The 144,179-nt window shown below is 32.6% G+C and overlaps 2 protein-coding genes across 2 annotated transcripts; one reads left to right on the plus strand and one right to left on the minus strand.

Annotated features, from left to right (window-relative positions):
- Positions 1-3,734: 3,734 nt before the first annotated feature.
- Positions 3,735-72,831, minus strand: LOC143225730 (2-oxoadipate dehydrogenase complex component E1). The gene is given in 24 exon segments (XM_076455652.1): positions 3,735-6,725; positions 7,128-7,213; positions 8,665-8,728; positions 10,534-10,779; positions 11,149-11,253; positions 12,998-13,098; positions 13,530-13,686; positions 16,918-17,057; positions 17,612-17,732; positions 18,287-18,418; positions 27,545-27,646; positions 37,570-37,761; positions 41,586-41,661; positions 42,787-42,902; positions 43,836-43,979; positions 48,391-48,464; positions 48,701-48,764; positions 55,974-56,109; positions 58,131-58,231; positions 63,868-63,978; positions 64,772-64,946; positions 68,722-68,842; positions 69,592-69,823; positions 72,731-72,831. Coding segments are annotated over 23 exon segments (2,859 nt in total). The 5' UTR covers positions 69,782-69,823; positions 72,731-72,831; the 3' UTR covers positions 3,735-6,620.
- Positions 72,832-83,072: 10,241 nt separating this feature from the next.
- BBS8 (tetratricopeptide repeat protein 8) lies at positions 83,073-114,383 on the plus strand. The gene is made up of 12 exons (XM_076455653.1): positions 83,073-83,333; positions 95,852-96,030; positions 96,467-96,626; positions 98,999-99,133; positions 99,475-99,560; positions 99,927-100,014; positions 101,805-101,915; positions 104,503-104,642; positions 105,363-105,534; positions 106,079-106,201; positions 110,122-110,205; positions 113,918-114,383. The coding sequence occupies exons 1-12, from the start codon at positions 83,232-83,234 to the stop codon at positions 114,032-114,034; spliced, it is 1,497 nt and encodes a 498-aa protein (XP_076311768.1). The 5' UTR covers positions 83,073-83,231; the 3' UTR covers positions 114,035-114,383.
- Positions 114,384-144,179: the final 29,796 nt, after the last annotated feature.

The following is a 144,179-nucleotide window of genomic DNA, read 5'->3' on the forward strand; positions in this document are numbered from 1 at the left end:
ATAATGTTCTGATAACCTTCTCTGCATTTTAATTTTGAATACAGATTTGTATAAATTAATAATTTATTCTTCTACAGTAAATGCACACTCGTAAAAGTTTATTTATTTTTCTCTTCAATTTTCTCTAGTTTCATTAATTGCAGCAGTTTTTAATATCTTGAATTTCTAATTCGTTCCAGTCGAAAGTGTTTGAACTTTGTATTTTCCTTACTTCAATTCAACTTGTACTTTTAATTCTTTTGAAATTAAAGAATTTTTTTCTTAACACCTCTTTATCTTTTTCTAATTGTAATTTATTTAAATCTGTTATGCTCACTGGTTTTATCTCTTCTACTCTATCTAGAATTTGCTCAACAAAGTTTGTTACTGTGACCTTCAAGGTTTACTGCTGTTTTGGACATTTCAATCTGGATGATTTCAGACTTCAACGTCTGATGTATCTGGTCACTTGCAACATCTCTAAAGCTCCAAGAAAGATTGCGCGTCAGCTGCTTTACAGGACGATCATCTGCATTAAAATCATCTGTTTCATGAAATACTCCAGTGACGTTTTTATTGCCCACAAAATTAATATACTTTAATAGAGCTTATTAAAGCACCACTTCACTTATTACCATATAAGCCTTCTACTGCTTTTAAGTTTATCAGTCATTTTAATGATATATGATGTAATCAGTCAGTAAATGTTTGACCATACAAACTGTGATGAACGTGCTTAATGAATAACAAGGCTGCGAGTAGTTCTTTGTTCTACAGTAAAATCAACGTGTATCTCACCATCTTATACATTGTTCTCCTATTCTGCAACCACTGGAATCCATCCATATCCAGAATGAAAGTAACATCTCTTCTTGGATAAGCTAGCATTTTAAAACCAACAAATGTACATTTCAATAATTCCAATGACAACAAAGTCCTCAACCAATCCGAAATGGGAATCAATTTTAGTTAATGTTTAAGGAAGTGTAACTGTATTTGAACACATTTATCTCAAAGCATCTGTTGCATGACACAAATGAGAAATCTTTGAATTTCCCTTTTGCTGGTAAGTTCTGGCCACTGTATCACTGCTTTAATTTAAGTAGAACGAATGCTCCATCCTAATCCATTAAATGTCCGAGAAATGCCATATGCATCCCATTTGAGGGAATATTTCTTTAGCTTAAGTTTACAACTTGTTTGTCACAAATATTGAAAAGCCATACACGAGTTTCAACTGATGCTTGAGTGACCAAAATCCCATCCACATTGATTATAAACCATTTAACTTTGTAAAATGTATAGTGCTAGTTTCATTGGCCACTTAAAACTAGGTGATGTATTACAGGTGCTGAGTAGCATAGCATGATGCAAAACTTGTACAAGCTTTCTTGAGTGATGAAACCAGTGTTGGTTTTACATTCGTCGTTTATTTTGACTGCCAGTATCCTGGGAAAGGAGGCTTCAGCAGTACTCGCCATACTTTAGTTATCCAGCTTCATCTGCCAGTACCGAAGGAGCAACAGTCTTGACTTTGCTTTCGTCATACAGTTTAATCTGGAAAGATCCAAGGACCAAGAAAAGTGGTTTCAGCAGACTTAGGTTTACTTTCGTCATCTAGATTGATTTGGCGGTATACATCGGTGAGAGTTCGTGAACTAAATAAGTGGGATCTGCCTGATGCATCAAGGTAAAGTGAAAATAAAAATGTGCCTGCACAGAAGTTTCGTGTAGTTCCCTTTCTTTTTGTCACTACTAGTTATGAAAGAGCACATTCTGAAAGTTAAATTATTCTCACCTTGAACAACTGATGTTTCTTGGCACTAGCTACACCCCTAGTGTTCCAAAGAAGCCTGTGTGCCAGTTCTCTATAAGATGCGAGTCTCCAGCATTTAGATAATAATAACCATTTGTCCATTAAATACAGATGAATTCTGTCTGTAATCATCTGAGTTTTCTCTGCTGATCTGAACGTGATTTATCTGCAAAATCTTACTTTAGTGGCATCAAGTGCACTGGAAACCATGTATTTATCTGATAGTTTGGTGTGATTAAATAATGCTAAATATATCACTAATTTCAGTTTCTTCTCCACCAACCATACCAACAATAGTTTCAGCCAGCACCATTACCACTTGTCTGTCATAATTACAAACCATAAGTGTAATTTACATAGCTCTAGAAGAGATAGCTGATTTCATCATTCAAAAAACGTCTGTTCCAGACATAACTTCACTACAGTATTAACTGATAAAGTAACCAAAGCTTTTTCTTGTAGAATAACGTGAAAACCACTTTTGTATTACAGAGAATTGTAACAGCATCATCCGTATATACTCGTTCCTCCTAGTGCTCTTCTAAATATTTTGCTCAATATTCATGACCTAACTATAGTGCACCTGGTGCACTAATGAATAATTTCCATGTGGTATTTAAACCTAAAATGCTGACACGTGATCCAAGATCCGTTACCATAGCCCTAGCATATATAGTGATAACATCAACAATGATATAACTTTGAGATTTTGCTTTCTGTGCAAGCCAATTATCATTTGTGAAGAAAACGTCTACGTAATAACCACTGAATGCTTACATAGTAGCAAATGATACATTGCAAGATAAAGCAGTTTTATCTGCATCTGGATCAACTAAAATATACTTTGAGGATAGGTATTTTCATATTCTGTCCTGCAGTAACCAAATTTAAAGAAAGAGTTTTCTCTCAGATTGATTCCCAGATTTGACCCTTGGGAACAACAGTTTAAGTTTGTGGAACTGCAACACTTAATGTCTATTCATAACCATTTAGTTCTATTCTCAGAAGTAAAGGACCATGAGAAGGCACAGGAAAAGAACAATGACCAATTAGCTCTTCTGTGTTTGCAGCAAGATAAATGTCACATCAGCATACAAGGGTGCCATTTACACTGTAGTTAAAACTGTATATCTAGTAAACATTAAAAATCCAAGGAATTATAAGCCCATTCTTATGTGTACAGTTTTACAGACATGATATCCCCTATTCTTAAATGATGACATAAATTTGCCAGGTAGTCTCTCCACTAACTTAACAACTAGAATACCTCTTCAGTCACCTGTAGCTATTCTGGGATACACTTTACAGTATAAGTGTCACAGATTTGGCTTTACAATTTTTGGATTCTGTAGGATAAGTGGCTAAAGTTTCTATAAGATTAAGCTGTTGAAGGATTTCTAGTTACATTCTCTCCAGTGTGTAGTTTCAGGAATGCTGGATGAAAACTAACTGGTCTATTGTACATATACCACAGGTAGTCTTAGCATAACTACTGTTGGTTATCCCTTCTGAGTGAGCTTAACTGTTCTCCTTGATAACAACTGACATAAGAATTTTCTGATGACTAGAAGCATTTAGCAGAGAACTTATCAGAACCATTCAGGGGTTTTATGACTCACCCTCAGTTCAGTGTGAATCTCATCTGGTAAAGTTCTTGCTAGAATGCAAAGACATCTTGTGGATATTTTACTAAAAACATAAGACAGAAAAATATATTGGAGGAATTGAAGAAACACATATAAACCATCACACATGGAATAACTAGATTATGATCAATAGCATCAGGACTTTGTTCCAATTAAGGTAAGTTTTGTAATTTCATGGATAGGTCTAGCACAATTATATTATTTCCACAGGATTACAGATAAGTTTGTAGAAGTACAATTGCATGTCTTTGTTGTAGATGGAAAGAAAGTAAACCCAGCTTAAACTTGATTCAAATATAAATGCTTTATTTGTTGAAGTAAATAAAACAGCTGAAAAGGCTACTAACTTATGATAAGGTAATTTGAAAAGCAAAATAAACTGCATTTAAAAGCCCAGTAAAACTAACCCACATAATAAGTAACAATCAATCAGAGATTTAACAGATTAAAAATAATTGAAACCAGGAAAAATAAAATTTTCACATGAAGTTAAAAATATTTTATATTTTGTAAAGCTTCTTTTGGCACATTTGTTCGGCAATTTTTGAATATTTAAAATGTTACCTGTTAAAACACCATTTCTTTGAAAACTGTATATCTAGTAAACATTAAAAATCCAAGGAATTACAAAAATTCCACTTGCAAGGATATCACTAAATTTTTGGTGATATGTACTGTTCATTTACTTAATAACAATTCATAAACTTTGGCATATTTATACACTGATAATTTACTTGCAGTTTATGAGAACAAACATAAATTTATGAACTTCAAAAATATAAATTTTTGCCTTTATTAAGTAATACACAACATAAATTTTGTACTACAATAGCCTATAGAAGTGAAGTTTAAAAGTACTTCTTTGTCAATACAATCCTGCATCAGAAAATTATTTTTTTTATTCTCACATTGTTTTACAGTATAGATCTTATACATAAAAGGATTTTATCTTAATAGACTAAAACTCTAGATCAGTGGCATAAGTATGCCCATAGTTTCTGTAATTGTGGGGAAGGTGGGTCCCAAAAGAAGGGACTGAATCAACAAGAATAATTATAGAATATACAGAAATGGGATTCATTAGATATATGAAGTGGCAATATTCTTAAGAGTTCTAAACAGCAATGAAGTTTTTTATTACATTTACCTGTAGGAATTTAAAATAGATTAAACCATATCATGAAAAATATTTTTAAGAGACCCTTGATATTTGTGATATGACTGGCACATCCTTATGCTGTACATGGTAGAACAGCTAGATCTGAGATCTTCAAGGTTGAAAAAAAAAAAAAGCAATTATACTTATCCTTTATTCAAATAGTAAAATGCCTCAGTTAATATAAGAGCAGTCACTTCCAACAGTATGTTTCCAGTATTTCAAACAATAGTAAAGTGCACTGCTGCTGGTTGAAGATTAAAAACAAAACAAGAGGCTATTGTAGATAACATGCAATTTTTGCTTTGCTTGCCTATAGTATAAGGGGAAATTGTGTCCTATTCCTTTATTAACGTGATTTTCTGTAGTTCATATAATTAACATCTTTATAATGTAAATTAGTCAAAATTTGTTTCTGTTGTATTATAACAATTCTAAATATGCAAAATGCGTGGTTGCTGGAGTCCCCACCTCAGATCCACCCAGCTGAAATAGGAGGGATACACATTCTCGTAATAACAAAAACACTGGAAAAAAACAACAACAAATAAAAAACAAGCTGCATAAAATTCTGGTTCTGTATTGTTAAACACAGTGATCTTTAAGTTAGGACTATTCAACAGAATAAAAACAAATAGTTAGCAGCATCTGTTGAGTGTGTTCGATGACACATTGAAACTTGAATGTTGGCTATTTCAACTTGTATGTCATTGTGATAACTATTATGCCAGACTTAGCTTCTTCTACCTTGTGCTAAAAAAATGTATCACATCAAAGAAAAAAACTGATACAGACTTTTACTTAATGAATGATTACAACATCTATATTATTTGATAAAAAATTATAGCATTTATTATAAAATCTAACATTTTATAATTTAGTCTATTCATTTTCACTATGAATGCTAATTTCCTCATATATGGAATTGTTACTAATTAATCTATAGAATAAAAAAAATCCCATAACCCCTTTATATTAAGTCTTCTTGAGCATACGTTTATTGACATCTAAGAAGTCATTGTAATCCCAAAAGAATGAATTGTTCTAATCATACCAATCACTCACTTCTGAAAATAAGAAACTGTAAAAATTCGCAAGTGAGAATGCTGCTTCTAAAGGAAGTTCCAAAACCGCCATACAAAAATTAACCATTTTTAGTAATAAATATATAATAATAAACCCATATTAGCTGCACAAAATACTGAAATTTCAATGTCAATCAATTTTAATCTTTAACAACAAAAAAGAGAAACAACCCTAAAACTCAACAGGATATAAAAGGTGTTAACTTTTCTGTTGGTTAACCTTTTTTGATAATATAACCAAGTATTTAACACAAGTAAACATTGATTATTTCATGCATTTTTCACAATGTTATCAAAAAAAGTTCTAGGTACAGCTAACAATGTTTTTTATGATATTAAAAGAAAATTACTTGTAAATATTCAGAATAAATTTTCAGTGGTCTTCTTCATTGATTTAACAATATATAAAAAATGTCTCAAAATGCATGATTCTACACATAAAACAGAACTAACAAATTAGATGATGAATCCATTTCTACCAAATTTAAAAATCTGTAAAAGTTTTCAATGGATCCTAAAACCATTCAATTACACTTCATAATTTACATAGATATATTTCTTTAGTATTAGAATATTTAACAGTAATCAAAAACAAATCACAGTAACTTTATTTTCAAAAATAATTAATTTTGGCAGAATTTCCTACATAAATGTAAAATTGGGGTGTTTGTGATTATCTAACAAATCAGTTTTGACACAAGAATAAACAAAGGATTTACCTTCTTATTCTTATCTATTACTAGTGCATTGAGTAAAAAAACAATAAACAGAAGCTTTTAATATACATGAAGTACTATGAGTTTTGTTTTCTATATTGTAAAGGATTTGGAAACATAGTATAAAACATTAACAGCATAACTCTTGTGTATAATATTGTAAGAAAATTTTCCAAATGATGTTCAGTAGATATGAAGTTTTATTAAAGCAATGTAAGCCCTCTAGTTTTCAAATGGTTTCTCCACAATATCCTTGGCTTCTTGTTGATGAATTTTACCTATTCCAACAGCTGGAGTTCCTAATGGTCCTCTTCCTACATACTTTAACTGGAATAAAAATGTCACTTTATACAAACAAAATAATAATTATTACCATAAAGAAAACTTAAATATTACTTACTGATGTTAACTTTGATTAACACTAACAGTTGAATTGCACATTCTTTTTCTCTCATTTTGATCATCACTAACAAACTGAGTTATTCTTTCTTTTCCTCTCATCTTCATCAACATTAAAACACAGCTCAAGATCATGGTATAAACAATGAGATACTAAAATTTTGTGACTTTCCATGACTGCCATGAACCATGTTTATTGTGACATACTGCCACAAAAAATACCAATACAATAAGAACTGTTGAAATACAGATGTTCAGTCCATGTTTTAACCAAATACTATATTATGTAAATTATTTTCTTTTTTTAGTATTATTTCAAAAAATACTTACATCACATCCAAGCATATTACGGAATCGTGGTTGTACAAAAGACCAAGCACCCATATTTTGATGTTCCTCTTGACTCCAAATGAATTCTAGAAAATGGTAAAAAAAAATAAAGCAGTTTCAGTTCATCATCACTGTATAGGTGTTAAACACTAGAACAGAAAAAGGAAAAAGTGCTATTTTGAAGATAAAGACAATATCTCATTTTTTATTTCATTCAAAAGAGTAAAAAAAGCATTTTAAAGCATTAGTTTCTAAATACACAAATCATACATGGATTAAAATGATATTGTATTCAAAATTATAAAATATTTAGTAGTGTTTCATGATTGAATATGGGACAAAAATGTCTACTACTACTGTTTGGAATGTACTTTTAATTTTATGGTAATAGTACAAATATAGTTGTCTTTGTATATTATTCTACAGAAAGTTTCATTGAGATAGGTGATGAAAATTTCAACACAATATTATCTGAAAATTAAGTTTTCACTTAAAGTCTTTGGTGTTGCTATCTGTGAAGACAATCCTGCTGAGTTACAAAGTAATTTAGATCATTTAGTAAGATAGACAAACAAATGGCAATTGGATTTTAATTATAATAAATGCAAGATGATCCATGTGGGTTATCACAATTTTAATTACAAGTATAATTTGGATGGAAATAACTTTAACAGTGTTATGAAGGAAAGGAATCACGATCTAATAGACAGTCAGTCTCTAAAGTCATACAAGCAGTGTGCTGTTGCTTGTGGTAGGGTAAATTGGATTTTAGGTTGCATCTTCAGAAATATTAAAAACAAATCTAAAAAATTTACAATTTTCATTGTACAAGTCACATTTGGAATATTGTGTTCAGTTTTGACTCTTTACCTTAAGAAAGACATTGAATTGTTGGAGAGGGTTCAGAGAAGGGTTACTAAAACAGTGCCTGGGAAGAAAGTGTTGTCATATGAGGAGAAGGTGAAATCTCTCAAATTGATAGGGGAGATGTAATTGAGATGTTTAAGACTGTAAAGGGAACTGATAGTGTTGATATACTGTTTTTTTCATATTTAACAGAGAACAGTAGGACTAGATGACAAAAATATAAATTTTAGCAAGGTTGGAATTATCTTCAACTCAGATAGTTTCATTTATTTTTAAATGGATTGCCTTCAGATGTTGTGGAGGCAGTAAATTTAAGCAAGCTTAAGAAAACACTTGATAAAAGTGTATGAGTGATAAAGGCTGGCTTTAAGTTTCTTTTATTATTTACTTATTAACAGTTTAAGTTTAGAGGATGGAAAAGCTGAGATGCATCAATAAGTCCAATGCTGTCCCAAAACATTATGTTATTCCACTTAAAAATAGTATGAGAATTCTTCACTGTTTTTTTTTAAAGCAACCATAAATCATGTACTAGTCTCTTTATTTTTTGACAAGATTTTTTTTTCAAAATAAATAAAGGACATAACTTGCAAAAAAGTGAAACAAGAGACTGAATATTAACAAAGGATATCTGTAAGATACTATTAAATATATCTTTAAAAATACTTACTTTTGGCATTTGGATACTTCTGTAATTGTGCTGATATTTCACTGGTTGGAAAAGGACACAATGACTACAAAGGAAATAAAATTACATATTAACTCTCTTACACTAGCTATTCTGGGTATGTCAAGAGGTTTTAGTGGCTTATTTTCAAAATGTTATTACTTTTTTATGTTATAGCAATTAGCATAACATAAAATAACAGCTAAAAATCCATATTGTAATAATATACAAGTTTTAAGTTCTTAATTCTACTAGGAAATATTTTAATATATCCTGAATTGCTCCTACTGTAACAAGTGACATTTTCTACAGGCATGACATCTTCCCCATTTTAGCCACCACCCCTCCAATACATACAAAATTCAATATAAATTACTCACAACAAAATTATCATTGCTCAGGCAAATCATAATTTTTACAGTCTTCAATTTTGTTTGGTTACAGAGCTATCAAATAGAAAATCAGAACCCCATTGTCACATCCCACCTGCCACATCCCACCTGCCACATCCCACCTGTCACATCCCACCTGCCACATCCCACCTGTCACATCCTCTCTTTCAGGATTTACTGATAGTTCTATTATGTTCACTTCTATATCATTAATAACCAGCAGAAAGCCAAGATTTTCAAGTAGCAAATGACATATTGTATATAATTGTTTTCTGAACAAGAATTATCAATTTCACTTTTAGTACAAGCTTTGTTCCCATGGGAAATATAGCAACTAATTTGGATGAATTTGTGTTGGCTCTTGTTGCATAATTGGAAACCCAGAAAAAAATTGTAATAGGTGGAGGAAACTGTCTGCTTTATGAATGTTATGATTCTTTGTTCTTTGGTGCATTGTTTAATTCATTCAAATTATTTACTGCATTACTACCATTAGTATAAAAGAGTAGGGTTAGGTGTCATCAACAGTTAACAGCAAAAACAAGAATACTCGGGTAAGTATTTCTTATTTTTCAAGTTCATTCTTTATATTTATTACAAAAGTAAATAAAATGTAAAAATAGAGTTTTTTAGGTTATTTAAGGTTACATTAGGTAAAATAAATAACAATATAACACAAATGTTTCATGAGACATGCATCAAGTAACTTGGTGGTGCAACTGAATATCATAATGTGAGCTGTACATTCCCTTAGTGATTTAAAATTTATACTGGCATTAATAGTCATTAAGACACAGTTCAAAGAGTAATTAAAGGGCAATAAAACAATTAAATTTAATTATAAGTAGATTTATACTGTTACACGTTTAAAGCTATTTAGAATAAATTAATTTAGGTTCATATAACTATATGAAATCATTCTAGAAAGAAAAAAGCAGGTAATTTAGATCTATTTTTAGTTTTTTCCTTGTGATTATGAGGTCGGTCAAATTGACCAACCTTGTATGGTGACAGAGTACAAAACATAACAGATACAATATACAGTTCAAATGAAAACAAACATTTGAAATGTATTTAGAAGGTTTTGGAGATTACATAAATGAAATTTGTGACATGAAGAAAAGTATTCTTAATCTTAACATAAAAATTACTTTCCACATGAACAATGCAAAACAAATACTCAATATATTCATGAACAATTCTTTATTTTAGTTCATTAAAAGTACTTCACTAAAAATTATGATTTTTTTTTGTTTGTGAAAGACTTATAAGATTTACTGAAACACTACCAAACTCCATGAATATAATATTAAAAGTTATTAGTATCAAATCTGTAAAGACTCTAAACAAATACAAAGAAGTCATATGGCAAGTGTAATTCTCCAAGCACATGTTAAGAGAGTTAAAGATACATTTTTAAAATAATCCTGAACACAATAAGAAAAAAATTAAAAATATACAAATACTCATATTTACTTACTTCAATTCTAATTATAGCTATGTCCTTCTTTGCTAGAGATTCTCGATGTTTCTGAAGTGCATAGAAATGTTTTCCACAACAAAATATAATACACTGAACATCTGAAGGTTGTACACTGCAATCACTCAGAACAGGAAGAAAAGTTTTTCCAGGAGACATTTCTGACAGTGATGAAACTGCTGCTGGGTAACGAAGAAGGATTTTGGGAGAAGCAACAATCAAAGGTTTACGAAAGTTGCGGATAACCTAGAATATTGGTACTTTTATTGGATTATAGAGTTAATCACACCCCAGTCAAAATTTATAGTTCATAACTATAAAGTTAATGAATATTATTTTTATAAACAATTCCTATTTTAATATATAAAGTATTTAATGAAAAACTGCATATTAAGCACATAAACTAAATTTAATGAAACTCAGATATCCCAATACGCTTTGTTGTATAGAACATTTAAACAATTTCCTTAAGAGAGAAATGTAAAAGTATTATATCTGAAACAATAATGTATAATTAAAATACACAAGATGTTAAAAGCAATCAGCAATGATAAATAAAGTTGTAACTTCAATTCCCTGATTCAAGCAAAACAGAATATAGTTAAAATATCTTACTTGTCTTCGAAGCAAATGGAAGTATTGAGCTGGTGTAGTGGGATTGATGACTTGCCAGTTAACGTTGTCTCCATCAGTGATGCCAGATTCATTGCTGTCACTCATCTAAAAAAGTAATCATTCCACTCACTTGTCATGTTCTATAGAGCTTATTATTTCTATCTGTCACTTAATTTATATTAACAGTAACAAATATTTTCTTCCAAAAGAAGCATTACACTCATTTCTTATTATATACAAATTATTTCTATCTGTCACTTAATTTTTTGTTAATAATGTGAGTGTTGTATAGGACAAAAACATCCTTAGGACATTTAAATAATTATGTACATTGTGTTGTTAAACCATAATTTGACAATAAAAGACAAAGAAATCATAAAGTCCAGACTCTTAAAAAGTGGCAACGTTATTTGCCTTTAATTACTTCTCCATCACTTCTATACATTTTCTTCTGTGTATCACACAACTTTTTATTGTATTAAATACCAGCATGTCTTCTGTAATTTTTCTGAAGATAAAATTCTGAGTTGAACCACATATTTAAAAACTAAGAATATCCTACTCATGGCTTCTCATGTTAATAATAAGTACTGTTATTTGTACAAAACAAAACTATCAGTTGAATTTATATGAATGCATATAATACCTTTTATTGATAATAAGTTTAAAACTATTCGGTTGAGGAATAATTCGTGAGCGTATTTTCAAGTTAAAAAAATATATTCATAAATGAAACGCTTTCACAAAATATTTCATGTCATTTGGTAGATAAGTTTTTGCTCTAATAGATGGTATGTTTGATTTTCATATGTCTTTAATTTTTGCTTTCATTTTCAGCTCATTAAATGGAATGTCAAGTGGACAAAATCGAGCATTTTCGACACCATCTGCTTTTCTCATTTAAAACAATGCATACTATATACCTAGGTATTACATGAAATAAAGTATCGTAATAAATGTTTTGGGTGTAATGTGTTCATGCATTGAAGTATTGTATAGTCTTGCATGTAATGCTTGAATGAAATTATTTAAAAACGCTCACAAATTATTCCTCAACTTAATAGCAAAATAAAAAAGTGAAGTAATTTTGCTATAAAACCTGACAGAAATGAACAGGATCTCATTTGATGTTTCTCTTTGTGCCATATCCAATTAATATTATATAATTACAATAAAACAGTTATTCCCTTTATAAGTTGAATAACATAATCTTCTCATCAACAACAGGTACCATTAAATTTAATTTGAGTGGGTTTCATCCACTGGTATATCTATTTTTTTACACCTTATGTAAATCTTCAACAATCTTGTATAAATTGAGTTAATTTTTAGTGAATCAGTAAACTGTTAACATGTGTAAAACTGAGAAAAAATATTTAGTATTAAGAACTGGAAGACTAAAAAAATTAATAGTTCTTGTAATAAATATTTAAAGAACACTAAAGCATTATACTACAACTGGGAGTTTCAAGATCTAATAAGCGAGATGAACATCTAAATGAGAGGACAGTATGATTAAAATAACTTTACCATTAAAAAAATACAAAATATTTTCAATAAGAAAGAAATATACAATATTAATATTACTATGATCTGCAGTAGAAGATTCCAAATGGTAGAAGTCTATTCTATTTATCTTTATCTCTCAAGTATTCTACCACCAAAAGCAGTACAAAGAGCTGAAGTGTGTTCTAGATTTCCCTATCTCTCTAGTAAAGTACCAGTAAAAACACTTTCCAAATAGCAGAAGGCTTTTCTAGCCATCTCTATCTCTCTAGCAACCTAACTATAAGAAACATTCCAAATGGCAGAAGTTTATTCTAATTGTCTCTATCTCTCAATAACCTACCTGCAAGAAACGCTCTAAGCGACATGAAGTGTGTTCTGGGCCAGCACCATCATATCCATGAGGAAGAAGGATAACAATTCCACTTTGAAGCAACCATTTAGCTAAACAGTTAAATTCATATGAGTGAGCTAACATAAGTCGTTTTTAATTACCCATTAAATTAGCAAATAGCAAGTATACATTATGTTCATTTTAACAACACTATATATAACAAGTTCAATTGTTATAAAGTGAAAATGTTTTTACACACACACATTAAATACATCATAAAATCATCAGGACATCCCAAGAAATTTAAAAGTGTATTAAAACATCAAGTGAAATTACATCAACACAAACCGAGAAGTGTAAAACATTAAGACCTAATATTTAAATTTATTTTATTTAAATACAAAACTAAAAATGTCCTTTTTCAACTAAATACTATTTTACTTTAAATAAAAACAAATAAAAAAACAATAAGAAATAAGAAAAAAGTTAAATCAAAATGGTTACTAGGTTATTAACCTATTGAGGGGTATATATCACATACTTTCACCAGATGAGATGAAAGTGTCAAATATGATCTGTGCTCCATTGAAAAAGTCTCCAAACTGTGCTTCCCACAAGATAAGGTTATTGGGACTCTCTATACTCATACCATATTCAAAGCCTAGGACAGCTTCTTCTGACAGAATACTGTTACATACCTGAAGGTTGGAAATAAGATACGTATGTATTTATAAATAAGAAATAAAACAATCATAAAGACAGAATCTAAATATACTATTTTAAAGTTAGAATATATGTGTATTAGTTTGTTATAATCTAAAAAACAAGCCAAAACAAAAATAAGTTAAAAATACTGAACAAAAAGTGCTGCACAAATTAAAAAATTCTCAAGTATATAAAATATACCCTAGGTTTTGGAGGTGCCTGAGGAAGTCGGATGCACATTGCAATGAGGATACACTGTCTATCAGTCTTAACCTCCATTTGCCAGTCTCACATAAAAAAATAAAATAAAGGAGTAGCAATAGAAATAGAAATTAGGAGAAAGAGATGTGGGTGCTGAAGACCACAATGTCCTACATCTATGTCATCCTTCACTGCATGCAGACAGTTGTGGGAAGGTGACTGCTCTCCAGAGTAAAGAAGAAAAAAAATTGAAAAATAAGGTACTACCACCTGGAGGTAAGTAAGTTAAAAACTTACCTCTTGAAGTTAGCATACCAGCCCCCATTATGATAGAAAGTAAGTAACTGGTAGTCCAATAAACAAATTATATTAGTATGAAGAGTTCCATCCAGTTATCCAAACAAACTAGTATAGCCCCCAACCACCACTAATTATATAAGTTTGTTATAATGTAAATACAAGTTGAAACAGTTTCCTTAACTTTATCAGTATTAATTTTCTCTAATATATATACATATACACACACAAATATATTAAGCTAACAATGTAGAACAATTTTTATATCAGAAATAAAAAGTAAAATTCAAAAGATATAGAATTCAATACATTAAACAGCACAAAAAATGGTGTTAACAAAATCAGCAATACATAAACAATGCAGTGCACTTTACTTAGGAAAAAGTATAACCTACAGTAGTACTTACAATAAGGAGAGTCATCATGTTGTACAGAAAAGCCTATCTCGCATACCTCACAACTTAAATTGAAACACCCAGAAAACAAAATCTCATGACATATTCATTAGTTAAAAGAATTACTTAAGCAGCTTTTCCTTGTATGTTAATTTTATTTCAGTTCAAAAACAATAAACGTTTTAATTGATATACATTCAGAACTGTAGTAGAACTTAACAAGTAATGCATCAGCACACAAAGAAATAAGGCAATTAATGTCATGAAAATAAACACACCAGAATACTTTTCAGTTGTAATATTTCATAAAACATCAGTGTGAATATACATTTTCATTACGTAATGTTGCATGTCAGGATACAGAGATATACTCTATTCTAGAACTTAAAACCTTTTTCCTGGAATGAAAAAATGCATGTGTATTCCTTGATGTTTTTTAAACAGAAATAAACAAGTTATGTTGCCAAATCAAAATAACAACTTTTCAAGGATAAAATATGATACATCACTACTTTTTACTGTAGTTTCTGACAGTGTATCTAATTAGATCAACTGGTAGTTTCACACAGACTACTACTTAATCTATCTCTTTCAACTTGTGATTTTACACAGACTACTTAATCTACATTTTTAACAAGTGATTTTTGAAAGACTACTTAATCTACTTTTTAGTACTGCTTTTTGACAAATTATCTAATTTAACTTTTAAGTACTTATTTTTTAACAATCTATTCTACCTTTTAATTAGTGATTTTTGACAACTTCATATATTATCTTTTAACTAATGATTTTGAACAGACTACTTAATTTACCTTTTAAACAATGGCTTTTTGACAAAATATTATCTAATGTACCCTTAACTCAGTCAAAATGGGCTTGGTCAATCTGACCGACCATGTGACCATATTCTGTGTGAAAAGCAATTTACAAGCGAAGATTAAAATACTTTTCCTCATCTCAAAAATCTCAAACATATAATCCCTAAAACATCCTAAATACATTACAAACACTTTTTTTCTTTAAAATGTTATATTTTATGTTCTTTATCTCAAAATAGTATTGGTCAATGTGACTGATTTCATAACCATCAAACAAAAGAGGAAATAAATTTAAATTACCCTCTTTTTCTTTCTACAATGACTTCAAATTGTAAAATGACACAATATTCATTTATCCTGAGTAGCTTTAAGCTCCTAATGATATACATCTATTTATAATTAAACTTTATTGCTTTATTGCCCTTTGAGCTGTGTTGTTGTTATTTTGAATTAAGCACAAAGGTACACAATAGGCTATCTGTGCTCTGCCCAACACAGGTATCGAAACTCTGATTTTAGCATTGTAAGTCTGCAGACATACTGCTGAGCCACGGGTGGGGGGGTGGGGGCTTTGAGCTGTGAGTAGCCACTATTCATGACATTGTAAGTTTTAAATCATTTGTGAAATGTGCTACTCTCCAACCATAAAGACATACAGATATGGATTACAAGAGATAAACTAGTAACAATGGTATATTTACTTATATATTAAGAATCACACAAGTTTTAAAACAATATTAAAGTTTCTTAAAAAATAGATTTTTTTATTTATAGACTACTATCATTTGAATAAATATATATTACATGAACTAGACTTTATCAAGTGAAATGAAGAACTTAAAACTGTTCATCCTCATTCACAATAGAAGTTTTAACTTTAGAAATGACTCACTTTTAAACTATGAAAGGCAACAGTTAATTTTTTTAATTCATGCCACTTTTTAAGTGAAATTTTCATTTTATCCATTGACCCATTTCTTTGTAATAAAATATGATATGTTAATCAAGAAGTCTTAAAATAACTATTTTGTGAAATATTACAACTAAACTTAATGAACTTTGATGCACAAAGGTAAAGAATATCGCCAGGAAATGTAGACAGATATTTAGCTTTTACTTTTTAAGTGATTGTTTTCATCAACAAAATATATAAATGTTTAATATTATTCATTTAAGGATTTTTTTGTTGTTGTTGACAAAACCAAGAACATACAAGGAAAAGAAAACTCTGTTTGTTGTAAAGCATAAAATTACACAGTAGACTATCTGTGCTGTGCTCACCATCAGTACACAACTTGGTTTTTAGTGGTTTGAGCTACTGGAGATGCAGGAAAAGAAAGTCATTTTTATACCTTAATATTTATTTTATAGTAACACTAATAATAAGTTCATTAAAATTTGAAAAAATTAATTTCCATGAAGTCACTTTAATATTGAACATAATTTCTACTGAAATCAAAATTGCCAGTTTTTACATTTTGTATGACCATAAATAGGTATTTATACTACAAACCTCATAAAAACCTTGCTGATCATTTACCATATTGTTCAAAGGAACATACATCTCACTTGTTTCCTGATCAACCAACATGCAATGTCGCTGACTGAAAGTGCCCCGTCCTACATCTTGCCCACTAATGCGAACATTAAAACCTAAAAAAATGGGATCAAACATAGTTATGATTGGTTAAATAAATAGGAAAGAAAAACTTTAAAACCATTGTGAATCACAGTTAGATCTATATATTATGATAAAAACTTTAAAACCACTGTGAATCATGGTTAGATGTACGTATTACGATAAGTAAAAGAACTTTTTTTTAATGCATAGCTACAAAATGGGTTATTTAATGTTGTAAGTTTACTGATGAGTTACCAGTAGTCATGAGCAGTAAAAGTTTAAAATATTTAATTGTGATGTATACATTTGTTATTAGGATGCAAAATTTTTACACAGGTGTATCCCAGGACATGCACAGTGAAAATATTGTTTACTGCAACCAAAACCATAAACCAGACATAAATAAATATAATAAAGAAAATGTCTCAATATTTTAATTGTGCTTTTAAAATGTTTTTATGCACAATTTAATTAAAAAGCAGCAACTGTTTTATTTTTCTATCAAAGTTTAAAAAAACTAGAAAAGAAAAAAAATTATATTTAACAATTGAATGGGTACTTGGTTAAATTGAATTTTACTTCTGACCTTGGTAAAGGAGGGAACCAATAGACAAAGCTTCTGCTGTAGCCCAGTTTATATTAATTCCTTCTTCCAACATTTGAAGTCGATCCAGTACAAAAGTTTTTTTAAGGGTCGGGTGAAGGTTCTGCAATAAAAAAGATAATTATTGAACCAATAAAAAAAACTTACTCAAAGATAACATTTACATTACCTACTTCAAATACAAGCTTACACAACAACCTTTCAAACAATTTTGTTTTAGAATAGCCATTACTGAGTCTAAATTTTTTAAAATAAAAATATCATAGTTTCTACTTGTCTTTTTACAAGAAATTGTAAATATACATGCATTTAAGTTATTGCATTCTAACTGTTATTAGTTAAATATACGTTTCATTAGCTTTTGCACGTTCAGGCTAAAGTTAAAGATACTTATGCCTGGGAAAGAGCCACAGTTACATTTTTTTAACAATCTAATGTAATTCTAATTTTAAATCAAATTTATGAATGTTAAATTTCCAATTTTTTAAATGCTTTCTTTTCTTCACAGCATGATATTATATCAAAAATGTATTCTCTTGCATTTATCCGAGTCATTTCAGTTTGAAGACTTGCGATGACATAATTAGGCACCTTAAAACATAAAATAAACAAACTTTCACTAAATTTTAATACAGATTTCCATAATTTGGTACATACAAAATCATCAGGCACTTGAACTGACTTGGCACCAACAAACTTTAGCAAATCCATAGGAACTCCAGTGTCCCAAGTTGTTACTGATGAGGAAGGTTGGATTAAACCAGCCCATTGTCTTTTTAAGTGTTTAGCCTTGAAATATAAAAGTAAAGAACAATGACTAAATGTATCTTTTATATTAACAGTCATAAGAACCTCACCAATTTAAAGAAAATCTAAATTTTAAACAGTACAAAAATTAAGCAAACAAATCAATCAATGAACAGTGAAGAAAAATAGTGAAGATAATTATTTAGATACAAAAAATAAGCTTAATTATAATTGTAGTAATTAAAAGCATTGTTAAGTTAATCTTACATGAAAGATAAAAGAGTAAATAAAAAACTTTAATTCTTTGCTTTTATTAAACTCTTCTTTATTTGTGAAACTATTTTACCAAACCAGTTTCATAACATTACAGGTAAATCTTCAGTTTCAAAACTGTTAAAATCAGAAAACAACAATTTTTTTGAAAAGATTAAATCTATGTTTGAAATTTATAAGATATACATATTTTTTTCCATGTAAATTTATTAATAATTTAAATTAATATTTTTTGTTAAAAAATCAGTTATCTTATTAGTAACATTTGAAAAATAAAAAATTGTTCAATGTTGATGTTAAATATTTTTATTTATTAGGCTGGTATCATCCATATCTGTAAGTTAGGTAAGCTCTTGTTAGTCAGAAAAACCCACTGTAGAATTTTTTTTCTTTTTCAGTTTCCTTTCTCAAACAATATCATTGGCCAAAAATATGAAGAATTAGTTTAGCTTTAGTCTGCAACTGGCTGTTCCAAATTGATGGATTGAAATTAGCAATGACTACTTCAAAAGTTGTAAAAATATTTGCCATTCCAATTCAAAATGAATCCTTTACCTTGACAAGGTAAGAGATTTATATATTAATACTGATAATGCTTTTGTTGTTGTTATGAATGTGACAGATTATCAATTTGTGCTAAAATGAGTTGTTGATGTAAAGAAAAGTAGCCAAAAGGTGTATTGGCAACTATCATAAAATGCAACAAATGGTAGAAGAAAATGGCCATGCTCAAAGTACAATGAGAATATTGTACATTTCAATGATGAAATTGCAGATGATTACTAAGATTTTACTAATAATAATGTTTTGGCCTTAACACATTTACTGCCAATAGGAATCAGTCATTGTTGTTAACACAAATGTGCATCAACTCAAACAGTGAAAAACATAATGGCACATGGTAGAAGTCAGTTCTGCTGTGAAGGTACTTGGTTGAGGGTCTTTCCCAAAGAAAGTTTACTAGATTGCAACTTTTATTATTTTATATATATTTTCTGGTTGGATTTTATAAAATGAATAAAAATAACACTCCTTCAAGGCTTATGCTATAAAAGAAGTATTAAAAACATTGTCAAGTACATTTCAAAGTGGGAAAGAGCACAAAGACAACTCTGTACAGAGCCATGTTTTACAACAGCTCATCAGTAATTAATGAGTACAAATGTAGCCTACCAGATTTTTTTTCATTTGTCATTTTACTTATGATGTACATCTGAAAATATTATTAACAGATGTGATATTTTCATTATTGTAACTTTACCTTTTTGTTAAAAAATCACCCAAAACCATGAGAAGAAATATAAAATGGATGATACACAATTCGTCATGGTGCAGATTGTAGCTGAATAAGCATATATGCTAATAAATGCTCTTATTTGATATTATATTGCATTATAAAAATGCTCCTGATAAAAAAAAAAAATCACATTCAGCACAGTATTGATTTCTGTTGCATCAGTTAATGTGTTGAATGAAGACAGTGATGACGACAAAGAAAATACCTATGTCATGAAACAGATGTTCTTTGGTAAGAAACTTACCAAGTCAAAAATCACGTGAAAGTGTATCTTTTAACTTTACTGATAAAACCAGTTTTTTAATTATATCCACCATTTCAGTAATAGAGACAATATGCTCTGTTACATTACCTAATGATGCAGACCAATTATTGCTTAGTATACGAAAACAAATTGTAAAAGGAAGCAGAAAAAACAAATAAATTATATCCAGTAACAAGTTAAAAAAATATAACTGCATTATAATCAGAACGTCTACTGTATTCTTTCCAGAGAAGAATCTATTAGCTCCATTTTGTGCTCCACTACAAAATAACTTTTCTATTTGTCATATCAATATCAAAACACAACAGACAAAATTTTTTTTCTCTTTAATCTTGATATAGTATTTCATAAACACATTCTAAACAAGGTTGGTTACAACTGCAGTGATAGATATCTAACACTTTTAATATACAGCTAATATTCATTGATCTTTATTTGGTCATCTTCATCTTTACTTAATAATTTGCTCTAAAGAAAAACAATCAAATCCTTACCAGTAGTACTTTTGTTTTGTATAATTTCTGTAATCAAATTCCAAGATCAATTTTTGGTGATCTTATCTCTGGTACAAAATGTTACCCAATTTGTTCATACAAAAGGTATTAATGTTAACAACAAAATAATTATATAATGCAATACAAAAATTACAGAACTGCTTTTGATAATTAGCTTATTTCCTTTATCTTGAACAGCACTAATGTTCTTTTGAAGCTACCCAAACTATAATAAAGTATATCTGAAATATGTGCAAACATTTGAACTCCAATGCATTGAACATCTCACATCCTAACAGCTTTCAAATAAAAAATGGTCAAAATATTTCTTAAAAATTAGTTGTCTTTTTCATTACAATTCCAAAAGTAAAAAAAACTTGAGAAAGATTCAGTCAATTCTTTAAAAATATTGAAAAGTCCATAGTTTTATGATTTCTAATGTGACAACTGTGTAAATTAACTCAGTCTCACACTATCAACTTCTCCAACATAAAATATACTACAAAATGAACATTTTAAAACACAAGGCACACTTTTAGCATTACAGTTAAAATGATATTTTACCTTTAATAACTTCTGTCCTTTTGATTCCACAGTTAAATTTTCTGGTTCAAGATATCTATTTTTACACATTAACTCTCTTGCTATGTGTAGTTAAAGTGTGCATGCCACAACCTTTTGCAGAGTTGCATTCAAAATTTAGTTGAACTTCTGTATTATCAACAAATTAAAATAAACTGAGCATCAAAGTAGTTAATAAATTAAATTTTAATACAAGTTCCAACTTCTTAATTTTTCAACAAAATATTTAAATAAATCCTCAATCTCCCCCTTTATGAAAATCATGACATTTGTTCTCTAGGTTTTGTCTGTTTTTCTATTTATTTACCACCTCTCTCAGTGTCGAATACAAATTATTCATTACAATATAGACATCACTAAACACAAATTACTTTCATAGCTAAGTATTTTTCATTTATTTACCATCACTCTCTGTGTTTAATGCACATTACTCATTACAATATAGATATCACTAAACACAAATTACTTTCATAGCCTTCATTATTCTTTGTATACAGAAACAAAAACTAGAAAGTCAAACCTACTGGCAACACTCAAGTATCATATCTTCTCTTTCTCAAATTGCTAATAATTCTATCCGATGAATGTTTTAACCCTTTCACAATGGGCTTGGTATAATATACACAAGTACATCTACCCATTTGCACTATAACTTTTGATACAGCATGTGCATCTTCACAAAATTTGGTAGACTTTTAGTAAAGATTAAGTTTTTTTAATGAAATATTTTTACTAAATATTTGTTTGTGACAATAGAGTTTGTTTCATTACTAGTGTGCGTGCAAAGTGATTTTATGTTATGATCAAGAAAGTTATTCTTCATCCCAAAAATCTCAAATATTTTTTGCATAATCTCTAAAGCCTCATAATACATTTCAAATTATTGTTTTCAGTAATACTTTATATTATTTTCTGTACTCTAACTATGTGGGGTCTGTCTGTCACTTGACCAAACTTGTAACCATCATAAAAAATATTAGGAAGTAAATATAAAATTATGCATTTTTACTGTTACAATGACCACATATTATAATACAAAAATACAAATGTTTAGTCTTAGTAGCTTAATTCTCATAAATCTACACACACACACACATTTATTTATTTATTTCATATTATATTGACCTTCCAGTCATGCCTTTCTAACATTACATAAGCAGCATTGATATGATCCTTGTGCACTCATATTACATATCTAATAATACAAAACTGACCTTTAATCTTCCCTGTCTTGGCTGGGTTTTAGTGGACTAGTATTTTGTAATATACAGTCACATTTCAATTATTATACATTATATATACACACACACACACACACACACAGATTATTACTATTTAGAAATAAATTTTTAAGCTTATATTTTTCTTAAAATATAGAACAAGAAATCAAGAAGTAGAGCAAACAATTATATCTTTTTGCTATGACCTTTATACTCGCTTGTTGCTGGATATGCATTGCTGAGCCTTTTAAAAGTTCACATGCAGAGGATATTATTTAAAAAATTTTTAGGTTTTATATATACAGTTGAATAACCAAAAAAATCATTCACTGATACCACAGAATTCCATTATAATTTATTAAGCTTAGTAACTAAGATGTATTTAGATTTTAAAAAGTATGAATCTTTGAGCAAACTAAAGACTCAACCTACTTTCTTGAAATCTTGGTTTGAAAGAATGTGATAGCTTTTTCACAGATTAAAATGGTTGAGAAAATCATTATGGGGACATTATAAGCTACTGATCAGTTATTCACATGTCATATATTGAAATCAGTGTACACAGGGACTGTTTACAAAATGGAAAGAGGTGAACATGGCCCACTGTATTTGTGTCAGTACATAAGTCATATCTCAGTAAAATAAAAAGATACAAGGTTCTTATTTCATATTTCAGCTTGTTAATATTAGTAAATTGAGTTCCTAATTTGTACAAAACTACAGATTTAGTATTTTGACATCAGAAACATCTACTTTTAATTAGTGCTGCATTCAACATACCTTGTGAATCACAAAAGCAATATAGGTGTGTATTTTTAATGTTTATTTTTAAATTAAAAATTAACTCATATATAACATTAAACTTTGAATTATAATTTACAATTTGATTTCAAACTTATTTACATAAATTCATAAAATAATAGTTCAATAAAATTATGAATGCAAGTCAACAAATGGGATGATATGGCCTTTAGCCTGTGATCCGTTGAAAAAGGGTTTGTCTCTATACCCCATGTTGGTGGCAAGGGCAATTGGACTGCAATGTTAGATATAGATATACTTTTCACTGGATCCCAACCTGTAACCATAGAGTGATGTATTCCAAACTACTGAAATCACAATGAGAAAGCACTCGGTACTGATGTGAACAAACTTTCTCCTCCACCTGAAGAAACCAAAAAAGCAAGTCCCCAGGCTTAGAACAATGGAATTATGTGTATCTTATTCAATAAAAGAGATAGAATTCATCTAGTCTGGAATTACAAATATTCATTTTCATTCCCCAACCTAGTGAGCAAGGAGCAGCTGGAATTATGAAGGACATGAAACACTGTTAGGAGGAGATAATGGGCTTTCTTCCTTGAACATTATATAAAAACCAATATTAATAAAAATAAGGGCAATGTACACCCCAACTGGATTGTAAAGCATCAAATCTTAACTGGTATTACAAGCATGCTCCCACATGTGCTGGTGCCTCTTCTATTGACATCTGGAAAAATCATCCAGAGACCCAGTAGGAAGGCCCCAACTTTGTCTTATTCTCTAAGAGTGGAGAAAGTCACTCAAAACTCTGGAGGAAAATCCTCTATCTACCACCTCAGTAACTGAAAAATAGGTGTTGTAAAGATACCTTAGCTCCACAAGTAGAATCTGGGGTAATGTGCATCAGAGAGTTATGAGGAACAGTGTAACAGATAAACCAAGTTCCCCAAATTTTTGAAAGCAAATCAACCTCAATTTATTCAATCCAATGATTGGAATGGATGGGCAGGATCCCCTTATGCTTACTCCTGATAGTCCATGGGTGGCAATTCAGCCCAACAACATACAAACCTGGAAACAAAACAAACAAACAAAAACAAGCACAAGCCAACAAGTGTAGAATTAGCAGAACCCAATTCATCCTCAAACTGATATGGAAAATGTTGATAGGTTTAAGATAAAATTTGGAGGGAAGATAAAACCCTCAGAACAGTAGTAAGGGTGAAACAAATCCAATAAAAGTGCAATTTGTTCAAAGTGAGCCCCACATATCTAAAAGAGGATCAAGTCTGTTGGAATATCATATACACCCTCCTCCTGGCATTGGTAAGCTATGTCAAAGCATGCTGTTCAGGTAAACATGGTGAGATCAAGGCATAGATATCCTATCATGTAACGAAGCAATAAATGTCCCAGCCTGAAAAATATCAGGTGAAGAAGAAAAAAAACTAAAGTAGTCACCTTCAGATCTTTTAGCCATCAAGAAAGGAACAGATTCAAAGGCAACTGGAAGAAGTCCCAAAACCTCACAAACCTACTTGTCTAACTGAAGAAATGAAACAGGAGGTAGTAGATCCACAGCAGCACTTTTGTAGAAAAACCCATGTCTAAATGCTTTGTCAAAAAAAAAAAAAAAAAAGATAAATTATTTAAATGAGATGCTTATGTATGGTACCAAAATAGGGGGTGCACAGACATAGGTGGAGAATATCATATTGCAAATATCACCAAAGGCAAATGAGTGGGGATATAAAAGACAGGAGCAAGTGAGAAAACAAAACAAATCAATGTTTAGACAGGCAAATTTGAAACCCCGATGGCTGAATAAATAGTTACAAGTGGCAGCAGAGGAAAGTATTTTTGAAATCATTTCTTCTTCAACACAAATAACTAATTAGATAAAACTAGATATACAATTTTTTTCAAATAATTTTCTTATTAAATATCATTTAATATAATCAATATAATTATCAAAATAGTCCAAAATCATGTGAAATATTCTGATATAAAAGCAACAGCATCAAATGACTGTAAAAGATACTTTGGTTCTACCATTAAGTAATTGATTTACAAAATCTTTATCATTTTTGAAATAACTTTTCACATGTGAAATAAAAGGTTTCAAAACAATATCCAGTAAGTTACTAAATTTTTCAGTAATTATACTTATTCCTCTTACAACTGACATATCTAAACTGAAGGCAACCAAAGATATTCTGATCTCACTCTAAGACTTCTTTCAGTACATTACTTTGATGAAATTTTAGTAACACAAAATTTTTCCTAATTTATTTTGACTTAAAATAATTTTATTTCTTATGCAGTAAACAGTGTTCAAAACTCAATACATATTCTCTCAATTTCACCTTTATGCTCTTTATATAAAAGTTTGCATCCTTGGAATTGTAACTGATAAGAAAGATGATTAATTTTGAAAATACTTTATTTACCATCTCAAAGTTTTGCAATATTTTATATAAAGCAATTGGAAGGCTAGAATTTTAATAAATAAGTGTTCTAAGGTATTGGTATATGCTTCAGATGCATCTTAAGTATACTGTAGATAATTAAAAAAAACACACATTAAGATTACTAAAAACAACTTGGATCATCTAAATTATTATGATCCCACCATTGAAAGAATACCAAGTAAATCTAGTATCTTTATAATAATTTTTTCTGTAAGTTAATACTAACTAAGCAGCTTTATCTATTTAATGAAATATAAAAATGTTAACAAAAACCTTAAATCAGAGTGCAATTACAACAAAAAATACCATGAATACAAGTGAGTATTTATACATTTTTCCTTCAAACGGTATTCTACTTTATGTATCTGTAATTACTGAACTATGTATCATGAAGTTAATTGTAGGTTATATAAAAGTACATAATGCCAATTAGGGAGTAAATTTATGAAAATAAAAATAATTTTTAGTATTCTAGAAGTCTGCTTGGAAACAAGCCTGTGAATATTTACAAGTTTTTTTTTTCAAAAATAATATCTGTAATCTGCAGAATTTATGTAATGTATTATAGTAATCATTAATTTCAAAAACATTATGTTAGTAACAATTTATTTTGAAACTGACAGTTTTACAAAAATTTAAAGAATATAAAATTAGAATATCTAATTTGAAAGAATAAATTAGGTAAATTTTATATAACATTTTTTAAATTTATTGCCTTTCAAAAAAGTATTTATAAAACTGCTTAAATAAAAAAGTGTGGTACAAAAATAAGAATTTGAGTTTTCTTTTATGTGTTTATCTTGTAGGGTATTGTACTATATATTATAGCAAGGAATATGACAACAATTGTCATACTGTAGTGGTATGGTATATAAATAGTTCATATAACTGTAAAGAAAATATATACTAAGATGTATATGTTCATAATGTCAATCAGGGGAGTAAAGTTTATCACAATGAAGAAAATTATTACTATTCTTCAAACACACTTAGAAACAAGACTGTGAATATAGTCTTGGATAAAAGTTATCCATTCCAGTTACTACATTCCAATAGTATTCTTAAGTTACAGGTATTCTTAGAGTTTGTATGATTAAGATTAATAAATAAATTTTACATATGTACATACATAACAGTGTAATTACTATGCATACCATGGAAATAATCTGATATTCCACAAAATAATAATTATTAACGTTCATGGTACACTAAGTTTAGATATAAAAATAATAATTTTTCCCTTTAAGTCAGCATGATAAAAATTGGTATCTTTTCAAGATTAAATATGACAGTAACGAAAATCTTAAATATTAAATTTATTCATTGCTATCTGGCTAATAAATGTTTGACATATGTCTGTGTACATATGCATAATATTTACATTGATATTATTATATACAGACTATTTTTATTCATATATTTTAATAGATAACAAGATAAAACTAAGTATTAAGTAAAACTTTCAAAGATGATTTAATATTTATTGATATGAGTACATTAACATGTATTACTTGATAATTCTTTGTGCATCAAAGATACATTACCAAGTTATCATGTTTGATATATTGAGTAATAGATAACTTAATACACAAGAAATAAGTTAATAAGAAAAAAATAAGAGAAAGAACAGTTATAAGTGCTCTTATTGTAAGCCAATTGATGACTATTATCTATATAATCACAAAATTTTGTATAATATGATTTGAAATTCACTCAAAACACAAACACCGTAACATTAACAATTTAAACAGTGAGATACAACATTACAAAAATAATAAAAAATAAAAAGAGGAAGACCTACTATGGGTTTGTAGGAGTCTGCCTGCTTGAGGTTTTCATTTAGCGAAGAAGAATGTTCATCTTGAATTTTCTTCATATCTTCTACAGTCCAAACACCTTCATCCTATAAAATGTTCAATAAAAATATAACAAACAAGCACTCATAATAATGTAGATACCATATTGAAATAAAGTTCTACTCCACTGTATAATGTAGAAAAACATTCCAGCCCAGTCCTACTAATCACTGCAAAATACTGCAGTACTACAAACTGACCACAGATATATGTACAATAAGATCAAATATTCTCAGCCATAACTGAATTGTAATTTTAAATCTGATATCATTAAAATGAATCATTATAATGCAGATTGTGCCACTTTTCAATTTATCAAGGTATCTTTTATTAAGACTTTTGCTGATATTTTGTTATTAAATAAGTTTGTTACCATACTTATTTCCATTACCTGCACTGAATACTTGTTGTCTTATTTATTTAGTTTGTGGTACTATATAACTACTTTGTGGTAATTAGTAGAGCCCTTCTAGGTTTTTAAATAACAAGCAGGTCTGTTAAATAATATAATAAAATAGTAGTACACTTGAAAATAGCAAAAACTGAGCTTATGTTCTCTTAATGTAATGACTAGTGTATCTTCTACTGTTTGAAGAAAACACTTTTTACCTCTAAAACTGAAGTATGTTAACTAGGCTATTCATGCAAGCTTTTTCGTTTATAAAGTGATAAAATTAACAGATCATACACAATAAAGTATGTTTGAGTTAATTTTGCTCATGCTCAGAAATAATTTCTTGTTAAATTGATACATTTAACACTTACTCAATTTCCATATTTTAATAATAGTAAAATATGTAAAAATCTTATCCCAAAACAACTTATGGTACTAATTAATTCCTGCAATTATGACTTGGATTCACAAACAGAGAATCAACAACATTTGACACAAGTAAAAGTGTTTCAAAAATAAGATCTCAAAATTTCTACTTTATAAAGTATTAACTTTTTCACTAAAGTCTGGATGGATTTCACTCAGACAATATCCACTAAAGTAACCATAAAGCAGTTTAATGCAACTTTAATAATATCTTGACAAAAATTTGCACATTGTATTGAGTTTTAAGATTTCTAAATTAATAATTTGCTTGTGCATTTCTTCTTTCGGATCACTGATTATCCAACATGTTAAGTAATTTTCATTCTAGGATTTAAAATACTTTTATGAATTAAAAAATTGTCAAATTTCACATAAGAAATCTCTAACATTCAGATAATTATCAAACATTTGTTTAGAAAAAAACTTTCTATTTTATTTATTATTTTCTTTCTATTATCTCTATACAGGTATGTGTGATTTGACCAACCTTGTCACCACAAAAAAAATTATAAAATACATCTAAATTATACTATTTATTTTGTTTGAAAATTACAACAGATTATAACACAAAACCACAAATGTTTATTCTTGGTAGGTTGAATCGTGTAACATTAAACATCTATATATAATTATTATTTTTGTTTTATTGACATTTTTAAAACCCTGAAATTTAAGAAGCAGATGTATTATTTGAGAGTTGGAAAATGCTTCCACCTCGCAATGGCAGGCTAAATGTCAAAGTTCCAATAGCTGTGTCAGATAAGACATAATTGTCCTTTCACTTAAGTGAGAATTAAACCTTCCAGCATAAACCACAATGTCCATGAATGTAGAGAAAACAATATTCACTCCCAGGACTTTGGGGAAAGATCAAAAACATCATACTCGCAAAGAACCAACAGAAGAAGACACATCAAAGGCAGCTTATCCCAAAGTGGCCTCCTCTTTTTTTTTTTTTTTTTTTGTATGTCATTTGAAGACTTTGTTGATTATCATTGATTAGAACCACCTTTGTTCAGGTAAGTTTGTTTTGTTAGAGCAAAGCAAATTTGGGCTATCAGTTGTGTTGCCTCCCACTGGAACAGGAGTATGTTTGCAGACTCACACTGCTAGAAACTGGGTTTTGATACTTGTTGTGAGCAGAGCACAGATAACTCACTGTGTAGATTTGTGTTTGATTCTAAATAATCAATCAAACTGTTGTGTTCACTATAGCAAACTGAATCCCAGATTCCAGGTTTGCAAGTCTATAAATTCACCACTATCCCACATGGAGATTGAAAAGCTAACAGACTATAAGAAGGCACAGGAAGAAGAAGTGAATCTAAATTCTCTCCAGGATATCAAGGATCACTCTCAATTGCAGCCACATAGCCCCAAAAGTAACCCCACAGAAACGAATATATGTCTCCAATTTACTACGTAAAAGATCATTAACAGTCTCAACTGAAAATAACTTTTCACTCTCCAATTGTCATGTGATGTTAGATATCAGAAGTAGGACAGGCCTGGTTTTTCTCTGTGCCAGAAATAATAATCCAGGAATAAATTCTGTAAACTGGTTTGTCAATTGAAGAAAATTTTCTTTATGAACTTCAACCATTTAACACAGAGAACTTTGTATAATGGATAGTAACTGCCTGTTGTGGAGACGAGTGTAGAGGACAACATTTCAAAAATCTTCCACCTTTCGTCTTTTGGACATTGTGTGTGTAGGTGTTTTATAGTGTCCTGGTGGATTGTGGAGAGCATGTTATGACTTATTGAATTATCAGGTGGAAGACTTTTGAAACGTCGTCTTCTACACTTGTCTCTCTACAACAGGCAGTTGCCATCCATTCCACAAAGCTTCATCATGAATACTGGGCCTAAACAATCTATCAAAGGATACCTAAAGAGCTGTTATGGACCAGCCTCTGTCAAGAAGATCAACAACTACAATAAAAACCTTACAAAGCTCGCACACTGCTCTAATCACCTGACCTTCCTACCATGCTGCAGGGATTCCAACATCATCCTAAACTTTCCGAGACTGAGAGAAACTACTTTCACCAAAACTACTAAAATAAAAAAAAGTCCTCAACAATACCAGCAGACACCTCCTAAGACTGCATATAGAAGAACAGAGATGGAAGAAGCACCATCTAACCAACACAACTGGAATACAATATACTGAACTTCAACAACTTTTCTCCATAAATATTAGAGCACTAGATATCCTAAACCTCTACATCAAATGCTACACATCCATCCTAGAAAACATCAAGAAGAAACAAGTTTAAAAATTCAACACACTGATCAAGACAGATAATCCTACATCTATAAACATACTTCACAATTACAGTTCGAGAGTACTATGTACTACGGAAAATAAGATCCTTAATCTAGGACTACATTTTGCCATCTGACCTGGCACAGTTACAACTGTTGACATAGCTGCAACCTTAAAACCTGCTGCACAAAACCTCCCGAACCCTATGGCTGAACAATTCCGACATCAAACTTACACCATTCTCAGGAAGACCAAGAAACCAAAGCTAAACATCACTAAACACCAATGCAGAGCACTGAACCACCTAGAACGAGACAACAACACAAGATTCTACCAGCAGACAAAGGAAACAGTATAGTCATCCTAGACATCAACAATTATAACATGAAAATCTAACAGTTACTAGACAAACATCTATATAAAAAGATCACCAATCATCCTACAGAAAAGGCAGAGACTCATCAATAGAACACTGAACAAACTAAAGAAACGAGGCTTAATCAATGAAAAACTAGCCAAAGGCTTAAGATCCAAGGAAAATTTCCCTTCTCAGTTCTACGGACTACCTAAGGTACACAAACCTAATATACCTTTAAGACCTATTGTCAAAACTCACCTTGCCATCAACTGCCTACATTCCTAGTTCCTATCTTATCTACACTACGAGGAAACATTGAACATCCCATTCAAAATTCAACAGATTTCATAGGACAACTCAGAAAGGCACACATCAAATCCCAGGATATTATGGTCACTTTTGACATCACAGACCTATTTACCAATGTTCCAACCTCAGAAACCCTTCATATCATCAGACGACTGCTGAACGACAAATCTCCACCACACAGAACACATATGAAACTAGATGCCATAAGGGAACATAAACCATTTGCCTACAATCAACATATTTCCAAAACAATAAGGAATTCTATGAACAAATCTAGGTAATCCCAAGGTCTAGCCTTGGGATTTCCAATCTTAGCAGACATTTTCATGAAAGACTTTGAAGAATGAGCTCTTTCATTCACACCTATAAAACCAAGTTTCTGTAGATGTTTGTTATTTGGCCCCACTGTTATAAAAACTTACCAGTCTTATTAGAACATCTCAATTCTGTAGACAAACAAAAGAAAACAGTCTACTGTTCCTTGACATACTCATCAGCAAACAAGCAAGACAAATAACCATAACTGTATAGAGATAACCCACCCACACACATACAGATACCTACACTTCCATTCCTACCATCCAACCTCGATAAAACGTGGTATAATCCAATCCCTAAACAAGAGAGCAGTAAACACTTGCAATAAGACATCCATCAAAGTAGAACGCCAAAAGATAAAAGAGAGTTTTAAACAGAATGGTTACACTTCCTCCTTCATCAAAAACTCCTTGAAGAACACAACAGAAAGAAAAGATCAGAAGGTCACCACCACTACCACCTTTTTACCTACCATACCTGCAACATTTCATTGAAAAACTCAAATGCACAGTCAAAAACTTCAACATAGAAGTCTGATGGAAATCCTAACCTTCAAGTCCATGCTGATAAAAAAAAACAAAAAAACAGCAACCTACCAAAGAGAATTTGAAAAACGTAATCTGCAAAATTCTGTGTTCCTGCAACAATACATACATTGGAGAAACGGGAAGAAAACTCATAACAAGAATAAAAGAACATAAAGATTGTACAAGACTCATGAAAATACAAAATTCAGCCATTGCAGAGCACACCATGTCAACTGGACACAGAATAAACTGAGAGAAAACTAGAATCATCGACACAGACAAATTCTGGAAGACAAGAAACACAAAACGCAAACAAACGTGGCAGGGGTTTAGTTTAGAGAGAGAGAGAAATCTAAAGAATTCTCTCTCCAAATGGGGTGGTCAGGAACGTGGTTCCTCTTCATCCCCTCACGTGAAAAATTATTGAAATTTCCATAGGGTTTTTGCCTTTATTCTATTTTGACTTTTCTTGAGTAAAGAAGTGAGGTTGGTCTTAATACTGGTGAGCAAGACAAAGGTGGCACCAGAGAGACCAGCTAAGCCAGAGCCCAAAAAGCAGATGTCAAAGCAAATATGAACGAGATACCACCTATTTCAGGGCTGGGCAATAATGTTGCCTTGGCTGGGATCTAAAGATCCAATGCCTGAGATTTGGATGTGGGGAGAAACGGGAGTGCCCCCGAGAAAACCCACTTTCACAAGATAGGCACAGAAAGGTTTACCTGTCCTGTGTCCGAGATCTGAAAAAGAACTACATATTATATTCATGCGGTTTATCCTTTATGTACTTTGTTGTGTGATTTGTGATTGCTTAAATATGTTATATGGTGAAATATATTTTGTTGGTGCACTGGCTAATTTACATAGTGATGCAGTTAGTTTGTTTCTGTGTTCTGCTTTTAAATAATATTTGTATGACATTTCTGTGAGTCTGTTTCTAAGAGTTAGTAAGTTACTGATTTGGTGTATATAATTTACAGGAATGTATGATGGTAGTCTGTATGCTGCTATTAGTATTTTATTTTGTTGTACTTGGATTTTCTGAAGTGCGTTATTTGACATATTATATGTGACTTGACATCCACATTCTATTAACGGATGGATATAAGCCTTGTATATTTGAATAATGGTTTTTGGTGAGCAGTTTGAGTGTTTGCTAGCTAGAGTCATTAAATGTTAAATGCATTTTCTGATTGATGAGTATAAGCTGTTAAAATGTTTTTCCATGTTAGTCTTGAATCAAAAGTGATGCCAAGGAATGTGATGTGTTTGCTCATGTTAATGGGCTTATTTCCGAGTGAGAATTTTACTTTTCCTAGAGTTTTTCTTTGTCTTTTTAGTTTCCTGTAAAAGGTGATTGATTGCTTGTGTTTTAGTTGGATTGAAAACCATTCTCCACTTGTTATTCCAGTTTGAGACATTGTTTAGTGTTTCTTGAATGCAAGACATGGACATCACTGGGTTTCTGGAGGTACTCCAGATAGCAATGTCGTCTGCATATTGCGAATTGTGAGTGTATGTTAAACTGGGGAAAGGTATATTGCTGACAAAAATAATATACAGTAGTGGAGAAAGGACTGATCCTTGGGGCACTCCTGCAGTTATTTGGAATGATTTGGATATAGTTTTATTAACTTTTACTTGTGCCATTCTATCTGTTAGGAAGTTTGATATCCATTTAATAATAGTGGGATTTATTTTCAGATGTGTTAATTTGTACTTAATGCCATTATGCCATACACTGTCAAATGCTTTTTTAACATCTAAAAATACACCTATGGTTACCAGGTTGTTATTAAAAGCCTTGTAGACTGATTCGGTGAGTCGTGTAAAGTGATCTATTGTTTGTCTGCTTTTCCTGGAGGCATTTTGAGATTCCGGAAGAATATTTATTTCACAGAAGTGAAGAAGACGATTTGAGATACTTTTCTTCATTAGTTTGCCAAGGCAACTTAACAGACTGATGGAACAGAAATTATCTGGATTTGTCCTGTTTATTTGTTTCTTTGGAATCGTGGTGATGATGGCTTTTTCCATGTGTCAGGGTAATAACCAGTTGTTAGTGAGATGTTCATGATGTTTGTGAAGTGTTGTAATAGGAGAGTAGAGCCTTTTTTGAGAATAATGTTTCGTATTTGGTTGTGTCTGGGGGAAGTGTTTTTCAAGTTTTTAATGTTAATTTTGAGTTCAGTGGTGGTAATTTTCCTATTGATTGAACTTGGGTAGCTTTCTAATGTCTCACCAGGCAATTGTGGTGTGAAAGAAGATTGGTTTGTGTTTATGTGTATGGGATTTGTGATTATGTTGTTGTAGCAAGTAATTTGTGTTTTTGTCGGAAGAAATACTCTTAATTTTTTCCAAAATTCTTTTGGATTGTGTTTGGTTTTCAAATTTTTACTAAAGTTATGCCAATTTATTTCTTTTGCTATTTTAATTTGTTGTTTAACTTTTGCATTTGTTCTGTTAGTCTGTGTTTTGATGGTCGGATCACGTGTTATAAAGTGTGTTCGTCTTAACTCCGTGTTTGATTATTTGTGGATGAATTTCTGGTGCTGGAGTCCATTGATTATGTGAATGTTTTTTCTTTGTTTTATGGATTGTGTTTTTGATGGCTTTATGTATGGCTTCTGTAACTTGAATAACATAGTTGTCTAATTCTGTTTTGTTGTTAGCATGTTCAATCGAATGTGGCACATAGGAATCTAGTGAAGCGTTAAAAGTGAGCCAATCTGTTTTGGTATACATGTACATTGAGGGAGTCACGTACCTCATAGCAGGGTGGTGCAGGTGAATCATGCAGGAAATGGGGAAATGGTCACTGGCGATTTCATCATGTACACTACAGTTACAGATTCTGTTTACTGTGACCTAGGGAGCTATGATGAAATCGAGTACGTCGTATGAGCCGTTGGCAGCTGAAAAGTGTGTAGGTGTTTGGTCATTTAGTAGGTGCATGTTGTTTATAGAAAGAAAGTTTTTTTTATAATTGACTCTCTGTGTGTGTTTCTATTTCCTCTTAATTCTGTGTGTGGGGAATTAAAGTCCCCGATGATAATTGGTTTTGGATTACGTTTAACACATTTCTGTAAGAAGTTAATGTCGATGTCTTTTGTAGGTGAACAATATATGGCTAGGATTGGGTTTGTTAGCCAGTTGTTAAAGTGTATGTTGCAAAAAATGGTTTCATTTATGCTTGATTTAAAAGAATCTTCTATAGAGATTAGATGTGATATTTCTATATTGAAGTAAGCTATTATGCCTCTACTGTTTTCGGAGTAAGGTGTACTGTATGTAATGAATCTGGGGATTGTGGTGTTTTGTTTTTTTGTGCAAAATGTTTCCATAATTATGATAATGTTGGCATTTATATGTTTGTTTATGCTGTAAATTTCTATCCTTTTATCTTTATATTAACACTATTAAACCATCACTAAAGAGAGGTTCCAGATTAGGAGTGAGTAATCTGTGGCTGCAATTGGTTGAATCTACAGGAAATCTCTCCTCCAACAATCAGAAACTGAGATAATCCAATCAATCATAACACATGTAAGTATGTTTTGGAAAGGTGGACACAAATGAATGTAAAGATACTCAGATCACCTAACAGACTGCATGTAAGGCATACACAGGTAAAGATAAGCACTTCTCACTGTGAAGATACCTATATCTACTGGACTGCACGTAAAGCATACAGTGTATGCAAAAGTGTTGGGACAAAGCCAAAAATTAGATCCGACTACTTTTAAAGAACAATGAAACGTAAATTGCAAGTAAAACATCAAAATTTAATTAAACTTCATACTTAGTACAACAGAAACTCAGTGGAAGTGCTTGAGTTCAGCAAACAGTTAATATTTTTTGCGTTCCTCTTTCTTTAATAAATGCAGTTAATCTTTCAAGCATTATTGCAATATATTTAATCAAAGTGTCTTTTGAGATTTTACTCCAAATGTCTCTCTAATACACTCCACAGTTTCTATGGAAGTAGCTTTTGATTTGCCAAGTTTTTTTATCTATGAAATCTCAGATCTGTTCAATTGGGTTGATACTGGGGATCTGTGGGGACCATTGCATTATTTGAATAAATCCAGTAACTTTTTTCCTAGGTAAGTAATTTCTGTGTAGGTTGAATGAGTATTTGGGGTCATTATCTTCTTTGTAATAGAATCCTTTACCAATAGTATGCAAACCACTGGGTATATCATAATGAATCAGTATTTGATGGTATTTGTACTGCTCCGTTATTCCATCTATTTTGCAAATACTTACTCTTGCTTCAGCAGAAAAACACCCCCAAACCATCACACTGCCTCCCCCATGCTTCATGGTTATTGCTATGCATTGATGCAAGTATCTTTTACCCTTCTTTTGCCAAATGTATAACCTTTGCTTTGAACCATACATTTCAAACTTGGACTCATTCATCCATAACACCCTTTTCAAATCATCAACAATTCCAGTCCAGTTTTTATACCTTTTAACAAATTTCAGTCTCTTGAAGTCAAGGTTTTTATTTGTTACACAACCACATATTCCACTTTCATTGAGTCTTCTTGATACTGTAGATCTGGACACTTTTCTGTCATTTTGTACATGGTCATTTATCTCATGCTTGAGGTCAGTGGCAGTCTTCCTTCTGTTTCGAAGGCTTCATAAATGAAAATACTTAACATCAGTATCATTGAGTTTAGGTGTTCTGCATCTTTTCATATTTTCAAATTTACTTGTCTCAGTCTCATTATCTAGGGTGTACTTGACAGTGTTTGGGGGAACACATCAAGTCTGCAGCAATATTTTAAAGAATCCATCCTTTACCATGTAAAGGTTTTATGTGAACTCTTTACTGAAAATTCTCTACATTCTTTGTGCTGTGGCATGACAACAAAATTTAATATGTGGTGCTAAACACTGTTTTTATCAAGGTTTATTTGTGATGTTAAATTAATTCCTCCTAGCATCTACTGGTACCATATGCTAGCTTCTTTCTATGTAGCTAAGACACTGCATGGGGTACCATGACAGTTATTTCAGTTTGTTCATGTGGAACCTTTATGGTATGCCCTTGGTACAAGTATATGAGAATTCTAAAGAACAATAAGTATTTTTACATTGGTTTATTCAGTTTTCAACAGGGATTGTGAAGCATGAACATGGTGTTGAAATTCTTTCTTTTTTTAAATGGGAAAGAAGAATCGTCCCATCAAATGGAGAGGATGATAAAATATCTCTTGTCCTAAGACTATACAGTACTATATATACATGTGAAGATACTCATATTATATAATATATTGCATGTAAAACATATATTCTTGTGGAGATACTCAGATTATTTGATGGATTACAGTACAAAAATTAAAATATCTTACCACCAATTTTTGGGCATATCCATCTGGAACACTATGTCGAGAGCGAATCACTTGATACATGGCAGGGTTAGTGAAGGTTGGGTCATCTAATTCATTATGACCCCAACGTCGAAAACAAACCAAGTCAATTATAATATCTTTACAAAATTTCTGTCTGTATGCTAGTGCTAGCTGAGTAGCTTTAACTATTTCCTGAGAGATGAAAAATATTAAAAAAGATTTTAAATCAAGAGTGCAATTACAACAACTAAACACCCACAAAAATTATTAACAATCACTACATTTATATAATCTTATTTATGTATTATGTACATAGTGAAATGTTTATAGTAATAATTTCCTAGACCCCTACATCCAATGAAAATACACAGAATTTTCTATGCTAGTAAGAAGGTCATACATAACTGCATAATAAACATAAAGTGAAAATTTTCAAAATGTATTCATATTTCATTTTAAATAAAAACAACTCTGAAGTAAAAGAGAAAATCAACAAAGCTACTCAGATAAATCCACCACAAGAAGTACACAAGTGACTAAAGAATATTTTCATAAATATTAATATTTACATCATTACACAACTTAGTTTCTGCCAGTTACTGATACATAATTGCAAAAAAAACTGGTTTTGAGTACAAAATATTTCACGCACTTTCTAACTATTCATACAAGTCCTCCAGTATTTACAAAATATGTTTTCTATTTAAAACATTTTATTCACAATTTTTTCTTTTATTGTGGTTGTGAAAATTTGAGGATAAGAATTTAAAGGCTATAAGTGATTTCAGATATTAAAAAAAACACTAAATACTCCAGATCATTATGCACAAAACTAGTTTAGAATTTATTTCTATAGTTTCTATTAACTTATAAAACAAACTGCTTTCAGTAAATTCAATTATAAAATTTTCTCCCTCTAATCTAAATTTATAAGACACAGATCTGACTAAATATCAAAATCTGGAACTTAACAATTAGTAAATAAATGAGCATACAAATGATCAACCATTATAATAAAACAATTCCCATAATTAAACTCCTGTAACGTGTCTTAGAGAAAATCTTTTTTACTTGTTTTGAATATTTGTGCAAAGCTTTACAATGACTGTCTTTGCTAGTTCTCCCTACCTTTCAAATGATAGATTAGATAGAAGGCAGTGATTCAACAGCACCAACTGCCAACTCTTAATCTACTGTGATCAAACAGTGAGATTTAACCATTACTCTACGTTTAACCAATAGCTATAATTATAAGAGTGCAATAGGATATAAACCACAAACCTTTAGGTCCATAGTCCAACATACTAACCACTAGGCCAATTAAAATAATTAGATTTTAAGAAAACAGTGTCAATTACACTTTGGAATTTAAGATTTTGGATGATAATTAAAAAAAATCGTTATTTTCAGAAAATAAAATTTATAATTAATTTTCACAACTGTCTTTATAACCTGAATTAAAAAAGTAAAAACTTTAATCTGGCCATTTACCAAAATCTGAAATTTTAATAATTAAATGAGTATACAAATAATCAAACAATGTAAGGAAGTTAATATTTTCCCATATGAAATATGTATTTCTGACAATACTTACCTCCTCTCCCACTTTAGCTTTATCCAGACAAAAGTTTCCCTTCTTATCCCATCTAAGCATTGGTATGAATCGTTTTTCACTTCCTTCAGCCTTTTATCCACTATTGTCCAAAGCAAGTTAAATCTTGTGATTCTATCCACCTAACTCAATGTTTCCCCTATCCCAGATCCATATACAAGCTCCCCATTATTATATCCCATTCACTTCACTTTTGTTTGCTATTTTCTGATCCAATTCAGCAGGAACAGCTTAAAACTAAAATCACTAAAGCAATGCAAGCTCACATGTGGAGTTGAAGGGAAACTGTTAACACCCCTGTTGGGAAGAGCAGGCAAACAATGTTTGCTTTCTTTTCTATCAACCTAAATTACTGCCAAGTATTTTTCATGTTTTTTTACCCATTCATTTTTTTTCAGATGGTCTAATTTAGCAACCTTAAACTGGCCATTTTATGGGGAGAAAGGACAAGAGAGTGTGAGAGAAGGTAAGTAATACTGGAAACACATTTTTGGTATAGGAAAATGTTAACTTCCAAAATTGAAAAGGTGGAGAGGTTAGTGAGGGCAAGATCCACATAAAAAGCATCTGTATCTGTGCAAAAATGAGATGTAGTAATAACATATTAGCAGGGTCCAAACTACTTCTGGAAGTAGTATCCTCTTTGCCCAGACAACATTAAAAGAAATTCCTGGGTGGGAAAAGCTTGACTGGTCACAGAGGCAAACTCCTAAGACATTTAAAAGAAAGTGAATTCATTGAGACTTCAACAAGCCAGACAAGGTCCCATGTCTTATTATTGGAATTATAGGGCTATGGAACCCAATCTAAATCTGAGGTGTAGTGGTTAAAGTAAGAGGACCACTTTGTGTTTGGTTTTATTTAGCAATGTGATATTACTGAAACTCAACCTAAAACTTATAGAGTTCTGCATGTTAAGCCACCAGAATTACAAAGAGAAGGCAAGCAACAAATGTGGACAAACCCTCATCCCGACCTGAAGAAGTGCAAAATGCACAAAATTGAACTCAGAATTATTGAACCTTTCACACTGCACTCAATTTGAAGAAACATATACTTTTCTGCTAGGGATTACAAACCCAAATCTGAGCTTCTCAATCTTAGAAGCAAAGTAACACCTCCTTCCCTCAAAATTATGAGAAAGATGTAGTAAAACTAAGTCCAACCACTGGCATAGGAATTGATACTCCATATGCAGAATTATGAGAAGTTGAGGACCCTTTACCATGATCATCAAAAGGAAGAGGATGACCAAAAAAAGAGCCACACTCAACTAAATGGTAAAGAGTAATCTCTGAATTGAATTTACAAGGAGATTCTTATGTAGGCTGGTCCTGCTCCTACAATGCATCTAGAAAAAACATTCACCATTATTGATAGAAGGGCACCCAGCTTTACCCTCTTCTCCTTCAGTAGAATAATGAGTTCAAACATCACTCAGGAGGAACAAACCTCTGTTCATCACTCTAACAACTGGAAACTGGGAGTGGTAAGGATACTCACACAGGGAAGTCCTGAGAAATGATGCACCAAAGACAGTACAATAGGTGAACCATGTTCACCACTATGCAAAGAAAACCAACCTTAATTATTCAATTTATGGATCAGCAGAGAGAAGAAATATCCCCTTAAGCTTTACTCATGACTGTCCAGTAATGTATTTGTTTTTGTGTTATAAATGTGTACCATTCAAAAACTACACAAGGTAGTCTTATGGAACATCTCATTTCAACAAAGCTCATTGCCATCAGGAAATTTTTACCTGTCAACTGGTAGCTAGTGCAATTTTGGAAGGAAACATACCTGACAACATCCACCACTGACTGGGATCCAAATGAAAATGACAAAAGGGTCCATAAGAGAGAGAGAGAGAGAAATAAACACAAAATATTAATAAAATCACTTCAAAAAATCGTTACTTCAAAATTTATGTTATTATGTAAAATAGAGAGAGACAAACTTCGACCAAAGAAAAAAGGTAAGTAATTAAAAAAGGATTATCCACAGCATAAGTACAACTAGAGGTAATCAGCACTGAAGAGCAACCTGCAGTAACATTAAAAACTTTCATCAAAACATTCTGTTATAAAGAAAACTGAATAGGATGTAATAATGGAGAGCTTGCATATAGAGCTGGGATAGTGGGAGCATCCATGTAGTTAGAGAGAATCACAAAATTTAACTTATTTTGGGCAGTATAGTAGAAGTAAAATTCATAAAAATACTTTGATGCCCATTAAAGAAAAACATTTGTTGGCATAAAGTTAAAATGTGAGAAGAGGAGTATTTCAGAAATCATTCCTATAATTAAAGTACCATGGTACATCTTAGAGATAATAGAAATTGAAAAGATAACTTTTAGAAAAATTGTTAAAATACAAATAACACAAAAATCTACGCTTACCTCTGGATAGTTTCCATTGACGTGAATCACTGGGGCTGCAATCATTTTTGCAACATCACTGCAATGCAAAGAAGACCTACACAAAATCAGTAAACCATATTTACTGTTATGGAAAGCCCAATGAAATGTAAATGCAAGTTTATGAAAAATTGATCTCCATATTTATAGAAAATCAACTGACTAAAAAAAGAACTCTAACATTATAATTCCATCAAGTTTATCTTCATAACCCTTTTGCAAATTAGATAAGTAACTTCAGATGTATTTTGTGCACTTAAAACTTTTAAACATTAGGTTAGAAGTAAGGACATTATTTCACAAGTTACTTTTCCTTGTCCAGTAGCTGAATTCTTTCTCAGAGTAAAGTTACAGAATGAATTTAAAATTCCATCACATAGTAAAGTTATACAGTGAACTTAATTTTAGCTGACAATACACCTTCTTTCATAAACCCTACTGGCAAAATGTAACACAGATTCCTTCTCATATAACTTCACCTACAGAAATTACCTGATGTACTAGCTTAGTGGGCTTTTTCAAGATTCAGATATAACAAATTAAAAATTTCACATACACACTCCAATACATTAAGTCAGTACCCACTGGATAATGAAAAGTTCTCAATTTAAACTTGTATAAATTAAAAGCTATCATAAGAACTGTTCTTAATGATTATGTATCTTTAATTTCTCTCTTAGTTAATTTTATGTTTCAAGTTTACAAACACAAAGAAAATGTTATTTATCAAAAATTTACTTTAGAACTTCTATGGAATGTTGCATGTTTCAGTGGTAAGTCAACATTTCTTTCATTTGATGAATAAATTACATTACTAACAAAGAACTTTCTATTTTGCTTTCCTACAATTTCTCTAAACTAACAGATGTCTATCACAGGAAGTTAACCACCTTAATCTGTTTGTACAAGATACATATCAAGTACTTTAGTGTTGAAGTCATATTCATACAGTGGGAATATTTTTTGTAAATGAGCTTTTGCAGAAAAAGCCAATACACTTAGAAAGATGTAAATCATACATTTTTTTTTTAACTAAATCATTTCTAGTTAAGAACATCCTTAACTGAAAGTGTGTTCGTGATTAGTGTTTGGATCATCAAAAAAGCATCCTTATTATATACCTTAACACCAATGTGCAGAAAAGAAAAAAGAAGGGCTTAAAAAATCCACAGAAATAACTTACCGGCCCCTATCAGCTGGTGTTGTGAAACCAAGCTGATTATTAACAATCAGGTGTATAGATCCACACAGAGAGAAATGTGGCACATTTGCTAAGGCAAGAGTTTCCATGATAATACCCTAAACAGTTAAGAAAGATAACAAACTAAAATCTGGGCAATTATGTAATCATTTATTTTGAAACTGTGAGGTATGTTTCTTTAAGAGAACAGCTTTAGATACTCTTACAACTGTACAAAATAGCTAAATATTCACAAGTTGATATGAAATTTATTATAACCTTATATATTAATAACTGTAAAAAAAAGTTAAAATAAGAGAACCTTGAAGATTTATGCTACTTGAAAATATTCTAAAAGACATACATAATTGATATTCAATGCATAAATCTAAAATGTTAAGATAGTGAGGTATCGTGATTAAAATCATGATAGGTTGCAGATTCTTTCTCCCCTCAATTCTCTTCACTAATCCATTACTAATGTGTGTGAAAATGGCATTTCAGATTTTTTCTGAAACTTACTGCAAATACAGAAACTTTGATTGTCTAGAAAAAGCTATGTCAGAAAACCTACACTAGCAGTAAATGTTAGAAGATTTACTTGATGACAAGTTCATACATCAGAAAATATATCTAGAATTGTAAATTTCAATTTGAACAGAATCTTATGTGCATGTGAGCTAAAAGGCTACACTATGGCTCTCTAGGTTCAATCCTAACTGTCCATAATTTTTAACCACTGCACAGAACAAAAGCAGATGGGCAGGAGTACACACAGTCCTAAGGGCTTTGTCTGGCATTTTTTTTTAACCAAACAATGGTATTAATGTAAATTTTATAAAGCTTCCATAATGCTTTTATAATGCTTACATAACTAAAAGTATGGAGAATTCTCAGTAACATCATGCCTCATAGCCTTAAACTCACAGCCTGACATACAAACTATTAATCCCCACCCAACCAAAATACAACTAACTGATTTAGACAACCTACATACCCCTGAATATGTTTGTAAACAAATAGCTAGAACATCTTAAATGAAAATATTATACCTGACCAGAAAATGAAGCATCGCCATGAACTTGCACAGGTAAAACACTAGAGCCAGGACGAACCTCTGTTCCAGGTGAGTAATCTCCAACTTTAAGAAATTGCTGCCTACCTCGAGCTTTTCCAACTATTACTGGACTTACAGCCTGAGGTGATAAACTATTTATTAACTTTAAAAAACACACACACCATAATTCACCTTGATGGTCACAGAGAAAAAAGAATTAATTAGTTTAACATTTTCAAAAAATGCGAGACAAGAGGTAACTTTATCCCTATAGTAAACAAACATGTTTAAGCTTATGTTATAAGCTATATTTTCAACTTTGTGAAGCATCTATAAACCAGGTTATGTTATAAACAAGAGTCAGTGAAGCACTGAGCAAGTTTTTGTCAAAAGTGAAAACATTTGTGAAATTAGACCAACAAGTACAACTGTATACTAGTGATATAAGATTATGTGGACTGGATTGGGCCTTGTTTCCACCAAATCATATAAAAGAATCTGCTAAACAATAGAAATTATAAAATGTTATACAGTTAAAACTATTTTCCTTTTAGGTTCAAATAGTTACCTTTTGATCATTACAAAGCTATTTAGTTACAAACAAAATTATTTCAGTTTTTATATTAAAGACATTACTTTTAACCCATTAAATGAAGCAAAGGGAATTCAATGATGTCTTTGAGTGTACAATAAACACTGAAATACCAAAGTTGTTAAAAATATATTTAGTTCTATAATTATTCAAGAAGAGCATGTATAGCAATGATCTATGAAGTAAAACAGCATTGGAGGAGAAGAGATGAGTTCTTGATATTGATTTAATAGTGTTTAGCATGACTCATTACCATTATTTATTCTATTAGCAATTTCCACTTCAATATTGTATACAATTTCTAATTTACTATATTACATATCAGTGAAGAGGTTTTCACATTACTATGTACAGTTTCTAATTCATTATATTTCAATACTTATTCATGGTGTGGTATTTCTTGAAGAAATTCAAACTAAATCCTAGATTACATTCCTTGTTGATTCCAGATTTTTGTTTCTTCTTGATGAATTGAAGCATACATGACATGTTACCTGTTTATGGCATCCTTTATCCATCTACATGTATGTCAGAAAGTGGCAATTAGCTAATTCTTTGGTAAGAAGCCTCTCAGGCAGAATCACTTTGTCATCCTTGTTTTGATAGAACAGTGGGTGTTCAACATTTCTCAAGAATTTGAAACACCATGTTATAACTAAATTCTCTTAGTTTCACTCTTTTATCACTTTTGACCAGGTATACATTATATGCATTTAGGATGGTGACATCAAACATATACAAAGAGTTTGTGATACCATTTCAGTGTTTTTTTTTTTTCACACACATTGCTCCTCCAATCGGTGCATCACCTTTGCCAACATGCCTCATGTTCTCTGTATAGTCAGTCATTGCATCTGATTTCATTATAGGTTCCTTAGTTTCATAGTCCACTTTGCCACTATCTTACATATCACCTCTGTGAAAGGTACTTATTACTGTCACATCATGTTCATTATGCCAGTTAATCACTTGTATTTTACCTGACTTTCTTCACTCACATTCACCATGCTGCATTCCTGTAGTAAACTTTGGAATGTATTTCTGGTTTTTCTCATGGTTCCATATGTTCCAGTTATTTGTTTATGCATAAAATTACTCAAATCTGGTGATGAATATACCATTATAAATGCATAATAAATGCCCTTTTTCCATATACTTAACCATTAGTTTTTTTCATCACAGCACCAGATATGTTAGTTGGTTGTTTGGCATTTATTGGTATAAAGCAACAAGACTATCTGTGCTAAACAACTGGTAAAAGGGTAAAAGCAAAATTATAATAAAAGATATAAAAATAGATCAACTTAAAACAATGTCTAAAATTCAGATAAAAGATCAAAGCTGTGCCTTCAATACAGGACTGTAGTCCACATATGGGATAGGTATGGCTGTGATAGCACCAGAGCAGACAGACTCAGGTGCATTGTCAGCAACCTCATTCCCACAGATACCAAAATGGTCAGGTATCCAGAAAAACCAAATAGAAACAGAAGAAAAAGAAAAATGGGCCAGTTGTTTTAGAATACCAAAGAGAATAGGGTGAGGACTAATGCTCAGCAATTCCAGGTTTAGTAGAAAGCTACGAGAGTCTATGTAAATAGTACATTTGGTGTACTGCATAACTTCTATGTGATCCAGGGTAAGAGAAATGACTTACAACTCAGGAAGTGCCCCAAGCACCAGAATCCAAGGTCTTTTTGGGGATGTCAACATCAGCAACTGTATACAAAAGGGCATCTAAACCAATTACAGTTTCATAATTGCATAAAACAAAAAGTTTTATTCAAAATTAATGGCATTTTGATAGTATATAGAGCTCAAAATCAAGCCTACCTTTGAACAAAATTAGAAACTGAACAATCACTAGTTTATAAAATGAGTAAAATAATTTGCTAAATTTGAAGTTATCATAGCAGCAAACACTTCTTTAAGTTTCCAAACGCAACTATTCTCAGATGATTATTGTCAATGAAATGTAAGACCTTAGGTGGAGGAGAAACCTATCCTTGGTTATGTATTTTCTAAAAACTGAGGTTCCAATCAATGGGTAATTCTTCCAATAATCCTGGAGGCTGTTTCTTAAAAGCAGCATCAATAAAAGTATGTCAAAAATACATAAAATTCCAGCATGCACGTCTACCTATTTATAAATGCTAGACTTAGGCATGAATATAAAGTTATCCACTATCTACCTGTAATATTTGTTGGTTTCTGTGATAATGACATCAATACCTTCTCAAAGAAGGCCTCAAATAGACGAGTTCTTTTGAATCATTGCCATGAAGCTAGTCCTCAGTCACACCTGAATGCTGCCTATCAATATAAGAAATATCTGACTGAAAATTATAACCATTGGTCCACACAAAGGGTGCAGGGATAGTCTCATGTGGAAGAAAAGAGGAAAGTGTCTCCTTCTTTTCACCTTCCTTCCATGATGACTTACACCACTTACTCTGATATCCTGATCTCAACATTCTCCTCCACTAGCTGAATCTCACTCTTTGTTTTCTAATTTCTAAGATGAAACATCTCTATCAAAATAAAAAATCATGAGCATCCACTTGGAAGGCATCAAAGTTTTTCTAGCCTTTAGTTTTTCTGAATGTGTAGTTAGTCTTGGATGCTTGGTTTCATAATCATATGGAGGCACTTGAACATCTATATCATCTTCACTAGTGCTTACAAACTGTCTTTCTATCGCTTTCATCAGACTTTTTCTTCCACCACAGTATCACGACAAGCTGATGGCAAAGGCTGCACTATCAGAGGAAGAGACGTACACATCCTCCATAACATATGAAATGCGAGTGAGTGCTGGGGTGAGTATTGGTGAACAGAAGAAATCACAATGTGATGTATGGGACCCCGAGTGACTAAAAAAGTTGGTGCATATTTGTATTAAAAGCTGCAGAATTCTTTACCTCACATGAAGACTGTAGCACTTACAATCAGAACCACATACAAAGACTGTAAACAGCTGATAGTTTAACTCTCCTAATCTTGATGTTTTACATGTATACAGTAAATTAATATCTGTTAAAAATTTGTCCTGAGCTTTCACCTACCTGATAATAATTATTTAATTCTAAGAGACTCTTTAGAAATATATACCTGTTTAGATGCATTTAATATTTGCTCTGAGTTGAAAATGAATATAACAACCTTTCTCCTTTTCTCACACTTGCTGCCCAAGTTTTTACGCAGAACACTTACACACTACAAAGATGTATAAGTACTAAAAAGTTATGATATTTCTACACTGAAAATATATTTCCAATAGGTACTTACCTCTACTTACATAAATAGCTATTCTTGTTCATTGCTTTCCTTTATATGCAAAACTTTTTCATGCATGCCATAAGCATGCTACCTTCATTCCATTGGAACTGACTGATTGCAATGCCTCTTATGCAACTCATTGTGCATCAACCCTGCACCAATAATAAGTGTAACACACTCTCACTACACATGCGACTCTACAAAATAATAAACATAGAGAAATCTACTTTCAGAATTTAAATTATTAAAATCCTGATGCACATAAAAAGCACCAAAAGGAAAAAAAAGTATGAACATGATTGCTGCAAAAACTTGAAGTGATAGTTTGATGAAATTGAATAGACTGAGTCATGTGTCATAAGAGTATGATGTACTCCCATTGATGGAGAGCTTACCTTTGATGATTTGGATGAGAAATACATTGAAATCAATCAAGACAATGTAGGGGAAATAGAGGGCTTGTGGTACGAGTAAAAAAACACGTTTTGCATAGAGAGAATAGTACTGAATGAGAACAGCTATTTATGTGAAAAAAGTAATGTTCCTATTGGAATCATAATGAGGAAGTTAAATTAATCTAAGAGTGCTTTAGACAAAACACAAAATAATTTACACACAATTTTTAGTAAATGTTACGATATACACATATTGTATTATTGTGTTGGGAAATTATACTTACTTCTAAGTGGGAGGGGTTTGGTAGCAATGTAACATGAACTACTTTACCTTCATAGTTCAAATCAATTGAGCAAGCTGAAAAAAAGAAAAGAGATGTTGAACTATCACCTTAGTCTTTATTTTTTACTGACCCTTAAATAATGCTTTTTACTGCTATCAATTTTTCAATCTTTTAGAAATGTATGAATCATTAACAAGACATCATTTCTACATGTTATACAGCCCAATAAAAACTCAACATGTTCGATATAAACATGTATTTGTGACTAAAATATTAAGGTCAATCTAAGTTTGATGTTATTGTCACTTACATAAATGAGATAAAACATCTCCCACACCAGAAACAACTTCTGGAAATTCTGGCATGCCTCTCATCTAGGAAGAATACATAGAACAAAAATGAATAAAACAAAATATGTCACTAAGAATTTAATCATAGAATGTTGTGTACACCAAACAAACAACAGTCAACCAGATATTAAACTGTATGTACATGAATGATTGCATTTTCACATACACACAGTTTAACTTTCTCACTATACACTCAAGAAATTTGAAATAAAAAAGCTCCCACATTGATCATTAGAGTTTCTATACTAGACCTTCTAATACTTAGTGTATCTTCATGAAACTTTGGAAGCTTTCAGTAGACAATAAAAGCAGAATTTTCAAAGAAATATTTTCACTAAAAAATAAAAAACTTTTTTAGCATTTAATAGGAAAAATGTGAACACTATGAAATTAGCCTAAATACTAGCTGGTCAAAAGTTTAAGACCATACTGAAACAAAGCGTTAATCGGTAAACATGTAACGAAATTTACTCATTTATGTTCAAGCATTATGGTAGTCAACATCTCCCACTGAAATCTCCTGTGTTACATTGGGTAAAAACATGGCAAAGGTTAAAAAGTTGACAGAGTTTGAATGTGGCAGAATTGTCAAGCTGCAAAAGCAAGGTCTCTCTCAACGTGCCATCACTGGTGAGATTGGATGTAGTAAAATTGCTGTTGCAAATTTCTTAAAAGACCCTGAGGGATATGGAATGAGAATTTCCAGTGGTTGGCCCAAGAAAATTTCACCGGCATTGAGCAGGAGGATTCGACAGGTTGTCCGGCAAGACACCAGCCTATCGTCAAACTAGATTAAGGTCCTTATGGATGCAGAATGCAGCTCAAGAACAATAAGATGGCATCTACAAGAGAAAGGCTTTAAAAACCGTAAATGTTTTCAAAGGACACACAAAACAGCTTGATTAAACTTTGTTGAGAAGCACCAAACATGATGAGAAAACATTTAACCTGGATGGTCCAGATGGCTTTCAACGTTACTGGCATGATAAGGATATCCCTCCAGAGAGATTTTCTACACAAAAATCTACATTTTCTGGGGTGCTTTCTCCTTCCATAGAGCAATGGAGCTTCAGGTTATACAGGGACATCAAACAGCAGCTGGTTATATTAGCATGTTAGAGAGAGCATCCTAATTGATTGACGGCCCTCACTTGTGTGGAAATAACTGGATCTTTCAGCAGGACAATGATGCATTCCACAATGCCTGCAGGACAAAGGACTTTTTCATGGCAAATAACATGATTCTTTTGGACCATCCAACGTGTTCGCCCAAACTGAACCCCATTAAAAATGCTTGGGGGTGGCAAGGGCAGTCTATAGAAATGGATGTCAATTCCAAACAGTGCACGATCTTCGTAAAGCCATCTTTACCACTTGAAATAACATTCCAGCCAGCCTTCTGCAAATGCTTATATTGACCATGCCAAAGCGAATGTTTGAAGTTATTTGCAATGATAGTCGTGCAACTCACTACTGAGACCTCTTGTGGGGCATTTCCTACCCTGTTTAGAACTTCTTTTTGGAATGGTCTTAAACTTTTGACCAGCTAGTATTTAGGCTCATTTCATAGTGTTCACATTTTCTCTATTAAATGCTAAAAAAGTTTTTTATTTTTATTTTTCTTATTTTCATCTTTCAAAGCTCTACTCAAATAAGTGGTTGAGTCTAACAATGCAAAATGCATATCTTTCTTTACGTTCATTGACCTTAAGATTTTGGCCAGCAATGTACATGGGGTCAAAGTTTAGAAAGCTCCAAGTGCAACATGATTTTCAAATTAAGAACAAAAATACTTTTCACTTGAAAAATCTCAAATTAATTTGCATACTCTGTAAAACCTCCAAATGAATTTCAAACTTTTTTCAGTAAACCCTTATACCCTATGTTATTTTTTCATAACCACCAAAAAGGATCAAAATAAATGTAAATTATTTTTCTTTCTTTCTAGTGTGACTTTAAATTGTAACAAAAACTATATTAGTTTATTTAGAATAGTTTTAAACTTGAAACAGTATATATCAGTTCATATTTAATTTTTATTTTATTACTCTTTAAACCAAATCAAACAAATATGCCCACAACCACAGTTATACATCAGTTGACAAATGTATGGCTCAATTTACCCTGTTGAATTACATAAGAGCTACTTGCAAGTGTACTTTGTGAAAGTTTTATTTTACCTAATTTACCTTACCTAAAAGTTTTATAATTATTATAGTTTAGGAGACACATACAAAATAAGGAATATCATATTTACCTGGGTCTATCTTTTTTTTTATGCCTTTGACTGCTGATGACACTTAAACCTACTTTTTTTTACCCTAATGGTAATATTGCACTAAATAATTTTAATTTAATTAAATAATTCACCAAACAATATGTAATAATAACATGCAAATACAGACAGTGTCCTATAACAAATTTTCTGGTTTTCTAACTAAGCAACAAGAGCTGTTAAAAATTCAGCTAAGCTCATTGATGTGTTTTCTGTGGGAATACACTTTGAACTGGAAGTGAAACAGACAATTCTACATACAAAAAAGTGTTATATGTCATTAGAAAGATTAAAATCTTGGTTTTCGATTGGTTATAAGTAATATATTATTAAAACATCAGAAGTAACTACTGGTAATTTCTAAAAGAGAGGATGTGATAGTTGAACATAACAAGTGTTCCAATTTTCTGTTTTACAGCTCTTTAACCAAACAAGACTGAAAGCTACCACAATTATGATTTGCTTAAGTGATAACAACATTATAATGAGTAATTTACATTAAATTTCATACTTCTAAATGAGCAAGGGGTGGTAAATAATTTACTAAAGTGGGGATACCTAGAAAGCAAATATCACAATTCTCACATTAGGGGAAATTTGATTTTGTTTAGATACTGCCTTACAAAATTAAGAACTTAAAACTTATATGACATTAAAATTTGGATTACTATCTACATTTTTAAATCAATATTATTTGTATACCATGATAAGAAAGAGTTTAATTTAATTTTGAACTTAGCTCACTAAAACTATATGATGTACAGAAAAAGATATCTGTAGCATGAGGTTTAATATATAAATACACACACGTTCAATATTTACATAAAATCTCAAGTAACATGACAAAAAATATATAAATTTACACTGATATTTATATGTTGACTTTAAACACAAATGTCTTTACTCCCAGATTATTATCTTGTTTTTATACCATCTATTGGATTTAAGGTCTACATATTAAGTAATTTTATGTTTCTACTTATTAAAACATTCAGTGCAAAAAATTGACTAAACAACTTGCATTAAATAGTGGAATTAATGGAAATCTTCATTATCATCAACTTCTGTCAAAAACAAGAAAAGTTCATTCAGTAATTAGTATAACCAACTTAATAATGCATTCAAACTTGTTCTACACAAAATTATTTAAACAAAAACTTGTATTACAAGTTCCAGTTTTACAGTAAGTTAAGATTCACTTTTAGAGCAGGAACAACATTTCAATCACTGGTGCAATCATTTACATTCTTCACCATTAAAAGGTTGTATATTCGAGTATAATATTATCGGTGATTGAAACATCATATGATTTCTTAAACAAATCTAACTATAACTTGTAATACAATATAACCAATCAGTAAACTCAAAATGAAAATATATCTTATGATTGCAATTCATTCACTCATAATTTGGGCTCTCTTACTAAATATTTAGCTCTAATGCCAATAATATTTCTCTAAGTTCAGCCAGTTTAAGTGGATTTGTTCTTCCACCTAGACACTAGGATAAAGTTGGAAAATAAGTATAATAATAAATTCTCACAATTCTCACATTAGGGGAAATTTGATTTTGTTTAGATACTGCCTTACAAAATTAAGAACTTAAAACTTATATGACATTAAAATTTGGATTACTATCTACATTTTTAAATCAATATTATTTGTATACCATGATAAGAAAGAGTTTAATTTAATTTTGAACTTAGCTCACTAAAACTATATGATGTACAGAAAAAGATATCTGTAGCATGAGGTTTAATATATAAATACACACACGTTCAATATTTACATAAAATCTCAAGTAACATGACAAAAAATATATAAATTTACACTGATATTTATATGTTGACTTTAAACACAAATGTCTTTACTCCCAGATTATTATCTTGTTTTTATACCATCTATTGAATTTAAGGTCTACATATTAAGTAATTTTATGTTTCTACTTATTAAAACATTCAGTGCAAAAAATTGGCTAAACAAATTGCATTAAATAGTGGAATTAATGGAAATCTTCATTATCATTAACTTCTGTCAAAAACAAGAAAAGTTCATTCAGTAATTAGTATAACCAACTTAATACGGCATTCAAACTTGTTCTACACAAAATTATTTAAACAAAAACTTGTATTACAAGTTCCAGTTTTACAGTAAGTTAAGATTCACTTTTAGAGCAGGAACAACATTTCAATCACTGGTGCAATCATTTACATTCTTCACCATTAAAAGGTTGTATATTCGAGTATAATATTATCGGTGATTGAAACATCATATGATTTCTTAAACAAATCTAACTATAACTTGTAATACAATATAACCAATCAGTAAACTCAAAATGAAAATATATCTTATGATTGCAATTCATTCACTCATAATTTGGGCTCTCTTACTAAATATTTAGCTCTAATGCCAATAATATTTCTCTAAGTTCAGCCAGTTTAAGTGGATTTGTTCTTCCACCTAGACACTAGGATAAAGTTGGAAAATAAGTATAATAATAAATAATACACAATAAAACAAAAACGAAATTAACATTAAAGAATAAAATACAAATAACATACTTGTAACTTATATTTTTGCTTACAACTTTCTCTGTGACTTATATTATTAGAAGCCCTGTACCCACAAAATCATGGACCCACAAGTACATTGATGCAAACAGTGTTTAGAAAATGTTCGACTAGCTGATGGAGTCATCACCCCACCAGATATTCTGGGGTGAGATCAGTCTGCAACGATTTTACAGAAAACAGCTATTTTTATTAACCCTCTCCATGCTCCACATGATGTTTCCATTCTGCTCCTCATATAATGTTTTAGTTTTTCCCTCCATTGTTTGAAATCACAGCTGATACTTGTTATATCAATGACCCATAGATGTTACCCCTAATAACTATTCATAATGAGAAAAAAATGTATATTATATAGCACACATATTAGGCATTTATGCAGTAGTTAAGTGATTTGTATTAGCATATTAAATTTAATATTTGTACAATATAGTGTATCATTCATGACCAATGCTAAGCCATGGGTTAATATAAAAGAAAAGTTTGAGACAACATCTGAAAAAAAAAAAAAAAGAAGAAGAAGAGGAGAGAGAGTCCTGTCTGCCCTCCCAACTTATCTACCTGTCAGTGAGAGTCACCTGGCACACTACCATGGCTTTATACAGCATTTTGTGTTTATTCTCTACCTTTGTATGATATACTATGATTTCATAAAGTAAAAAGAAACAAACAATTTTTGTTATGCATTAAAAGATAAAACAAAAAATGAAAAACAACATATATAAACTAAGGTTATTATAAATGATTACATTAGCTGATGTTACTGAATATTATTACATCATTAAAATTACTATAACTAATTATATTCATTAAGATTACAATAGCTCAATAAGGCTGCTATATCTCATTGCATTAGCTTACGTTTCTACACATGATTATATTCAATAAGATTACTATACCTGATTATACAAGCTAAGGTTACATGATCATATTAACTAAGGTGCTTTTCATGATCATATTAGCTAAGACTGCCATATGTGATTATATCATCCAAGTTAACTGTACAGGATTGTATTAGCTAAAGTTACTAGATGTGATTACATTAGATAAAGTTACTAGATGTGATTGTGTTAGTTAAAGTTACTAGATGTGATTGTATTAGCTAAAGTTACTAGATGTGATTGTATTAGCTTTATTTAGACAAGACATAAGTAAGTTTGCACTTTTTAACAAGTTTTCCCATGTTGTAACAATAACATGCAAAGCAAATTGAAATATTAATATATTGCAGAACCACAATAATTGAATGTTAGAAAACTTTGAATACTCAACTAAGAAATCAGTATTTTACTGTAATATAACAGGACCTGCAAATTCTTGACTTTTTTGCATAACTAATTTTATTAAATTGAGAATTTATCTGAGTTACATACCAGGTGAAATGAAGCATGATACTCTGGCATTACGTGTAACAGTTGTATTAAGAATTTCACCAACAGTCTGAATTATACGAGTTTACAATAGTGGTAATATTTTAACTCTACTAATAACACACACAACACAACACACACACACACACAAGGTTTAGAATGAATAAGATGTCCAGATATCATTAATACCAGACTGTTGTATTAAGATCCTTAATTTCAAGGTATACGGTTCTACTGATAAACATGTAAAATCATTATGGACTTGATTTTGAAACTTTTGAATTATTATTTTAAGTAAAATACTATAGGTATTAATTCTGTTTTTACACCAACAAAGAACTTATCACTACAAAAATAAATATATTCAAAAGAAGTTTAATTAAAACTATGAAAGAAATCTTCAAATAATATTTAAAATAAATGAATCAAAAGAAAATAAGTTCTTACCATTTGTAGCTGTGAGGTAAACCTAGCAAAAATGTTTTTGTGTTGATCCATAAATGAAAACTGAATTTACATTTGTTTCATTAGCATTTTGTTAAAAGAAATAAAGAGCAAAATATAGTGGGAAGAAAAGATAGCTTTTGTTCATGCTAACTTTGTTTCAGTTTTTTTTTAAACAAACTATCCATTTATGATTAACTAATATAAGTATACTTATGGTTATATTGTTATTAGAATATGTTAATTATTAAATTCAGTTAATAAAGCAATAAATTTTAAGAAATAAACCTTAATATCCCAGCTAAGACAGTCGGTTTGTTACAGCTGTTACTGATTTATTAGCTACAATTCAAAGTAGTCATGTTAACATGTTACTAAGTTACATTAAAAAAAGAAAACATTCATAATTTGACATCAACCAGAAGCGTTGAGGGTAACTGAAAGCTACCAGCATGCTTCTGAACAATTTTATTTTCCTCAAAAGGTTATAAATACTTCTTTTGCTATATTAAGTAAATAAAAACAGTTTAGAAATTTCAGAGGCAGATGCATTTTGCAAAAAGTTTTATTGTTACCTTCTGAAACATAGCAACAGCAGGAAAGTTGAGAAGACCTGTCAATAAATTCAAGCGTCCCCTATGAGGCATTCCAATAACTATGTCAGAAATTCCACCTAAAAATTTTTAGATCATGAATTATGTTATGTTAAGTCTTCGCCACTATGAAACATTGTTGCAATTAACACCATACTTTGAAAATTAACGTTTTTTAATGGCCAAAATATAGTGAATTTTTTACTTTTGAGAATAAAATTTCCCCTTAACAGTGAGCAATCAAATTAATTTTAAATAAGTATTCAAATAAATTATACAAAAGAATCTATGCCAAACAGGCCATACACAAAAAAATGTGACATTAAAGAACCATCATACCTGAGTGAAAACACATCCAAGAAGTATGATACTATAATAAGGCCAACAATATGTAATAATTTATTATAATACATTACATTCTGCAAATAAGACAGTTCCTGCATGACAAATTAACTCTAGAACAACTGTATTCTATGACTCATAGCAGGTAATGCCACTCTTATATTTCAAAAATAAAACTGGTGGAAGAAATTGTTTAAAATTTGATATGAGCATTCCTAAAAGTATGTAGTCTCAAAGAAATAAAATATTTTGATTTCTTCTACTATCTTTAATATACAAGTCAATATTTAATGTAGTTATTTACACTTGCACTTTGAATTGTACACCTGCAAGGTGACCTTCATGTGAAGTACAAAAATACTATTTTTGACCTTACAGTGTTTGCATTTCATTTGTATAATCTCTAGGGCTTCATAAATGAATATCTAAAGTTTCTTTCAGGGTAAATGATCATATTTTATCTTCAATTTTCACTACTGTATCTATAATTATCAGCTTAAAGTGCAATGACATATTTGAAATTAAAATATGAAAATATGTACACATCTATCAAACTTTTCATAGAAATCCACAAGAACATATCCTTCTTGTATGTGTAATTTCAAGTTTCTATATTTTCACCTGTAGTTTTGTTTGTTTTGTTTTAATTTTCCTTTTAGTTTCATATTTTCATATTATTTTATATTCTTCATCTATTATCATTTATTCTCATATTTTAACTGTTGCTCACAAGGCTTTACAAAGTTCATTTAACAGATTCCCTGCAGCAATGCATTACCAATCAAAGGTGGCATGTTTGTAATATTGTTTATAACCTCTCAAAATCCAGGCAACAAATTAAACTTATGAAAATAATTAAGCCATTATCCAAATATACTTTTAACACAAAAATAATATATGATTACCTAAAATATAAATGTAAGACCTAAATACAGTTCAACTGTCTCTCTAACTATAGCATATTTAGGTAAGAAACCACTGTATGTGTTAAAGTCAATCAAGCAGACAACAATATGAATGGCAGTTGCATGCCCACTGTAAGAAAAATTGCATACAAGTTTCACATTAATCATTGGTGAATACAGTGTAAATTGAGCTCTTCTAATGACCACACGCACACACTTGTGTCAATTAACTATACATAAATCGTTGAGGATCTCAAGCCAAAGTATATAATGAGGGCATGGCAAGTGTCAAGGGTTTGGAAATTTATATACGTTTCCAAGACAACCCAACTTGCAGACTTTAGTTCTCAAATGATAATTAAGTGAAACATACATACTGTGTGTGAGTAAACTTCCTGTACATGTAAACTTATTCATCTCAGAGAGGAATGGTGCCATAGTTGAGATTTTTCAAAGCATGTGAACCATATGACATGAAAACTGCAGTTTAAGTATTTTTTGAAATGTTTCCTTTGCAACAAAGAAATTAAAGCTTAGATAAAATCAAAATTCAAATTATAACATACAAACTAACGTTAATTTCATATTCCTATATTGATGGCAAAGTGAATTAATTAAATTTTGAATATAATGCAGTACGTATACAGAAAGGTATTTAAAAAATGGCAGTAGGGAACATAGGATTAAATAAATATAAGGAATATTGTGTTGTCTCTATTATTGACGCTGCAAATTAATAAAATTTGGCCATATCAATAAGATTACACAAAAACACATAACTTAGTGATTTTAAGAAGATACTGTCATTTTTGCAACCTTATTTATGTAATAAGGCTTTAAACAAGAATTACTACTTCATTACAACATAAACATAACTTACATTGTGGACCACCTTCAAAAAATCTCAGTAAAGAAACCCATCATGCTTTCTGCTCCTTCTCCTCCATACCTTTTGACAGTGACAAACTTGGTGGCTAGGAATACATCAAATGCCTAGAATGAGAGAGTTTCATTCAGGAGAACACACACAGAAAAATTTCAAATTCCATCACATAAAACATGCTTAAGTTCAGTTTACAATAGCTCACTTCCCTTAGATAACTATCCTTCCACACTGACACCACATGGTCAAAAATAGAGAGTTTATTACAAATCATGTATAGTATTTTACATGCTATCAATGAAAAAAAGTCTAAGGTTGTATACGTGACAAGGGGAAAAGTAATTTTTTTATAACAATTGGATTGTTGGCTTGTTTTGTAAGTCTGATATTTACTTCTTGAAGTTCTGTTCAGTACACTTTTGAGTAATATTGATGTTAATTTTATGTAAAGTAGAACAACATCTGTTCATCAAGAACTTCCCGGTAGATCCTGGTATGCTTAACTAACCAAATGAAACAAGTTTAAACACTTGAACTACTTAGCATACCTGTTGTACTAGTTCTGCTAACAGCAAGAAAACAAAACCAAATCTAATTAGTTCTAATAATTGATATATAATAACTTTGTACTAAATTAACTGCCATTATAATAAGGTTTTCTAAAAATGTTGGTTAAACAGAAAAGATGACTTTCAACAAAGTGGCAAATTTCCACAGTTTATACAACTTCCACATTACAAGGTAACATTTGATAAACAAAAAAGAAAGAATATGAAAATCATAAGAAATAAGATTGAAAAAATTAAACTTCTTAACAAACATTAATGAATATAATTACTGAAGTTCATCTTTGAAAAGTGGAAAATAAGTTAAACCACATAAAACAGATTTACATCATATTAAAACTATTTTTACCATCAAGCTTTGGGCCCAAAGTTTAAATATACAAAAATAATAAAGTAATTTGAAAACACAGGACGATTATAAGGAAACTGTCCTTCCCCTATTTCCTAATTACTTGTCCTAGGAAAACTTAATTTCACCAATGTCACACTAAAAATCACAAGTTTTATTCTGAAAAGATTCTGAAATTCTAATGGATCTCGCATGCAAATCATCATGCACCAAACCTCTTATTGGCAACACATTCACTTGATGCATGTGACTCCCTCTATTCAATTCTACTAAACTATCATTTCAAGTGTTGGCAGAAAATGGAAGCACCAGTTTTCAAGAAAGAGAAAGAGTGGAAATAGGTTTTTCAGAATAGGAACATTATAATTTTCAATATGGTACATTACCTCCACTACCACAAACAGCTAGAAACACACTTCAAATAGTAAAGGGACCAGTGTGAGGAAAAGAAAGAAACTCCTACTAAAGTGTCCAAAGGACATTCCCCAAAAGGAGATCTTTGTAGTTGAAGTTCACTTAATTTTGAAACATCTGTATAAATGGGAATAGAAGGATGGTTCAAAAGATGTTTGGCAAATAGAAAATGGTACTTCCAATCGGGAGTATCTGCCTTCTTCAGATGACTCAAAAAAAAGTTGCATCTGGGGATGATAATAAGCCATGGTAGGATGGGCTGATCAGCGAAGTCAGCAACGTCAACCTAATTCAGTCAACTGTGCCTGGATATGAAAGCCAAAGGGACAATGGCAGAACATCTATTCTGAAAAAGCATGGCTCACTGAGGAAGGAAAGCTTAACCCCATGTGGGATGCTGTGCTAAGGATTGAAGTTTTGAAGCATGCAGTAAAGACAGTTACTAATGGCAAAAATGCAGAGGAAGTTTTATGAGACTCAATGTACAAACTCCAGACTGGAAAAATGTGGAGAGATCCTGTTTAGAGCCGAAGGATCTGATGGTGAACAGGGTCCAACATCTTCAAGGCAAAGATCCTGGGAAAGCCATAGACCAGAGACTCATAGTCAAGTTTTGATCGTACGAGGGCACAGTAGATGTTTAGCATAGAACATTGATCCACTCCCCAAAAGTTGAAAGAGAGGGCACAAAGGATGTTCATTTCCCTTGTACACTTGACACATAACTGCTTGATGTGTGGTATAAAGGTCAGCTTACGGTCACAGATAAGCCCAAAGAACTCTGTTTCAGAGAACACGGGAAGTACACCTTATTCAGAATTGGGGTAAGTACTCAATTAGTGGCAAAAGTGCATGCAAATGGTTTTAGAGTGAGAAAAGGTAAAACAGTTTGCTGTGGTTCACTTTAGTAAACGACTGAGGGCAGTCTGTACATACTGTCCAATAAACCTTATGCTCAACGACTGACATGAGATGCGGAAGTCTTTTACATACTGACTGTTTGCAACTGTATGGGGGAGTTGTCCACTGATGACATTAATATTTATAATAAAAAGTGTGACACTTAAGACATAGCTCTGAGGGACTCCAAGTTCCTGTAGGAAAGAAAGTGTCAAACCCAATTGGATTGGCAATCACCAGTCCATTAAAAATATTTAATAAAAATGGACAAATGGCCACACAACCCATATGAGTGGAGGTCTCACAAGATATTATACCTCAAAGTACCATTATAAGCTTTCTCAAGGTAAAACAAAATACAAAAACAAAATGTTATCACTTGAGAAAGGCTTCCCTGATTGACATTTTAAGTCAAACCAGCTAATCCATGGTGAAGTGCTATTATTGGAACCCACACTGAGTGAGTGAGAGGAGATTATTTGAATTGAGGAACCAAACAATAAGCATTAACCATCCTCTCTCAAACCTTACAGAAGCAGCTCATCAAAGCAACTGGACAGTAGTTTGAAGATATCTTGAGATCCTTCCTAGGTCTCGAAAAAGGGAGGGCAATAGCATGATGCCAAGCATCAGGAAAAGCAATCTCTGCTAGATCCAGTTAAAAACAACCAGAAAAATAGCAAGAAATGCAGGAGAGAGATGGTACAGCATCATGTAGTGAATACCATCAGGTCTGACTGATGTACTGCCAGACTGATGAACAAAAATCTTGAGCTTGGAGCCAAGTAAATGCCAGAAGCTAGGACCAAAGGAAGTGGATCAGGAAAGCCAATGTAAAGAATGGTGATAGGGATAAGTGTTGATGTTGGCTCATCAACTCTCTTAACTCCAGAGGGCAAAAGACTCTTCAATGTGGTTTGAAAACGACTCTGTTGGAGACACAAAGAGATCTGTCTGCACTCCCATTGTAGTAGTGGAATGGTGGACTGTAACTTTCAAGCCTTGGGGTAAGAACCATTTTCAAACACTGTACCTCTTTTCCCTTCACCAACCTATGGCAAAAACAAAAGAAAGGTGTGAGAGCCATTGCAACTGACACAATGAGGGTCTGTTTCACACTCAACAACATTGTGGTCCTTACTACCACAATGAGCACATGTCAAAGAACCATGACATGATGTGTTCAAGTGACAAAACTGCTGACACTGGAAACATCTGAGAGGATTTGGAATGTATGGTCGTGCCTTGCAATTAAGATAACCTGTCTTGATGGTGGCAGGTGGGTGTAGTGATGTAAACATGAAAATTAGGACACTGGTCAACATCCTAATTCCATCTTTGTGAGTTGAAACCAGTGAGGATCTCTGACTCAGAGATATTATTCAAATCTACTCAACAATAACTCCTTGTAATGAATTCAAAGTAGCATGGGGAATGGGGAGTAACCTCGATGGATATATCCCCAATGGCCTTCAAATGCAAGAGGAGTTCACTCTGTTTTGGAGTGGATGTTTCCACCAAGGTGCCCTCAGAATAAAGTTTTTGACCGACCTAGGAGTGCCATCCAGTCTCTTCTGAATAAAAAAAAGAAAGAAAAGGGGGTCATCTGCCCTAATGATTTGTCTGATAAAGAATGCAATATCAGGAAATGAAGTACAGGTGTTGTACTATTGAAAAAGTTGAAGATTGCTATTCAGAATCTTCAAGATATGGTTATTTACTTGTGGTCTACTTTTTTATTATTTTATTTTTGAGTTTGGAGATCCATAATAAAGAAAGAATATTTTGTGCCCACTGACCCCACCCACCATACCCCCCTATGAGAGTATGCATTACAATGCTATACAAGGACACTACAGCAATGCCAGGGTTTTGTGAGCACTATACCTGAACACCAGCAAACAGAATGTCCAACACCGGTACTCCATTGACCCTAGCCCAAGTAGATCAGCTGAATGATCCTGGGGTTTTCACCCCAAGGCTGCTCATCTACATAAATTCAAGGGGAATACTAAGATGAAGAGGTATCATGCAACAAAGAAGAAAATATGGGAAAACTGACAAACATCATATCACCTGAGAAATCATGCCTAATATTTCTGTATTAGTCCTAGCTGATTACACAGGTGGGGCATGGGTAGACGTAGCAAAATCTGGTGATGAAAAAGTTATCAACATTCTCATCAGCACAAACAGGCTCAGCTTATTCAGGAGGAAGTGAGGTAAGTTCAGGAGAAGAAGGTTGACTCATATAATGATCAATCTTATAGTGGATAATTGCAGATAAATCCAATGAGAGACCTCCTATACCTGCTGCTTGTGAGATAGTGCTGGTAGGAGATATGATATCCAAAGTGGCAAAATTAAATTTAAAATTCATTGTTGAATTACGAACCAAACAAAAGTGTTTGATGTATAAAAATTAAAGAGTGAAAGAAAAGAAAGACTGGGAAATTATGTTAAATGTAAAATTTTCTAACAATGCAAAGATAAAAAAAAAAGGAATGAAGAAATTCCACTTCAAAAATTAAACTACTGACAGTCAGAAATCTGAATGCAAAATACCAACTCAACACACCTCTCAACATGAATATTGCCAAATGTGATGTAGTACTTTGACAGAATTGAATAAAGTCATGTGCATCAAGAGTGTGTGTTGCACTTTTATTGGTGGAGGGTTGTTGCATGATAACTGGTATGCAAAAGACATTAGAATTAATCAATTCCAGATGGGTGATAGTTTTGTATAAAAAGGGTAGCATTGAATGAGAATAGCTGTTTATGTAAGAAGAAGTAATTACCATACTGGAATTAGTTATGTAGTATAATATGGTTTTGAATAAACTTTATTCCCACCAAGAAGTAGTTTAAAGATATAATTTTAAACAAAAGCAATTAAAATCACACTTTAAATAACACTCTTTGGTCTTTTTTTTTAATTTGGAAAAATATAAAATAAAGCCATACTATCAGTAAATTGCACTTCCTGTAAGAGACTTTCAAAATAAAATTTCAAGGAAATGTAATGCTTGTTTAAAATCATACCATACAGGGGCATATCCAGCATTTTCCAATGGGGTGGTGTTCCCCTTTTTAAAATATTTTATAAATATAGTCAAATTACCACAAAATTACTAATTATTGGATTTCATTGCTTTTTTTCACCATGCAGTTGTTGTCACTAGGTTACATCACTGTCATGAATAATGAGTGTACTGCATTAGTAATACGGAGAGAACCAGTCACCACAAAATGGCCTATATTTATTTATTCTAGATCTCAAGGGCATGAATGTATTCACTGTAATCTGCAGTGGATACATCACTGCTCTGTGGTAAAGCATTTAAAGCTCAGTGCTACAACCTTTGTTAGTCACTTTTTACAGCTTACACTATTTACAACTGAAAACTATTACCTCAACTCTAGTATTTTTGCTTTCTAAACCTTTACTCAGCTAAAAAAAAAACTGAGTGGATTTAGATTTAAAATCACACAGAATAAAAAATTTGTCACTCACTTGAGATTTCAAAAGCTCTTTTCCTAAAGTTCTCTTCTTATCAGGTGTTAAATACCACTTCTCCTGCATGCTTTCAAATTTCTGTATAAACCATTCTTTCTCTTCTTCAGTCTATAAGGATTCATCAAACTCACATTAGAAAAAAAAAGGTTTTATTCATTATCTTTACTTACATTATGTTTTTATCTCCTTGCTGGTTCACCAATTCTTCTTCAAATGAGCAAATTGATTAAAAATAAAATGCTAAATGTTAAAGTAAATAATAATGTGTGTTAAAAATTCCTTACCCTAATTATGATCTGTAGTGACTTAAGTAAAACTGATAAAAAAAAATTACACTTCAATTTAATCTACTTCATATTAAAACATCTGTTGTTCATGCAGTGTGATAATACAAACAACATATTGACCACTACTATGTCTGCCATATCTCAGCTGGCCTGATGAGCCCTGGTATTGTATGAAAGACATGTAACAGATATTGTATAATGCTGTTGTCTAATTGTTTGAAAAAGGTTTAAATGTTTCCATTTTTTGCTCATCTCAGGCATGATGATCATAGTTTGAAAATAATGTTGTTGTTAACAAATTATTTATGTGGTTTCATAATTTGGAATTAAGAGGGCTTCTTTTTTTTAACTGCCATTCACCATTTGCTGAGACTATAATTTTAAAATGTTTGACATTTCACTAGTCTTTGTTTAGACGAAACAACTAACAACACCACTGCATATTAAATTATGATTAACTTGCTATGCTTGAGATGAGCAAAAAATGAAATTTTAAAACTTGATCATAATAAGGATCACCAAAACAATATAATATTGATAAACACAAGTTATTCATATACTTACTTATCTGTTATTTTCAAGCAAACTTATAATGTCAATGAAATAAGACTTACTGACATGTGTTGAAATTCAACTGATATTGGCCCACAGTAAGCTTTCCTAAGGAATTTTAAAAGTTCCTGTACTGACTCTTTTGACTTCTCCACACCAACCAACCCATCTAACTGTATTATACTATCATCACTGTTTGATAGCCCATATCTGGAGGGGTCCAGCTCTGGCATGGGACTGAGAAGAATAAAGAATTTATAAGATTTGTAATTTTTTTTCTCTCAGAATAATCAAAATATATTCCATATTTTAAAAATTAATCTAGTTCAATAAAAAAAATACAGAGATGGTTTCCATCATATAAACTCCAACTCGAATAGCATTTTATCTACTTGCAAGACACACCAATATAAAGTATCCATGTGTACCCACACATCTGATAACATATGGAAATCAGGCTCATTTAATCCATTCAAACACCATCCAAAAATCAGCCTTCTTCTTTTCTTAGGTATCAATGCCTTGTTTTAACCTTTAATGCCCATTTTACATTGTACACAGGGGCTAATAATGTAAGGAATAGTAGTTCAGAAGAGCTAAATGTTAAGTGCAAGTCATTCAAAGAAAAGATTCATAATAACTTAATTCTGTCAGGGACACTGCCAAAACTTAACTGTAGGGATGAAATTAGAAATCATTATGGCTGAATTCTAGGTTTAAGATGATATGTAAGGAAGAGTAGGTTTACTGGTTGGACTTATGAGACAGTTCTATGAGAAAAGAAAAAAAGTTTTGGAAATAGAATGTTTAGACTAGAGTAGGTCAAATGTAAGGGAGCAATTTTAAACTGGGATTAAATAGTAGAGATGGCCAGAATAATGAAGAAAAAATAAAATGTGGAGAGGGGTATAGTATGGGAACAAAATATGAAGGTTGTTTTAACAGTAGAATAAACTCTTATTATTGTAATGCTAAAAGTATACGAAATAAAATGGATGGCCTTAGAGCACAGGTCAGAAAAGAAGATTTTGAGAAATTGGGAATAACTAAAACCTGGTTAAATGTAGATATTTATGATCAAAGTAATTTCTCTCAAATACAGGGTTAGAGGTTATTTAATAAGAATAGATATATCTTTAATAATAAAGGGAAATTTTAGTTACAGGGATATAAAGTATCAAATGTTGAAGTCAAATCATAAGGAAGAGAAGTTTTTAAAAACTGTTCAGGATGGTCTTCTTCAACAATTAATTAGGAAAATCTGAGCACAAGTGATCCTTGTTCTATTATGTTTTATTACATATGAAGATAAGTGATAAAAGGCAAATTTTGAGGAGATGAGACAAGAATTATGTGCTGTGAATTGGGCAACTGGAATTAGTAGAAATATTTAATAAAAGTGGAAATAAATTCTTAAATATTCAAGATAGGTATGTACCTTATTGACAAAAAAGGGTGGCTACAAGTAAAAACCAGGTATGAGGATATAAAGAAAAATATTATTCTTTTAAAATTCCTTTCAGTGATTGGAGGTATGGGAGACTATATATATAGAAGATCAAAAGATCTGGGAAATTGGGAAATAAAAGAAACCATGAAAAAAGTTTGACTGAGAACTTAAAACTAAATAGTAAGGATTTCTTTAAATACATTAAGGGTTAGCAAAATGTAAAGATATAAGTAAAGCCTTTGAAGTATAACACCAGAAGGCTAATATATGATGATTATGGGATGGCTGGATCATTAAATTATACTTTTTCTACAGTTTTTACTAATGAAACTTTAAGGAATAATTCTAAATCTAAACTAGTGTTGGATGGAAATCAAATTGAACAAAATGATCACATTAATGTTGAGCTTGTTAAAAATAAATTGGAAAGCTTCAAGAATGATAAAGTACGTGGGCTACATAATATCTACCCAAGTGTTTTGAAAGAAATTAAAGACTGTGTATGCAAGTCACTTGTTAGTATTTAATGTAAGTTTTTGAACAGTAGTAATTGCTAGAAGACTGTACACTGGCTAATGTTACTCTTTTTTTTTTTTTTCATGGAAGGAGATAAAAACTGTCCTGGTAATTATAGACCTATAAGTCTCACATCATTAATGGGAAAAGTTTTTGAAATTTTGATAAATGATATTTTCCAAAGTCTTTTACAAAAGTTTAAAATTTTATTAAATAGTCATTATGATTTCACTAGAGGAAAATATTTTGACATTCTGAGGTTACTGGTTATGTAGATGGAAGTAGAGTTGTAGATTAGGCAATTAAATTGGATGAATAAAAGGCAAATGGCTTTAAATTATAATAAATGCAAGTTATCACAGTTTAAATTGTTAGTATACTCTTGATGGGAATAAACATTCTCATGAAAGGAAAAGATCATGGTTTTCTGGTCAACCAGTCATAAGTCATTCAGGCAATGCCCTATTAATAATGGTCAAGCAAATTGGATTTCAAGTTACATCTACAAAAATACTGAGTACAAACATAAATAGGTAATACTATCATTGTACAAGTCATTAGTGAGGCCATATTTGGAGTGTTATATTCAGTTTTGAGCTTTTAACCTCAAAATCAATACTGGATTGTTAGATAAGGTTAATAGGAAAGTTACAAGGATACCTTGGAGCACCATATTATCATATGAGAACAAGTTAATACCTTTGAATTTGTCTTCTCTTAAAAATAAAGGTTAGAGGGAATCTGGTTGAAATGTTCAAGATTGTTGAGGGAATAGATAGCATTGATGAATCATTTTTTTTTCATATTTTGGCAGAGAAAGATGACTTTCAGTTAAAATAACTATTTTTCTAACAGTTTGTCTTCAGGTGTGTAGGAGTTTAAAAAAGTTTGATTATATATTTGAATGATAAGAGCTGGCTTTGAGGTATTTTTTTCCTATACTTTATTAAGTTATGCTCATAATCCAATGTGCACAGTTTGTGCTTTATACACTAATCTCTTTTCTGTCAAGTTTTACATAGTAATGCTTACTATAATTCAAAATTCACTAAGTGAATCTTCATGAAATTTATTACGCATAACAAGTATACTGTATATAAAAAATCAAATTTTTAATGAACTTTTTACTACTGATGACTTGTCTGTGAATTTAATGAGTCAGGATGACTAGTCTGAGTGCAAAATGATTTTGAAGTAAATAAAATATTTCTTTTCATCTTACAATTTTGATGTACACTAATAACAAAGAACAATTAAATGTGAATGTAAATCAGTAAATAAAGGATCATTACATACTCATTTTATTGTCAATTTCATGCAGATGGGGTTGACAATAACATATAAACATTCTTATGGAGACTTTAAATCTATATAATATTTGAGAAACTTCATTAACAAAAAGTAAATTTTATAGTTTGTTCAGTGTTCACTTTCCATTATGTCACCCCCCACATATCATAGGGACATGCTTTGTATACTTGCTATTTCTGTCTCCAGGAGCCACATGTGCATAATTTGATAAAGGTTTTTTTAATACCCTGGATCTAATGATATATAATTTGTAGTCTGTTCTTCAATAAAATATTCATTAAATCACACTTACACTTCTTCATATTTCATTAAATTTTCTAAGGAATATAAATTGTCTGGTCATTCAAATGACAGGCTATTTTCTGAAAGTTATTTTGGAGCTCTGAGATTACAATTTTATTATTACAAATCATTACTTTTATATTAAATGTTTAAAACTATATAAAATAAAAGGTGTTTCTGTTAATACGTTAAGCAAGGTTTATTAATGAAAAACATTTAACAATAAATGAATAATTAAAGAGTTCTTGTTTTTCGTAAAAAGTATTTTTTAGATATTTTGGAAGAGACAAACCTTTAGATTCAGAAATGCTTGAAATAAAACTTTACTTACGATGTCCAACTATTTCAATGTAATGATATGGATGGAATACCTTTTATTTAAAAAAAAATTGTAGTCCTTAACTTTATAAACACTATAAAATTATCTAAGTAGTTATAAAAATAACAGCTTACTCAGTTTGAACAGTTGCAAGTGGATCAGTAAAAGCAACTTTGTGTCCATGTTCTCTGTATGCAGTTATCAATCGATACAAGTTACTCTCTTTCATTCTATTATCAACAGCTTCCTGTGACACTGAGAAAATGATAATGACATAAGCTTTTAGTCACAAACTGAAATAATAAAGAGTTTATAATTTTTATAAGTAAAAGAAACTTGTATGTTAAGCATCACTATTTAAAACAGCATGAAAAACAATACACGAGAAAATAATAAATCAAAGGTAACACATTATGTAAGTCTTTTGACTCTGATTGACCACAATATTGACAAGGAAATTCAATTAATAATATAGTGTATCTCTTTTCTTGTTGACTGACTATGTTTATAACCTAAAATACTTATCCATATATTCATTTATGTTATTCAAAATAAACATTTTCAACATTATTTAACATAAAAAATGTTATTATTCAATTCACTGGTGTACCCCAGAGAATAGAAACAATTCACATTGCAACAATAACACTCAGAGCAAATTTGAAAAACACTCTTAACAGTGAGAAATATACGTCTGTAATTGATGAAACCTTTAAGAAAAAATGTATGTAATGTTTATATGTACACACATTTATCTGAACCATTATTTGGTAAAAGTGTGTCTGTCCACTTATGACTGGCAAACTGCTGAACATAGAATATACTTAAACCCTCACCATTACCAGAAGTGACATGTGGATGGGTGATGGCATTCAAATCTGACTAACTTGTGTTAACCCAAGGGGCCCCTTTGTCTTCTCCATAAACTAAACAGGTATAGACACTAGTGTATACATAAAATTAATTATTTTTTACACAAAATAAGAGGGTAACAAATCTCTTACCTTTAAAGCACTCTTCTTTAGGAAAAGGTCTATAACCATATACACCTTTCTTTGAATGGTAATTTCTGGATATATATTTGGTAGTTGCTGGAACAAAAGACTGTTTTTGTTTCCTAAAAACATTATTAGAAGGTTGGCCAAAGTGTAGTGAAGAAAATGTTTTGATTATCTGTCTATGCTGATAAATCATTTTTAATGCATTTGAGTGAAAAGAAAAAGGTAACAGTCATTCCTGAAAAAAAAAAAAAGTCAATGTAGTGGAATTTTAGTGCCAAATGACAACTGATTTAATTTGACTATAAATACAGTACGTTAATTGAAATTTGATCTACAAAATCCATTCATTTCTATATTTTAAAATTTGAATATAATAAATGAATAGCTACATTTTGCATTATCAAGTGTCACTTGATGACCACATTTTCTTTAGTTTTCAAAATTCCAATGTATTTTGTTTGAGCTTCAAGAGATTTTTAAACTTCAACATCTTAGCTATACATTATCAGTGGGAAAAAAAAACAACAAAGGGGAAAGAACTGGAATATTAAAGCTCTAAGTTAATTAAACATTATTTCTACCAAATTCACTGCACTGCTCATTCATTATATATATACATATAATGCAAATTGTGGTGTCTTTCTCAGCATCATAGTCTCCCATTTGAAAAGCTGCAAGGCTCAACATTCACTTTTAGAATGAAAGAAGAACAGGCAAGAATAATGTTAATTACAAATTTTATTTCTCAAGCAGCATATTCTACATCAAATTGTTAGGAATTAATTGCACTATCATTCACATTTAAAAATGTGACTTAACTTAAAAACTAAACAGATTTACCATAAGTTATTGCTGAGTGACTCTTAGCATCACTAAAATGTTTAGCAATCCATTTTTACAGTTGGTGGTATAAGTAGCTCAGAGCTTTGGCTTTTTATTAACCTTTTTATACTCCATGAAATAATTTAAATTGATAGATTAACTTAAACTTTCCCAACACTGTAGATAGGCATGTTTGGCTGTTAGAACAAAATTGTTTTTTTGAAATAACTTATTTTATTGTACACAAGTTATTTTGCAAGTAACTAAGAAAATGATGCATGGTTGTAGTAGATTTAGAAAATTGCAAATCAACACCAATTTGAACTAGACTATAAACATTACCAAGTGATACTTGTAGCTTTCTACTTTCACTCAAACCTTTTATGTTGTACTTCAAAAGGAAACAGTGAATAAATCTATATTTTTAATAGTTTACCAAAACATACACTATTGTTTTAAACAGGTTAAGCATGTACATAAACCACACCAAATAATTTTAATAACAATACGTATGCCAAGTAAATGTAAACAACACTATGTAATATCTCCACTAATGGTTAAACACTCCTTAAATATGAAAATTAAGTTACTTTTTAATTTTACATCTTAAAGACTGAACAAACATTATGACTTTTTCCTTGAACTTCTTCAGTGAATGAGACAGACTAGATGGACTAATAAATCTACTGTTGTCCTTAAATTGTATTTTCACAAAAATGGGGCCAAGGGCTGCCTGGAGGTACCACCTGTTTCAACCACTTGCACCACAATATAATGTAGTGTGTAGTCTGACAATCATTCAGTATACACTAAGAAGATGTCATAAATTATTCACTAAACAATGCAATTTGTACTGTTAAAATGTCTGTAAAACACATACATGCCACAAATTATGAAAATAATTATGTACCCTGTGAACTACAACACACTGCATCATATCAAGTTCAAAAGCAAGAAATTAAAATTTGGTTTTATTTGCTTTTGAAACAAGACACTTTTGGGGACAATTAGGAAGTACATCTAATACATAGTATTGTATAACATTAACAGACCTGTTTTTACAAAAATACAAGTGCCAAATATCCAAGTCCTGGGATTAAGTCTAGGTTGCATACTTGCTGTTATCTTATAGTTACAAACTACATTTCAGTAACACCATTGGTGCACCCAAATTACAGCTTAGGTAAATTAGATTACTTCTTCCCTTTTCATACATTACATCACTAATTCATCTTTTTTTTCAATTATTTTTACTTCTTAATTAAATATTGGAAAGAGTCTAGACTTCAGTGTACTTATTTATGTCAATAAGAATGAGATTAAATTCTTGGCTAGTCTTAGCTGTATTAAAGTTCTATTCAGTTTATACTAACTTGGCTCAATGTGCAAGTTAAAACCATGGTAAATGACGACTAATTATAATACATGGAAGATCACTCATTTGGGTTATCATAATTTATATCACACGTTTAATATTGTGCTGTGACGTATTTTATCATCGGGCGAGCTATTTGCACCTGTTTAACTTTATAGACACGTGCAGTCGTATACGTGTTTTCAGATTTAACGTAAAAAACATGATGAATCACATGGCACTCGGAAGCCTGAATCAATAATTTAAGCATCTATCATATACTAATATAATGTATATACAAATATATGATAACGAAGTTTGAAACAACAATATATTAAACATACTTATCTCAATTTGTATTTTATACATTATTAAATTGGTAAATATGTTATATATTTATAAATTATATTTCGCGCTATTAACGAGGGTAGACCAACAAATAAGTATACCATATGGAAATTGTAAAAAGGATATTTTTTTTTCTATTTCACTGTCCTTGAAGTTGAAGAAAATAAAATATATGATTTTCTGCAATTTCAATAGTCGTTTAAAGATTGCATTTATAAAATCATACAACAGTTGATCTGCTTGTTGATTTCCAAAAATTACTTACATACCTAAATTAATTTAGGTCAACATATGGTGTGGTAAAATACATTTAAAAGTTAAAGCCCATATAAACCGTGGTTCAAATATTTACTCTTCTAAGTGTCGGAATACGAATACTAGGTTTAAGTACAAGTCCATTAAAAAAGCAAATAATTTATTGTTGTTCGTGCATGTTAAAATTTGTTTGATACTATATAATGTTATAATAAATGAAAGAATTCAGAAAAAAAATTATTGTCGTTGTTCAATAACTCTGCACAATAAGTATAAAACACTCATTGCACGGTCTTCAAAATTATAATCCAACAACATCACATACACTTAGACAAACATATGTTGAACACTTTTCCCACTTACCGTCTCCAAATTTAAGCTGTATTGGGTCTAATGTAGCGCGATCTAGTGGTACATGAATACTGCAATGAAATCAGTGCGACAACTGCAATGTTTGGATAAAACCAAATTTACTTTTAATTTTCAAATAAACGGAGAATTCTTAAAAATGAACTTGAATGATATATTGGAAGTAGTATAAACCTGTATTCCGTACGAAGCAAACTTAAATTTATATAAGGTGGGTGTAGGTCATAAAATTTAAACTTCATAAGTAAAATTTTAAACGCTTTCCGAGATATTTGTCCCATTATTTTCTGCTGCATTCACCCCCCTCCTCCCACACCAAGTGGTACAATGATAAGTTGGTAGAGTTATGACATATAGCTCATTTAGTAGTTTTGCGCTTAACAACTAACCAACTGTAACAATTTCTGACTTCACGAAATATTCGCTTAATTGCTGATGATAAGTTACTTTACCTGCGTGTGATAAACAGCACTAAATTAACCTTTAGCGGGCTGGTCCCACAAAGATTTGTGGGCTCCTATTTCCATACGTGCTATTTATTTTTCTCATTATTGATATAAAATGAAAACAGCAATTTAATTAATTTATATAAGAAAAATTAAACAACTGTGGTAAATTCTGCCTAATTGCAGGATAATTTTATCAGTTAAGTTAAGAGGAGCAAATATCGAATCCCTACAAAAGTCCCAGAGTTCGTTCATTTTCCTTCTTTAAAAGTTTCTTGGTGCATATCTACACAAAGAGTTATCTGCATTATGTCTATATAGCCCGGCATGGCCAGGTGGGTTTAGACGTGCGACTCGTAATCTGAGGGTCGCGGGTTCGCATCCCCGTCGCGCCAAACATGCTCGCCCTTTCAGCCGTGGGGGCGTTATAATATGACGGTCAATCCCACTATTCGTTGGTAAAAGAGTAGCCCAAAAGCTGGCGGTGGGTAGTGATGACTAGCTGCCTTCCTTCTAGTCTGCCAAATTAGGAACGGCTAGAGCAGATAGGCCTCGAGTAGCTTTGCGCGAAATTCAAAAGCAAACAAACAGGCATTATGTCTACCTTGTGGAATCTAACATTGAAATTTAATGTTCCTGATCCGTAAACTTACCAGTGGTCCACAGAGACACCATTCTTGAAAGTCAAAGAAATTAAAACAACAGCAAAATTATTAGTTCAACAGAACAAACGAATGTAACTAATAACACAATAAAAACACAAAAAAATTCCTTTTGGTTCCAGAGCCTAAGTGCACTTACTTAGTATGATACACTTAAACCAAACTTATTTTCTTTCTCGATATGAGGTGGGTCCACTAAATAACAGGAGCTTCAACAACATATCTATTACAGAGTAGTTTTAACTTTCCCTCAATAACAAATTCGTGAAAATAATGTAACTGGACTTAATGTAACATATAAGTCAATAAGTTTTATATAACACGAATACAGTGTTTGCACTTGCTTGGTTAACAATTATAGTTGCTTTTAATGAAACAGCAAATTTACCATCATCTTCAAAATCATATAACAGATCGTTTATACCTTATTACTTGGCCTGGCATGGCCAAGCGCGTAAGGCGTGCGACTCGTAATCCGAAGGTCGCGGGTTCGCGCCCGCGTCGCGCTAAACATACTCGCCCTCCCAGCCGTGGGGGCGTATAATGTGACGGTCAATCCCACTATTCGTTGGTAAAAGAGTAGCCCAAGAGTTGGCGGTGGGTGGTGATGACTAGCTGCCTTCCCTCTAGTCTTACACTGCAAAATTAGGGACGGCTAGCACAGATAGCCCTCGAGTAGCTTTGTGCGAAATTCCAAAACAAACAAACAAACAAACCTTATTACTTCAAATGCAACATTAAACACACACAGTGCAAGTATCATTGACCAAATGATCGCTAATTTTCTTTCAAATATAAAATAGGCCAGCCATAACCTTGATCCATCATTATATTTATCATTGGAGGTCACAGCTGACGACACCTTTCCACATTGTTCAACCATACGTGTGCAGGCCAAATATTACTCCTTGAAGAATAAAAAGCTACAACAAAATCAATTTCATGACTTTCTTGATTATGTCTTATGTAAAACTACAATACTAAAATAACTAATTCTTAAAAATAGTATTTAAAAATAAGAAGGTAGAAATTGCATGACGTTCTTATACACCATGATAGTCTTCCAAGGGTAAAGCAATATACGGATAAACAATAACAACAACGTGACTTAGTCTTTTTAGGCAAATAGTATAGTATTGTTAAAAAATATGGACACCTTATGTGGTTCTTCTGTACTCCTGTATTACTGAGTTAAAGCTTTGTTCTTGAGGAAATGGTACTTTCCATAAATTAAATTAAATTACTTATACTCAGGATGAAGAGTTAGGCATTGAGAAGTGAACAGTGCCAAAGAGAGTTATCTGGTCTAGAAAAAAGTCCTCTTCTGGAAGTTGGATTATTGACAAAGTTTTAAGGTTTAATAACTTCTTCTTGTTGCAGAGGTTCATAAATTACAAATTTTAGAACCTAGTAAATCCAGAATGATCAATGAAATATAATGATATTGCACAGTATGCTGAATATGGGGTGGTCTCATTCATCTTATATACTGGTGATACTACCTGTAACTGGTGGAGAGAAACCAGAGCTGACATTAGTGGATAATGCTCACCAGTAGGAGATCTTTTGCTAGCAGATAAAACAGTGAGCACAAAAGTATGAGAGTGGTGATGTGTGGGGCAGTGATGATTCTTTCCATGATATGAAGTCTGAAGGCATGTAAAGCCAGCAAGTGAGCTACCTCTGGTAACTTGAAACCCTGTTACCCAAGGACGGGAATCTAACACTATATTGCGACCAAGTTGTTTAAGACATTTTTGCAGAAATTACAAAAAACTACAGACTGGCACCAAGACCATAGTTAACTGTAACAGAATTGAAGTAGATCACATGCTTGACACTTAAGGGTACAGCCAAGAAGGAATTGGATTATGTCTTGAGATGTTTCAGGTTAGTTACTACATAGAATTGTTTAACTTGTGTATAGGCAATGCCAGAACTGATCCTGAGTTTGGTCTTATCAACTTTCAGAGCAATTAAGTATTTAAGTGAGGTACAGCTACAAGATTTTAATATAGTCCTTATCCAGTTGTGTTGAAATTTTGACTTGATGTAAAACCAAATTTAAAGCTGGTGAAAGAGTCTCACTATAAACTGGAGTAACTATGATAATTAAATGTGTTTGTTACATAGGAAGGCATATTATACATTTCTCTCAGCAGGTTTTGAAGACATTTTAGTTGGCAAGTTCATTTAATGGTACTTAATGAAATGATAAGGCATCACTAGGATGTGAGAGGTATTCTCACTCAAACAAAGACAGTTTTTGTAAAGATGAGTTCACAAGAGAAGGAAAAGAATGCAATGGTCTTACAGTTTGGCCATAATATGGCTAATAATCAGTTGGTTGGATTAGGCAAATGTTTACAAATCTTTGGGTTCTCCATCATGGGTTCTACTGGAAGTGGTGCTCTTGGGAGTTCAATCAATGACTTCTCAAACTTCTGGATGAGTCTAGTGCTGGCATCAGTCAGATCTGTCATGATCTACAACATATCTTTATTCAAAGTAAACGTTAATGCAGCTCTTCAGACCTAGAGCACAGATGGGAATTTGAGCACCTCCTTGAAGTCAATGAATAAGTAACTCTTATCAAATGATGAAAGTATGATGGTATGGTTTCAGTGTAGCATATCAATAAGAATCTTAATGTGGATACTTCATAGTGATAAATAATTCTGTTGAGACTGTTTTGAGATATTGACTTATCACAATGACTGTTACCAAGAATTGTTGAATGTATATTACACTTTTATAAAAATATATTGCACTACAAGCTCTACTTCCAGCCAGGAGGGATAAATGCACTTGATTTAATGTAATTTTTGAATCCATTACAACCTAAAAGTATTTTCCAATCAAACTCTAAGGAATAAAGACAAACATAAAGCAATACCAGGAGTGTATTATTTATTGCCTACAGCTTTGAAATTAGTATTATCATGCATTATAACTGCATGTTCTGCTGAAATGTGAATAAAATATTCATAAAACTGCATTCTTTCATGATTATTTCAATATATATTAGTGAAAAACATTCACCTTCAGAAACAAATAAAGCAGTGGGTGGAAGAAGTTACATTTTCACATAATAAATGTTATACCTTGTGAAGTTCTCTTGACATAGACAGTTTCACTTATTCAACAATATTTCAAGTCCAATCTACTTAAATGCTCTTAGCTATCAATACTACTGAAGCAGCAGGTAAAATTACCTTTTCTTGTTAATGTAACATGAACTTAAACATTAATATTATGTTTTACATCAGAATTTGTATCTGAAGAACATTGTAGTATTGAATCTGAAATAATCTCTCTTCCACATTAATTAAAATAATAAGCTTGCTGTATTTTCAAATAATGCTTCACAAACCAATAATTACAGTTTACTACATACTTTGATACAATAACATCCGGACAAAAGTGTCTTCCTTCATTCAAATTTTGGCCCGGCATGACCAAGCGTGTTAAGGCGTGCGACTCGTAATTGCGCCAAACATGCTCGCCTTTTCAGCCGTGGGGGCGTTATAACGTGACGTTCAATCCCACTCTTCGTTGGTAAAAGAGTAGCCCAAGAGTTGGCGGTGGGTGGTGATGACTAGCTGCCTTCCCTCTAATCTTACACTGCTAAATTAGGGACGGCTAGCACAGATAGCCCTCGAGTAGCTTTGTGCGAAATTTAAAAAAAAAAAATCAAATTTTGTTTGTCAGTTGTTTTCTCTTTGCTTGATTTATCTTTGTTATATAACCCTCATAAATGATTTTGTTTAATGTTTTATGCATGTGTGCAAAACCACAGACATACACTCATTAATCCATGTATATTGCTGTATACATGCATTTCAACACCATACATCATCATAACATATATTGAGATCTATAACCAAACCAGAGGCGTAGGTTTTTTACACCCGATGGGGGGTATGATTTTTGCAACCACTTATGTCGACTGTTCAATTTGCAAATTGGTAATCTCTGATTACGTGAACCTGAAAGCTGTAAACATGCAGTCACTGAGTAATCTTGTTGCCACGACACTTGCATGTATACTTAGGCCTACTGACTGATACTTACGAACTATCGCTTAGATCGAAAAGCTTAGAAGCACGCCTATATTAACGATGTACATTTCGGCTACTGAAAAAGCCTACATCTAGGCCTAATTATGTAATTCAATTGGTAAGAACACGAGAATCACACGAACAAACATACAATTTGTAGGCCTGTGATGCAATAAAACAGTTCAACAGACCAAACTGTAGTGGGGGTTGATTGTATGCACCATACCCCCACCTAAAATGAAGGGGGTGTGTACCCCCCAGAACCTACGCCCGTGAACCAGACCATCTCTGGCATTAAGTGATGTTACTATTACCATGGAGATTACTCCAGTGAATTGTACCTCTATATTTTTGGTGTTGTAAAGTAGTGCAATCTGTGAACAATGAAGCTCTGTTTTAGGTTCATTATAAAATAAATAGTCACCAGCAGAATTTAGCCAAATAAAGTATATTCAGATCAATTCTTTTTTTTTAGCTAGGATTAACATTTGCACTGTTTTTACCTTATATGTCAATCATACTTTCATATCAGCCTTTGTTAAATACATTAATTTACAGCAAACTGCATCCACTGTCGTATGTAGTTGAGAACACCATCAGCCAAACTAAAGTGGTCCATTTATCACAGTTGGTATAATAAAAAAATAAATACAGCTAATTCCAATGGAATGAGAACTCCTCCATTTAGATTCAGAATTATCTGAATTACACGTGGTCTTATATACATTTCTGTGCAAAAGTGTTAGAATAAAGCCAAAAATTAGATTTCAGGCTGCTTTCAAAAAACAATGGGAAGTAAATTACATGTAAAACATCAAAATCATATTAATCTTCATATTTAGTGCAAAAGAACTTCAGTAGAAGTGCTTAAGTTCAGAAAATAGTTAATATTTTGTGTGTCCCTCTTTTGCTTTAATAACAGCAGACAATCTTTCAGACATTCTTACAACATATTTAATGAAAGTGTTCTTTGGGATTTTACTCCAAATGTTTCTAATACACGTGTCCATGAAGTTCCTCAGGAAGTAACTTTTGATTTGTCAAGTTTCTGAATTAGATTGAGATCAAGGTTCTGTGAGGCCCAATGTATCATTTGAATGACTCAAACAGCTTCTTTCTCAGGTAAGTAATTTCTAAATAGGTTAGATAAGTGTTTGGTGTTACCAATATCTATGTAATGGTGACCAATTTCTATTTGACCCATTTGGGGAAGCACTCCACAAGTAGTTCACTATATTTAATCAACAAATCACTGAGCAACTGTCAATGAGTAATGTTCAGATTACAGGTGTAATCTTTACTCAGGGATCCCAGATACATTGGTAGCCAAATACTTAGTTGTGGACATGTAGAAATGGATGTGACCACATTGTTACTGCTAACTTAGTTCATCTTCACTTAACTTGACATTCTAATTACTATTCCAGAAGGAAGATGCACAGCTGATTACTAGTAATTGCAGACCATACTAGAGTACATGCTCCTCCAGAATAAGCTACTCTCACTTTCTTTTGGGACAAAATATAGTTGGCTCCACAGCTGTATTTTTGCATGGTACCAATAAATCTTCATACCATCCATAGTGAACAATGGAGTACTACCTATGTTAGAGATCAGTAACCCAAATAATAAAAACGTTCTTTTTTCTTTTTCAAAATCACTAAAATCACAATATACAGAGATCCGACATACAATGCATGTAACCCATATTACAATAAATGGCCAATGAGATAGTTAAAGAACTGAAGTTTGCAAATTCCTGATCTTTGGACATGAAGATGTTGTGACTCCCTTTGTGATACACACTGATACTGTCCTTAGATCTGTTTTGACTGTCACTTGATGGCTCTCCCATGAAAATTTAGTTTTCTATTACACAGCAAAACTGACCATTCAGTTTCATTCAGAGTGCCTAATATATAATGATATCAGGTAGTGTAGCAGCCAATCCTGTATCAACCAGGAACACTATCTCTTGCCTTTGTATCTTGATAGACATGTATCAGGATTTGCCCAGCATTGCTATAAATAGGCATACAACCACACCCCTGTGGCACAAGCCTTTTGCTGCACCTTTCTCAGTCAGTGATCAATCACACCTCAGGCTCTATAGAGGGAAAGCAGTCACAACTATAGCTCATGCATTGTCAGTCCTCCTAAACCTGCTTTGGAATTTGTCGAATTTGGTTCCTTCACCTATTTTGCTGCATGACAAAGTATAGGCAACTCACCCAAAAGTGATTTACTTGCCTACACCCAAAACATGTTCTTCTGGTCAGAGGAACCAGTAGCAATTGCTATGGCACAAGCATCATGGGAAGAATACCATAGTTCTATTCATTCAGTGAGAACCAATGATGATGTCAGGATGTATTGTCCTTGGTGGAACAATATGTTCAAAATGATTACTTTAAACCTCATCATAACTCAAGTTAGAGGTGAAAATATCTCTCACTTCCATTTGCTGCTACACCATTTCAATTGGGTAGCCCCTCTACAAGTTTGTGATTTGTGAAAACCATTGATAGGTAAGATTTCCCATGTAACACGTACAGATCTTTCAAGTTTAGTATCAGAGGGACCCCTTCTTTGAGGTTTGAACTCAGCTCCATTTCCATTGGGTTGAAGTACTGGTGCAACTTGGCAGTGACCATTTTCCAGTCCTGCATCTGCATATTGCTCAGGTGTTCAATAGCATTCAAGGACTATGCTAAACTAAGGATCAGACATTGTTCCACTTGTTCCAGTACCCATCCATTCTTGACAATGATCTACCAAAATTCCAGTAAAATTTTCCAAATTCTTATTTTTCTGTTGTCTTGAAAATTGGAGGTGAGATCTATTTCACTTCTCTCACAGCTGCCTATGATCTTGGCATAAACCAGACTACTTCACTTCCTCAACCTGTGTCCAGCCTGATCTTGTGCTTAGTAAGTACTAGATTCCTGCTTTTAGGTCACTAAATGGTGATGTACTTGTAGTAGTTTACTTTCTGGTGTTACATGACTTCAGTTGCCTCCATGAACAATGGTTGCCCTAGAAATCTGCATTCCTGCACAAAGTGGTTGAAAATTGTCTCTCAAGGCACCATATTCATCCATTTGAATTGCCATTTTATCTTCTAGCAAATAGCTTCTGTTAAATGAATGTCATTCACCAATGATACCTCCAATCTCTCCTGATCAATCAGTAATGGTAAACCAGACTCTGGCTCCCAATCTGGTTGTCCCATGTAGATCATTGTATTAGACTGCACATCACCACAATGATCCTTTGAGTTGTGATGAGATGCTGCCAAGAACTTCTACAGCATTACTAAATGTTCCATGTTTGAGAGTAGACTTCTTCCAGAACTGATAATTTTCATTAGCAAAACAACCATCTCCAGTGAACGACCCTCTCTTTTCACCATGAGTCCTTTAGTTTGCAAAAAAAAAAATGCCCTTTTCAGTAAAGCTTTAACTAAATAATACAGGATCCACAAAGAGCATGGGAAAGAAAAAACTCTGACCCAGAAAAAAACTGACCTTGCAATAAGAGTATCATTCTTACATAATCTGTACTATTTTCAAGTTAATAGTAGTATGTATGATTCACAAGATAACGTGAGAATTTAAAAGATATTGTATGAGGAAACAGTGTCTGAACTTTCTATCTCTTTTTTTGCTTCTTAACTCTGATTTGATCAAAAAAAAAAGAGATAGAAAAGGTTTGCATGCAATCATAAATATAATTTAAAGCAATGAAGGTTTAAGTTGACAGATAGAAAAATGTTTTTGTGTTACATTTCCAACTGTTGATAGTGAGGTAAAGAGTTTTATTTGCACTATCTCGTTTGTAGTTCAAAATGCTAAAAGTAGGTGAACCTGAGATAAAAGATATATAACAATGAGCAAGTTAAGAAAGCTGTCTCAAACAGTCTATTTGAAATCCTGTATTAATCTATAAGTTTAAGTCTGCATCAAAATGTATATGCAACTCAAAATATATTTGTAAAAAGAGACCATGATAATATATCCACATGCTTCTCTTCACCAGGCATTCATTCTGTGGATTGTTCTGATGTCAACAAAGGAGTGTCATGTCCTTGGTCCATTATCTGACTTACCAGCAGAAAAGATTACTGTCACTTTCTATAGCATATCTCAAAAAACAGTTTTCTTCACCAATTGAGAACATATTTGAACTTTTCGTGACTCGCCTAGTCTGTTGAATAAGTAATTAGTTTTCTTGATTTACATTCCTTCTTAAGAATAAAATCTGAAGTCAACTGAAACTTAAAAAAAATCTAGTGCTTAAAAGGGTAGAAAATGTATGATATCCTTAAAATCACAACACTATATATAGAAAACAACAACAGTATTTTCTGCTGGGACGTTGGGTGATATCCCAAGAATGTAAGATTCCTTATTTTGAAGTAGGAGTAATCAAGAGTTACATGGATCGTGCCTGCAATGGAATTGTTGTTGTTAGTATATATTGCCGCGCTTTCTTAGTCTGTAACACAATTTTACCTACAACTCATCTTCAAGAGATTTACTTTTGATAGTAACAAGAAAATGCTTTTTGAAAAACTTTAATTTTATTGCGTAAAACTTTCATACATATTTAACTTAAACTTTGCAATACATCGGTCTCTTTCCAGTAAAGGCTCCACACTTACACTCGCCTTTATTTTATATTGTTATGATTTGAATAAAGGTTGTTTTACTGTGCTCAAGGTGAGCCCACTTTCTTTCTTTGTTTTAGACCCAGCCAAACTTAGAATCTGCTCGCATTATATTTTCTGGAGAGCCTCCGGTTCTCTCACGATTACTACCCGGTTACTCAAAGGTAAACCCGAGAATAACAAAATCATGCCTTTTTGTCAACTATTATTCAATGTTATCAGTGACACATCATAGCATTCTAGTTTACAAACAAAGGATTACTTGTTATTATGCACAAATCTGTGCATAAATCTGTGGGGGGGGGCTGTTAAAGTAGTTTGTTTAATGATACTTGTTTGCTTCAATTGTATAATTTGAAGGTAGGTATATTTTATCATTTTTTTTAGTGTAGTCTAACTTTTTTTTCAAACAGATTATGTATCAGTTAATAAATGTAAAAAAAGCAAAATGTTTATTATATTACAGTTTTGTAGTTATCGCTAGATGGAGCATGCATTGTTTACGTTCTTCAAGTCGAAAATACTGTTGTAGTCTTGTGTTACTGTGAGTTTAGTAGCTTCGTCGAGTTATTGTTATATATTGACAATACGCGTGATGGATTAAATATTATAATAAGATCAACATTTTATACTCTTAACCATTGTTACCAAGGCATAATGGATCCATTGTTTAAAGCCCTTAGCTACTTTCGTCGACGGAAGTTTGAATTATGTGCAGATCAGTGTACAGAATTGTTGGAAAAAAATCCATTTGATCAGGTAGGATGGCTCGTTTGCAACTCCAGAATTACAGTCAGTATTTTTAAATTTTCTATCAAAAAAGGTTTTTTTGTAATAGTAACCTGCAGAAAGATAAAATACAAAATAAATTATTACACAAAATATGTCAGACGTTTGGCACAAACTTTAAACATCAGTAGTTCATTCCTAATTTCTTTTGAGTACTACTACGAGTACCTACTAGGATGGGTGTGTTAATAGCTCACAGTTCGTAACATAACTTATGGACAACAAAGATCCATTTGGTCCCTTACGAATGTCCTTTCACACTTATCCTGGGAAAAGTAAATGTTTAAGCCCATCTCTATTGTTTAAGGAAATAAATAAATTTCCTCGTTAAACTCAAGTGCTGGCCTCTTCAACTGTTGATGGCAGTCATACTGTTATAAGAAAAATTAACTACTCCTAACTCTAGCCTGATTTGTCATTTACAAATCTTAACTTGTGTTCCGTCATCTTGTTATTTTTAAAACATAGCACAAAACATCACAGGCCTATATCTTATCAAAGAACTTAATAATCTTGTAAACTTCAATAAGATTACCTCTTATGCTTCTTTCCTCAAGAAAAAATAAGTTAAGAGATCTTTGCTAATCCAGCAACTTAACTGGTACATCTTTGTATGGAATAGCCTGATTATGTGTTTGATTCTTCATCTTCTAGAGATATGTAATGGTTAAACAAGAAGTATGACTGGAATTATTGTGTTAGTGAATCCTTACTCCGTTGATCTTTCTTGTATATGGAGATCTTTCATCATAATGTTGCATATTGTTGCCTGTGGTATGCAGATGGCTTTTACTACTAACATTTATATTTGTAGATTCTCACAACATTTTGTATAACCCCTCAGTGTGGGTTCCTGCATATGGTGAAGGGACCTCCCAGGGAAGGTTCTGATCTTTCAGTTTACCTCCTCTGTGATCTAAACATCCACCCACATGTTTGCCGTGCATGGTGACTCATGAAGGGGAGGAGAGGATTCTGGTGGTTGAGGTGTCCAACCCCTAACACACCACTTTGGCCGTGAATTCCTGTAGATGGGTGGCCTTGGGGTGGACCCCCTTGGGTCAATCGGCTGATCTGCTTGGGCTAGGGTCAACCAAGTACCAATGTTGGATGTTCTCAACAGGTGTTGTGGACATTGTATTTGATGCTGGTGTTTGGTATAGTGCTCATGAAACCCTGGTGTTGCTGCAGTGTCCTTGTTTGGCATCGTAATGCATCCCCTCATAGGGCTCCATGGTGGGTGGGGTCAGTGGGCACCAAAATATTCTTTTTTTATTATGGATACTCCAAATAAAAATTTCAATAAAATGTTGAAAAACAGTCTATTGGTAAATGACCACATCTTGAAGATTTTGAGCAGCAATCTTCAACATCTGTAACACCTGTACCTCATTTTCTTATACTACATTCTGTTTCAGACAAATCTTTAGGACAGATGTTTCCCTTTTTCATTCAGAAGGAACTGGAGGGACCTGCTGGCTCTCCAAAGTCAGTAAAGAAGCTTTGCTCTGGTTACATATTGGTGGAAACATCCCCATCTCAACACAGTGAACTTCTTTTGCATTTAAAAGCAATTGGAGATGTACCTATTGAGGTTATGCCTCATGCTACTATGAATTCGTCAAAAGAAGTTATTGTTGAAAGCAATTTGATGAACATCCCTGAGTCCGAGATTCTTGCTGGTTTTTCCACCAAGGAGTTCCTGCAGTGAGGCATATCTCCACTCGCAAAGATGGAATTATGATGCCGACTAGCGTCCTCATTCTGACATTTACATCACAGTGTCCACCTGCCACCATAAAGGTAGGTTATTTTATTTGCAAGGTATGGCTTTTCATTCCAAACCCTTTCAGATATTTCCAGTGTCAGCGGTTTGGTCACTCGAAGACATTTTGTCGTGGTTCCTTGACGTTTGCTCGTTGTGGTGGCAAGGACCATGATGCCTATGAGTGTGAAATTGACCCTTCTTGCATGAATTGCAATGGCACTCACCCATCTTACTTTCCTTCTTGCCCTCAATAATTGGAAGAAAAAGAGGTGCAGCATTTGAAACCAATTCAAAATATTATTTACCCTGAGGCTCGAAAATTGCTGTCCACCACTTCTTCCCGGACGTATGCTGCTGTACTTCATTCCACTAGTACAGTAGGAGTGCAGACTGATCTTTCTGTGCCTCCAAAAGAATCATTTTGAAACTAAATGAAAAGTCTTTTGACCTATATGGTTAAAAAAAGTGGATGAATCAATGTCAATACCCATCTCTGTCCCTAACATACATTCCAGCAAACCCCAAGATTCACTTCCTTTGGTTTTGTGTACAGCTATTTCCTCAGGTACATCTTCTTCTCCCACCCCAAGATGCAAAACAATCATTTGTTCACATGCTCAGTTGCTGGAATCCTCTTCCAACAACAAAGACCTGCCCAGTTGACTCAGGGCAGGATCCCTGGAGATTAACAGACCTCCCTCGAATAAAGACAATAAAGAAAAAAGATGTGGTCATAAACAGAAAGGTTCTCCACCCAATTCACCTACACATAAATTGCCACCTGGATACAATGGAACTATCAAGGTTTACGTTCTAATCTGGATGAAATCAAAGCACTGATTTCTTCCTACCATTCTGTATGTCTTTCCTTACAGGAAACATTTCTGAAACCTACTGATACAGTCACCTTTTGGCAGTTTTCTTTGTACAGAAATGACAGGGCTGTGTGATAGATGAGAGCATGGAGGGGTGGCACTGTTGGTTGATCTGCATGTGTCCACCGTGTCTTTGCCACTTGACATATCCTTGGAGGCTCTAGCCATCTGTGTTTCCTTGGGTCGTACCATTGCTGTTTGTTCTCTCTACCTGTCATCTGGAGAGACCTATGATCAATCAGACCTTTATGCTGTCATTGAACAGTTGCAGTCACCCTTTTTAATCCTATGGGACTTTAATGGACATCATCCCCTCTGGGGAACTGCTGATGTTCATGGGAGGGGTCACTCTGTAGAACGTATGCTCTCTAATCACAACCCTTGTCTTTTCAGTAGGGGTTCTTCTACTTATTTTCATGCACCTAGTCAGTCCTTTACTGCTATTGATATCTCAGTTTGCTCCCCTTCACTATTCTCCCATTTTTCCTGGAGGGTTGACAGTAATCCACAAGGCAGTAATCCTTTTCCTATAATTTTGAGAGATTCTGGCCATGGTCGATGTCATCCGACCCGTGCACCCAGGTGGAAGCTGGATCAAGCAGACTCTCAAAGAGAGTAACTATGACTCTCTTAAGGTAGCCAAATGCCTCATTATCTAATTAGTGACGTGCATGAATGGATTAATGAGATTCCCACTGTCCCTATCTATTATCTAGCGAAACCACAGCCAAGGGAACAGGCTTTGAGAAATCCCGTAGAATTTGACAGAACACTTTCCTGTTCTTTTCTACAGGAACTTGGAGTTCCTCAGAGCTGTGTTTTTAGTGTAATAATTTTCAGTATAAAGATTAATGCCATCACTAAATAATTCCCTCTTACTGTTGCAACTGGGCTCTTTGCTGACGACTTTTGCTTTTCATGTCAGTTGTCACCATGAGACATATTGAGCAGCAGCTACAGACTGCCCTCAATCATTTACTGAAGTGGACCACAACAAATGGTTTTAACTTGTTTCTCTCTAAAACTGTTTGCATGCACTTTTGCTGCCAACGGGGTATTCACCCTGATCCTGAACTCCATATTGGTGAAGTTGTGCTGCTTGTGGTTCCTGAGACAAAGTTGTTGGGGCTTATCTTTGACTTTTATACAACTCATCAAGCAGCTACGGGTCAAGTGTACAAGAGCACTGAATATCCTCCGTGTCCTATCTTCCACCACTTGGGAAGAGGTTCGATGTTTTATGCTAAAGATATATTGTGCTCTTATTTGATCTAAACTGGACTATGGATCACTGGTATACAACTCTGCCAGGACCTCAGCCTTAAAAATGCTGGGCTCCATTCATCACGAGGGACTTTGGCTATGCTTTGGGGCTTCCTGCACATCTTCAGTTTAGAGCTGATACACAGAGTCTCATGAACCTCCTTTGCACCTCAGTCGTTTGCAATTATCTTTACTCTATGCTTTGAAACTTCATTCCTTACCAAAGCATCACACCTGGGGTTGTGTTTTCCTTCCTAGGTGGGCCATGCTTTTTCAGAACAGACAATCTGCCATTGCTCCTTTTGGCCTTCATTTCCAGGAGCAGTTGGATGAATTGGGTCTGTCCTTGGATAAAATTGCAGTATCCACTGGTAAACCATCCCACCATGGCTTATTACAGTCCCTTAATGTGACCTATCTTTAAGTCATCTAAGAAAAGCAGACACTCCTGATTGGAAATACTGTCTGTTATTTGCTGAACATATTTTGGACCATCCTTCCATTCCTATTTATACAGATGGTTCAAAATCAGATGACTTTGTAGGCTCTGCCATGGTTTGTTGTGGTTCGGTGGTTGCGTGCATAATCCCCTCTACAGCTTTGTGTTCACTGCTGAACTGTACGCCATTTCTCTTGCCCTGGATCACATAGAAGCTAAGCAGTACTCCAACTGCACTATTTATACTGACTCGCTCAGTTCTCTACTGACCCTGGAATTGCTTCACGTTAGTTCTCACCCTGTTCTTGCCAATATTCAGAACTGACTGGCCCATTTCTCTTTAACATCTACTTCTATCCAGTTTTTCTTGATACCAGGCCACATTCGTATTTGCAGGAACAGGCTTGCTGACACCACAGCTAAATCTATCTGCTCTGGCACTATCACTGTTATGCCTATTCCATACATGGACTATGGCCCTGTATTCAAGTCAGCTCTGTGTCAGTTGACAGTCAACTTGGAGTGAACAACGCGAAAACAAGCTTTTCCAAATAAATCCCTATGTGGGACTTTGGCCGTCTTGCTTCCATAAGGATTGGAAAGAGGAAGTTGTTCTAACTAGACTATGCATTGGTCATAGTTTTTTAACTCATTGTTTTATTTTGTCTGGAACTGATGCACCAGTGTGTTATCTGTGTAACACTCAGGTCACAATAAGCCACATTTTACTATCTTGCCGTTGTTACGACTCTCAATGATGGCACCATTTTAAACATGTTTTGTTCCAAGGTTTATCATTTAAATTTTTTAATTTGTACATTAAACTTTTTTTAATGTGATTCCCTTTTAAGAATCAATGTACTTCTAGTTCGATTTGAAATTGTAAAATGGCCGTAACGTCAACTCAAAACCAGGACTGGAAAGGTTAACTTCAGGTGACTAATGCTGCTGTTTGAACTACCCATTAGTCATCCTGGTGAGTTGTTATAATTAAAGTTTTGCTGCAAGTCTGTTAAAAATTTTATTATGTTAATTTCTGAAAATAGCCATAACATCAAGTAATTCAAAACCAGGACTGGAAAGGCCAACTTCAGGTGACTAACTGTGGTTTTTGAACTTACCTGTTAATCTTCCTGGTAAGTTATAATAATTACAATTATGCTACAGAAAGTCCTTTACAACTTGTATTACTGTAGTTTTTTCTCTTATCACTTTAGACTAGATGTAAAAATTGGATTTAATGTTATTTATGTTTTTAATTCAAAAATTAAACCTTGCCTTATTTTACCTTAATTTCCTTTTATGAATTTTACTAATTTTACTTTATTTTTAACTTTTTACTGGATGTTTGGTACAGATAGCCTAGTTGCTTTGCATCATAAAACACCAAATCAACCAACCATTTTGTATAAAAAGAAATACTAGTATTTTCTGCTGGCAAGTTTGGTGATGTTGCAGGGTTATAACAATTTTTATTTGGAAGTGGGAGTGATCGACAGTTACATGGTTAGTGTCTGCATATTGAGTAAAAGACATTACATTTTTCTTACCACACTTTTGGTATAACTTGTTGCAGGCCTTGTTCTGAATGGTTCTGCTATTTCAAGCTGGAACATATTCCTCTGTTTTCCAATAAAATTGAGTTCAAGGAATGTCCATATCTTGGGCATTTTAAATCTCCAATTTGAGTATAGTCTTATGATTCTGTTGACAGGGAACCCACCATGAGACTTGGAAACTTTGCTGATGAATTGGTAATAAAGTTTAACATTGTAACAAATTCACAATGTTTTGTTATCATCAGGTTCTTGTGACATGAATGTATTGATATTTTGCATTAAAAGGACTTTTACACTGCCAACCCATAAATAATAAGCTTTTGGTGGCAGTCACACTATTCATGAAATGTTAACATATAGTTCTGTTACAGTACTATGTTAAAGTATTAGTACAAGATTATAGTTTGCCATTCTTTCCATTTAATGGGTATAATTCTTCCATGCCATTACAGAATGTAAATTTCAACACCATGATAATTCTTCACTGATCCCTGTTGACAGTTGAATGACCCAGTGTGATAGTACATATCATTATTTAGAATTCCCTTATACTTCTACAAGGAGTATGTCATAAGGATTCTGCTTGAATGAACACACTAATCAAATTTAGGGTTTGAAATAACTGTCATGATACCCCATACAGTATCTTAACTATATAGAAAGAAGATAGCAAAGTGTTAGCATATAGTATCAATATATGCTAGAAGAAATCAACTTAATAGCATTATACAAATAAACTATTATATATTAAGTTTTGTTGTCATGCCACAGCCCAGAAAGTGAAGATAATTTTTAGTAAAGCAGAGAGTTTGTATAAGAGCTTTTTGTGTTGCTGGATGGACTCTCAACAAACTGCTGCAGACTGAAATGCTCCCCAAACACTGTCAAGTACACCATAGATTATGAGACTAAGACAGGTTAATTTGAAAATATAAAAGAAAGAGGCAGAAAATCTAAACTCAATGATCAATGATACTGATGTTAAGTATTTTCATTTATGCAGCCTTCAGAACGGAAGTAAGACTGCCACTGATCTAAGAACAAGATAAACAACCATGTACAAGCTGATAGAAAAGTGTCCAGATCTACAGTATCAAGAAGACTCAATGAGAATGGAATATTTGGTTGTAAAGCAGTAAAAAAAACTTTACTTCAATCTCCAAATATTGTCAAGAGACAGAAATATGCTAAAGGTACAAAAACTGGACTTGTGATGACTGGAAAAGGGTGTTATGGGAAGATGAGTCCAAGTTTGAAATATTTGGTTCAAAGCATAGACTGTACATCTGGAGGAAGAAGGGTGAAAGATATCTCATTGCATGGCACCTGCTATGAAGCATAAGGGAAGCAGTATGATGTGGTGGGGATGCTTCTGTGCTGAGGCAACAAGAGGTATTTGGGAAACAAATGGACAAGTACCATCAGATACTGATTTGTTATGGTATACCCAGTGGTCTGAGTATTGTTGATAAAGGGTTATATTACCAAGAAGATAATGACCCCAAACACTTATCAAAACTATGTACAAATTATTTAGCTAAGAAAGAAGGTGCTGGAATCATTCAAATGATGCAATGGCTCTTACCTATAACCCAGTTGGGCAGATTTGGGATTTGGTAGATCAAAAACTTGACAAATCAAAAATTATTTCCAAAGGAACTTTAGGGGAAGTGTATTTGAGACATTTGAAGTAAAATTCCACACACACACACACACACACACACACACACACACACAGTATATATAATTAAAGAATAAGATATTTGCCCATCTGAGTTATCCCATCCACTAAAGTAAAAGTTTCCTACTGGTACAGCAGTAAGTCTGTGAACTTACAGTGCTAAAATAAGGGATTCAATTCCCCTCAGTGGGCTCAGCAGGAAGCCTGATGTGGCTTTGCTATAAGAAAAACAAACACACATTAAACTAAAGATAGAAATAAAACACTCAAAGTCACTTCTTATGATTCCAATATTTATCAAGTCCTCTCGAACTCTCTTAAATTAATTGCATGAACCAAATGTGATAGCAACCAATTTTAACCACCCTGTATGAGAAATAAAACTGTCTTAGCTGAAGATGCTTTCTATCTTACCAAAACTTTTTGTTCTCTTGTCCTGCTATTCTTTTTCATTGTTAAATATGAAATAAAATGGTGCATTATCAGTGTTTATTTTATAGACAATCTTAAAAATCTGAATCAGATCCAATTAACTCTTCTTTTTTTTTTCAAGAGAAAACAGTTTTGGAGATCTTAATCTATCCTACTTTAACAACCTTTCTGTGAAGGTATTATCCTAGTAACTCTCCTCTGAACCTTTTCCAACAATTCAATATTCTTTTTGAGTTAAGTTATACAAGACTGAACACAGTGCACAAAATCTAGTTTAACCAATGACCTATACAATGATATAATAACCTCTCTAAGAGTTATATTCAATATTTTTGTAGATGCAACCTAAAATTCTATTTGCCCTGCCAACAGATACAGCACATTTCACATATGGCTTAAGATACAGTTGAATGTAAAAACCTTTATTTTTTTTTGTGGTTATTATTCTCAATAGTATACTTGTGATTCATGTTGTAATATCCTGTATGCATTACCTTGAATTTATAATAATTAAAAGCTATCTGCAATTCATTCACCAATCTCATTAAGTAATTAAAATTTTCTTATAAAACAAAAGTATTCTTGTCACAGCCAACAACAGCTAAAACCTTAATATAATCAGCAAATTTAAATAATACATTGATCATTATTTTATCTGTTTTGTTGATATAAATAAAAACAATAACAATAAAGTTAGAAAGGGTAGTTAAGAGTAGTGAACTTAATTTTAAAGACTGTATTCTGTTGAGCAACATATTTCAGTCCTTGGGTCATGTAGATGAGGAACTATTGGAGGAAGGGAAAGCAAAAGAAATAAAGAAGAATATGGATTGTGAACTTAAAAGAGGTTATAGTTATAAGTGATTCCTTGACACAGCATATGGATAGAATAGTCTTTAGGGTAAATATGGAGAAAAAGAGTTAGATTATGTCACCCTGCAGCACAGGTGGGAGACATAACTGACAGACCAAGAGATATCATGAAGGGTACTGGCAATAATGCAGTCTTTGTTGTGTACATATGGGGTAATGAAATGAGGAAGGGTAAGTCAGAGGAGCTAATTAATAAATATAAGAGGTTGATAAAATCATTTAATGGTAAACGTCATAAGTTAATTGTGTCAGAGATATTACCAATGGTTAATTGTAGAGATTAAATTTTGAGTAGGTCACTAGGGTTTAATGCTTGGATGAAATTAATATGTCAGAATAGCTGGTTGAACTTCTGTGATAAGTTCAGTAGAAGGAGGGAAATTTTTTTGAATGGATGATTTACACTAAACAGGAAAGGGTCTTGCATGTTTGCAAGGACTATCAACTAAGCTATAAGGGAAGTTTTAAACTAGGACTAGATAGTGGTGAGGCCAAAGATAAACTAAATGAAACAGAATTGAGATGCAGAGGAAAGTTTAGCATAGAAAAAGTAGTCATAAGAATAAGCTTAATTGTTGCTATTATAATGCTAGAAGTATAAGAAATAAAACAGATGACTTTAGGGCACTGGTAGGAATAGAATGTTTTAATATAATTGAAATAAGTGAAACATAGTTGAATGTAGATGATTTTGATGACAGAAATTTCTTTGAAATACATGTCTATAGGTTATTTAATAGGTACATATTACTAAAGAGGGGGAGGAGTGGCTCTATATGTAAAGTGTGAGTTATGTCCTGTTGAAGTTGAGAACATGAAGGGTAATAACAAGGAGACTGAATCCATTTGGTTTCTGTTAGTAGATATAAAAAAAACAAAGGTCTTAGTAATAATTAGCTATAGACCACCAGATGAAACTGACAAAATTAGTGAGAAACTTTGTACAATGATATTAATATTTCAGCAGTTAGTGAAGCCATAATGGTGGGTGGTTTTAATTTTAGAGATACTGATTGAGAAATTCTAAAGTCAAACCATAAGGGAGAAAGATTTCTGGAAACTATTTAAGATGTATTTTTTCACCATTTGGTCAAGAACCTACTAAAAATAATGCCATTTTAGATTTATTGTTAACTTCCAATATAGAAATGTTTGAGAGGGTGGAAGTTTGGGAAAAACTAGGTCCAAGTAATCATTGCTTGATGTTTTGCTGCATATGGAAATCAGGAATAATGATATTTTGATTCAAAAATTTGAAGGAAACAAATTTTGAAGGGATGCAACAAAAATTGTATGTTGTGAATTGGGCAGCTGAGTTATTTGGAGATGCTCAGCAAATGTGGAAAATTTTTAAATCAAAATTTGTCAACATTCAAAACAAATATATTCTTGACAGAAAGAAAAAGGGAGCTGCAAGTGAAAAACCAGGTTGGCTCTCAGAGGGTATGACAAATAAAATTAAACAAAAGCATTATAAGTGTAAGAAATTTAAATTGACTGGTATTATAGAAGATTTAGAAGATTAGTAAAGTTGGTCAAACAGGAAATTAGGACATTCAAAAGGATGTATGAAAACATTTGGCTGTAAACATAAAAATTAACAGTAAGGATTTTCTAAAAGTATATTAGGGGTAAACAAAATGTTAGGATGAGGAGAGAACCCTTGAGGGATGACAAAGGAAGACTTGTACATGATGATTATGAAATGGATAGGTTTTTAAATTCTTTTTCTTCAGTTTCTACTAATGAAGACTTAAGTAGTATTCCTCATCTTGAACAATTGAAAGATGAAAACAAAGTTGAACAAGACAATTCCTTAAATTCTGAGCTTGTTAAAATAATATTGGGAAGTTTAAAGAATGATAAGGCTTCTAGGCCAAATAATATTTTAAAGGAGGTGAAAGATTGGATATATGACCACTTACAACAGTTTTTGCAAGTCCTTGAATAGTGGATAGGTATCAAGAGATATGAAATTTGCTAAGTCACTCCTGTCTTCAATGGAGGTAATAGAAGTTGCCCTAGTAATTATAGGCTTATTAGTTTCACATCAGTTGTGGGAAAAGTTTTGGAAAGTCTGATAAAAGGTACTTTGCAAAGTTGTTTAATGAAGTTTAGAATTTTATTGGATAGTCATTGTGGTTTCTTTAAGGGAAAATATTGCTTTATAAATCTTTTGACATGCTTTGAAAATGTTACTGCATATGTAGATAAGGGTAAAGGTGTTTATTTGATGTAGCTGATTTTTAGAAAGCATTTGAAAAAGTTCTACTTAAAAGGCTTGTGAAGAAACTTATCTCAGTAGGTGTGGAAGATAAATTAACTCATTGGATATAGAATAGTGGCTTGATGGAAGAAAGCAACAGGTTGTTATAAATGGAGATCAGTCAAACTGAATTGATGTTATTTGTGGTGTACCTCAGGGTTCAATCTTGGGACCATAGCTCTTTTTGATTTACATTAATGACATTAATGAAGGAATGGTCAATAAATTACTTAAATTTGCTGATGATATCAAGGTCTTCAGCGATGCTGGCTGTGAGCATACTGTTATTGGTTCACAGCAGGGTTTAGATCACTTAGTAAGTTTAACAGATAAATGGCAGGTGGGTTTTAATTATGATACATGCAATATTTTGAATGTGGGTTATTATAATATGAATTATACATATAATTTGGATGGGAATAACAGTGCCATGAAAGAAAAGTATCTTGGTGTAATGGTTGATCAGTCCCTTAAACATCCAAGCAGTGTGCTGTTACAAGAGGTATAGCAAATTGGATTTTAGGTTGTATCCACAGAAATATGGAATAAAAGTCTGTAGAGATTATAATTTAATTTTATAGGTTACTGGTTAGGCCACATATAGAGTATTGTGTTTAGTCTTGGGTTCTTTACTTCAGGAAAGACATTTAATTGTTGGAAAGCATTCATGGGAAAGTTACTAAAATGGTATCTGGATGTTCAGTTTTAATAATTAATAAATATAGTAAGTAATAAGAATTACCTCTGCATAACATTATTATGTGTTATTTTGAATACTATTTAATTTTAAAAATCTAAGTTAATTGAATAATTGTGTCCTTATCACAAGATAAGAAAAAAATACTTTTAAAGAAGGAATTATTCAACATTAAGACCTATGAAATAATTGAAAGTTTTCTTGCAAGTAATTCTGTGTTATTGTTTTTTACATTAGAAGTTGAATTACTCAACTAAATGTCAATATTAGTATATATATATATATATATATATATATATATACATATATGAAAGGCTGTTAAAATTTATTTTACAATGAATAAAATATTCAGTATTTTTATATTTGTCCAGTTGATCCTCCTGGAACTCTAAGTTATTTTGTGTGTGTGTGTGTGTGTCAAATGACATACGTGTATATACTTTTGCAAGATTAAATTTTATATTAGGCTTAAGAAAACGTTATACAATATTTAAATTAGTAAATGTGGGTAAGAGCAAATTTTAGATATTTTTTTCAATTAATGAGCTTCTGCTTACATGATAAATTGAAGTTTATACATCTGCAGTTATGTATGATGTAGTAAAATTCTAACATTTTTTAAATATTTTAATCAGGCAGTATGGTGCTTGAAAATGAGTTCTTTGACTGAACAAGTTTATGTAGATGATCTTGAAACAGATGAAGAAGGAATTGCAGAAATGTTAATGGATGAAAATTCAATAGCACAAATTGCTCGCCCAGGGACTTCACTTAAAACTTCTGGTCGACCTCAAGGAACTAGTCAGTCTGTGAGGTAACAATCTACATTTGACTTCAGAAGTCTAAAGTATGTCTGTCTTCAGAAGATATCATAATTGATGCTTTTATTCATGTAAAATGTATATGGAGAAGACTGAATGACATTGAACCTTTGGGTACATGATATGGCTTTAGTAAAGAATAAAGCATAGAACAATTTCTTTTTGTTAAAACAGGTTCAGGTAAAAAAAATTCTCTCCTTTAGTGAGTTCTTTTGTAAATTTGCATTTCTAGTGATATTCTTCTGTTTGTTAAAAAAGATTTTCAGTACTTTCAAAAGTATGTTTGAAGTAAAATAATGTACATTTACAAATTAATCCACTATTCATTTAGTTGTTATTTAACCAACTTATGTATAATTTGTCTATTCTTATTGATATTAGCTTTGTTGTGATTTTTAATATAAACGTTTTTTTTCTTATTGTGGAAAGACCAGTCACACAATCTGGGAGACCACTCACTGGTGTTTTGAGACCAGGATCTCATACTGGACGGCCTGGAACAGTTGAGCAAGCAGTGAGAACTCCTCGAACTTCTCGTACTGCAAGACCTGTAACAAGCTCTTCTGGCAGATATGTTAGACTGGGCACTGTAAGCTATATTTCTAATGAAAAGTGAATACTGTAAAATATGTAACTTTTAAAATCATTATGATGTTCATGATAAGTATGTTGAGAAATATTTGTATTTTTGATGTAGGTGATAGTTTGTAAATCATTTTCACTTACACTACAACTCAACATTATAAGATATATGTGTACTTACATTCACTCACAAGATTAGCCATTCCCAATCAGTACTGCCCTGCGTGTGAAAACATTTTCTTCATGCATGCCAAAGGCCTTCCACTTCTCCCTGTTAGAATTGCAAGATTCCAACATATCTCATGCATCACATCCTCACCAGTAGGAGTATGATATGCTCCCATGATGCACATGTCTCCCTCTCTACTCGTCTATCAAACTTTTCACTTCTCATTTGGCAGCATTTGAGTTTGAATGTGCTTTTTTATTATATGTTAGTGTTTTTATTAGTTAATTCTAATTGCTTTATTTCTGTATTCAACTTTGATGAACATTTTGAATGCAATGAATTTGAAAGTTAATGTTACTACTTCAGGGATTACACTAGCAGCCAGTATTATTTCTCAGGTTTCAGTTGTGGGTGACCTTACAATGGATTTGTTTGACTTTGTATGTAAAGAGATCAAACATTATGTGGGACATCCTTTGTCCCCAGACATTGTCCAAGCTCTTCGTGAGCAGCGTCTGATGAGGACTTTGATCTTCTTTTTACACCATCAGAATTTGCTGTCCTTTCAACCCTAGGAATCTCCTGGCCTTAATTCAGTTTTTATGTATTTTATGTTTTAAGTTTTGGATATTTCATCTATTTCACCTATTTCTTATTCACTATATTTTTCTTTATTACATGAACTCTCTTTCCAACTCTTTTTTTTTTCCTTCTCCCCTAATAATCATGTTCATGCTGATCAATTTGCCTTGCTATTAAGAAAGGGTATTCACATACTGTGCTTTCGAAGGACTTCTGATCAGTTCACCATTTCTTACTGTTGTGCAGACTATCCATTTTTAGTTTATTTATTACTTTTTTGGAGGCAGCTTCCAAAACAAATTTAAATCTTACCCATGCTGAGTATTCTCGGTTGCATCTTACTGTTACCAACCTTTCACAATACCTTTCTTCCATACATCACCTATCTGTGGCTCTTAACAGAATTCTTGAGGGGTTATCTGCAGATACCCTAGCTCTCCTCTTTTCCACTTTAGTTCAAACATTGATTGGCACGTTGCTGTTTTTTCTGCTTTTAGATTTTTGCCATTTTACAAATGCATCTCTTCAGAGTTGGGGTTATAGGTCACTTATCAGGAAACTTCAGGTCATTGGTATGTGGATAAAAGTGCTTTGCATGTCAGTTTTTTTTAACTTCCATTCATGCGTCAGGCATTGCACCACTTCCTTCTTCTTGGATGTCTTTGCAATGGGCCTCAACACCAAGTTAAATCTCTTTTTCTTTTTTATCATGCTCATCATCCACAGACACTGGCAGTATATGTTTACAGCCATGGCTGGTCACACAAGTATCTTTATGTCTACCTACTTATCCAAATATTTCATAGGGTGATTTATATTATCCATTCCACTCTTTGTGAAGTCCTCTTGATTGCTTCCCATTGACCAACTCAGCCTTATTTCCCAAAGTTACGATGATTGCTACCCCCATCCCTCTTCCACTTTTCTCCCTCTCTTCATTGTTGGATGTAGTTGAATTACCAAGTATGGTCTGTCATACCCTACATCCTTCTTGCCCCCCTGCTTTCCAATTTTCACCCTCATATCTTACACATTCCATAAATGGGTTAAGAGTATATGTGCATCACTTGAGAATGTCATGTTCCTATTGATGAGGTATGATGTATGATTATTTGCATGGGAGACTTATTGGAATTTTGCAATTCCAATATGGGGGGTAGCAGAAGGTGTAAGGCAAATGTTTGCATATAGAGGGCAGCACTGAATGGGAATAGCTAATATTGTAAAAAGGAGTAAGTGCTAAAAAAAACTGCACTATCAAATTATTGTAAACTTGTATATACAAAAAAGTAAATGGTAAACAAGTGTCGTGATGACAATGTTAAAGCATTAAATACAGAAAATTAATGCTGTTAAAAACTTAAATAGCGTGTTAGAAATACTAATTGTAACTTGATATGATTAGAATGTGTAAAAACTTATTTTATGTTCTGTTTCACTTCATTAGAAACATAAAATTAGATAATTTAAAAAGAAAAAACTGTTTTGTTCAGTATTTAATTGTTTCTTTCAAAGCAATTAAGGTGTGAAAAATTGAACAATTTTTGTCAAAAAATGTTTTTGTTTTGCAATATTTAACTGAGATTTACAAACATAAGTCCAAATCAAGTGTTTACCTTTTCTCACAGGCTTCTATGTTGTCACAACCTGATGGACCCTTTATCAATCTACCAAGACTTAATATTTCTAAATATTCTGCAAACCCCAGCCTTGCCAAAGCCTTGTTTGAATACATTTACTATCACGAGAATGATGCTAGACATGTAAGTTTGCTTTCACATAAAATTAACTATTTATATGTAGATTTTTATAAATGCCTATTACTAGATAGTCAATTTACAGTCTTAATATCCAGCACAAGTTGACAAAATTGGTTGGTTTGAGAGTTTAAACACTCCTCATCAGATGGTTAAATGTTTAGTTTAAGGTTTAAATACTAATACAAGTTAGGTAACTGATCAACTAAAAAATTAAATATCTATCATCATTTAGCCAATTCAGTAGTTAATGATTTGAGACATTTCATAATGTTGTTAATGGGAATGGTGTCATACAGTGTGTATGTGCTGGCGTTTGGTAATACATGCAACTCCTTCATTTTTAGGCTTTAGATCTTGCAGCACAAGCTACTCAGGCATGTCAATACCAAGACTGGTGGTGGAAACTACAATTAGGGAAGTGTTATTACAGGTCAGTTAGGATTTATATATGTGACTAGAGTATTCGAATGACATGATTCACTGTACATTCTGTAAGTTTACAGAGATTTGTCATGTAGGTTATGAAATATGCATTATTATTCAATAATTGTAGTTTTATTGAGTTGCAAAGGTATTGAATACAAAATATTTAAGTGTAGAGACTCTTAACTTGTAAGAATTACAAATTCATGAACTTACCATCAAATCTTGTAAAGCTTGTATGTACAATAAATTTTTATAAACTTTATTGTAATAGAGTTAAAATTGGATTTTATTGTGAACTTTACAAGTAGGTCATGTCATTAATATTTTGTAAAATTATAGGATATAAACTAGTTGAAATTTCACCATGCAGGTTTGGAATGTATAGAGATGCTGAAAGACAGTTTAAGTCAGCTGTGAGACAGCAAGAAAATGTGGACAGTTATCTTTGGCTAGGAAAGGTAAAGTGAAATTTTTAACATGAAGAGAAAACTATTCTTTCTTATACTGACCGACTGTATTTTTGTGAAAGAATCAATGTTATGTTGGTGAGAGTAAACATTAGTTACATGCTCCTAAAACAAGAGAAAGATTAGTAGAATATCTTATTTTTGTAACATCAATAGTTTTGATACAATTACATATGGCATGTAGCTTAAACTCTTTAGAGACAGGCTTAGTCAATTTGACCAGTTTTGTAACCACAAAACTATATAGATCTATAACTCTGCATGTTCTCAGTGTTTCTTCTTGAAATTTGGCAAGCTTTTAGTAAACATTACAGGTATTTTCACTGAAAATTTGTCTGAGAAACACATTTGAAACTTATTTAGGAGATTTTAGAAATTACGCAAAGGAAATTTGAGATTTTTCAGATGGAGAGAAGTATTTATCATGTTAATATGAAAATTACTATGCACTCAGAGCAGTCAACACTTTGACTCTGTATATTCCCTGAGAAATTTTTAGTGGAAATACTTCAATAAAAATTCTGATTTTTTTTGTCCATAAATGACTCTTAATGATTGCAAAATTTCCGTAAATAAACAAAACATATTAGAAGTTATTCTTTGGAAACCATAAAGGTCAGTTTGGGTCATGAATTCAGCTGATTCAACAGAGCCTGCAGTGAAAGAGTTGATAGATGTAATTAGAAAATTAATGCAGAATGGTTTTAAGGTAAATATTGTATTTTGTTGGAAACTTATCTTTCTTGATAAAAATCTATTCTTTACCTTAACAACTGATTTTTGCATACATGAAAATGAATTATTTACAAAGATGTATTTTTATCTTTTAGCATTGTTATTTTAGTTATATTTTAATGAATAAATAAAAATACACTGTAAGTATGTAAAAATAAAATTGGAATTTTTCTGATGCTATTATCACATTTTCTTGTTGTAACCAAATTTTCTGTATTATTTTAAATCCTATGATTTCAGATATTTGATGTTGATACTATATTAGCAGCTCTGTGCTTGGAACTCTGTTTTTGTTATCATTTGCCTATGGATTCTTGAAAGTTGGAGACTGAATTTCACTGTGAATTTTACTTAAATCCATAAATGTTGAATAGGCTGTTTTATAAAATAATGAACCAGAATAAGTTTTAAAAGATCTTTTTTAAATATTTACAGTTTTGATTCAACAATATTTCATGTTAAAGTATCCAAACTATTAAAAAAAACATTAGTATCATTAATAATTCGCTAGTTTCCTATCATCTCCACCATTGAAGTGGTGAATGGTAAGTATGAGAGCTTATTATGCTAATAAAGAAGTTACTGTATTCTCAGTGGACACATAGTAGATAGACCATTGTGCTAGTTTCTGCTTAACAACAAACAAGTCCATCATCATCAGTGTGTTTTTCTTGGATGGTATTGTGTTAATAAATATTGGTAAGAAACTGAAGTAACTTGCATTCACCAGAAATTAATTATTGAGTATAACACTATATGGATAGTTTGCAAAATTTTATATTCCTGCCATAGCAATAACTATGTTTTTGTGCTAATTTTGTTATGGATTAGTACAGAATTATTTGAAGACCTCAAAATTATAATTTATCATTTAAATGTTATTTGTGATTATACTGAAAGATCATAATATTCAGACACACTTCTCAACTGAGAGTGTTGTGTTGATTAAGTTTATTACAGTTACTAAATTTCAGTGTAGGACTACATGACATTTTCTGATTTTTACAGTGTTCACAGGAAATCATATGTAGCTTGTTTTTATCTAGGTTTATATCCGATTAGACCAACCTCTAGCAGCCCTTGATGTTTATAAGCATTCGTTAGAAAACTTTCCAGGTGAAACATGTCTTCTTACCAGTATTGCTCGGATATATGAGGTATATCATTTATATGTATGATTAAACGGAATACAGTGTTAAAATCATTGCACAATAAATAGTTATTAAAACAGGGACTTGCCCTTAAAAGACTGGATATGTGTCAGTGTTCTATAACAGTAAATGAATCAGTATTAACAGAACTTGTGTCGCAAACAACTCATGTTATAGATTAGAGTAACACTAGGTTGGTAAATCAGGTAGAATTTAAAATTAATTGAATATCAAAGAAACTATTGAAATTGAAAAAAAACAAAAATACTGTACTAAAAAAGGAAGCTGGTGCAGGTATAGATATAATAAAGTACTGGACATATGTTTCGTAAGTCTGGGTAGTTTAAGCGTGGATGGTGTTACAGGAATTTAAATAATTATGTGGATATGAATGTGATGCCACAGAACACCAAAATTTGTTTAAAGTATTTTTGGGGCAAGTCCTTGTTTTAACAACTCATTTTTTTTATGTAATTATATTAATGTTGAATTACTTTTAATTGTATAATTGTGTTTTACATATGCATTGTCTTAAATTATTTAAAATATTATAGTATTTAAAGTTTCCTTTGTAATTTTATTGGCTATGTTGGAGTATTTTTTAATTTATTGTGATGCTTAACTGTTGTAATATGAACATGTCTTCTACACAGTAGGTATACAAACTTGTACTGAATCTTATGTCATAACTTTTGAAATCAATTTGTAATGTGACTGTATTATTTCATGGAGCATAATTTTATGAAACATGCCCATTGGTAAATATAATATCATAATTACATTATTTTGTATTTTTCTCTCCAATGAATATATTCATTTCTCACCATATGATAAAGTATTTAGCACATAAAAAGCAAGTAATTACTCTATATACAGTATGCCTGATTACAAGTAATATAATATATCCTGTAACAAACAGAGAAAAATTCTTTATACATCCTGTGTTTGTTCTATTATGGGGAAGGTGTGGCAGGCCTGGCTCAGTGGTTAACATGCTGAGACAGTGAATTCCAAGGATACATGGCATACATCCCATTTTAATAAAATAAAGCTCTGCACTTTAGGGTTGTGGGTGCACTATAAGAGTGATGGTCCAACCTCACTATTTGGTCAGACAAGAGTAGCTCAAAAATGGTTTGTGGAACTGTTGACTAGATTTTATCACAGCTACAGTAATTATAATCACAAGTGTTTTCTCAGCCCAAACGAGCCGTTTTTGCATATAAATTTCTCAACAAGTGGGTTTCTCGTCATCACTGATTAATCACAAGTGTGTGCATGAAAGTATTTGAATGATAAATTACTTTTTTCTTTATATCTCTGTATAAATGTATACATACATACTAGAAAGACATTTGTAGGTTATATTAAAACAATTTTTAATATGAAAATTATCAAACTATGTAACAAACTACATATGGAATGGTACATACTAGAATTACATTTTACAATTGGTTTATATTATGTGGGTAGTGTAGTGCCACTGAAATGTGGTCACTTTATGAGATGGTATGTAACAGTTGTTTCTGATAACAAATATTCATAGGCTCAGATCATAAGGGTGTACTCAGATTGGGGATTTAGAATATTTTATATGGGAATATTCTTTATACTTGATGGTACTGGAAAACAAAATAAAATGAATCAATATGGAGCACAAAAAACATTTAGAAAGACACCATCAATACCTTGTATTCCATCCATTATAAACAAAGTTTGATGTTTTGTAACATGTGAGAATCTATGAACATAAAGTTCAGTGGCATAAGCCGTGAATTTGAAATGAAGCAACAACATGCAACATAACAAGAAGGATCTCTGTCTGTAAATGAAGTTATCAGGGTATGTGTTCATCAAAATAAGATTTTCAGTAATACCTCCTGTTCAGCTGTCATGTACTCAAGCACTTGTAGAATGAAAAGAGTATTCTTACTATTCTATATGAAAACATACTGGTTAAGTTTCAAGTTGCTTGATGCAGCACCTGTAGATTTCTTTGTGACTTAGCAGTTGAAATAGGCAGAAGGGAACCATCATTTTCATGCACTAGGTGGAGTATGTAAAGCTCACAATGTAGAATGATGTGCTTTAGGTATGACACCTTTTTGTTAGAAACATGTTTTCGTGGGAACTGCATATACATTGCTTTTGCCAAGATACATGGTTACCAAAGAGAGAGATAATGACCAGATGTGATTTATGAACTTTAATAACTTGGTTACATTCCAAAATTGTCTAAACATAACATACACAACATTTGTATATTAAAGCTCACAATTTCTGATTGTATTTTTAACATCACTTTCATTGATCAGCATTGAATATTATTATGTCAGTGATGTTTTTTTAGTGTTAAATGCTGATGCCATTCCACAGTTTTACAGTACAGCTCCAAATATAGTTGAGATTCCAAATCTTTCATTGGTATTTCATTCAAAGTTAGCTAATCAAATATTATATTTGAAACAAATGTATTCAAAGAGTTTTTACAAAAGTTTGTGACAAGAAACTTTTTTTGCTGTATAATAGTGTATAAATAGTTTCCTGTTAATCCTGTCAAATGACATCATTACTCCTTCTCTTTTATATCAAGGCTTTGAATGACATGAATCTTGCTGTAAAGTATTACAAGGATGTTCTCCAGTATGATGCTATAAATGTAGAAGCAATAGCCTGCATAGCAACTCATCATTTTTATTCTGATCAACCAGAACTAGCTCTCAGATTCTATAGGTAATTTATTGTCTTTGAATGTTTCAGGTAACAAATACCCTTTTTGAAGCATATTTTTTCCCTTATTATATTTTCGATTTAAAGCTGTATTCACCTAATAATTTCTAGTAGCTGTACGTAAATAATTTCATTTAGAAAAGAAAGATACATATAGAAAGTCAGAGATTTTCTGCAAGTTTTTGCCTCTGGTCATTCTAACTATCATTGTTGGTATTATATTTGAATAAGTGCACTTATTACTTACTATAGGTGACTAGGTGGTAAATTTAGTCACAAAAAGAAACGATTCATGACAACAATAATAAGTTATATATTTTAGATATTATGGAGGTTAAAAAATAAATGATGTGTGGAGAAATCTTAGTAAAGTTTCATGAGGAGAATTTATCAACATTAAAAATGAAAGAGAAAAAAATACTTCAGCAGAATTATTCAAACAATTAAGTGAACATGAAACAAGAAAAAAACTAGATAATAGTTTAATAAAAACAACCAAAAGATGGCCACCACAAGTTTGACAAGAAGAAGTTTTTTTGACATATTTTGTTTTTGAGATTAAGCTTATAAATATGCACTTGTACTCGTGGAATGAATTGTATTGTATATTTTAATTTTTTAGAGCAACAGTTCTTAATGTTAACTCTTCTATTCAAAGGTTTATTTTTCTACATGTAAATGCTAGAAACAACAAAAAATATTTTTGTTTGTTTTCTATATTAGAAGGCTACTACTGATGGGAATATACAATACAGAACTGTATAACAACTTAGGCTTGTGTTGTTTTTATGCCCAGCAGTATGATATGGCTTTAACCTGCTTCGAAAGAGCTGTCAGTCTTGGAACTGATGATAACCTTGCTGATGTGTGGTACAACATTGGTCACATTGCTGTTGTAAGTATAGTAAATGAACTGTGAGTCTTAGAAATTATGGTAACCAATGTTTGTCAAATTGCTGTACTAGGTGTTATTAGTGAGCAGTCAGTCATGGAAATCATGATAATTTGGCTGACAGTGTTGGTGAGATTGTTTTTCTAAGTATAATAAGTGAGCTTTTGGTACTGACAAGGGCATGAAACTGGCTAACAAAAATTGATTAATGTAATTTTTTGCAGAAACAAGAATAAGAAAACTAAGTCATATATATGGTGTATAATAGTATTTAGCTGTAGTATTATATAAACATATGAACAATCATCCACAGCAAATATGTGTTTCTTACTATAATGCCTATTTTAAGTGTTACAATGAAATACAACAGATTAAGTGCTTTACAAATATTTGTTGTATTAAAAATGCAGCTTACACTCCTGAATAAATGAACATGTCAGAAGAGCTTGTTATAGGTATTGCTTAGTTAGTTGTTACATTTTCTGCAACATGCTAGAAAAGGTAAAAAATGTGTTACTTAATTAACAGCTAAATTTTCTTGCAACAGGGGATAGGAGACAAGAATTTAGCATCTCAGTGCTTTAAATTAGCCTTAGTTATCAACAATGACCATGCTGAGTCTTACAACAACCTTGGGGTTATTGAGATAGCCAAGGGAAATATTGACCAGGTAAGTTTACCATATCTATATTTGGGACTCACTTTTCCTTTCTTGTTTTGAAAAGAAAAAGACTAAATGCTGTATTAGTTGTATAATATCCATAGCATTTACTTTTACTTAGAAATAAACAATCAAATATATGTTGACTTTCTTGTATGCCATGAAAATGTAGCAGGTATACAACAATTTATTAAATGTACATCAGATGGATGGTGTATATTTTGTTTCTTTAACTTCCATGTCATACAGGTATTGGTAGACATTAAAATTCTGTCTAATTAAAAATAATTCTGATAATTAAAGAGAGTGGTGCATCAGAGCTGGGTAATTTAATTGATTTCCTATTAACAGGAATCATACTAACTAGTTTAACATAAGCTTATAAACCAGATGAAATTATGGTTAAAAATTTGACTTCACATATGTTGATCTAAGCATTTCTTAACCAAGTCGTACTTATGACAGGCAATGAATGGATCTTGTCAAACTTACAGATGCTCATCAGATACATACAATCCACAAATGTTGTCACCATGCATACCTGTGCAACAAATATTGAGCTAGCTGCACCTGTGTACAATGTACAAAGCACATACTGCCTATTGTGCTTAACAAGCAGTGTGTATATGTATTGTGTATACAGATCAAGCAGTGTGTGTTTTAGATGGTTCATAGCCTTTGCCAAGGCTGTCACAACTAAGGTACCTAACTTGAAACTTGATTGTGCTATCTCCAAGAATACATGCCAGTGAGTGACAAAGTTGTTTGCCACTCTGTTGGGATATCACAGTAGAAAAGCAAACAAAGCAAAATTCCTTGGTAGATTGCTAGAACTCTAGATAACAATATCATCAAGAGATTTATTTATGTGATTTAAAGATAAGAATGGGTTATCATTGTCAAAGAGGTTATATAATGTTAGCCATAACACTTGACCCTTGGGTACACCAACTTTGAAGTTGAAGGGACTAAATTTCATATTGTTGATGTTAATTTTAACTGTTTTGTTGGGAAGAAAGTTTGAAATCCAGCATACAGTATGGGTGAGTGTGTTATTATCGATTACACTATGTAGCAAAATTTTCACTTTTTCTTGTGCCTGGGCAGAAAGTGTTATTTCCCAATTGCTTATGCTTAAAGTAAATGGAAGAGACCTATTTTTCTCCTTAAACTTTGCTTTTGTGACCTGGGAGCATATAACAAAAACATGATGGGAAACTGTATTTGGGGGCTGATACATGAAAGTGATTTACACTACAGTCTCAAATCTCAAAAAACTAATCACTTCTAAACATTTTTGTTCATTTTTGTGTAACTTTAGTATAAATACATGTAAATCTTGATTCATATGTTGTTTCATTTAGATCTTATGTAAATGAAAATGTGTAAATTTGCTCGTTTTTACATAGAAAATAGGTTAATTTCTAAATTTCATTATCCAGGTCACAAAAGCAAAGTTTGAAAAGAATAATGGCCATTTTTTGTACTTTTGCAACATAAGCAATTAAGAAATAATACATACTATCCAGGAACAAAATTTGTGTTACATAACATTATTTTATAATTGTGTCATACTGAATCAAAAGCTTTTTGGATGTCTAGAAAAGTAGCTTCAGTTGTATGCTTTCTGTTGAAACCTTGATGGTTGGTTTCAGTAAGTTTAATGAGTTAGTCAGTGGTTTGTTTATGTTTTTTTTATCAGAGTTAGTTCTGTGTGTTGTTAATAATGTTTGTTTCTAGGTAAGCATTTCATGATTAATTTCTTCATCAACTTACAGAGGTTCTTTTAGCAAGCTAATGAGTCTATAGCTCTTGAGATTACTTGTGTTATTATTTTACTTGGGGTTAACCTTAATAATAATAGCTGATTTCCAGATAATAATAATAAATTAAAATTATTACTAATTTTGTTATTATTTCTTTGGATAGATTTTTCAGGATTAAATTATTAATTCTATCCTTACCCTGGGGATTTGCATTTTATTTTCTTAAGGTTATATTTTGATTTTTGCTAAAGCTGTATGTGGATGGGTATACAGATTGTTAAAACCAGATATTTGTGATAGAGAAACTGTGAAGTTCAGTGAAAAGAGTGATAATTATTAAAAATGAGTTGGTTTACATTCTAAACAGTAATAGTAAATGAATCCTGATGAGTAATAAAACTGAATTGGGTTTATGTAATCCCATGCTTGTTATTGCTGGTGCACAAAAATATAGTTAATAAAAAGGAAAAAGAAAAAAGTTACATAAATTAATTTACTTTAATCCTAAAATAATTTCAATTGCTGAGGATTTACAACAAAATAAGTTGAGATATGTTAATATCTTTAGTATCCTTTCAATTTACGTAATATCCACTATCTAATTCAATGTTTTTTATAACCTCTCAGGAACAGATTCAGATTGCCTCACAGGTGTATTATAATCAACAAATATTTTCCCATCATTTCTATTATAATTAAAATCAAAACATCTGTGTGGAATTTGAATCATCAGGTGAAACCAAATAAAAGTACTGAAATTTTGGAATTCTGATTATGGGGATGGATCTCGTGGATCTACCCCTGCCTCCACTATAGAGTACATTGTGCAATGAGCTATAGGATTGGCCCATAAAAATACATGTTTTTGGGACCTAGGGGGCTCACTTAAAAAAGTTAAGCATGAGCCCTAGTCTATGAATAGTTGAGCCCTTAGATGAGGATATTAGGCTTATGTATGCTCTGTTGGTGAGCAAGAGGTTAATGTAAACACTTTAAATGTTGATTAATCTCTGTTTTAAGCTTATTTATACACTTAATAGAAGATTATACTAAAGAGTTTACAAACAATTCTAACTATATCTATAAGCATAAGCTCAGTTCATTTGGAAAGTGGAATACAGTAGTTATAAAAATTTAACTTATCATATCCAACATGCATATTTAACATTCCTGAATGCTCACTATTTCATGGTTGTGAATTCTCAACTGGCCATTGAGTATCCAAGGAAGTACAAGGTCATTTTTAACTAAGAGAACCAAAAAATAACATTGGTTTGGTAAATTAACATAAATAAAAAACCCTGTATGCCAAATCAAACAAAGAATACGTAAATTTCAAAAATCCCTCACAATTACCATAACAGTTTAAGTTAGCAAGCTTGTAAAGAAACAAGCCAACATACAAGTTAACAGATTCTGTACTTAATAAGATAAGCAACCTTTCAAAGATCTCTATAACAGTATATTGTTGAGAAATATAAATGATAAAACACTTGCCGTGATTGAGAGACATGCTTTTTGTTCCAAGTTAAGAACCATGAAAGTCAGACAGTTATTTTCATTGTTAATACTTTAGTGTTTTGAAATGAAACATCTTACAAACTACAATATACCTCGTGCATTAAAAGAAAGCTGACTTTCTCGTTACTCTTCATCGTTGTAGAATGTTTTTACATTTTCATCTGTTCATGGAAACCAAACCTTAGTTAAACTTGAGGTTTTCTAGATATAAAGATTACTGTTAGTTTACATTGTGAAGCTTGGAGCATTTGGTGTTGCAAAAATGAAAATATTCTGTATATCTTCCAGATACTTTAGACATTTGCAATCAAAATAATGTAGAAATTGTATGATAAAGTACAATTGTAGATTAAATTGGTTTGTATAAGTTGGTATTTTAGGTAGAACTTCATTTATCTTTCATATATTGCTGTAGTGTATGGCATCCATTTTGAAAGGATCTGTTGTGTAATATCCTTTGCTGGCAGAGCTGATGATGACTGGATGTTTTGTTGATATAACATACAAGTATAGGATAATAACTGATTATTGGTGTATTGTTTAATTATCACCAGGTTTGTATCTCATGAAAAATCAGTGGGCATCATTTTTATAGAAATCATTGTTTGAAGAGTTAATTTAAACAATTTTTATATTTCATAGGCTCGAGCATACTTTCAAGCTGCAGCTAACCTTGCACCTCACCTGTTTGAGCCTTTTTACAATCATGCATTACTTGCAGAACAGGTAAGTTAAATAAAAACAGTAAATTTAAAATATTGTAACAGAGTTTTATTTTGAATATTAAAAGTACAGAATGCTCTGGACATTTTTCCTGAATACTTAGAAAAATTGATGGTTTAAAACATGAGTTGATTTTGTACACAATGAAATAAATTGTGAATAATGAATGGTTTATTTTAAGATAATGAAGTATGGGGTTGATATTGTTATTGTTAACTGTATAATTCAGGCAAGCAAAGCATTGGTGAAAAATAACACACCTTCTTTTCCATCGTTATCAATACATTTTATTGTTTTGTTTCTTAAGTACAGAAGAAATAACAGGAAAAAAAGAAACCTTATTATAAACAAAAATGAATTTGTGTTGTATTTTTAATCCAAGACCTATCACACACCTGGCGAGTACTTTACCAACTAAGCTAAAGAGATAACCTCTTAGTACTTGCTAGTAAGGAATTTTTGCAAGGTAATACCTCCTCAGACAGAAAGCTGTCTTTTCCCTTGAGTCTTCCTCAGAAATTTGCATGCCACTAGTCTTTAGGTAACTTCCATCTAAACTCATGAGATTTCTCGTGATTTATATAACTGCATAATGGTGTTTTTATGCAACAAAATAATGAGATTTTTAGGGATTTTAATTTCATTCTTTTTTTTTTTCTTCAAACTGTGAACACTAGTTTATTTACCACATTCTACTTCTTGTGTGAGTGACTGATTTCTTTACACAGGTTGTTTAATAAAATTGCTTATGGAGACACATTCCTGGGGGATCACATGGTGGCCATTGTGGAGAGTATAGGTACTTCAGCTCCAGTAGCTCCATCAGATGTTCATTCCTCTTGTTTGTGGGATGAACGAGGAGGACAAATTTGACTGTTCCTTCACGTGTTTAGGGTTTGGGGACTTCTCTTCCTTTTGAAGAGAATTTTAAACTGTCACATTCTTCAGTCTTGATTTATCAGGTATTCACTGTTTTTCTTTCTTTCCTCTGTGTTCTTCTGCTTGTTCTCTACTTTTTAATTCTAACTGTAACTTGTATCATTGGATCTTCTTTCAACATTCTTATATTTAAGATTGCTCTTACTTTTGGGGGTTATTTGGCATTGGTTTTGCCTTCCAGCACCCAATACTCTGTTTTTCTCTGGTCTTTTTTACCACACTTCTTTACCTCATCTCTCTACACTTTGCATCTGAAGCACACCACTGTACTCCAGAGTATTTTGAAGGTGATTCTCATTCCCTTCACTTCTCTATTGTGACTGTTCTCTTTATCTTTCCTGCTCACTCACCTGCTTATTTCTGGAGATTTTTGTATAGGGATATTCTAGTATTCCAAGTTTGACTTCTTTCTTTCTTCAAGCCCTTCTCCTAGCCCCTTTCTTTACCTTGAAGTTTGGAAGTATTTCTGATTTAGATGAATCATATGCTGAGGCAGCCTGTCATCAGTCCTTGTTTTCATAAGTTGTTCCCACATTTTCTCCAACTCTACCTTCCAATATTGTACCTCTTCTTCATACTCTGTTCTCTGTCTTTATGATCCCCATCTTCTTTTCTGTTGAGCACCAGTTCTTTTGAGCTTGTTGGTGATGTTTCCATTATGTCTGGTTCAATGAGTGCCTGGCTGTCATAGTTTGAGCTCCTGTAGTCACACTTTTCTATCCTCACAGGGATTTTTTTCTACTTTTTACTCATGGACTTTCTCTACACTTCTCTTGCTCTCATCCTTTCAGTCCTCTTCTTGATTGCTTTCCTTCTTCTGCATCTGTCTCTGTCCAACATCTTTTTGAGGTTGTGTTTGTCACCAATTCTTCCTATTTCTCACTCCTAATCAATACCTTGTTTACCAAGGGGTTAATTTCAACTCATTCTCAGCTGAGATCAACCTTCTATCCTCTGCTTGTGAACATTGGATCTTGTCGTAATTAGGATTTATGCTTAACATACTCATTCTGCATGTGAAGTTTTGTGTTTGGTGATCATGGCTTCGTAGGGACTGCTCATTACTTTTGGTCACATGCACATGTACTCTTGAGTTTATTCTTGCTAAGTCAATGGGACACTTCATGAGTTTCATTGAGTTCAGTGTTTCTCTTTTCCCTTCCTCCATTCTCATATTTGTATGAGTGGCTGGACCAATCTGTCACCATTGGTGTTTCACTACCTCTACCTAATCTGGAATTATAACTCTTCACCTATGCTTCTCCCTTTTGTTGGAGAGCATCCTTAAATATCCCTTTTTACACTCAGCACATGGATCCAGATTGAGCACTTTCTCCATTTTTGCATTCTTGAACTTTTTGTACACCTTTGAACATGATACTACTATCACCACTTCTAGTGGATCATTTTATTATGTTCCATTCTAACAACTCCTTAGTTTTCATATCTTAACTATAATGGAGTTATATGACCCAGAATTCTTCGCTTGTAAACTCTGAACCTTCTTTCTTGCACCAATTCTCAATACATTGTTTTCATCATCTACTATATGCTGGATACTGTGACTGTGCTGCTCTTGATCAGACCACATTCTGCCTGCGGTACCTCATCTCTGTTTTGACTTGGGGTTCTCACTTGAGGTCACTACTAATTGTTACCTAACCAACCCTCCAATTTTCAGGATCATCTGTTCTCCCTCCCTAGCCTTTGCTATCATTGCCTTTTGTTTTTTCAGCATATATTTTGGGTCCTGGATGTGACTAGAGATACTCCTTGTCATTTCTCCTTAGTGAGTTCTGTTCCAGTTGAGCTAAAGGGTTAATCTACACCCCACCCCCTAGCACTTGCTTGTGAGATATTTTTTAACTGTTCAAATTGCTACATTTATATGTGAAACTTTTATAAAAGTTAATTATTTTGTATGAGTCAAATCAGCATTAGACTGAACTAGATACTACTATGAATATATGCTTCAGCTTAAGTGAAAAAAATCACTCCCCATTAACAGTTATTTTTTAAATAAACATGTGGATGATATAACAAAACCAACCTCTCTATACATTGAGGAAGGGCATTAATACAAAAGTTGATTAATGTATTTTTGTTTTACCCAGAATTACTACCTTTGTATATGAATATATTTCAGAAAATTTGTATAATATATGTGTATATATCTATTTATATATAAAATATATAAATATTTAGTAATCAGGGTTGAAGCTTAGAACATGTGTGGTGTAAGAGCTTTGTTCTGTTGTAGTAACACAATTCTGCAGATACATTAGCTTATATATAAACCTTAGTATTTCAGTTATTTAAAATAATTTGGACAAGTTGTATTTATGCAACATTTAATTTGTTCATTGAGGCCAAATGTTTTTGGAAAATTTTAGTCTGGAGGAATCATAAATTTCATAGAACACAGTCCATAACATATATACTGAATATTAAATGGAAACTTGACAGTTGTCAACAAAAGGAGAACAAGAGAAAAATAAAGTTACTACAACTTGCAATGTGGCAGAAAGGAGAAAAAAAAAAGAGAAATATACTTCCAAAAGATATTGATGTGATCTACAAATTGATTACTGTTTTATTGACATACAATGACAAAATATTACTCTTGTCTACAGGTTGATCACTGCTTTACTGATATGTGGTGAGTAAGGATCATAAGATTTAAATAATTTATGTGTGATTAAAATAAAAGTATGAAATGTTATACACAAATCATAAATTATTCACCTTTTCACCTTGTTTACTTTTCTTTTCTTAGACGGGAGACTTGCAAACCTCTTACCTTGTAGTGCAGAAAGCATTAGATATTTTTCCTGAAAATATGGACTCACAAGAGCTTTTAAACAAAGTGAAGAAATTGTTTGCTGCATTGTGAAATCAGATAGAAATTTTATGGAGGGTATCCACACCAAATTTTATGAATTTTTACACTAGTCATGTGTGTTATCTCACAAACTGTGATATATTTGGATTCACTGCTAACAACCATTTTTACAGATGTAGAATTACAAAAACATGTATGTATATTTAGGTTTTAGGATGTACATAGGCCTTATGAAAGATGAATTTTTTGGTTGCAAAGTACACATTTGATTGAAATTGAAAGTAATATCAAGGTGTTGTTTTATTCCTGAAGTCTGTTGTTTTCATGTATGTTTAAACATACAAGTAATTCTGTAATATTGATCGATTTTGCAGAATATAAATTATCTTTCAAGATACAATTATGTTTCACTTTCTCAAGATATAATGAAATACTGTTTCAATTCATGCTAGAAATACCACGTTTTACTCATCTCTTTAAGAGTACATTGTGAAAATCATTTATTTCCTCTGCATTATGATTGTACAGAATTAATCACGTTTTATGTTTCCAGAGCCATATTTCTAATCTAGTGAAGGATATGCTTCAATCTTTATGATACAATTATTATAAAAGGTGAGAAATGGGGTTAAATTTTTCCCGATATGCATTACATAAACTCTTTCAGTTCCAAATATAACAAAAATATTCTGTTTGATTTTATAAGTTATTGTCAGATTATGCTAAAAGAACAGAAAAAAAACACACCAATTTTGTAATCCCTCAATTACTGTGATCTGTGATTGAGAAAAATCTTTGTTAAATTATTGAGACACATGTTTTGGCTTTACCTTAATCCTTTTGATGCATCACTCTTTAGACAATATTTATCATAAAAGCTGTCAGTTTTGCCAGGAAAAATGAAAGTCAGAATTTTGAAAATTTATTTCAAAAGTAAAGGACTCAAGAAAATTGATGTAATTTTTTGGAAAAAAGTAAAAAAATGAGTAAAAAATTTTGCTTATTCTGCTGAAATTGACAGGAGTCAACTGTTAAATGTGTTTACCTTCCCAACACTACAGTAATTGACAATTGTATCTCAGAACGACTGGTATGAGTATTGACACTTTTATTGATAAGAAGAGAACATTTCGACCTTCCTAGGTCATCTTCAGGTTGATGTCAATCTCAATCAACTGATTTGGTATCAATTCAGTTGTGCTAATATCTCATTTGGTGCATTGTTCTTCACATCTGTATGCTTTCTTGGTGTGCTAAATTTCAAAACATGGGATGATATAAAGAGCAGATTTTTCTGGGCACATGTTGCAGAAATAAGAAGTTTGTTTAAGTTTGCATGAACATTTTCTCTTCTTTTGACATTTTGCTGGTAGTTCCGTTTGTGCTTTTTATGCTTGAAGGAGGATAGAAAATGTATTTCAACTAATTTGGTTGATAATATTGAGCTTTTTCATGACAACTTTCTTTTTCTTGGACACTTTTTTTTTTTTGGGTGGGGTATCAGTTTCTTATCAGAGTTCTGAATGTTGTACGTATATGACTATTCCCTAATGCTACTTCAATTACAGAATGCCATAATGTCGGGTACCATTTTTTTTATTTTTTGTTGAAAGGGTAGGTAGAACAAAGCTGGTCAAATTTATCTATTCCACCCATGTATTGGTTATATACAACTTGAATTTATTTATAGATTTTTTTGCCTTTCTTGCTGTTAACTTCAACAATTGAGGTCCCTTTGTTAGTTACTGGGGAAATCATATTTACTTTTCCATTATCTTGCCACAAACAAGCTATAAAAATTTTCTTGTTGTTTATCCATATAACTGGCTTGCCCCCTTTCTTCATTTTGATACTTTTCATTTCTGGAGGCAGCCCTTTTCGATTTGCATGAACTGTACCACATTTTCCTATTTGCTGGATTCTGAGGTATTCATAAAGTGTGACACTTGATTAAAAGGACAATATGTCCTTTATTTTCAAATCCATTAAGTAGTTTTTGAACTACTTTGTACCCTAATCCTTCATTTTGCATACGTTGCAGATCTTTTCCTGTATAAACATCAAATTTCAGTAGAAACCCAGTGCAAGAGTTGGATAAAGACCAAACATTTATTCCCCATTTTGATGAGGGTTTGGATGGTAAATATTGCTTGAAGAGAGTCTTCCCTTGAATTTGTTGTCATTATAAGACTGGGTGTGCAACTCACCAACAGTGTCAAGTATGAGTCCTTTTTTATGCAATCTATCACCCATGTTAGATGTTTCATTATTGCAAAAATGTAAGAATTAACAAATACTGATCCCTTCACTTTGCAAACACCAATCCAGGTAAGAAAAAACATTTCTTGAAAGTAAGGTTGAAGAGTGGGCTTATGTACTAATTCCATAGATATTTATAAAGCTATGAAAGCTTTCATATCATTTTCTGTAACATCAGTCCAAACATTTTTATCTTGATATCCCAGAGAAAGGATCATTCCCACTTGTGAAGTTTTGGGCATATCTGTTTGTTTTCTGGACAGTAATTTCATAAATAGAATTAGGAGAAAAAAATTTGAAAGCATTCATATGGGCTGAGATTTTCAAAACTAAAAATTTCATGCTTTACAATAAAATCAATTATTCCTGCAACAGATTTTTCACTCAACTTCTCTTTGTTTGTAAGTTTTTCCCAAACATTTTGTTTCAGATTATCTGTAGTACTTTCAGAAATCATAATATCAGTATATCAGGATATCTTGGATAAGTGAAGAAGTATCAGTATCATCTTCAAAAATGGAGTCTTCTTCATCTTGGAAAAGCAAAGCCTCAGTGAGTATTTTTCCGTTGTGCCCATGCTATTGAAAATAAGCTAGAAATAAAAGAGAGCAAGTTAGAATTTGACAAAACAATTAGAGGAAAATTGAAAAAAACCCATTAATGATCAGAAACGTAAGAATTTATTATAATCATGAAAAAATAATTGTAATGAATGGAACACTAACATAATAATTCATAAAAGAACAAAAGGACACCATTAGAAAAAAAAAAAGAAGAAAAATGGTGAAAATAAACTCACAAGGTAACATGATGTGTTACTACTTCAGCACCTGCACAGCAACTAATTGTAACATGCATACTAATGATGGTGTCTAACTCACAACAGTTGACAGGAAATGGTATCACATGAGATGCTTTACATTAAGTGACTGTTGTAGGTTACTACAATGAAGGGACAAATTTCTTTTTCTTCGTGGACTTTTGTCGACCTATGCACTTAAAAGGAAGAAAAAATTTTGGTGACTTTAGATGCAAAATACAGCAAAAGGGTTAATGATAAATTAAGCCCTGAACACTTCTTTTGAGGCTTAATATGATTGTTGGTTTAATTAATAAAATATCAATTTCTAGTAACTATTACACCTAAGTTACTGAGTTTTCTGGTTATAAATTACTACCTTGAAAGTTGTTAACTGAAGTGGTTATAAAAATGATAGATGTATGACTTAAGGAAATTTCCTCAAGGGGTGCATAACCCCCCTACATATTATAAATATCTTTTGTACAATTGTAATCCTAATCACAACTATAAAGAATATCTAAATAATTACTAGTTATTTAAATTCTTATTCTCATCCTCAACTTCTTTTTCAAACTCTTCACTATGTTCTTAATCTATTCTTATCCTTTATCTATTATGCTTCCAAGTGAACTCTGTCATCACCTCTTTTATATTCTGCATTTTCATTCTTTTGTTCTGTACTTATGTTACCACATTTAAACCTTATTCATGTTTCAGTATATTTTTCATATTCCCTTTCTGTCAAATATTTTGTGAGACCAGTTTTCTTTTCTTTTATAATTTTTATAATGGATACAGTTTGTTGTATGTTCAACTCTTCTCCCGTATGTTGTATTTCTCCTTATTTTGGAATTGTTTTTCATCGTATATTTCTCTTGCCTATATCTGCTGTATTCCTAATAACTTTCCAGCTTCTTTCCAATGCACTTTTCATCCTCAATCCTCACTTTATTTTTGTTGTTCTTCATTTATTTATTATCTCTATCAGACAATTTTTTTGTGGGGAGCCACCATTGCCTCTTCATTTTTATTACTTCCAAGACATGTCAAAGTTAACTGCATCTCCATTCTACATTCAGTTTTCTTTTTTTGTATTACCAAGTAATTTGTGGTGTATAACAGAATTAGTCACTATTAATACTAGAAACAAAAGCTGTTTGATGAATGTCGTTACGTTTTTGTATTCCCAGTGTACTATTTTATTTTTGCAGTGTACGTAAATGATTACTACAAACTGAAAACATGGATGCAGAGAACTTTGTTTTGTTACCTTTACAGAAAGTTGGCTTTGCTGCAGTTGCTCTTACATATATGTTTATATTGCTGGAAGTACCCCGTACTATCAGTCTGCTTCTGTTCTTTCTAGTATCTGCAAAACAGTACTACCAATTTGATAGTATACACTGTTCCTGTTGTTATACATATGATTACCATTCCAGTTGGTCAGCTATTAAGCAGGCCACAAATTTTTTGAAAAATTTACAATTCAATTAACCAGTACATCCCAAAGTCAATTTCTCTATAGAAATGATAACTACTAAAATATTTGTTCTTATGGGGCTACTTCTCTGAGGCATATTTACTGAAAATCAGCATATTTTTGGAAGTAATTGGATGGTTTATGCAGTAAGTGACAAAATTACTTTGTGTGACTACTGCTGCTGTTGTCGTTCTGGATGCCCATTTAGGAATGGTGGTACGGTGGAACCTGTAAGGACATTTTTAGAGTGACCTTTCAACATGATAGGATAATAATGGGATAGTTATTTGAGAATATAAGATCAGAATCAAATATGGCCCTAACGTGGAGTGAGAAGAGGTGTGGCAGATAGCATTGGAAGGAATGTGAGATAGATCCACTTAACTTGAAACCACAGCCTCCCAAACCAGCTTTACTTTCTCAAAGGGAAGCAAATGGACAGTCAGTGCTTAATGTCAAAATGCTTGACCTTTCTTACAGCTACCAGTTTTATTGTTGAGAAGTGCAGCAAGCTTAATTGTTAGTGAAATTGCCTGAAAAGGCTATATGGCACTGAGGGGAAAAATATATACATATATATTATTCAAAGTTTATGTTTTTGAGAAAGAAGAAAGTAACCTTGAGAATTTTTTTGAAGACAAATAGTTCTTTGAAAACACTTTAAGACTGTTCACTTAAGACAAAACAAAAGTTTGATGTTGACATTAAGATTTTTTTATAAAGGTTTGACACATACTAACTTTTTAAAGTGTAGAAATATTTAATGAACAATTTGTATTGCATATATTGAACACAGGGTTTTACATAATATCTAAGTTTTATTTTATACATAAATTAGAGGTACATATCCTTAATCCAACTGGAAACAAACCTAAATAATTGAACTGTGTCAAAACACTTTACGGTCAACATTAACCTTGCTAGCTCTCTTCTGGCAAATAATAAATAAAATAAAGAGAAAATGCTTTGTGAAGAAAAAGAATCGGAATGTCATACTGAAAAAAGAAAAGTACAGATATATAAAGCTTAATCAAGATGAACATTTGAACATGAAAATGTACATGAATCAATATGCTAATCAATCAATACTTGAAGAAGATGACCACAAATGTGCATAAAAATGTTTTCGCGAAATACTAAAAATAGGAAAGTTATACTCCATGCATATACACTGCTGGCCAAAATTTTAAGGCCAATGAACGCAAAGAAAAAATACACATTTTGCGTTGTTAGACTCAACCACTTATTTGAGTAGAGCTTCGAAAGATGAAAATAAGAAAAAGGAAAATAAAAAACCTTTTTAGCATTTAATATAGAAAATGTAAACACTATGAAATTAGCCTAAATACTAGCTGGTCAAAAGTTTAAGACCGTATCAAAAAGAAGTCCTAAACAGGGTAGGAAATGCCCCACAAGAGGTCTCAGTGGTGAGTTGCACGGCCGTCATTGCAAATAACTCCAAACATTCGCTTTGGCATGGTTGATATAAGCGTTTGCAGAAGGCTGGTTGGAATGTTATTCCAAGTGGTGAGGATGGATTCACGAACATCATGCACTGTTTGGAATTGACGTCCTTTTCTACATACTTTCCTTGCCATCCACCCTCAAACATTTTCAATGGGGTTCAGTTCTGGCGAACACGCTTGACTGTCCAAAAGGATCACGTTATTTGCCATGAAAAAGTCCTTTGTCCTGCAGGCATTGTGGATTGCAGCTTTGTCCTGCTGAAAGATCCAGTTATTTCCCAACAAGTGAGGGCCTTCAGTCAATAAGGATGCTCTTTCCAACATGCCAATGTAGCCAGCTGCTGTTTGACACCTCTGTATAACCTGAAGCTCCATTGTTCCATGGAAGGAGAAAGCACCCCAGATCATAATGGAACCTCCTCCACTGAGTCGTGAAGAAAATCTCTCTTGGTGTGATATCCTTATCGTGTCAGTAACGTTGAAAGCCATCTGGACCGTCCAGGTTAAATTTTTTTCTCATCAGAGAACAAAACCTTCCTCCACTTTTCTACGTCCCATGTTTGGTGCTTCTCAGCAAAGTTTAACCAAGCTGTTTCGTGTCCTTTGAAGACGTTTACGGTTTTTAAAGCCTTTCTCTCGTAGATGCCATCTTATTGTTCTTGAGCTGCTTTTTGCGTTCGTAAGGACCTTAATCTGGTTCGACGATCGGCTGGTGTCTTACCGGACAACCTGTCGAATCCTCCTGCTCAATGCTGGCGAAATTTTCTTGGGCTGACCACTGGAAATTCTCGTTCCGTATCCCTCAGGGTCTTTTAAGAAATTTCCAACAGCAGTTTTACTACATCCAATCTCGCCAGTGATGGCACGTTGAGAGAGACCTTGCTTTTGCAGCTCGACAATTCTGCCACATTCAAACTCTTTCAACTTTTTAACCTTTGCCATGTTTTCACCCAATGTAACACAGGAGATTTCAGTGGGAGATGTTGACTACCATAATGCTTGAACATAAATGAGTAAATTTCGTTACATGTTAACCGATTGACGCTTTGTTTCAGTATGGTCTTAAACTTTTGACCAGCTAGTATTTAGGCTAATTTTATAGTGTTCACATTTTTTCTATTAAACGCTAAAAAAGTTTTTATTTTTATTTTTCCCTTTTCTTATTTTCATCTTTCGAAGCTCCACTCAAATAAGTGGTTGAGTCAAACAACGCAAAATGCATATTTTTTCTTTGTGTTCATTGGCCTTAAGATTTTGGTCAGCAGTGTATTGTTACTAGATTATAATTAATATTTAGAAAACTTGTTAATAAAATTGTATTTAGATATAATTTGCAGAAAAGGAAGAGGGAGAAAATCGTTATTTCCAGTCGTATGATAGACATTCAGCTTGTTTATATACATATACTTGTTTGCAGTTAAGCACAAAATTACACCCAGGATGGGTATCGAAACCCGGTTTAGAGGGGAAAGTTCAAAACATAGCATTGATACATGATACAAGCTTAAATATTCGCCAACTGACAAGGAATGTTTAAACATAATTAAGACACCAAGTTTAACAATAATCATGTATCTCAAAGTAATAACTTAGACCTGGCCCACCATGGCCAGGTGACTGAGGCACTCGACTTGTAATCCAAGGGTTGCGTGTCGAATTGCTGTCACAACAAACATGCCGTGGGGGAAGGGGTATAACTATACGATTAATCCCACTATTCGTTGGTAAAAGAATAGCCCAAGAGTTAGCAGTAGTTGGCGATGAGTAGCTATCTTTCTTCTAGTTTTACACTGCTAAACTAGGGACGCATAGCGCAGATAACCCTTGTGTACCTTTGCGCGAAATTAAGCAACAAACAATCCAATGCCAGGAGTATGAAGAACGGATTTAATGGGTTCAGGACTCCTGTTGAAATAGAAGAATATAATATAGCGAAAATTACTGGAACCTGGTTTTCTTTAGAGAACACTGGTAATACAAATTATTAGAAATTCCATGAATAGTAATAGCAATAGGTGTTTTAAAAGAGGGATGGGGGGGCTCTATCTATACGAGATTAGCAGAAACCTGTTGGGGCACATACTAGTAGTCAAGAGATTGAATCTATGTGGTACAATCGGGAGCTTGAAGAGTGAATATCTTAACCTGACAAATGTTATAAACCATATGGTTAGACAGATGACATCTAAGATCAAGGTTATAGTTAATAACAATAATACTGATGCAGTAATTATAGGGAATTTAGATACATTGAATGGGATTTTATGGGATCAAATGGTGAGAGGATAGAAATTTCTGATTGAATTAATATGCTTTTCTATCTAACGAGGTAAAAGTCATGTTAAACTTTTTGATAACCACAAATTAAGATACGGTTGCAAAAGTTGGAATAGTGGATAATCCGAGAAAGATTGGTTGGTGTATAATTAGAGTTCATGTTTTGCTACCTGTTGAAACAAACAAAAAAGATATTTTAGTTCCCTGACTTTAATTAAGCCAATATTTATCATTGAATTATGATCATGAGTTAAAAGGTGATATGAAACAAAGAAATAGAAAAGATGATATAGAAGATTAAACTTACTAAAGACATAAGGGATAAATGAGATACATTGAAGAAGTTTAAATTAACAGATATGTTGGAAGATATACAGAACTACAGTAAAGCTAGTGATCTAGTTGAAAATCAAACTAGGTAACCTAAAAAGAATTATGATAGAAAGCTAACTAACAATGATAAAACGAACAGAAAGGATTTTCTGTGTTAAAAATAAGCAAATATTAAAATGGAGAATGGATCTTTAAAGCCTTCTGATGACAGGGTTTTTGGGTAAGACTATGAGATGTCTGAGTTTTGGATATTTTTTGGCACATGTTTATACCAGAGAAGAAATTAGTAATATTCCTAAGTTTGAGCATTCTACAGGGAATATTGTAGTTGACCTGAATCATTTAGATAGTTAATTTCTTGGTGGCAAGATTAAAAGTGGACAATGGTCATGTACCTAAGGATTGGACAATTGTTATACTCCCATCCCTGAGACATGTGCCCGGCAACGGTCACTTGCAAACTCTCTCTTTGTTAACCTGAAGATGACCTAGGTAGGTCGAAACGTTGTTCTCTGCTTTATTAGTAAAAGTGTTAATACCATACCAGCCGTTCTGAAATACACGTAATGACAAATTAATTAAATACATTGTCCTATAGAAGATGCTTTGTCCTAATTAATTAAATAACTTATAATTAATTATTTAAATCAATGACAGTTAAATCGTCATAAAAATTATATACATTTATAATTAATTTTCATAAAAGGATGTTTATCATTAAATTAAATTACATTTCTTACCATTTAAATAGTCTTAAAAGAATAAGATCTTAATTAAAACTTAGTCATTCGAGTGATTAAATAATTCAGTGCTAAATTATAGCATTTCAATTCCTAAAAGGACTTGATCTTACTTAGTCTGACGTTTACAATAAATAACTAGACGAGGTCTGTTCAAAAAATACGCTGACTGACGTCATAAAACAAAATGTACTTTATTTAGAAGTTACAGGTCTGGGACCCCTTCAAAGTACTCTCCTCCCCAACGCACACACTTATCTCAACGGTGTTTCCACTTGTTGAAACAGTCCTGGTACGCTTCTTTTGTAATGTCCTCCAGCTCCTTCGTCGCATTTGCCTTAATCTCGGGAATCGTCTCAAATATTCTTCCTTTCAAGGGTCTTTTGAGTTTGGGAAACAAGAAAAAATCGCAAGGACCAAGGTCAGGTGAGTAGGGGGGGGGGAAATAACAGTGATCGAGTGTTTGGCCAAAAACTCACGAGTTCTGAGGGCTGAATTTCGCAGCAACGCGGTGCATCTTCCATTTTTCGGTCAAAATCTCGTAACAAGAGCCAACTGATATCCCACACTCTTCAGCAAGCTCCCTGACAGTCAGACGTCGATTTGCTCGACGTGTGGGTCGTCAGTTGACGTGGAAAGACGTCCAGGACGCTCATCATCTTCAATGGACTGTCGACCATCCTTAAAACGTTCATGCCACTTGAAACATGCAGTACGCTTTATAACAACATCACCGTAAGCCGTGTTAAGCATAGCAAAAGTTTCAGTCACAGATTTTCCAAGTTTAACACAAAATTTCACAGCAAGTCGTTGCTCCTTCAGGTCATTCATTCTGAAATCCGCGAAACAAAAAAATCGCACTTCACTTAAAACCGCGTAGCTAATACACAAATGAAGATATCTGCAATCGGGAAATGGCGTCGTAATCAGCTGATCTGTGCGAACCTAGCGACACCAATCGGATTCCCCTGGAACCAACTGGAGCCGCGCAATTCAAACAGTCCGCGTATGTTTTGAACAGCCTTGGAGGAAGAGGTCAAATGTACCTGACCCTCCTGGGTATTTAACATCAATACCCAAATACCGACACAGTGAAACACAGCCCTGGTACATTCAATTACTATTATTTTGACAACTGACTATAGTATTGTACACAAGTCATCGACATCTAAATTTATTTATGTTAACATACATTACCTGCAATCAATATGCTTCCTGTCTATTTACATTTAATAGGTTTGTTTTATTTGCATCGTCATATGAGTAAACATTTAAGTATTCCCTAATGTTTGAGTATGTGTGTGTGACACTTTACAAATCTTGAGTTATATAATAGAGGTCAATTTTAAACTGTAAATAAAGTGATGTAGTTTTCAAATGTTTGTGTAATTACTAAAATAATGAAAACTTATTGACTGTGTAAAGTGCATATTAATCAGAGTTTATTATTGTAAAATCATTATAGTAACTGATGATTTTTTATTACAAACACTGAATTATCATCAAAACTTCAATCACTTGGTTTATGGCCTAGCTGTGTGGCATTACAAAATAGTCCTATGGGTCATTGATCTAATATTTAGTGATTTAGTTTACAGTACACTGCAATGCAGCACAAATCACATGGTCAAGTCAAAACTGCCCTTTTATCTCGGAAGAGTCGTACTTAGTAATTTGGTTTTTATGGGTCGGTTACACCAATATGTCCAAAGTACTGTTACAATTCTTTTTCTTCATACGTGTGAAGTAATTTTCAACAGACATCATTTTGTTAGCTTTGCTTCTGACATTTGTATTTCTTAAAAGTCTGTGTCCAGATTGTATGCATGCAATATTGCATTAATGCCTTAGCATTAGACAGTTTGATCTATTAGATAATAATAGTCAGTAAATCATTCATTTATTATATTTAGATGTATGGCGATTATTGGTTATGCATGATTTGTGAAAAATTAAATATCCTACAGAATATTGTCTGAAAAATAGGTTATAAGTATAGTCCATACTTTTGAAAGATTTGCTTGCGTTTGGAGGTGTCAATGGTTATATAGAAAATGGATGAATAAGTTGTAAGTTACTCATCTCTTACTTTTATTACAAATCATGGATTTTAAAAATAATTCAACCTAGTTATTGTTTTGAATTAAGCACAAAGATACACAATGGGCTATCTGTGCTCTGCCAACCACGGGTATCGAGACCCCGTTTTTAGCGTTACAAGTCCGCAGACATACCGCTGAGCCACTGGGAGGCAATTCAATCTGGACGTTAAAAACTTGTGTAATCGTAAACACAGTGGTTAAAATAATAGTAATTAAATATGTACATGTGTGAGAATCCACCATTGTAAAACATAAAAGAGAATAATGTATAAATTATTTCGCTAAATAAAGTCAAATTAGTAAAAGTTATTGCATGATAATGTTTTACTGACGATGTAAATTGTCGTTCAAAGTTAAATTAGTAAAAGTATAAATTTTAATTAATTCCTTACGTCCACCTTTTTAGAACAATTTAAATCTATATTTATGTATTGTACGTATCAGATTGAGTAAGAAATAGTTCTTCCAGAACAGGAAATGTAATAATTTAGTACTAAAATTTTTTAATCACCTAAGTAAATTTTAATTAAGATATTGTCATTTTAGGACTATTTATATTGTAAGGAAATATTATATATTTAGTGATAAGCATCCTGTTTGTTTATTTTGTTTTTTTAATTTCGCGCAAAGCTATTCGAGGGCTATCTGCGCTAGCCGTCCCTAATTTAGCAATGTAAAACTAGAGGGAAGCAGCTAGTCATCACCACCCACCGCCAACTCTTGGGCTACTCTTTTACCAACGAATAGTGGGATTGCCCGTCACATAACGCCCCCACGGCTGAAAGGGCGAGCATGTTTGGTGCAACCGTGATTCGAACCCGCGACCCTCGGATTACGAGTCGAACGCCTTAACCCGCCGGGCCTAATAAGCATCCTTTTATGACAAATTAATTATATAAGTGAAATATAATTGATTTAATGAATTTTATAAATTATTTAATTAGTTAGTGTTAAGCATCCTTTTAGGAGGAGTTAATTAATTAATTATGAAACATGATAATACATGCATTGTATGAGTCATAGCTGTCTATAAACATGTTCACTACTTCATGATACTACTATGTAATCATTTATTATCGCAGCCAATCACGGCGGTCCAGAAACGTGTCCTTTGGTGGCAAATATTGGAACCATGATCAGTCATCATCGAAGATGAAACACGTGTTCGTGCGGTACCCTCTGGTGGTAAAAATTGAAATATGACTAGATCATCTTTATTAATATTACCCTGATATTAAGATGTGTTACACATTAAATATCACATATTACACTAGTATAAAACCCAGTCAAAAATGGTGGGAACCAGTGTTGAATGAATGATTAATGAAAGATAGAATTTAATTAAAACGAATTTGTCTGTAAATCTAAAACACACTTACTCTTCATTTATTTCATTAATATCGAAGTAAGACGCTACAAAGAATAAAATATGTTTAGATGTAATAAACATTTATTTTTATTTATGTTTAAAGGCCAAGTAGATAATACGAGTTAAAATACCAAAATAATATTTATTGATTAGCATTTATTCACCACTTAAAACATTTCAAACATTGATTCTATAGCGTGAGTAATAGTTGACCGACTTTAAGTCTAATTTTGTGTTGTTGTTTTTTTATAGTAGAGCCACACTGGGCTACGTGCTGTGGCCACCAAGGGGAATCGAACGCCAGGTTTTTAGTATTGGAAGTACGAAGACTTACCGCTATCCCAGCGGGTAGACTAATTTTGTACATAAACATGACATAAGGCTCAGCTGAAAACTACTTTGCAAATTTTATTTTGCTTTCGCCTACAACTCAGTGTCATAAAACTTGTGAATTAAAATATTGTGCTGTTATATCATCGAAGTTGTAAAAAAATAAATATTTCTAACAAATCAACATGAATATTAAGCATTCAACATAAGCACCATAGTTGAACTGAGAATCAGAAGATAGTTTTGTTTCTCAGGAACGATGCATATTCAGGCCCCTGATAGCTTGAAGGCCAATCATAAGAATTATAACGCTAAATATCGGGGGTTGATACCGCAGTGGGCGGAGCACAGAAGACCGCCTATGTTGTCGCTCTTAACAATAAACATGAAACAAACTGTTTCATGCCGTATATACATTTTCTTTATTTTCCATAAAGTGTACTTTTCGCATAAACTTTGATTAAACAACTAATAATGAGGGACGCGTCTCTAATCTAGTCAAAACTCCTTTCCTGAGTGAATCAATTCATTTGACGAATCATTTCAGGACAAAGATGACGTTCACTTCCCACAGTTAGCAAACCAGAGACGTGGGTAAATAACATCACATTTATCATACATCCACAAACTATTTACAGATGCTGTTCTTTAGCGGACAAGTTGTATGACAGACATCAACATTTTTGAATAAAGGATAATAATTGTCTCTTTAAATACAATTTTTTTACAAGCATGGAATATACCGTACTTTTTAATCAGCCGATTGTGAATATTAAATGAGTATGTAAGGTGACTAATCCCTTGTAATAATTGAATGTACATACGTTAAAGTGCAATATTTTTTATTTATAAAACAATACAGTTAAATTACGTATATGATATGTGTGTGTGTGATAGACGTCACGGGGTTCCGATGCATCGTTTTAACAGTTTCTGGAGTCTGCCAGTCACTGTTAGCACGCTTTTTTGTCTCAAATATTGAATATTCGGCCTCAAGATCGAGGTTTGTTTGTTTGTTTGTTTTGAATTTTGCGCAAAGCTACACGAGGGCTATATGCGCTAGTTGTCCCTAATTGTGCAGTGTAAGACTAGAGGAAAGGTAGCAAGTCATCACCACTCACCACTAACTCTTGGGATGCTCTTTTACCAACGAATAGTGGCCTTGACCGTCACGGCTGAAAGCACAACAATGTTTGGTATGATGGAGATTCGAACCCGCGAATATCGGAACGCGATTCGAGTGCCTTAACCATTTGGCCATTACGGACCTGAAGATGGTGACTGACATGAATTTAATGTTTATTTCAGTTTTTTTTTATAAAGTTTCAAAGCAGACAAAAGGAATACTAGACTTAACTGAATAATTCTCTCTACTCCTGCAACATATTTTCCCGTTAAGTTTATTTTATCTCATAAAGGAACTTTTATTTCCTGATTCCACTAAGCAGCGATTGGTTTTTCAGTGATTTGTTTTCTGTTGATTCAAACACGTGATTTATTCGCCAGTAAATTGTGTATAACAATATAGGAACTGCCTGTAAAAGCTTATGTGTTTAACATACTACTGAAGCTGCTGAGCTACTGAAAAGTAAACAGATGTATATAAATAATCAGTGATGTCGAGAAAACTCACTTGTAGAGAAATATATATGCAAAAACGGCTCGTTTGGGTTGAGAAAATTTTTTACGTAGAGGAGTGAACAACGAATTAGACAAAATAAAACAATACTTCATCAACATCAATAAGTTGCCTCCACAAACCGTAGAAAACATTATACACACACACCTAGACATAAAGCAAAATCAACCAAAAAAGGTAACTATATCTCACGAATCAAAAAATCACATAACCATATACTGCTGCATACCATATATTCCCGACATCAGCAGACAAATAACCAACATTTGGCAAAAACTAGTAACAAAATATGACATTCCAGTTAATACCAAATGTATTCAAAAACCAGGCACAAAACTGAGGTCTATACTATGTAAAAACTACACTGACAAACACCACACCAACATTATTTATAAAATACAATGTGATAACTGCCACGACTTCTATATTGGAGAAACAAGTAGAAAAATGGAAACCAGATTCAAAGAACATAAAAAGTCACCTTCACATGTTTTCGAACACTGCAAGTCAAATAAACACAACATAACCATAGAAAACACTCAAATACTAAATAAAGAAACAAACATAAACAAACATAAACAAACGCAAAATTAAAGAAGCCTTACTTCCCAAAATAAACCAATATAAAGGAACGCCTTTTTTACTATATTAAATATAATAAAATAAAATTATATATTGAAACATCTAACACCGCCCTCTACATTCCGACACTCAGTTACACAACCCCTTCCAAACATGTGGTCAGCTTCCGGTCAGTTACCTCTTTCTTTCTTTGTGAACCTGACGATGACCGAAGAAGGTCGAAACGTTGTTCGCTCTTCTACGTAAAATATTTTCTCAACCCAAACGAGCCGTTTTTGCATATATATTTCTCTACAAGTGGGTTTTCTCGACATCACTAAAGACAGCAATGACTTCTTTGACAAAAATAATATTCACATTTCTTATTATATATTTAAATGGAAATGTTCAAATCCCTACACAATTGTATGACTAAACAAAAATAATCCAAATATGAATAAATATAAAGTATGAAGTATTTTCTGCAAAATATTTGCATACGCTTATGAAATAACGATCAGAGACATATATATATAGATGTGCTTGGGTATTTGTTAATTTTGAGATTGTTTGATTTTTGTTAATAAAACTTCTATGGCTTTTCTTCTTTTAATGTCAGGCTCATGTTTTAGTACTGTAAAATTCTTTTAATAAAAAAATATTTGTTTTCACATGCATCATATGCTCGTGGACTTGTCTTTTCTTCGAGTTCCGTTCTGATTCATCTGTGAAAAAGGATGGATGGCTGTTACATTGTATTTTGTAAATGTTTTCTGGTGAAGTGTTTGAATTTCGCGCAAAGCTACACAAGGGCTATCTGCGCTAGCCGTCCCCAGTTTAGTAGTGTAAGACTAGAGGGAAGGCAGCTAGTCATCATCACCCACCGCCAACTCTTGGGCTACTCTTTTACCAACCATTGACCGTTATTTTGTAACGCCCCCATGGCGAGCATGTTTGATACGAAGGGGATTCGAAAACAGTCAAATACTAAATAAAGAAACAAACATAAACAAACGCAAAACTAAAGAAGCCTTACTTATACAACAACTTAAGCCCAAAATAAACCAATACAAAGGAACACCTTTATATCTATATTAAAATATAATATTTTAAATAATAATAAAAAATAAATAATATAAAATTATATATTCAAACATCTAACACCGCCCTCTACATTCCGACACTCAGTTACACAACCCCTTCCAAACATGTGTTCAGCTTTAGGTCAGTTACCTCTTCTTTTTTACTATATTAAATATAATAAAATAAAATTATATATTCAAACATCTAACACCGCCCTCTACATTCCGACACTCAGTTACACAACCCCTTCCAAACATGTGTTCAGCTTTAGGTCAGTTACCTCTTCTTTTTTACTATGTTAAATATAATAAAATAAAATTATATATTCAAAGATCTAACACCGCCCTCTACATTCCGACACTCAGTTACACAACCCCTTCCAAACATGTGTTCAGCTTTAGGTCAGTTATCTCTTCTTTTTTACTATATTAAATATAATAAAATAAAATTATATATTTTTGTGAACCTGACGATGACCGAAGAAGTTCGAAACGTTGTTCACTCCTCTACGTAAAAACCTCTATTCAGATTGATGCACTTTCGAAACACTGGAACACAATATCTTAAATACGTTTCTGCTTCTTTTTATATCCCCATTCTTTACCAAGCAAAGTAAACCTCAAGACCCTTGTGTAGCGGAATAATACATCTTCACCTGAAAATCTAAAAGTATGAAATCCAAACTAATCTTGGTGGGAATATTATGGATTACATACTCCATATTTCAATAACAAATAAATGAATAAAACACTTTTGTGGGACGATATTCCTTTTATCACCACCCCTCGTATGTCAGTGATTGAAGCTTAGTTTTCTTCTTTCTAAAACAGTGCATAAGTCATGTCTGAAAGCGACATGTCTTTGTTGTCGCGTATATACACCGTTGTGCAATTTAATTCAAACAAGTGGTCATTTTACAATATTTTCAGCATGGCGTCCGGTGTAGGCTCGCTGGATCCGCTGATTTCCTTTAATAGTCATTTTTTCACACAGACAGCGTCATTAGCTGTGTTTTGCATTACGGTCGATCTATTTTTGGGATATATGATAACATTTTGAGGGATATTACGTCATTCAAAATTGCATTAGAAGGGTAAGGAGACCAGTCAAAAAACAACTTCTTACCAACTAAATGAAGAAAAAACGGTATCAATGGGGTCTGAAATACAAGAACTGGACGCAAGAACAATGGAGAAAGGTGTTATTCAGTGACGAGACTCACTTCTTCGTACAGGGTCAAAGAAGTCTGCATGTTCGCAGATCTCCAGGTGAGAAACTTCGAGAATCTCACATCAATCAGTTCGTAAAACATCCCTTGAAGAAGATGTTTTGGGGCTTTTTCAGCTACTATGGCGTCGGAGGATTACATATCGTAGAAGGTATGATGCGAAGATTACAGTACATCGAAGTTTTGCAGAGAAGAGTCGTTCTAGAATTGAAAAAGAAATTTCCAGATGGATCTGGCATTTTTCAGCAAGATTTGGCTCCGTGCCACACATCGAAACTTGTGAAGAATTTTATGACTACAACGGGAATAAAGGTGCTGGACTGGCCTGGAAACTCTCCAGACTTAAATCCTATTGAAAATCTTTGAGCGATTTGTAAAGAAAGAATTCGGGGAATAGACTGTACTACGAAAGATAAGCTAATCGAAGTGTGGTACCACGATCCAAAAATTAGTAAAGATTGCAGTCAACTCGTGGACTCGATGCCAAAGCCGATTAATAATCTTCTGAAAAATAAAGGCGGTCATATCATGTATTAATTTGTGAGTACTTTTTGGATTCTCAGAAATAAAACACAAAAATTGAAAAAATCTTAATTTTCCGTCTTGTTTCAATTAATTTGAACAAGGGTGTAGGTATTTAAGGTGACTAATACCGTAAATACATTAAAATACATTATTTCTTACTTATGAAAAATTCAGTTAAATTATATGATAAAGATGAGTTTTAAATTTCACCAATTGAACATACTATATCCGAAAGAAATAATTCTGTACTTTAACAATAGGTTTTTTATTGTTATTAAATACATAGAGAATAAGGAATTTCTGGAACAACGTTTTCTTTTACTCCTCTCTTCCACATTTAATGAATAACCCAATAACAGTGAACTGTATATATTTATGGTCTAAAAGAAACAAGTGTTCGAGATCGATCGTTGACTCTGACGCGCCCCGCCAACAACAAACTGGTATTGAGTTTTAACCTGAGGTAATTAAGAACGAGTTCTTGAAGGAGTTTAACTACTTAAACACGCATCCTGTTAATAAGTACATTAGGATTTACAGATTCTAGCCACTCTGTGGCCCTGAAAACGGGGCATTTGTGTGATATTTCATTGACTTCTTTCTGTTCTTCGGTTACTGGCCTTGCCTGCCTTCTCTCCGCCGCATTTAACTGACCGGACTATTTCGTTCTCTCTTCTCTGAAACTGTTCCTACTATTTTAATCTTCAATATCAATCGAGTTAAACAAAAACAAGCTTGACCGAAAATTTAATCTAAACTCCCAATGTTTACATCAAAATTCTATCGCTAGCGGGGCAAACCGGGATATCAATATCCCTGAACACCCCAGTTGGAAGTTCATCTTGCTGTAAAACTAAACATCTGCCATGGGATGCTTATTTTTTGTTTTTGTTAATAAATATAAATAAGTAATGACTAAAAAGCTTAAAGCCGAAAACAACTAACTGTAGTTGTAAGAACGTAAAAGATAGTTGTAGATGGAAAGACGTAAATATTAACTGCAGGGGTGTAAAAGCCAGTTGTAGTGTTAAGGATGTAAGGTTGAGTTGCAGTTGTAAGGAGATAAAAGCTAGTTGGAGTTGTAATAGAAGAACTAGTTGTAGTTGTAAACGTATATGGTCTAGTTGTGGTTGTAAGGACGTAAGACCTTGGTACAGTTGTATGGGTGTAAGGTTTATTTTTGTGGCTCTGAAGAGATAAAAGCTAGTTTCAGTTGTAAAAAACATATGGACTAATTGCACTTGTAAGGAGATAAAAGCTGCAGTTGTAGTTGTAAGAACATATGGACTAGTTTTACTTGTAAGGAGATAAAAGCTAAGGTTGTAGTTACAGTAACATATGGACTAGTTGTACTTTTAATCCTAAAGAATTATTTGTTATTGTAAGGACTTACGAACTAAAAATGTAGGTGTAATTACAGACATAAGAGCTACTTGTAGTTGTGAGTGTTGTTTACTTTCTGAGGACGTAAGAGCTAAAGATGTAACAGTAGTTCAGGTTGTGAAGATACCTTTTCCTTGAGCGATGTAGATAAAAGTAACGAAGCTGTTATAAGATTAAACATATTTTATCATTTCCACTGAACCCGGATTGTATATTATATCGATTAGTGATGTCGAGAAAACCCATTTGTAGAGAAAAATATATATGTAAAAACGGCTCGTTTGGGTTGAGAAAATATTTTACGTAGAGGAGCGTTTGTTTGTTTGTTTTGGAATTTCGCACAAAGCCACTCGAGGGCTATCTGTGCTAGCCGTCCCTAATTTAGCAGTGTAAGACTAGAGGGAAGGCAGCTAGTCATCACCACCCACCGCCAACTCTTGGGCTACTCTTTTACCAACGAATAGTGGGATTGACCGTCGATTATAATGCCCCCACGGAGGCGAGCATGTTTGGCGCGACTCGGGCGCGAACCCGCGACCCTCGAATTACGAAGCGCACGCCTTAACGCGCTAGGCCATGCCAGGCCCCGTAGAGGAGCGAACAACGAAGAAGGTCGAAACATTGTTCGCTCCTCTACGTAAAATATTTTCTCAACCCAAACGAGCCGTTTTTAAATATATGATATATATATATTATCGATGTATTAATATACAGTACTATACACATGTGCTACGACATATAAAAAGTATATAGTTTTCATGTTGTTATACCTTCTATTTTAAAATGGCGAAGCTATTTTCTTTAAGTAGTACAACTGTCTGGCCAAGGTGAACTTGGATAAAGTGTGCTACAACGATTGAACAAGTTGATGAATCAGATATTCTGGTTATAAAACTCGAGTGGACGATGGGAGAAGGTTTACTATTTATTCCATGTGTTAATATTCTTGTATTTCTAACCTTTTTTCGGAATTTTGTGGTGATATTTCAGTAAGCTAAATATCAATATTGTTAACGGGTCCGTCTAGACGACTGGCATGGCCAAGTGTATTAAGGCGTTCGACTCGTTATCCGAGGGTGTCGGGTTCGAATCCTGGTCGCACCAAACATGCTCGCCCTTTCAGCCGTGGGGGCGTTATAATGTGACGGTCAATCCCACTATTCGTTGGTAAAAGAGTAGCCCGAGAGTTAGCGGTGGGTGGTGATGACTAGCTGTATTCCCTCTAGTCTTATCCTGCTAAATTAGGGATGGCTAGCACAGATGGCCCTCGAGTAACTTTGTGCGAAATTAAAAACAAACGAAGAGACCGTCTAGCTGAGATGACTATTTTTTATTAGTTTTCACATGTTTTCAACAATTATTGTCTATAATTATTGAAATCCTTCCATCTAGTGGAATTAAATGTGAAAAAAATGCTACAAACTTATACAACTTTGAACTCAAACTAAAGAACTACAGTTATTTTAACAGGAAAGCAGTAATTATAAAAACATTCACACACTACACTTCTTTCAGTAAAACGAACGAGTTTTAAGTTATAAAGTAGAAAATAATACCTGATGAATTACGCATTCCACTTGTCTGGATTTTACGAATTCTTTGCACTTAATGAACACGAGTTCGACGTCGAAAAAATATATGTAAAAATAAATAACACAGTGATGAATCAGGACCGTGCGTGGATTCGTGATTAGTATTATGAGCTGTGGTTCAGAAGTTCTATTTTACTTCATATTTGTAATTTTAATATTTGTATAAGTATAATAAGAATATATATAGCTATTCATATACATGAAAACACCCCAGTAAATGATAAAAGTGCAATTAACAAATCTGCTTAAAATATTAGAAAGCATGAATCATTTTAAGTGTGATATCGCATTGTTTAGATTTTTCTGTTAATCTTATTGCAATATCTTTGTTTTAGGCGCAAAATCTGTGCTGTTCTCACTGCAAAAATCCAATCCTGAATTTTATTAGACACCGGATAGTTGAGAATTATTACAAAATATATAAATACCGATATTGAAACGTATAAAAAGAATGTTAAACAGTACGCAACAGATGCATAGATGTATATATAACTAAATACTTTTAATTTATTTGTTTGTTGTAAACAGCAGAAATACACATTGGTCTGTCTGTGCTCTGCAAACTGGAGGTGTCGAAATCCAATTTTTTTAGCGTTATAAGTCCATTGACTTAACGCTGAGCAACTAGAGGCAACCTTTTTAAAAAAATAATATCAAAAATAGGTTCACAAAATTGTCCCTCAGATCAAAATTAAAAGTTATATGTTTTGTGAAAACAAATGAAAATCTTAAAAAATTTGTTAAATTTTTATTTGAAGTTATTTCATTGTCATTAAAAGGTATGACTATGATAATATATGAATAATAAAAGTCTTACTATATTTTAAAAATAAAAACTTTAAAATTTTAAAAAAGAAGTGTTTGGTATGACATTTACGGCCCAGCATGTCTCAATAGTCAAAACGCTCGACTCATAATTTGAGGGTCGCGGATTCGAATCCTCCAAACATGCTCTCAATTTCAGTCCTCTTAGGGATATAATGTGACGATCGATTCCACTATCTGTTAGTGGAAAAGAAGCCCAAGGGTTGGCGGTGAGTGATGATGACTATATGCATTATCTCTAGTCTTACGTTCTTAAATTAGGGACGACTTGAGCAGATAACCCTCATGTGGCTTTGCGCGAAATTAAAAAAAAAAAGTTCTTTGAAATTTTAGTGTACGAGAAAATTTCTCATGAATTCAGGTTCTGAATCACAGATGTTATAAATGTAATGTAGAATTTTTGTCTTTGATATTTAGATAATAAATGAATATTCACTTCAGACAAAGTAAGCTACCTACTCAGATTGAAATTAAAAATCCACACGGTAATGAGTATATCTAATTAATATATAGTTATACAGATTGTAATGAACTGTTTCGTCAGATGAGTATACTCTCGCTGTTGGTGATATTTTTAGCGGTTAATTCCAAGATTCCATCTGTGGAAAATATTAATTTCCAAAATTTTTTCAGATAGTGTACCTCAGAGAAAAACCCTTTCTCTTTCTGTAAAACTGACATGAATATTCTAATCTATATATAATATTCCAGTCAGAACACGTTTTTAGTCCCTGAGAGTGAAACACGTACGGGTAGTTACTAATTCACACTTGTGAAGTACACAAAACCCCTTTTCTTCTTCTACATGATTGGCGTAGGTATTCCAGACTGGGTTTTGGGTTTTTAGCATGGTAGTAAACACAAATTCACATTTGTAATGATCACAAAGCCCTTCCATCCATGAAGGAAAAAGATAATTTTCAAATTATAACTGTGATATTTTGTGTTTAAAACTGTTATGAACAGACTGAATATTTGTTTGACTATTCAGTGCATAACTCTGTAATAGAGAATAACAAGTGACAAACATCGTAAGTTCATCGTGGTGTGGTTAGTGTTCACCTTCACTGATTGATATTTAACAGAAAAAGCCAAAAGTTTCCATAAAACAAAAATTTAGGGTTATTAAATCAAGAATGGAGGGAAAGGTAAACATAAGTGTGGTTTCAAACACAAAATTATTTATTAAATACACAAATACTGTGGTGTGTCACCTAAACTGACCAGGCCTTTTTCTTGGTGGGGGAAGCCCCAAATTATGGGCTGAAAACAAGGGTGCTGAATTAATTTTAATTCTAGACATGCTGTCTTTCGGAAGGTGAGTAAGACTTTTCAATAAGATACATTAACTTAATCACTAGTTTAATAAAAAGAAATTACCATTTTTCTTGTACACTGCACAAACCTTTATATGTTTAAGAGAAACTCGTAACCCTTCATTGTGCATTTCTTGTTACTACAGATGGCTGATTTTAGTGACGATTTCAACTCTGACTTAAATTGAGTTTTTTTAACAGAACTGCACGAACCAGTTTCAGTGTGAAACAAAATTTTCACCGAGTAAGACGGTACAGTAACCATTACAAAAACAAACAAAAGTAGAGAAAATATTGCTTCATTTGTCACGTTTTGGGGATCAAATGAATGATTGAAATATAGACTCTCTGATATGTTAGTGTCAGATATTAGTGAGGTTTTCTTATTTTGCTATTTCATATTCTGATGCTATACATATGATATATATATATATATATGTATATTCTTTATTTTACAAACTCTGTCATTTCCCAACTTAATTTTACAAATTTTTGTAATAATTGAAAATTATGTACCCGGTGCAAAGTTTTCACAGTGATATATTACTGGGATGAAGTTAGAATGTTTAATTTTCGAAACTATATCTACAGTACATTATGTTATGATGTTTGGATGGTTTAAAAATATTTTACGGGTACTCTAGATTACTGACCTTTAACAGTATGCTCATATTCTTCACCAGAGCCATCATCAAGATGCTCTGAACAATAATATTCACGTTTTTTTCGGGAACTTTTTTTTAATTATAAGAATTCCTAAATCTTTGCCAGTCTTATCTCATTTATTGGTCTCTAGGTTTTCATCTTTATTACGTTTTCTCCATGTTTATAAAGTTTCATCTCGTTTTCAGATGAACTAGAAAGCTTTGCATGTTTTTCCACAAACAACTGATGAGCTTTGTGAAAAGAAAGAAAAAATGATCTAATCACATTTACATACATACCATAAAGTCGTGACATTTGAAACGTTTTTACGAATTATCTCTAATAATCAGCCAAGATGACTAAATTAAGATGAAGAATGATTTCGTTTACAATAAAAGAAATAGAATATATGTTTTATTACTGATTCATGTTTAATTTGTCGTAACATAAAGACCTATATCGCAGATGCAAAATCTGCTAACACACGCAGCTGGTATTTAAATTTATAAAAGTTGCATTTATTTTCATTAATGTTCAAGTATTCAACTTTATCTACATACAGCTCTCAGCAGCTTCTTAATTAGCTTATTGATACATTACATATTTTAAAATTTTAAATTATGTTGCCCGATCTATTAAACTTACGAAAACTCATTGCGAACATATTATAACTATTCCGAATAGAATTCTTCCTTACTCATAAAATCACATAAAGAAACGTTAAAAATTATTTAGGCTACATGCGTTTACAAATTTACCTGTAAAGTTATCCCAAATATTTCAAAAAGCCAAACCATAGGAGGAGCTGCTTTTAGGTTTCAAAACTTTCACTTCTTTCTCTTCTGATATTCAAATCACTATCTCAAACTTCTCACAGTTAACTTGGCAAAAGTATCTAAATATTTTAAAGGTATTATCTGTAATTCTTCTTTTGAAAACGCATAGGCATTAAATTATCTTCACTTTGCATAAACAAAATTATTCAAAATTCAACGTCTTGTTATATGTGTTTTTCATTGAATTAATAAAAACTGTTTGTGCTATAAATAGTTATCTATTGGTCCAGTCTTAAGTCATTTATATAACATATATAATTAAATAATAATAATAAAACTGCCTCCGGTAACAAAGCATTAAATCTGCGAGTTTACAATGCGAAAAATCGGTTCTCGATGCCTGCGGTATAGCCCTTCATGTGGATTTATGTTTAATAACAATAATAAATAAATAAAACACGAGACTACCGTTTGTAGTTAATTTACTTTTCAAATCAACCTTTCCAAAGCAGAAAACATTATTACTGAACTGACTTTGTCTTTACGGATTATCGATGACGTTAACTCACGTTGGATTTTTTTCCTGTAAATTTGCATACTATGTCATCTATTTTCTGTTCAGATCTCATTTCAGCAATTTACAGCTGTTTCTCAGATGTTTCTACATTTACTTCTTCCTCTCACTCTTCTCTTTTATCTTCAGCTCTGTTTGAATATTCATCTGTCTCTTTTCAAATCATATGCACACCAGACTTACGATAATTTGTTGACTTATTTATGCTTTCATTCTTATTAATTTGAGCTTTGCGGAAGTAAATTTCAGGCTTTTGGTTGTTTTTTAAAATTTTGTGCAAAGCTATCTGTGCTAGCCGTCCCTAATTTAGCAGTGTAAGACTAGAGGGAAGGCAGCTAGTCATCACCACCCACCGCCAACTCTTGGGCTACTATTTTACCAACAAATAGTGGGATTGATCGTAACTTTATGACTACCCCACGGCTGAAAGGGCGAGCACGTTTGGCGCGACGGTGATGCAAACCCGCGAACCTCAGATTACGAGTCACACGCCTTAACACGCCTGGCCATGCCGGGCCACTGGTTTTCTAATCGCGTAATCTATCAGACGCTAGGCACTCTACAAACCATCCAACTTTGGTATGCACTATATGAACCACAGAAAGAATTCGATAAATATGTTACTCAATGTTTCACTAACGTTAATCAGTTCTCTACTAAAATAGTTACAGCAATTGTTAATGAATTAAAAAAAAACACACACACAAGATGTTTTTAACAAACAAACTTAAACATTCTACAAAACAAATAAAACCTAATTACTTCCACCATTCCATATATCAAAAATAATGGCGTATCTCTATCACAAATGTCAAAAAACACTACCACATAATTAACCTTAACACCTAGATTCGTTTTCACCCCTGGAGTAAAAATTAAACACGTTAAGAAAAACTGTATAACGAACCCACTTCACCAGGGCGCGGCAAGGATCGCGGGTTCAAATCCCCTTCGTATCAAACATGCTCGCCATGGGAGCGTTACTAAATAACGGTCAATGGTTGGTAAAAGAGTAGCCCAAGAGTTGGCGGTGGGTGGTGATGACTAACTGCATTCCCTCTAGTCTTACACTACTAAACTGGGGACGGCTAGCGCAGATAGCCCTTGTGTAGCTTTGCGCGAAATTCAAACACTTCACCAGAAAACATTTACAAAATACAATGTAACAGCCATCCATCCTTTTTCACAGATGAATCAGAACGGAACTCGAAGAAAAGAACAAGTCCACGAGCATATGATGCTTTGTTTGTTTGTTTGGAAATTTCGCACAAAGCTACTCGAGGGCTATCTGTGCTAGCCGTCCCTAATTTAGCAGTGTAAGACTAGAGGGAAGGCAGCTAGTCATCACCACCCACCGCCAACTCTTGGGCTACTCTTTACCAACGAATAGTGGGATTGACCGTCACATTATACACCCCCACGGCTGGGAGGGCGAGCATGTTTAGCTCGACGCGGGCGCGAACCCGCGACCCTCGGATTACGAGTTGCACGCCTTACGCGCTAGGCCATGCCGGGCCACATATGATGCATGTGAAAACAAATATTTTTTTATTAAAAGAATTTTACATTACTAAAACATGAGCCTGACATTAAAATAAAAGCCATAGAAGCTTTATTAACAAAAATCAAACAATCTCAAAATTAACAAATACCCAAGCACATCTATATATATATATATCTGATCGTTATTTCATAAGCGTATGCAAATATTTTGCAGAAAATACTTCATACTTTATATTTATTCATATTTGGATTATTTTTGTTTAGTCATACAATTGTGTAGGGATTTGAACATTTCCATTTAAATATATAATAAGAAATGTGAACATTATTTTTGTCAAAGAAGTCATTGCTGTCTTTAGTGATGTCGAGAAAACCCACTTGTAGAGAAATATATATGCAAAAACGGCTCGTTTGGGTTGAGAAAATATTTTACGTAGAAAGAAAGAGGTAACTGACCGGAAGCTGACCACATGTTTGGAAGGGGTTGTGTAACTGAGTGTCGGAATGTAGAGGGCGGTGTTAGATGTTTCAATATATAATTTTATTTTATTATATTTAATATAGTAAAAAAGGCGTTCCTTTATATTGGTTTATTTTGGGTTTAAGTTGTTGCATAAGTAAGGCTTCTTTAATTTTGCGTTTGTTTATGTTTGTTTCTTTATTTAGTATTTGAGTGTTTTCTATGGTTATGTTGTGTTTATTTGACTTGCAGTGTTCGAAAACGTGTGAAGGTGACTTTTTATGTTCTTTGAATCTGGTTTCCATTTTTCTACTTGTTTCTCCAATATAGAAGTCGTGGCAGTTATCACATTGTATTTGTAAATAATGTTGGTGTGATGTTTGTCAGTGTAGTTTTTACATAGTATAGACCTCAGTTTTGTGCCTGGTTTTTGAATAAATTTGGTTTGTTTGTTTTAGAATTTCGCACAAAGCAATTCGAGGGCTATCTATGCTAGCCGTCCCTAATTTAGCAGCGTAAGACTAGAGGGAAGGGGCAACTGGTCATCACCACCCACCGTCAACTCTTGGACTACTCTTTTACCAACGAATAGTGGGATTGACCGTCGATTATAACGCCCCCACGGCTGGGAGGGCGAGCATGTTTGGCGCGACTCGGGCGCGAACCCGCGATCCTCAGATTACGAAGCGCACGCCTTAACGCGCTAGGCCATGCCAGGCCCAATAAATTTGGTATTAACGGGAATGTCATATTTTGTTACCTGTTTTTGCCAAATGTTGGCTATTTGTCTGCTGATGTCGGGAATATATGGTATGCAGCAGTATATGGTTTCGTGATTTTTTGATTCACGAGATATATTTACTTTGGTTGGTTGATTTTGCTTTATGTCTAGGTATGTGCGTATGATGTTTTCTACGGTTTGTGGAGGAAACTTATTGATGTTGATGAAGTATTGTTTTATTTTGTCTAATTCATCGTTAATTTTATCTGGTGAGCATAGTTTTATGGCTGTGTTTATTTGGTTTCTTAGTATGTTGAGTTTTTGTTTTGTTTCATGTGCTGAGTCCCAAGGAATATATAGTCCAGTATGGGTGAAACGTTGTTCGTTCTTCAACGTAAAATATTTTCTCAACCCAAACGATCCGTTTTTGCATATATATTTCATTGCTGTCTTGTTAACTACAAGACAATTTAATTCATCACAATCACTTGATCGAAAATTAACGTTTTCACAAATTTTTGTTGCTAAAGGATACGAACTGGACACAGTGTCGTAAAATTTCAGCAATATTTTGTATAGATCGGCCCGTCATAGCCAGGACTCGTATTCTGAGGGTTGCGGGTTCGAATCCCCGTCACAATAAACATGCTCTCCCTTTCAGCTGTGGGGGCGTTATAATGTGACGGTCAACCCCACTATTCGTTGGTAAAATAGTAGTGTAAGATTGGAGGGAAAACAACTAGTCATCACCACCCACCGCCAACTCTTGGGCTACTCTTTTACCAACGAATAGTGGGGTTGACCGTCACATTTACACGATATTCGCGCAAAGTTACACGAAATTCAAACAAACAAACAAACATCCTATATTGATCTATAATTACCTTATTTTTAATAATATATGTATATTTTGGTTTATAAAAGAAAAGTTTACAATATTAATAATCGTAATATGATTTTGGATATAATGTTTATTTGAAATAATTAGCAGAGTGAATAACGTTATTATTTAATGTTCCAAACACACACACAAAGGAATCAATGCACAGTGGTATCTCGGTTCTCGAACTTAATCCGTTCCAGAAGGCTGTTCGAAAACCGAATCAATTTTTCCCATAAGAAATACTGTAAATTAAATTAATCCGTTACAGACCTCCAAAAATTACGCATTATGAAGCATTTAAGTAAAAATATTGCTTATTTATACCTGTATAATAATACTTATATGCATAGAGTCAACCACAAAAAATATAAACACAATAAAAAACAATAAATGAAAGTTTAACTGCACTTTACTTGTGCTGAGGAGAGCTGATGGCATAAGTGAAAGGTGGTGAGGAACGTGGAGAGTAGGAGGGTTATTATTGTTTGGAAGGGAAGTCACTTTCCATAAAATCGTCAGGTGACTCTCATTCTGGGGTTCTTTCTCTTTTCTGTCTCTTTGCATCGCTACAACTTGCTTGAGACTCACTGGACCTATTTTTCACTAAAAACTTGTCTAATGATGTTTGTTTCTGCTTGCATTTTAAAATGTTTCTGAAGTAAGACATGGCATTGTCATTGAAAAGGTTTATGCTGCGGTTTGCTACAGCTTTGTCAGGGTGAAAGTTTTCCACAAAACTTTGTAACTCTCCCCATTTTCCACACATTTCCTCGATTAGTAAACTAGAAATATCCTCCCTTCCCTCCTTCTCATCTGAAGATACTTCCTCAGTTGCCTTCTGTTGCTGCTTCTTCTGAAGATCTTGGAGTTCTTCCGTGGTGAGCTCAGTGTTGTGGTTTTCCACCAACTCCTCCACATCATCACCACTCACAGTCAAGCCCATACACTTGCCTAGTGAGACAATATCCTCGACAACAGGCTCAGCCTTAAAGCCTTCAGAGTCTTTATATGCTACTGAGTCTGGCCACAATTTCTTCCAGGCTGAGTTCATTGTCCTCAAAGACACTTCCCTCCAGGCTTTGTCTATGATCCTTAAGCAATGGAGGATATTAAAGTGATTTTTCCAGAACTCTCTGAGGGTTAACTCTGTGTCAGAGGTCACTTCAAAGCACCTTTGAAACAGTGCTGGTCCATGGGCTGAATGAGAAGAGTTGTGTTAGGGGGCAAGAGCTTCACCGTAATGAAACTGTACTCCTCCACCAACCCATCCTTTAAGCCTGGTGAGTGAGCAGGTGCATTGTCCATCACGAGAAGGGACTCTAGT

The sequence above is a fragment of the Tachypleus tridentatus genome, chromosome 9, assembly GCF_004210375.1.
Source record: "Tachypleus tridentatus isolate NWPU-2018 chromosome 9, ASM421037v1, whole genome shotgun sequence".
Classification (NCBI taxonomy): domain Eukaryota; kingdom Metazoa; phylum Arthropoda; class Merostomata; order Xiphosura; family Limulidae; genus Tachypleus; species Tachypleus tridentatus.

Bases quoted from the DNA above. Each gene is read 5' to 3' on its own strand.
- BBS8 (XM_076455653.1), top strand. From the start codon at position 83,232: ATGGATCCATTGTTTAAAGCCCTTAGCTACTTTCGTCGACGGAAGTTT. The intron at 104,643-105,362 runs GTAATTTATTGT...TTTCTATATTAG, and splicing joins CTAGCTCTCAGATTCTATAG to AAGGCTACTACTGATGGGAA. The intron at 110,206-113,917 runs GTAAGTTAAATA...TTCTTTTCTTAG, and splicing joins ATGCATTACTTGCAGAACAG to ACGGGAGACTTGCAAACCTC.